Source organism: Balaenoptera musculus, chromosome 8 (assembly GCF_009873245.2).
Source record: "Balaenoptera musculus isolate JJ_BM4_2016_0621 chromosome 8, mBalMus1.pri.v3, whole genome shotgun sequence".
In the NCBI taxonomy this organism is placed as follows: domain Eukaryota; kingdom Metazoa; phylum Chordata; class Mammalia; order Artiodactyla; family Balaenopteridae; genus Balaenoptera; species Balaenoptera musculus.
This window is the reverse complement of record NC_045792.1, coordinates 99,653,903-99,795,124: the sequence shown is the minus strand read 5'-3', so window position 1 is coordinate 99,795,124 and position 141,222 is coordinate 99,653,903. Positions and strand designations below refer to the sequence as shown.

Sequence of the window (141,222 nt, the reverse complement as noted above, 5' to 3'; positions counted from 1 at the left end):
CCACTGTTACAACTGGCTGTGTCGGCCCACAGGATGGCACAGGTGGGGGAATGTTTCAGAATCTCCCTCCTCTATGGGCTGATGGGGTTCAAAGCTCCCAGCCCAGAATTGCTTCTCCAGGTGGAAAGCTGTTGCTCAGCCAGGTATGTTGCTGAAAGATCGCTCCCCCAGCCCTGCCCTGGCCCTCGTTTTGATGGTGAAATGTGAAATCAGGAAGCAGCTAGCTCTTGAGTGAAGTTGTATCAAAATGAATCCATCAAGGCAAATGGGATCTTGATTTTTTTTTTCTGTTCCGTGTTTGCTGTTTCCTGAGTGGAAACATAAACATGACAGGGTGCTTTCAATAGAAAACAAAGTGAGAGGGAGGATGGAGTACACATTAGGTGGGAATGTTAAAACCAGGCTCTTTGTGAGGAGAAGCGCTCCTGCAACAGGCCCTGGGTCTTCTGCCTTCATACACTGAAGCTGCACCTATACGTCTGCGTGAATGCAAATGAAAAGAGGCTAGATATTTTGTCTATACTGGTAGCAAATGTGTGACACACATATAGCCATTCCATTCCTGTGCCCCTAACAGACATCACTAATCAATTACAGTATATGTTTCTGCCTAGTTCAAATGCAGCTTAGGTTCATTCTTAGCATAAATAGCATTGCATACCATTAGATCCGGTGTGTGAATTGAAATCTGTTTAACTCTGGTCTCTATATAACCAAGCGGTATGAAAACTTGGAAACTTTTGCATGTTGGAGAGTTTTGTTTGTTTGTTTTTTGTTTTTTTCTTTGTCCAGGTCTTTGGCTCGACTTAATCTAGATGCTCACTAGGTAAAATTTGAGAGCTCTACAAAGAGCGACCTGAAAACCACTGTTACTGCGTCATTCCTTGAGGTACCCTTTAAAAGTAGGAAGCAGAAGGATCTTTCTGAATCTTTAGTGTGGGTTTTATAGCCCGAAAAAGTGTCTTGGGATAGCATCAGAGCTGGGGAACTTCGGGAAGGGAGATAAAGAAAGATGGCAGGCTTGACCCTTTGAGCTGACTTCTCCTTTTGGGTTGGGGTCAGCCCTGGATTCAAAATAAGTAACAACAATGACAATAACACAACAGCAACACGTCCCTCATGTCTGTAGGTCACATTACAGTTTACCACATGCTCTCCCAGACGCTGAAAAGCGTCATTATCTTTATTTTAAAGATGAGGAAACAGATACAGAGAAGTTCAGCGATGTATGCAGTGACACACGGCTAAGAATAGCCCGAATTGTCCTGTGTGACCCCAACTCTCACGATCTTCCCACTGCCAAGTGAAGTGTCCTCACTGATCCCCCAGTTCTTGAATTCCTTTCCTACTTCTTACCTGACCCCTCTGTCGGCATGTCCTTGCCTGCTGCCCCGGCTGCTGACTGTCCCCGAGTTGAATGTGTTCATGGCACATGTAAAGTGGAGATGTTTTTTCTCCGCTTTCCCCTTGGCAGTTCCATGGGGCTCGGTCCCATCTCCTTTCCTGGTGGGAGATGACTTGGGTTCTTCCCTCTGGTCACCCCCAGCCTTGCTCACAGCGCTCCTCCTATGTGCTGCTTCAAGTTGAGAACATAGCAGCCAGGGGAGGTCTGGGGGCTTGGGAGTGAAGTTCGGTTTGGACCTGGCCTCTGCAACTGGCTTGCTTCAGCCCCAGCATGGACTCAACTTATTAAAAGCTGCAGTGCCTGAAAGTTAGCTCCCAAGAACATCTTCCTGGTTTTTCCACTTGTCTGTAAGTTACTTTGGAATTTCTCTGTGGACCTCGGGTCCCCCTATGAAAACCTATTGCTTTCTAAGTGACACTTATATTCTGATCCCCCAGGGAGAAAATAGAGAAGAGAATCCCTGCAAAGCCAGTCCCCAGTTTGGATCCTGCCTGGACAGTCCTGTGTTTCCTAATCAGCTTCCCATCTCCAGCCAATCCTTCTTCCAGACAGCTGCCAGAGTGGCCTCTGTAAAACAGAAATCTGGTCCCTTCACCACTGCCCGCCCCCGACTTAAAACCCTTTCCTCCAAACTCTTTAGCCCCTCCCCCATCACACACACCCCATCACACACAGCAGGCAGATACTATCAGTGAACTAATCTGACCAGACTAGGGGGGCATCAGAGTGCTGGGGGCTGCAGTGAACTGGAAAGAGGGGGTGGTGGCGACTCCCCATCTAAAAAGAACTATCGCAACCCTGATTGTTGCCATAGAAGAGCACGGCTCTGTGGTCCCAGATCCTAATTTTCCAACACAACCTGGGTAAGCTGTGTTTTAATAGGAAATCTCCCAATTTTCAAATGTTGGTTTATGTTTTTTAAAAAGCACCATGTGGGCCACTAACAAAGCCTTTCCCACAACAAAACATACCCACGTGTTGTGACCTTTGCCCTATGCTCTATGCTCAGGAGATACTGGCAGTTCGTAAATGCCACAGTCTTTCGTATCTGTGGCTTCGCACGTCCTGATCCACATGCTGTCTCCGTAGATCAGCTTGTCCTCATGCTGTGCTCATGCCAGCTGTGTGGCTTTGGGCCAGATGAGGGAACATCTTAGTGACTCAGTTCCCTCCTCCGTAAGGTGAAAATAATAACGTCACCTACCTTGAAGAGGGATGGGGAAGGTAACATGAGTGAATGGATGTGAAGCATGAGAAAGTGCTTGGCATATTGTAGGTGCTAAGTCAGTGTTAGCTAACTTCATCTTTATAATCATTATCATCCTTCTACTCTTGGTTGTCACCTCCTCTGAGAAGCCTTCCTATATTCCTTGAGGACAGACCATGCTCCCTGCCCCCCTAGATCCTGTAGCACACGTTCCCCCCGCCATGCCAGCATCCAACTCACTGCATTGACTGTTAGCATCTCAGTCTCCCCCTGACTGTGAGCACCTGGAGAGGAGGAACTGTGTCTTTCTTTCCAGGCACAACTCCTAACAGCACCCGGCCCAGAAGAGGCCTCCATGGAAGCTGGCTGAATAGAGGGACCTTGAATGAATGGGGGGCTGGAGGCCTGATCAACTAGATATTTCAAGCTGGCTTCTTCTGGAGGCACAGCAGGTGGGCTTGTCTGGCCCCCCACTGCAGTGTGACATCCATCCCTCCCAGCAGCTCCTCTGGCTGGCTGATGGAAGTAAGGAAACAGGAAGTGAAGTTGACAGACACTGACCAAGCCCCTTTCACTTCAAGTGTGAATGAAAGAAACAGAGCCCCTCGAGAGCCGAGCGGGGGTTGGGGGATGCGTGAGTCATGGTGTGTCATAGAGATCTTTTGGATGGATCTTTCAGTTTCAAAAGCATGAAACACTCTTACTACAGGTTGAGAAACTGGAACACCAAATGACTGTGTCCCAAACAGGACGCTGCTATCTGTGTGTGGTAAAGTACCTGGGAGTTTTTTTTTTTGCTCCACCCAACGTTGGTGGCTGAGCTGTGGGACCTTACAGTGATGTTATGGGTCCTGTACAGTAGCGTTCCTGAACCTCTGAGACCTGACTAATTCTTCTGTCCTTGAGCTGGTGTTAAAAAAAAAAAGAGCACAAAAACCCTCTGTGGTCACAACGAAGATGTGATTGATGATAGACTCTGAGCCCCGAGAGTCTTACCAGCCTACTCTGGCACGTTTTGGGGATGCTGTGAAACTCGAAAGAGCTGCCTGTCATCATAAGAGAACCAAGCGAGTGTGGGTAAGAAATTCAGATCAGCTCACGAGTTCTGTTTCTCGCTGGTTGTACAAACAGACACTTGCTGGAAGCTGCTTCAGTGGGAGCAAGGTCGAGCTTTGCGAGGGCACAGTCGAGTCTTTGCTGGGAATGATCGAGGTTTTTTCCATTTTCTCATTTTCCATTACTTGAATAGCGTTATGACCTGGGACTTTTTGTGTGGGGTCCTGGCTGAATGTTTGTGATTTTCAGGAGTTCTGGTGGGAGTCAGGTATGGCATGGATAGGGTGAATCTGAAACTCACCTCAAATTTATTTTCCATTCATCGATTATCAATTACCCGCATCTTTAATAACGCATTGGTGAGATAGGATCAGTGGGAAGGAATGAAAGGGACGATGTGCTTTGGGTCCTGGCACGGAGTGGGCGAAACGTGGTTACTCTGATTGGTGCTTCCTGTGCCCATCCTCACGCTCCAGGCAGATTGACCTTGAAGCTGGACAAGGTCAACCTCAGGGATGCTTACTTGCATGGAGCCTTCCATAGTCCTAATTTTGTATACTGTCAGATTCTTTTTAAAGAGGGCCCCCAAACTGTATAAGCTTCAGGCCCCCAAACCCAGATCCATCCCTGATCATGTATCATGAATAATCGAGAGCTGACTCTGTTGCCTTAAGAGTTGGAACCTTGGCTTCTTCTGGGATCCAGCTAGTGACAGGCTTGTTTGTCTTGTTTGTAGTTGTTATGAAAAGTATTTACTTAATACCCCAGATAAGAATCATATCCTAGGGGGACTTTGCTGGTGGCGCAGTGGTTAAGAATCCACCTGCCAGTGCAGGGGACAGGGGTTTGAGCCCTAGTCCGGGAAGATCCCACGTGCTGCAGAGCAACTAAGCCCGTGTGCTGCAACTACTGAGCCTGTGCTCTAGAGCCCTCGAGCCACAACTACTGAGCCCCTGTGCCACAACTACTGAAGCCCGCGTGCCTAGAGCCTGTGCTCCACAACAAGAGAAGCCACCGCAATGAGAAGCCCTTGCACTGCAATGAAGAGTAGCCCCTGCTTGCCGCAACTAGAGAAAGCCCGCGTGCAGCAACGAAGACCCAACGCAACCATAAATTAATTAATTAATTAAAAAAAAAAATCATACCCTAGGGACCAAGGTATGACACCTGTGTAGATAATAACTGTGGGTAGTCCTTGCTAGAAAATAAACTGTGGGTAGTCCGACGTGATATGCTTTTGAATTAGCTTGGATGGCAGGGAGAGTAGTAAGTGTGAAGGAGTTTCTCAGCTGACAGTGACAGTTGACACATACACGGTCCTCTACAAGATCTCACAGGTAGGGTTTCAAGGAGCTGACAACCACCTGTGAGGCAGGCAGGACAGGGGTCATTATTATCCCTTTCAGCAGGTGCACAGACAGACCCAGAGGTCAAGGAGCTTGTTCAAGGTCACAGTGTCACTAAGAGGCACAGCCAGGATTCAAATCCAAGTTGCTGAAACTCCAAATTCAGTGCTCTTTTAACTGCCATTATGTTGCTTTTCCAAGAGGCTGCATGCAAGAAAGACCAGGATAGATTTGCTGACAAGTATTTGCTTCTTCTGGAGAGTGACTGAGCTTGAACTGTACTTGGGGCCGGTGGCGGGAGAGGGGGGTGTGGGTGAGAGTGAAAGTGACTGGGAGGGGTCAGTGTGCTGGGCTCTGTGCCCAGCAGGGTCACCAAGGCCTCTCGGTCCAGCCAGGTGCATGTTATTCTCTGGGGTTTGCGGAAGAGGAGACTGGGGCTCACACAGAGGTAGATGCTCTCCCCCTCCCCCACCCCCCTCCTTGATTGTCAGGTTCAAGGTTAACCTGAAGAGGTTGGCAGTTGCTCACCAGGTGAAAAACCAAAATGCCTACTTGAGATGTGATGACACTTTGATTCTGTGACTCTGTTTTTCCCAGTTGACTATTGACTTGAACGTTTGGTGTGGTGTGAGGGGAGATGGTCTTGTGTTTTGATTGATGCTAAACATTACCTATCTAACAGGTTAATACTGGACAACTAATGCACCTGTCTAGCTTCGGTGCGGGTAGACAGCAGTGCCAGGCTACGAGGACCCTAGAACGTGGCAGGACTAGAAGGGACTTCTGAATGTGTCTAGTCCTAGGGTTACAAACTCAGATGCCCAAGGAGCCAGGCACGTGGCTATGCCATGGGAATCAAGCCAGGGATAAGCCGAGAGGGAGTGGCAGGGCTGTGGCATTCAAATTCAGAAACTTCAAAACTCTGTGCTGATAAAACAAAACTTGCCATTCTCGGCAGATTTGGCTCCGTGCTGTCAGTTTGCCCCTCAAATGTGGTCAGAAATTCATTGTACCAGCAGGAGAGCTGAAGCTCTGGGTGACAGAGGCCTCCCAGCATCCGGTTAGACCATGAATTAATTCATGAGTTTGTCCTTGTAAATTGTTTTTTGGCCCTGCTTTGCGGCACGTGGGATCCTAGGTCCCCAACGACCAGGGATCGAACCCGAGCCCCCTGCGGTGGAAGTGCGGAGTCCTAACCACTGCACCGCCAGGGAAGTCCCTGTCTTTGTAAATTTTTTCAAAAAGCCCTTCATTTGCATGTAAGGTTTCAGAGTTTATGAAGTGTGTGGTCACACAAACTATTTTAGTGGGTCCTCAAAGTATGGCATCCACGCTTTAAATATGTGGAGATCGAGGTTCAGAAAGCTTAGCCAACTTCGACTCCGTGTTGGGTGACTGTAAATCCTGCTCATTCGGGACAGTCCCGACTTACACTGACTGTCCCACCATCAGTATTAATAGCTCCTTTTGCTCCCCAAAGTGTCCTGGCTCAAGGGATAAATCACCGGCCACACTAGCTAGAAGGTCCCTGGGGCCTCTGGACTTGGCCCTTTTCCCTGACCTTCTGAGGCATCACAGCTCGCACATGGCCAAGCAGCTCTGGTTCCCGATTGGGTCTCTCTCCTCTGCTGTGTCCTCGGAAGGACAGCAACGAGGGCACTTAAGTGGGAGCGGTGAGGCGATGCGGCTTTTAAGGAGAGCACAGGCTCTGGTGTCTGTCTGACCCCAGTTCCGATGCAGACCCTACCACTTACCCACATAAGCTACTTCACCTTTCTGAGCCTCAGTTTCCGTATCTGTGAAATGGAGGTGATCATAACAGCGACCAAACAGCCTAGGTTTGAGGATTAACTGAGACGATGTGGGAAAACCACTTAGAACACAGCTGGCATTGACATTGGTAGTTACCACGGGGCGGATGAGGAGTGTTTGGAATTGGTTAACGTTGGCCCCTGTGGGGAAACTGTCACAGTCTAAGACAAATATTTGAGGCAGTTCGAAGCCAAAATCACTGGCCGGTGGTCATGAGTCATGGACTGACCTGTTTGGAGGCCTGAAGCCCCAGACTGGTCACACGCTCAGGAGTGCTGATGCCATGTGTCCGGGCTGCGTGGGAGCTCAGTGGGATGGGGTGGGGGTGGGGAGGGGCCCACTGCGATCTTCGTGACTCTGCACTTGTCTCACTGAGGAGGTGGGTCTGGAGTTGAGTGGGAGGTGGCAGGTTGGCTGGGGTGCACTTTGGGATTCGGCTAAGATGTGTTTTCCCAGAACCGCCTGGCTGTCAGGGTATAGAGAGGCCTAGGGGCCAGGAGAGGAAAGCGCAAAGCAGGCGAGCTCACCAGGGCCATGGGGCCCATGGGACACGCGGGTTTGTGGGCACTGCCCAGGCCACCCAGGGAAAGCACCCAGAACGCAGTCCCGCTGTGGTTTAAAGGCGCCAGGACCTGAAATCTAGCCCGGCTCCCTTTAGGGCCCAGTGGCTCTCCACCTTGGCCGCATGTTAGAATCCCCTGGGGAGCTTAAAAGAATCCTCTGTCCAGGCTGCACCCCAGACCAATTAAGTCAGGATTCCTGGGGTGGCCGCAGACATCAGGACTCAGCACGCTCCGAGCTCAGCCCTCGTTCTGCAAATTATGATCAGACCCATTTGTGACCGTGAGTACTAATTCTTCTTGTGAGCAAATGCAGATAATGCTAGAAAAGCACTTTGTAAGCCATCAGGGGCCATGTAGGCGTAAGGTCATAACCATCAATCCATCCAACAGTACCGCATCCTGCTGACAGATGAGTTGCATCAGGTGCCCCGCCTTGGCGTTTACTCCTTGGATGGGTCTGGTCACACATGGGAGTAACAGAGCAGGGGCAGGATGAGGAAAAACACCCTTGGGGTCTTCAGGGTGCTGACCTGGGGTCTTCACTGACCAGAGCTGGCAGGCAGTGGTGTGGTGACGGGCTTTGTGTGGTCTCCGGCTCTGGGCTGGCGGGATAGCTCTGTCACCACCGGCCATGTGACTTCCCCTGTCCAGGCCTCAGTTTGTCCTTGGGGCTCTGTGTGCCTGCAGGCGTGGGGCCCCATGAGAAGTCAGTGCAAGGCTTCTGATCAACCACGCACATTGTAGCATCCGAGCCATGCTCCTCTGAAGCCCTCTCGCCAGGCTGGGGGCTCCTCTTCATGTTTACTTTTGACACAGCAAACTGATGATCTAGTCTGATATCCGGATCTTGCTCTAGTTGCATTTCTATTTCCCTGCATTATTGGGGGCTGATGGTTCTCAAACTTCTTAAGAATTACCTGCTATGCTTTTTAAAAGACAATTTCCTGGTTTCAGTAGGTCGGGGGGGGGGGGCTGGGACCTAGGAATCTGCATTTTCTCAAGTGTCATCTGGGGAAGTGTGATCTGGATGATTTGCATAGCCCAGAGCTCTGTTCCTTCCATCTGTCATTTATCCTGACCCCCTCACTTCACACATCACCTCTGGGCATCTGTACTTGGGCTTTGGGGTAAATGACCAGGTTTGACCTCTGCTCCGCCACTTACAGCTGTGAGACGCAGGACAAGGTGTTCTGTCCCTTTGAGCCTCAGTGTCCTTGACTGTAAAGTGGGGAGACAATGCATGGCTCTGTATGTGTCAGCCAGGGTTACATTTCTCTGTGCCTTCCTGGGTTCTGGGCAGGCACAGCCCGCAGCTTCCCCAGATCCCAGTGCTGGCCCCCGGCCCTTGCCCCTCGCCCCGTCTCAGACACACCCTCCATCCTTGCGTGGGCTTTCAGGCTGACCCTACATCATGGCCGGTACTTGGGGAAAAGGGAGCAGCTCTGTGGTGGGCAGAACCGGCTCTGGGCTGGTGTGGAGGATGAGAGGGAGTTCAGGATGAACGACCAAGTCTAAGTCTAAACACAGGGGATTCTGACAAATGGCCGTGAGCTGCAGAAGGGACACTGTGATGAACAGTATGTGTCTCCAGCCCTGTTCTTGGTCTTGGGGCCCTACTCGGAGCTGCTGGGAGAGTGATAGAGAGCACGAGGACGGTACTAAGAGATATGTTTACCGAGCACGTGGCCATTTTCGAGTACTAAGCGCCTCGCATTTTTAACTCATTTAATCTTCACACCGTGAGACTGTTACTATCTCCATTCTAGAGATGAAGGAGCAGAGGCCCAGGTAGTAGGGACTAGAGTTGATTCCAGGTCTGTTGCTATGGTTACATCCACTCTCTGCAATCCCCTTATTCAGAATTAGGACTGGCAGCTCATAGCACGTTACAATTTTCGAAACACTTTGTATACAAAGTATCTGAATTGATTCTTAGAACTAACACTCTTCACTGGGTACTTTTGTAAAAGAGGCTTTATTGGAGTATTATTCACATAGCATAGAATTCACTTGCTTTCATTGTACAATTGAATACTCTTTAGTAAATTTACCAAGCTGTGCCACACAAAGCTTGTGTCACCACAGTCCAATTTTATGACCTTCCCATCATCCGAAAGATCCCTCGTCCCCACTTGCAGTGACTAACCATTCCTACCCCAGCTCTAGGCAACCACCAATCTACTTTCTGTCTCTGTAGATTTGCCTTTTGTGGATATTTAACATAAATGGAATCATATGACATGTGGTCTTTTGTGCCTGGCTTCTTTCGCTGGGCAGAATGTTTTTGAGGTTCATCCATATTAGCGCAGGTGTCAGTACCTCATTTTTTTTTTTTTTTTTACTGCAGGGTAGTATTCCATTGTACGCATTTATCACTTTTGGTTTATCCATTCTCCAGTCGACGGATGTTTGGCTTGTTTTCAGTCTTGCCACCAGGTTCTTGTGACATCTTACAGCTGAAGACACTGAGGGCTGAGTTACCGCTATCCTCATGTTACAGCTGAAATGTCTTACAGTTAACCTGCTAGGAAGTGTCAGAGGCAGACTCGAGACCCGTCAGCCCAATTCCAAACGCACTTATGGTTCCCTTAAAGCCACGGGTTTCAGCTGCAAGCCCTGGCAGCCGCTTTCCCATTTGCTCGTGAAAGTCCCTCCTCCTCCTGCTCCTCTAGGATTCCAGGGGAAGAGCAACCATCTCCCATCAGCCAGCCACTTCCAGCCCAGCGGGAAGAACTTCCAGAGGCTGCTGAGGCCTGGAAATCAATTTCAATTGAGTAGTGGCTCACTCTCTCCTAAGAGACGGGCTAATTTCCTGCAGCGGGAAGGAGGGCAGTGGTGTGTGGTGTGGGCTTGACCCTGCATTCCCGGGTAGGAGAGCTGGGAGTGCACTGAAACACCACCCGTGACTCTTTGATGTTAATTTAAAAAGCTCTCAGGTGCTGAGAAACTAGACCCAGAAACAAGCCACTCCAGGGCACACAGAGGGCATTTTCTGGTCTTTGTTTCTCTTTCCATGGAGTTAGGGGAGACAGTTCTGGCCGTTCTGGGGACCGATTGCTCATAGCAACACCCTGGGACATCTACCTAGGCTGGTCTCTGGCCCCAGGGCAGGAGCCCTCTAAGGTCCAGGGGTCAGGCCATGGCTGGGGAGATGGGGACAAGGCAGGGGTCTCCGTCTGTGGGTCCACCACCCAGCCTAGGTCCCTGTGGTCATGGGGCGGGAGGAGGGGCAAAAGCTGGGCTCATCTTGTCCCCCCCAGGTTTAGAAGGTCTGCTCCAGGGAGGCAGGGTTGGGTGGGAACAAGGGCCGGCCCGGAGCCATCCCAGGGTGATGTGTGGTCCAGTGTGGGGTTCACGTTGGTGTATGTGAGTGGGCTCTTCAGTGTCATGGGGGGACCCTGGCTAGGAATGGAAGTGTGGGTGTGATAGGGGTTCCCATACCCCTCACCTCCATGCCTCAGCTGTGCTGAACTCCTGTCTCAAAGCTGCTCTCTTGGGAGAACACCCATCTCTTCTGGGGGACAACATGGGTCGGTGGAGAACATGGACAGGGACTTGGCCAGACCTGGTGGGATCCTGGCTCTGTCACCATCCATGCGACCCTGGTCCAGGTTCTTCACTTTTCTGAACCTCAGTGTTCACACCTGTGGAATGGGGGCCAGACTCCTGCCCCACCTCCCGCTGAGTGTGTTTCCAGCATCCTTAGGGGAAGAGAAAGCGCCCTGTGCCTCGTGCCTAAGAGGTGCGGTGGTTGCAGTGTGGCCTGCTCAGGCCTCTCATTTTTCTGCACTCCTTCCAAGGTCCTAGGAAATGGCAACTGTGGGTGCCTGTAGGGCCTGGAGGAGAAGAGAAATAGTTCTGTCCAAGCCCTTGGAGTTGAAATGCTTGCTATTTAATTTCCTCCAGAGATGATTTATTCATTTTAGCTGGTGATTATAAATCAAAAGTCCAAATGCACAGAAAGCACTTTCATAGAGATTTTAACGCAGCCAAAGGGAGCCAGGGTGGAAAATGGACTTTATAGGGGCTGGAAGGGGGAACCATAATGATTTTCCTCTCCTGGCTGTGCCTTTATAGCGTTGAGATGAGCAGTTCTGTCAAAAATTAAAGACACAGTGGAGTGAGTCTTATGCAGCCTTTAAAACTCTTATAAGAGTTTGTAATGACAGGAAATATCGATATGGTGTGAAGTGACACTCAAGCTAGATGTGTGGATTTATGGTGTAATCACAGCTCCATCATATATTTTAAGTGGTAATTTATAACTTTGTATTTTTAACTTATAAAAATACTAAATATATAATGTATAAATATAATTTTAATTTCAGAAATATTGGTTACTAATATCTATTTACTAAAATGAATATTTATCCTTAAATAGCTCCCCCTTCGTGGGCACTCACTGTGTGCCAGGTGCTGTGAACAATCCTTGCTGTGTCTCATCTTACAGAACCCTCACAACAACGTTGTGAGGCAGATCCTCTTCTCCCCATTTCACAGACGAGGAAATGAGGCTGAGGAAGGTTAGATGACAGGCCCAAGGTTGCATGGATAGGAGGTGAAGTGACCAGAACAGTACCAGCAACTCTGCATCTCTGGCTCCCCTGCTCTTTTTTTTTTTTTTTTTAAGATTTTTTTGATGTGGGCCATTCTTAAGTCTTTATTGAATTTGTTACAATATTGCTTCTGTTTTATGTTTTGGTTTTTTGGCCACGAGGCATATGGGCTCTTAGCTCCCCAACCAGGGATCAAACCCGCACCCCCTGCATTAGAAGGCGAAGTCTTAACTGCTGGACTGCCAGGGAAGCCCCTCCTCTGCTCTTTACGTTGTTTTATTGACACACACTTCCCTGTTCTACAGACACACACGTCGTATATGTTGATGCAGAAGGAGGATGGGAAGACTTGAAAAAATGATGTAGAAATGGGAGCATTGTTTGTTTTGGGGTGGAGAGCTTGCTTATGGGCAGTTAAAAAATTTTTTTTAATGTTTGTGCATTTTCTAAAATGCCAACATATGACTATATGGGAGAGGTTTAAAAAAAAAACCAAACTTTATCTTCGTAGGTTCAGGACCTGGGGCCTGCGAATCAAACTGATAAAAGACAGATTAACAGGAGAAAAGGTTTATTTCATGTGTATTTCTTCACAGGAAAGAAGTGAAAACCCAAGAAGGGGTTAGATTTGGGAGCTTAGATACCGTTTTAACAAAGGGTGATAAATTGTGGAGATCTAACCAGACAAAGGAAGGGAGGGAACTGAGCTTCTAAGGCCACTGAGGTAAATTGTGGGAAGGTACATATATGGGGGAAACTAATGGAAGATAAAAGTTATTTAGTAAGTTTGTTACGCAGACTCAGGTTGGTGCCTTCTCCATTGATAAGAGTCATCTCCAGTGACCAGGGTCATCCTCCTCTTCCTGGGATGGGAAAGAGAGACACCTGTACAAATGGGAATTTATGTTATCTTTACAAAGGGAAATGTATGCCCTGCTTTTAGGTAGAAAAGAGGAAGGCAGAGTGCTAATTGCTTTCAGCTCAAAACATTCCTTATGCCAAAGTGGCCTATTTTGGCATACTTCAATCTCCTTCAACTGTATATTAAATTTAACTCAAGAAAAATGTGATTATATTTCTTGTTTTAAATGTACTAACTTTGAGGACACGATTTAAAGGAGAAAGAGGTGTGCTTTTAAATGTCCTCTGTGCCTAGAGACTGTCATACAGAATGAAGTAAGTCAGAAAGAGAAAAACAAATATCGTATATTAACGCATATATGTGGAATCTGAAACAATTGGTATAGATGATCTTATTTACAAAGCAGAAATAGAGACACAGACGTAGAGAACAAACATACGGATACCAAGGGGGAAAGGGGGTAGGGTGGGATGAATTGGGAGATTGGGATTGACATATATACACTATTGATACTAGGCATAAAATTGATAACTAATGAGAACCTACTGTATAGCACAGGAAACTCTACTCAATGCTCTGTGGTGACATAAATGAGAAGGAAATCCAAAAAAGAGGGGACATATGTACATATATAGCTGATTCACTTTGCTGTACAGTAGAAACTAACACAATATTGTAAAGCAACTATACGCCAATAAAAAAAAGAAGAAATAAATGTCCTCTGTGGACTCTTCTATTGGATAGGAAACAGATGTGTCATGTAAGTGTGACTAAGGGAAGGACCCCAAAGCCACTCAGATGAAGCAATCATTAAAGTTGATAGGCCGGGGCTTCCCTGGTGGCGCAGTGGTTAAGAATCCACCTGCCTATGCAGGGAACACGGGTTCAAGCCCTGGTCCGGGAAGATCCCACATACCGCAGAGCAACTAAGGCCTTGCACCACAACTACTGAGACTGCGAGCCACAACTACTGAAACCCACGCACCTAGAGCCCGTGCTCCACAACAAGGGAAGCCACCGCAGTGAGAAGCCCGCACACTGCAATGAAGAGTAGCCCCCGCTCTCTGCAACTAGAGAAAGCCTGCACGCAGCAAAGAAGACCCAACGCAGCCAAAAAAAAAAAAGTCGATAGGCCGGGAGGTGGGAGAGCAGCTCAGGAAAGTCCTGGGATGTGACACGAGGGTGACACGAGGCAGAAACCAGTGAGGCCACACAGAGCAGGACCTGAGTCACACGGAGCAGGACCAGAGCGGGCCAGGCTCAGGGCACAGTGGTCTGTGGGTGACACAGACTGGGGCAGTGGGCTGCTTCTCTCTGCCTAGGACCCCTGCACTGGATGTTTCATTTGTGCCGTTTTAAAACTTGGAGGAACCCAGGGGAAAAAAAAAAAAAGTCGGTCAATTCATTTAAAAAAGGACAACACAGAAAATCAAACTAAACGAATGATTTTTCCATCACAAAGCATTGTGTCATTACAAAATAAAAAAGACTAGAAAAGGTCTTCTTCCCACAGTGATGAAACTGCGGTGGTTGGTTGTACAAAGAAAACAGAATTCAGCTGAATGTGCTGTGAGAGTGTGTGAAAAATAGATGTCAAAGCCTTTGAAAAGTTCGAAGCAGTAGTAACCACAGAGCATCAACAGCTAGGATTTATTGACACTTGCTATATGCTGGGCACTGAGCCGGGAGTGACCGTAGAGATCACCATGTGGTCACAATAACTTGTTGGGGACGATGCTGATAAATGGATCATTATTGGCGGCGGGCATCTGTAGTGCGCAAGCACTGTTCTAAGCACCTTTCATGCCTTTGCTAAGTGAGCCGCTGAGGCAGGTGAAGTAACTAACTCAAGGTCAGAGGTGCACGCTCAGTACACGTCAGTGGAATGAGAAAATAAACATGTTGCTGGTACACGCGGTATTTAGGAGCGTTTCTTTAGAAGCCTTGGTTTGTGCTGCTTGGCTGGGCATTGGGGTTCATCTTAATTTGAACCACATGGACACTCAGTGTGGAGAATTTACCATCACACTCTTTGCCGAGGTCAGGTCTAATGACAGCTTTGGCTGAAACTTAAAGAGGAAAGGGTGCGTGCAGACAAGCAGGTAGTTTTCTGTGAAGTCCGTTGAAACCAGGCTCGTGATTCAAGAGCAGACAGCTCGCTCAGCTCCTATTGAGGCCGGGCCTGCAGATGGGGGAGGTGGGGGGAGGGTGGGGGGGGGCGACTGGAAGCACTTACCTGCCCAGCTGGGCTGAGCTTGCCAGAGAGTGGTCCCCAGGGCCTAGCTAGGTCGGGAAGGTGTCACTGGGGGACGAGGGGCTCCCTGGAGCCTTACCTGGGGGTAGGACCCGGGGGAGGGGGTGCCAGGTGGAGAGGCAGCAAGCACAGAAGCTTAATGACCAGAAGGAAAGTGATGTTTTATACAGTCTGGTGCAGATGTGTACCTGGGGTGAATTTCTGTCTCGTGCCTGGGCAGGAGCGTGGGAACTGTAGGTGAGGGAGGGTTTTTGTTTCTTTTGTTTTGCTTTTTAACTCAGACTTTCTCTCCGGCACCTTGGGGCCTGGTAGGCTGCTCATTTAAGAGGTCTCATCCTAGAAGACGGCCCTTCAAGGGCAATTTTATTTTATTTTATTTATTTCAGGTGCTTAACATTTTTATTGAAGTATAGTTGATTTACAATGTTGTGTTAGTTTCAAGTGTACAGCAAAGTGATTCAGTTATATATATATATATATTTCAGATTATTTTCCATTATAGGTTATTACAAGATATTGAATATAGTTCCCTGTGCTATACAGTAGGTCTTTGTTGTTTAACTATTTTATATACAGTAGTGTGTATCTGTTAGTCCCATACTCCTAATTTATCCCTCCTCCCCTTCCCCCCTTGGTAACCATAAATTTGTTTTCTATGTCTGTGAGTCCGCTTCTGTTTTGTAAATAAGTTGATTTGTATCATTTTTTTAGATTCCACGTATAAGTGATATCATATGGTATTTGGCTTTCTCTGTCTGAATTACTTCACTTAGTATGATAATCTCTAAGTCCATCCATGTTGCTACAAATGGCATTATTTCATTCTTTTTATGACTGAGTGGTATTCCAGTGTGTGTGTGTGTATACCACATCTTCTTTATCCATCCATCTGTTGATGGACACTTAGGTTGCTTCCATGTCTTGGCTATTGTAAATAGTGCTGCTATGAACGTTGGGGTGCAGGTATCTTTACGAATTAGAGTTTTTGTTCAAGGGCACTTTTAATTTACTGGCGTTGTCGCCTTTACCAGGTGGGGAGGGCAAATAGGTCTGCTTTGATGGTTAAGAACACAGTGTGGAGCAGTTGAAGACAGCTTGGAAAGGGCCAATGATGCACTTTGTTCTGAAGTTGCAGGGGTGGGATGACTCAGATCCGCTCATCAAGGTGACCCCCTCCTCAGGTGACCTTAAGCATCAGATGTGGGGAAGGGGCTGGGAATCAGGGAGCCAGTCCTTTGTCCTGTCTCTGACTTCCACCATTTATTTATTCCCCTTCTTATTCCACCAAGGATATGAGACAGCAGTGCCTAAAAGGAAACAGGATAAAAAAATAATAAGAAAAGTCTGGATGATAGGAAAATAAGGATAGAAAATAACGTGAATTTGGTGGGAAAGTCATCCACATGATGCATCGTACCAAAGGGTCTGTCCATTTGGTAGCTGGTGGGGCACTGGTTTGCTTCTGAGCTTCCTGGTGGCCAAAGCAAAGAGGTAAACCAGCAGCCTGAGGACCCTCTCTACTGTCTTGAAGGACATTCTCTTCATCAAGATGAGCAATCAGCAGCAAGTTTCGTGGAGCTGTTTCTTATGAAATCCCTCAAGGCCTGAAAGTCTGCCCCAAAGCACAGTTCAGTGAAAACAATTCTTCAGGGGCCAAAGCAAATTAACGCCTGTGAAAGATATTTATAAATGGCTAGATGTAATTATTGTCTCAGCAGGGATTTATGTATCAGACAGAGAATTGGGCCTTGCTAAGCCTGGTTTCTAGAGTCAGAGACACTGTTTAAAGCTGGGTTTCTTGATGAGGGTTTCCCCTAACTGTCTTCAGGAACTGCCCAGTCCTCCAAAATGACTGATGCATGAAATGTGCTTAGAAAAGTGTCTGGCACATGGTAGGTGCTCAGTTAAGTTTCCTTTTTTTAAAAAAATTGAAGTATAGTTGATTTACAATGTTGTGTTAATTTCTGCTGTATAGCAAAGTGATTCAGATATATATATTCTTTTCCATTAGGTTTATCACAGGATATCGAATATAGTTCCCTGAGCTATACAGTAAGACCTTGCTGTTTATCTATTCTATATATAATAGTTTGCACCTGCTAATCCCAGACCTCCAATCCATCCCTTCCCCACCCCCCTCCCCTTGGCAACCACAAGTCTGTTCTCTGTTTCTGTTTCGTATATATGTTCATTTGTGTCATATTTTAGATTCCACTTGTAAGTGATATCATATGGTATTTGTCTTTCTCTGTCTGACTTACTTCACTTAGTATGATAATCTCTAAATCCATCCATGTTGCTACAAATAACATTATTTCATTCTTTTTTATGGCTGAGTAGTATTCCATTATGTATATGTACCACATCTTCTTCATCCATTCATCTGTTGATGGACATTTAGGTTGTTTCCATGTCTTGGCTATTGTGAATAGTGCTGCTATGAACATAGGGGTGCATGTATCTTTTTGGATTATACTTTTGTTCAGTTAAGTTTGTTTTTGATGCTCTTGGGTGAGAGCTAGTGTGCCCAGTTGAAGCCCACTTGCTACACAACATCAAAAGCTCTTTGCTAAGAAGAGGCCCATTTTAGGAGCGTTTGTGGGGTTGGGGGATGGTGCTGCTAGCAGGTGGATTATTGAGAGATTTGCTGCAGAGCAAACATGGAACCCAAGACATCCTAACATGTTTGAGGTTCAAGAGAAGACAGAGTAAAGGGCAGGACTCTGAGAGTCGTGTGTAGAAAAAGAGAACTAGATGACTGGGTGAAAGGCAGTGCCTGCTGTACCTCTTCCAGTGACGCTGGCCCAGCTGAAGACAGAGCTGCATTCCTGTGTGTGTACAGCCCAAGGTGGAGCTGGAAGTCACCTTCTAGTCACTGTGAAGATCAGGATATAGGTGCCATTTAAGCCTATACTTGGGTGTTTGAGGGCTTTCTCTGTATCTTTTGAGAGAGGAACAATATTCTTAGCTGTGCCATTTATTCTAAATTACACCAGACACTTCCTATTCTTGAAAAATCGGCTGCCACCTCAAGAAATCAGGGAATGCTGCAGCCGGAGGCATCCCAGGGTTCACCTGACATCCCCCATGTCCTCATCTTACAAAGGGGCAAGCTGAGGCCCCGATGGACCTAGTGGATCAACCGTAGATATGATTACTAGCCCGGAGGCTGACTCCCCATCCAGCCCACTCATGGATATGTTAATTTCCTAGTGAAATACTGCAAACCACTTCAATATGCATCAGTAGGGGATTGGTTAAGTAAATAATGGTACATCCTTATAGCCAGAGGTATGGGTGGAAATATTTTAATGCAGACCATTAAAAAAGAATGAGGTAGATGGATTTTTATTGATGTGTAAGGATGTCTATGGCATATTGATGAGTGAAAGAAGCAGTTTGCAAGACAGCATTCTCTGTGTGTGTGTGTGTTATTGTACAACAAAATATAAGAGGTGATTATCTCCAGGTGGTAGGACCTTAGATTATTTTTACTTTCTTTTATAAGTTTTGTGCAGCATTTAGATTTTTCTTTCAATGAGTGTGACTTTGCTATAATAAGAAGAGATATGCTAATTTTGAAAACTGTTCCAATTGCTCATTTAAAATAGGTTTTAGGGAATTCCCTGGTGGTCTAGTGATTAGGACTTGGCGCTTTCACTGCCGTGGCCCAGGTTCAATCCCTGGTCGGGGAACTGAGATCCCTCAAGCTTCATGAGGCTGCCAAAAATAAAATAGGTTTTAAAAGTTATCAAAGAAATACATGCTCATAGTAGAAAACTTGGAAAACTATTTTTTAAAACTGGTTAGAAAAAAGAAAATCCCATCCACTCCTACCGGCCAGAGTATCACGGGCAATTGTTTGTTTGCTGTGTATCTTGTGGGGATTTAGAAAAAGAATCACTTCTGAAAACTGCATGAAATTCGATCTGATCTACATACCAGAATTTACTCACTGGTTTTCCCAGACGTTGGACATCTAGTTCTAGTTTTTCTTCATAACACATACGGTAAAGGACAACCCTGCGCATATATGCTCGTCCACACTGCATTCTTAGCAGTTCCTAAACGTGGGTCTTCTGATCAAAAAAGTACAGGCATTGGTGCAGCCTCTGTACATATTTCCCAATTGCTTTAAAAACAATTTATCCATTTACATTTCAGTTCAAGTATGGGGGAGTGCCTATTTGATCCCAATCTCATCTATGTGGCGACTGTCTTTTAAAAATATTTACTGAACTAATTAATCATCTTTGAGCTATTAGAGGTCTGTCGCTAAATCAGGAGGCCGGTGCAAAGCTCTGGGATGCTGTGGGCATCATCTAAAATTGGCTTCACGACCTCTTGCATCCCTTCCTTTACAAAGGCATCCCAGTACTTCCGGATGTCTTTTCATCCCAGTGCAAAGGCATCCCGAAGTATTTGAGGGAAAGACCAAATATTTTAACTTAAAGATTAAAGGCAATTCTCCCTAAACCCATATGGTATTGGTGTATGTGGTGAAAGGGAGGGTGGAGTTAAGTAGTTTTAAAGTTCACCTAAAGGATAAGCTGGTGAGAATTACCAAGAAATTTTTGAAAAATAAGAGCTGTGAAAGAAAGCTTGTCCTTCCAGATATTAAGCTCTCAGTGTTCCATAAAAATAGACTTAGAAGATAATATAGGCCAATGTTTATCTGATTTAAGGATGAAGGAAAGACTTACTAAACACAAAATAGTGAAGGGAAACTACAAAAGGAAAGTAGAAGTAGATTTTAAAGTTCTGTAAATCAAAAAGCATCATGAGCAAAAATTTAAGCTCTGTGATAACTAAGAGCACATATCGGCAACATACAGGAAAAAGGGTTAATATCCCTATTTATCCATTCATTTCACGTTTATTGAGTGCTTACACTGGTTGGGGCACTGTTATAAATGCTGGGGATTCAGTAAAGCATTAAGTACTTTTATATTTCCATAAAAAAAGATAAGACCCTAGCGGAAAAATAAGCACATGTAAGCAACTTACAAAAGAAAAGATAAAAATAGCCAATAAGCATATAAAAAACCCTACCTCCCTAATAATCCTGAGCAGGTAGATTAATTCAACAATGGGAAATAATTTTTCACTCTAAAATAACTTAAACATTTTAGAGCAGTTCAGCTGAGTTTTGACCCATTGAAGGGTAAATTGGTTAAAATATTTTGGAGATAATTTGACAGTAGTTTTTTATGATTAAAAAATAATGTAAGGACTTCCCTGGTGGTGCAGTGGTTAAGAATCCGCCTGCCAATGCAGGGGACACGGATTCGCGCCCTGATCTGGGAAGATCCCACACGCTGCAGAGCAACTAAGCCTGTGCACCACAACTACTGAAGCCCGCATGCCTAGAGCCCGTGCGCCGCAACAAGAGAAGCCACCGCAATGAGAAGCCCATGCACCACAACGAAGAGTAGCCCCCGCTTGCCACAACTAGAGGAAACCCTCACGCAGCAATGAAGACTCAATACAGCCAAAAATAAATAAATAAATAAAATATAAAAATTTTTTTAAAAATGTAATTTGATCTAGAAATTCTAGGACTTTATCCTAAGCAATGAATCAGAGGTGCAGGCAAGGTTAAACTGACAAGGATGTTTATCACAGCTTCATCATCACACACACACACACACACACACACACACACACGTATACAAATGGACTCAAAGTGTTCAATATTGGAGTAATATTTTAATAAATTAAGATGCATTTATACATGGAATATTACATAGACATCAGAAAACTTTGTTTTCTAAGAATAATGACATATTACTAGGTTTAAAAACTAGGTTATAAAACCCTGTGAATATTTAAATTCTATGCGTTTAAAAGCTCACAATGTTCCTATATGTGTATATATTTAAAGGACTGAACAGATGTAAAAAAAGTTTGGAAAGATGCACAGCAGATTGTTGACTTTGGGGAGGAGCCTCTTATTTCTGTTTTACAACCAATATTTTATTTTGAAAATTTTGCTATGAGGAAGTAATGTTTTTGTAAACAGGAGCTATTTTAGGAAGATAACATAAGATAAAAAGTGCAATTAACAAAACACACAGGAAGGAATACTTACTAGCATTATGATGATTCACATTTTGAACTGTACTTTTATTCTTGTTCATATTTTCTAAATTTTCTACAACAAATAAGTGTAGCTTTTTTAGCCAGGAAGTAAACCACATCCATTATTATAAAATGCCTGAAATGTTTAGGTGACCCTTCCAGTTATTTTTGCATTTCAGTGTCTCAAAACTCAGGAAACAGGATAAATTTATTTTAAACCATTGTTAGTTACATTTCCAATCTGTTCTCTTCAACTTCTAGACACTTTTTCTCATGAAATGCCTCTAAATTTGAAGCAATGGGTCCAATTGTTAATCTGAAAAAAGTACAATAAATAATCACTATTTCATGCATGTTTCCAGACTTTCTGGACACTCTGTAATGTATTTGTTGCACTGGAGCATGAAGGAAAACATATTGAACATAGTATTTGAAATTTTAGCGTGTTTAAAAATAAGTTTAGACTTCCCTGGAGGTCCGGTGGTTGGGACTCCGCGCTTCCAATTCAGGGGGCGCGGGTTCGATCCCTGGTCAGGGAACTGCGATCCCACATGCCGCGTGGCACGGCCAAAAAAAAAAAGTTTAACTGGTGGGGATATAAACACATTACAACCACATTGGAAAACTGTTTGACAATTTCTTATCCAGTTAAACATGCATCTACCATACAACATGAGAATTCCACTTCCAGGTATTTACCCAAGAGAAATGAAAGCATATGTCCAGACACGCTTGCACACAAATCTTCACAGCAGCGCAGCTCAGAAAAGCCCCAAACTGTAAATGACCCAAATATTCATCAATAGGTAAAGAGACAAACTGGGGTGTGTCCATATTTCACAACAATAAAAAAGGACAAACAACCAGTAGTACAGCAACACGATGAATCTCCCAATATGGCACTGAGGGGAGAGGGCAGAAACACAAACGTATGCTGTACAATTTCATTTTTGTAGAATTCTGGAAATGACAAAGTAAGGTGTTGCAACAGAGAGCCGATCAGAGGTTGCCTGGGGCTGGGGTGAGGGGTGTGACTGCATGGGGCAGGAGGGAACTTTCTGGGATGGTGGAGTTTTTTTGTTTTTTTTTTTTGAGACATTCTGTGTCATGATTGTGGTGCTGGTTACATGGTTACATGACAAATGGTGGTTACACTTATCAAAACTCAATTGTCCACTTAAAATGGGTACATTTTATTGTATGTAAAAGTGGGTTTATTCTGTGCACAGGGCCCTTCTGCGTGTGCGGTCCTGCATGGGTCCCACACCCATGAAGCTGGCCCTGATTCTGCTTCCTGACTTTTCAGATACTTTCACGTACTGTGTGTATGTGTGTGTGTGTTATGCTACATAAATGGGATCTCCCTACAAACACTTTTTAAAATTCATTTTCTAACTCAATAATGTGCTGAGGTCACCTCTCCCAGCCAATAAATCTAGCTGGACCTCGCTCTCCTGAGAGCACTGCCCTGTGGGGTGTGCCAGTAGGAGCCATCTCCTTTTGATAGCATTTTAGGATCTTTTCCACTTTTCACAGTATCACCACCCAGCTGCCACACAGCATGGGCCTCTGTACACAGAAATTTCTAGGCCTTTTTCCAGCAGCCTGGGCCCCTCCCCACATAGGACACCATCTCTGACATGCCTAAAGATTGCCTTTTGCATTTCCCTTCCTGCTTTCTTTTTCTTGAACTTTAAATAGAGTGGGTAGGTCTCTCTAATCAGCGCTCTTCGGCTCAGAGACTTCTGCCACCCCTCCCCCTCCAGGGGCCCGTGGGATCTGATCCCTTGCACCCGAATTATGCCTTGTCGCTCCGGGGACCTTGAAGGAAGTCTCCAGGCTAGAAATCAAGGCTGCCGTGGGGTTCCAGGGGTCAAGCAGTCCATGCCTCTGCCCTGGTAGGATTGTCACTAAACATTCGCTGCATTTCCCGCAGCCCTGCCACACTTGGGAAGGGTTCCCAGCCTCAGGATTTCCAGAATCTACCACAAGACCGCCTTAGATCTTCACTGGGGAGGGACACGGCCACATTTCAAAGAGGGGAAGTCTCAACCTATGTTTTTACCATATACAGCTTGATGCTGGTTCCCACACCCGCTGGCAACAGCCTCTCCGGCCTCCTGCCACTGGCTTTGAGGGTCTGCCGAACCCTCAGGGTCAGAGCAACTGATGGGCGCAGCGACCTCTGTCAGATCTGCCAACGTTTGTTTACAACCATCAGGGCCGTTTGAAACGGAGGTGAGTGATGGCCTCTGATCAGCTTCATGGCCCCAGGAAAGTCACCTGATCCTTGGCGTCCACCTTTGTCGAACAATGACATCCCTGCACTAGGTGATCTTTAAGGGTCCCTGAGGTTTGGTCCAGGTCCTAAAATGTCAGGGTCCTGGCTCTCCACATCCAGAATGGGAGGCACTTTCCGTAGCATAGGACTTCAGTCTGTCCTGCTGGGAGGAGGAGGGGTCTCTGGTGGGTGGGGTAGGCTCTCGTGGGAGCAACTGACCAGTGCAACCCGCTGTCTGATCTGAGCTGGGTGGTTTCCACCCGCCCAGAGCATTCCAGAGAAGGGATCTCAGGCCCCGTCTGGACTCGGGTCCCTCAACACTGATCACTGGTCTCTTTGTATCTTTTGGGTCCAGAACTTGCCCCACGGTGGTGATCAGTGTTGATCACTGTAGTTGATCAGTGGTTCTGTGGGGGAAGGGACATGTACATTGTCAGTCGTAAGCAAGGCCGGACACTGATGGTGATAAAGATTTTATTTGGCGATAACTCCTGCATTAGGGTTGCCTGGGCTCCACGTGGATTTGCACGGTGGTGACTGGGTGATTCAAAGGGAGAATGAGGTGGAGCTTGGGGGGACTCTGGGGGCTATAGCAGAGTCTGGGAAGTGAGAAAATGCCCGCAGCAGGTAAGAGGGTGGGTCAACGTCTGTGTCATTAGGCCAGCTGTGTCTGCTAGCTGGCAGCTATGGAGTTAGGTTTCTGCCCCCCCAGAGACAGGGAGACAGAGGCCCCATCCTTCCTGATGATAACATTTGAAGGAATGGCTCTTGGTCCTTGAGAGAGACACTGTAAGGTGGCGGGAGATACGTGCCCATCTCAAAGGGACAGAGGAAGGATTCACAATGGTAGGTTTTTAAAATAAATGCTCTATGGAAAGGGAGGTTGGGGGTCCATCCTCAGGTGTTGGCTGGAACTGAGACAGGCTGGGACCTGGGACCCTTTGCTGCAGTGCTGCAACGCTTGCACCTGGATACACCTCTCCTCGGGCAACAAAATACAAAGAAACTGTATGGGACTAAAAATAACTGCATGCATGCTCAGTTATTTGTGGCAAATTCTGGACCCCAAAGATACAAAGAGACCAAAAAACCCCAACTGCCACTTTTGAAGAGCCTGGAGAAAAAACAGGGTGTCGGGAGCAAAAGCTGGGTACTGCGCATGCCCCCTGCACACAACACCACCTAAGGGGCGGGCAGAACACCTAAGCCACCCCTCCGGCCCGACCCCTGGACACACCCCTACCCTCACGCCATATGAAAAGCAAGCTTGCCCCCCTTGGGGAACGAGCAACCTGTTGTTTGTTCTCTCTCCCCGCTGCTGCATCAGGGGCCCCAATAAAGCCTCGCCTGAATTTCTTGTCTGGCCTCTAGTCAATTTCTATTGATTGGGGAAGGCCAGGAACCCTGGTCGGTAACAACCAACAGTAAATTCTTTTGGCGCCTTGAGCTTTCCCAGACAGGAACTCAGAGTGGGGCTGGGTCATCCCAGGGACGTGGCGCTAGGCTTCTGGAAGCCATGCTAGAGCCTGGTTCAGTCTCCTAGGGCAGGGCTTTGGACCGAATAGTTCATGCCGTGAGTTTCTGAAGTTCTCCACACAGAGGATTTTCCTTCCTTCGCCTTTGTGCTAGGCTGGCGGCCTTCAGATGGGAAGGGGCCCAGGTGGTTGCAGGGGAATTGATTTCCGGGTCCCTGATGTCCTGTACCCCTCCCAGTCCGAGTCCTTCCCACCCCCTCTCATAATTGTCTTTCTTCCACTTTACTAAAACCATGCACACCCCACCTTTCCAGATCCTCCGGTGCGGAAAAACCACTGGGGCACCGACAAAGGGACAATTTGAAGCATCGGTGCTGGTGACAAGGAAGTAAATGACTCTAAGACAGATAACACATCGTCGTACAAGTCGCATGGTTTCTAGTTTTTATTTTCAACAGCATCTTAAGAATTAAGAAGTAATTTGATGCTAGATTGCTTTGCAATGTTTGGCATCTCACTTGGACACAGTTGAAAAAATTGAGTGGCATCACTCAAAGATTTCCTTTTAGTTCCATCCAGTCAGCACTCACATCTATAAAAATGAAAAACAGCATGCTGATGCCCGTCTTGTTTGAGCAGTAAATAATATCCATCCATGGATACTTTAGCTCAATGAGAGGGAAAAAATTTACACACCTCACTAAGAGAGAGATACGTTTATTTATTTATTTATTTATATTTATTTATTTTTGGCTGTTTTGGGTCTTTGGTACTGTGCGCGGGCTTTCTCTAGTTGTGGCGAGCAGGGGCTACACTTTGTTGTGGTGCGCGGGCTTCTCATTGCTGTGACTTCTCTTGTTGCTTCTCTTGTTGCAGAGCACGGGCTCTAGGCACTCGGGCTTCAGTAGTTGTGGCACACAGGCTCGGTAGTGGCGGCTCGTGGGCTCTAGCGCACAGGCTCAGTAGTTGTTGCTCCGCGGCATGTGGGATCTTCCCGGATCAGGGCTCGAACCCGTGTCCCCTGCATTGGCAGGCGGATTCTTAACCACTGTGCCACCAGGGAAGCCCCTACCTACATGCTTTTGTAGTAGTTTGAACAAAGGGAGGTAATTGTGGAAAAGGAACTAAACTATATGGGAGAGGAAGGAAGGTAAGAATTACAGTATTTTAACAAGATCTGTCTGTATGGAATTCTCTCAGTCTCATCTTCTTGTCCTTGACATGATAACGTTACTTTCCTTCTGGAGTAGGAGGACATCTTCCATATGGGAGTTTCATCTTCTGATTTTATGAAAAAGAAGGAAGGTCAGAGTGTTTTTCTTGTATTTGTTGTTTTTCAAGTACCTTTAACTCAAAATAATTCTTACGCCAAAGTGGTATATTTGGGGGTGGCATATTCTGCCACCCTTCACCCCCCATGTTCACAGCAACATTATCACAATACCTAAAATGGAGAAGCAATCCATTGATGGATATGAACTGATAAGCAAAGTATGGTCCATCCATATGATGGAATACTATCCAGCCTTAAAAACGAAGGCGATTCTGTCTCATGCTACAACACAGATGAACCTTGAGGCATTATGCTGAGTGAAATAAGCCAGTCACAAAAAGAGGAATGCTGTATGATGCCCTTTATATGAGATACTTAGAGTAATTAAAATCATAGAGACAGAAAGTAGAATGGTGGTTTCCAGGGGCTGGAGGGAGAGGGGATGGAGAGTTATCGTTTAATGGGTTTAGAGTTTCAATTTTACAAGATGAAAAGAACTATGGAGATGGATGGCGGTGATGGCTGCACAATCTTATGAATGTGTTTAATACTACTGAACTGTACACTTAAAAATGGTTAAGATGGTAAATTTTGTGTTGAGTCTCTTTTACCACAATTAAAAATTTGAAAAAAAAAAAAAGGATGATGGTGGATATCAGCACTAGGTTCATTTAAAAGGACGATGTAACAGTTTTCTTTTAAAATGTCAGTATTTAAAATGTGACATTGAATATGAAATGTGAGTCACATCCTGCTTCATCAGACTTAGGGTGAAACATTTTAGAAAATGACTTAAAAATGTGTGCGGGCCTGTGATGCAGCTTTCTTAAAAGCATTTCACAAGGGTGGGGTGGGAGGGTGAGCAAACTCCCACCCTTGGGCTAAATCTGACCGGGTGCTTGTTTCTATATGGCCTGAATGCTAAGAATGGTTTTTAAATTTTTAAGTGGGTGAAAAAAATTAAAAAGAAGAATATTTTGTAATACATAAAAATGATATGAAATTCACATTTTAGCTCATTCGTGCTAATTCATGCTCATTCATCTATGTCCTGTCTGTGGCTACTTTCCCATCCCTCGGCAGAGTGGGGCAGTTGCGGCAGAGACCATGTGGCCAGTGAATCCTCAAATATTTACTATCTGACCATTTACAGAAAATGTTTGCCAACTGCTGCCCTAGACCATGGATTCAGGAAAGCCACATTGTAACTCTAGCTCTGCTCCTAACCATGGATAAATCATTGCACCCCTTTGAGCCTCAGGCTTCTCGTCTGAAAAACAAATGTGCTGCTTGGACAATGGTCTCTGAGTTCTCTTCCAGCTCTAAAAATTCAAGAGAGTCTGGGAGAGCAATTCATACTCAAGTGTTAATGGCTGATACTTCCCAGGAGGACTTGCCTTTACACATGACACCTGAAGTGACCTTAACCCAAAGGGATAAAGCGTTAATGTCAGGATTTCAGGCACCATGGGTTGGTGGTGGTGATGTTGGTAAAGGGGCTCCTTTCAGCATCACTGGATTTCAGTGCTTGCTGTGAACAAAACAAATCAATCTGCCCAGTTACAAACACCCACCACCTTCCCCAGGGACCAATCCTGGTCCAGCCTGTAAATTTCCCGGGCCTTGTAGATGCCTCAGGGAAGGCCAGGCACAGAATAGACCAGAAACAGCGCTGAGCTCAAGCTGGCCCCTGCTCTGGTGCCAGGCCAGGCGGCAGGATGGGCTCTGTCTCTGTCTATGGGAAGCTCCCCTCTTGAGCAGGCTTGCAAGGAGCCCTGGGAGGTGCCTCGTGAGTTACAGGCAGACCAGGGACGGACCACACCTGGCAGGCCCTGCTGTTCCAGGGCCCCAGGAAGTATACTGTGCAACACCCCACCCACTCCAGTGAGCTGTGCACTGGGGTCTCGGCCAGAGGGAGGTGCAATAAACAGAAAGGGGCGATGGCTGGGCGTTCAGGGTCTCCCTCCGCCTCCCCCCGACTTCCTCTGGCCAGGGCACCAGCCATGCTCTGCTTGCCCACATGTCAAATGTGGCCACACCGGCTTTTGTGGAGGGAGAAGCCATGAGGAATCGTGGGGGGGGGGGCGCACTTAGTGCCAAGAGGGTGACAAGTTGGGTGACAAGTGGCCCTACCCCATCACAGAGGGCCACGTCTCCTTGCTGCAGTCCCAGCCGATTGTAGCTGGCTGTTGCAGTTCCAGGCCTGGCATGGCAAAAGTTTCCGATTTTTCAAAAGAAATCAGAAATCCAGAATCCTATGTGAAATCTCATGATTTTTAAATGTTGGCAGTTCGTTTCCAAAAAATTAAAAACACCAAGCTGGCCTCAAAAAGCACATCTGTAGGTCGAATTTGGGTTCCAGGCTGCTGGTTTGAGAATTTAAGAAGGAAAATCCGAAGTTTTGGACTCAGGAGCTGGGACTCCTGTCTCAGCCTGGCACTGACAGTGCGGCCCATGGGCCTGTCACCAAAGCATCTTCTTTCTCATCTCCAAAGTGGGCTCATGGTCCCGGACTTTGCAGGCATTTCCTGAGGTAGCACCACCTCCAGTGGGAGGGTCACATGTGTGTGTGGGAGGCCTCATGACTGTCCTTCCTTTCCTGAGTGGGAAACTTGCCAGTGTTTCCTGATGACAAGAGAAGTGAAGCTGGGGCCGGTGATCTGGTGGGTTTGAGGCTCTGCCCACCGCTCTGTTACTCGTGGCTTCTGGAAGGAAGGGCTAGACTTACCTGGGCAAGGTGCCAGCTGGCCATCTCATTTTGCCCTTGCAGGTGCTGCAAAGGCCTGTCTGGCAGCCTTCCCCCCACCCAAGGAAGCCTCTCAGACCAGAGATGATCTAAATCTCCCTGATCGAGACCCTGGGGAGGGGTTGGCTGCTGAGATGGCACTGATAACCTCGTCGCACGGCACACAGACTGCTTTCCGGTTTCCATGTGGGCGTTTTCCCCTCAGAGGAAAATTCAATGTCCTTGAGTCGTCTCTTCCCTGCTGAGGGTGCCCTAACCAGCGTGAGGCCGTCCAGGGGAAAGGCCTGCAGCCCCTGGCTCGGGGCCCGATCACGAGAACCTAGCGGGTGTGAGGGTAGAGCAAGGCCTTGGACCCCACGATTGGATTTTTGGATTCATTCTGCTGCTAGTCATCGGTTGTTCCCCAAGCTTCTAAATATTTTCCATCCATAGAAACGAGATAATAACAGTAGCTGTCACGTGGGGCTGTTAGGATTAAATGCCATCCTGTAGGTAAAGTGCTTGCATGGCGCGGGCATGTGGAAGGACAGCCTTTGGAGCAGGAACAGGATAAAGATTTGCCAATGGAATGAAAGCAAAAACAAATGAATGAGGAGGAACATTTGTTCTAAACCCTGGGTTGTACAGGAATGATTTATCTCTGCTCTCGGAATATGTTGAGTCCCAGTGCCATGCCCCACGGACTCGCTTTCTGATTGTGTTTCATCTTCTCATCTTGCTTCATTAAGAAGTAATATACTGAGGGACTTGGCATTCAGGAGTGTCACTCACATCCCACCCAGGGCTCTGTGCCTGAGTGGGTGGTCTCCTCGCCCCTTGGGCAGGGCCTGGGCTCACCGACAAGCCAGAACAACCCGGGGCTGGGCTGGGCCCCTCAGGAGCCCCAGCAGGTCTGAAGGGGGTGTGACGGGGTGTGCTGGACTCGGCGGGGCAGGAGTCTTCTCATTGTTCTAAATTGGGGCAGAAATGAAGGATGATGGTGACAACTTTTTACAACTTAAAAAAAAAACCTTTTTGGGACACAGATGTTCGGACTGCTGCATAAGCTATTTATAGAAACGCACGTCAAAGGAATGAGCAAGACATCTTCTCAAACAGATGATGAACCAAAGACCTTCTGATGCCGTGTAAAGGCTGCCAGTTCAGTTTCTCCAAGGGCCAAAAGCTGGGCAGGGCCTCTTCATTCCATCCCCTCCCCAGGACATGGAGAAACCACGCCATGGGAACAGGGGGGCTCAGGACCCATTTCAAGGATCTTCCCAGAGCAAGGGGGCCCAGAGGGTTTCCACTTCGCCTTAAATGTATTAGATTAGTGAGACCTACTCTTTTCACTACAGCTGGCCCTTTTGTGTTTCCATTTTCCATTCATCTTGACAGAGTAATGCTTTATAAAGTATCAAAGAACGGCACAAGCCCACAATGCTAGGAAGGTGGGTGGCAGGCAGTGGTAGCTCCAATGCTCATTCAGCCACTGATGTGGGTGATTCAGATTCAGCACCAGAGGGGATGTTTAGAGGTGTCTGTGGACAAGGAATGCAAGTGCAGAGGGCCTGAAAGGCACTCGGACAAAAGTTGAAGTGACCCCTCCCTCCCTCCCTCCGTCCCTCCCTCCCTCCCTCCTTCTCTCCTTCCCTCCCTTCCTCAAACATTTATTGAGCAGCTACTACCTGCCAGACTCTGTTCTGGGTACTAAGAATACAACAGTGAACAAAGTAGGCAAAAAAATCCCTGCCCGCGTGGGACTGCCATTCCAGCCTGCCTCTCCTCTCTATATGGTCCTCTGCTTGTGATGTGTAAGTCTCATCATTCCAGGCAGGTGCCAAGATCTTTCACTGAATGTTTAACAAGTATTTATTAGCACCAGGAGCAACTGGAGAGTCAGCACAATGTCCTACCCATCTTTGCATCCCTAGAGACGGGCAGAGAAAATGACCCATAGTGGACACTCATAAAATATTAATTTTTTATATATGTATATACATACATATATATATATATATATATATATATAAAGACATTGGTCGGGGGTGGGGCAGTGAGGACAGAACTAAAAAAAAAGCTTGAGGAACTTATAATCTTTAAAAAAATTTTTTACTGAAGTATAGTTGATTTACAATATTGTGTAAGTTTCAGGTGTACAGCATGAACTTATCATCTTGATGGAGAAAATATGAAAAAATAAGAAAGTAAAATAATATATAGAATCGAACAATAAAGTAAATGGATAGTGGGTGGTGGGGCCGGGTTTCTTCCTGCTGGAGAGGCAGGTTATGGGTGAACAGGAGGAGGCTGGGGTACCCACGTGGTACTGGATTAGAGTTGGAGGCATTAGTGTGAGCTCATGCTTACCTTAATATGCATACAGGTGGCTGCAGGTGGATGGGTTTATGGATTTGTATATGCACACAGGTTAGTACACACACATCCATTTCCTTGCTGTGTCAGCTACGTGGGCCTAGAGACATCTATGCTCCAGGGGCAACGAGTACGCCTAGTACCCAGTGCATATCTTGGTTTCTAAGATTATTCTCCAACAAGAGGAGCCAGGGCTCCTTGGTGAAATGGCTGATTCTAGGACTGGTGCAGGGATTATACCAGATGCGCCTGGAGCATCTTATAGCCAAAAAGTGAGGAAGTGTTCAACAGGGAAAGAAACATACCATGCTGGGGTCAGTGAAGTGGCCCTGGAGCCAATGGAAAGAGCCCCCAATGGCCAAAGCTGGCAACTTCGACCAACAAAATAAAGCAGTGTTGGATTAGAGCCCAAAGTAAAAACCCATGAACCCACACTGACATAAATAAATGATTGAGTAAATAAACAGAGGAAAACAGACAAATCTCCCATGCAGAAAACTTCCACATAATTTATGTAGATACTTCATCTTCAAGGGGGTGAATCATTACTCCCTATTCCTTAAATGTGGGCTGTGCATAGAAACTTCCTGCCAAAGAGGATGGTATGGAAAGGGGGGGAAAGAAGAGCTTTACATGGAGAAATCTGACAAATACTGCTTCAGCCAGGTGATCAAGGTCAATATCAGCAGTGATAACAGTCATGATGACAGATGGACCATTGATGGAGTGGGAGGCACACGGCCCTTTACCTCTGTGGTCCTCTTCCCCCAAACCCATAACCCCACTCTAAGCATGAGAAAAACGAAAAACCACAATTGAGGGTCATTTTACAAAGTACCTGGCCAGTATTCAAAACTGTCATTGTTATCAAAAACAAAGTCTGAGAAACTGTGAGAGCCAAGAGGAGTCTAAGGAGACATGTTGATTCCATATCATTTGGTACCCTGGATGGGGTCCTGGAACAGAAAAAGGACATTAGGTAAAAATTAAAGAGATCTGAATAGCATGCAGGCTTTAGCTAGTAATAATGTGTCAATATCAGCTCATTAATTGTGATACATTTGGCATGCTAACGTAAGGGGTTAATAAGAGGGAAAACTGAGTGTGGGGTGTAGAACTCTGTACTATCGATGCAATTTTTCTGTAAATCTAAACTATTCTAAAATAAAAAGTTAATTTTAAAAAATGAAACATGCGGGGCTTCCCTGGTGGCGCAGCGGTTGAGAGTCTGCCTGCCAATGCAGGGGACACGGGTTCGAGCCCTGGTCTGGGAAGATCCCACATGCCGCGGAGCAACTAGGCCCGTGAGCCACAATTACTGACCCTGCGCGTCTGGAGCCTGTGCTCCGCAACAAGAGAGGCCGCGATGGTGAGAGGCCCGCACACCGCGATGAGGAGTGGCCCCCGCTTGCCACAACTAGAGGAAGCCCTAGCACAGAAACGAAGACCCAACACAGCCAAAAATTAAAAATAAATAAATTAATTAATTAATAAATTAAAAAAAAAAAAGAAATATGCCATAAGAAAAATGGGAAGAAGCCTTGCCTGTAACCTGAGCAGGGAGCAGGGCAGGCGTGAGGACCAGGAGCAATCAGCACAGACACTAAAGGCTGAGTTGGCTCCGTCTTCCTGGGTGTGATAGACTGTGGACCGGGTCCTGCCACCTCCCTTCCCTCACCCTGATGATGTTCTCCTGTGTTTACCAGCCTGAGCTGCCCCTGCTGTGTGCCTGCTCCCAGGCACCTGCTAGCCCTGGCTCGCCACCTCTGGACTCCAGGGAGCCCAGGAATGTTGGGAATTCAAGACATGAGCTCTGCCCGGACACACTTCCATGCCAGGTTCCCCTGTAACTGTCTCTGCCCAGCTTGTGAGCCTCCTGAAGGCGGCGACCCCATCCTCTCTCGGTTCCAGGGCTCCCTAATGGGCCTGGCCCCAAGGGTGCCCGTTAAAATATCATGACAGAGAAAAAGAAATACCGTATGCTAACACATATATATGGAATCTAAGGAAAAAAAAAAAAAAAGTCATGAAGAACCTAGGGGCAAGACGGGAATAAAGACACAGACCTACTAGAGAATGGACTTGAGGATATGGGGAGGGGGAAGGGTAAACTGTGACAAAGTGAGAGAGTGGCATGGACATATATACACTACCAAATGTAAAATAGATAGCTAGTGTGAAGCAGCCGCATAGCACAGGGAGATCAGCTTGGTGCTTTTTGACCACCTAGAGGGGTGGGATAGGGAGGGTGGGAGGGAGGGAGACGCAAGAGGGAAGAGATATGGGAACATATGTATATGTATAACTGATTCACTTTGTTATAAAGCAGAAACTAACACACCATTGTAAAGCAATTATACTCCAATAAAGATGTTTAAAAAAAAAAAAAAAAGTCATGAAATGAACATCGCTGAGCTCGTAGCCGTGAGACAGGACTCCAAACACCATCAGATCAGATAGTGAGAAAGTGATGCTCTTTTAAACTCTGTGCCAGCCTTTCTCTGACATCAAGGAGAATGTCTCACCCCCACCCTTGCCCATCCCCACATGTAACCAAGAACAGGCGGGCCTTAGGCGCAGATTCAGCAAACCAATGTATCTAGCAAGAGTAAGAGCATTGCTTTATTTTAGAATTGCCTTCAACTTGTAGCAAGTGATACTGGTTTTCCATTTAAAGTAGCAACAATAAAGTTTCCTTTAAATGTGTTTTAAATTTTAATACAATTTCATACTTAGAGAAAAGTTGAAAGAATAATACAGAGAATTCTTGGATGCCCTTCATCCAGATTCCCCTAGAGTTAATGTTTTACGGCTTTTCCCACTCTCTGTCTCTCTGTCTGTCTGTCTCTCTCCCCTACCCCCACCCCGGCCCCACATGGATTATTTTTTTAACCATTTAAAAATAGGCTGTCCCTTCACTCGTAAATACTTTCATACTTCAGTTGTAATTCCTAAAAGCAAGAATATTTTCTTACATAACTATAGTACACTTAACACTGATACAATACTATTATCTAATCTGCAGACCTCATTCCTATTTCACCATCTGTCTCAGTAATGTCCTTCACAGCAAAAAAAAATCCCAGCTCATGGCTTGCATTCAGCTGCTGTGTCTCTTTTGCTCCTTTAGTCTGAAACAGTTCTTGAGTCTTTGTATTTTGTGATAATAGCATTTTTGAAAAGTGCATGCTAGATATTTTATAAAATGGCTAAGATTTCTTTATAAATAAAGTTTAAAAAACATGACTCTACTTAAAGAAAAACTATTAAGTAAGCAAGAGAACAAATCGTTCACAGATAAAAGAAAAACACGTAAACACACAGAAAACCGAGGTTTGAGAACTACTGGTTTAAATCAGCTTCATTCTGGGGCGGTCAGGGCTGGCACGCTGGGTAAAGGATGGTGGGTAAAGCGTGGGACAAAGGCTGTTCCAGACTCTGCGCGGGAGCTCACCCTCAGGGGGAAGGGATCGGGTGCTGGGCTTTCTCCTGAGTGCTGGTGAGTGGCTGGGAGGAAAGTGTGCTGTCGTGTGGGTCCATGGTGCATGCAAACCCCAGCTGCGTAGGTCACCAGAGAACAGGCCATAAAGTCAGGGATGGAGAAGAAAGCCTGACAAAGCAGCTGGAAGACTCGTGTGTGGACAGGAGAAGAGGTGAGTTTCCTGGAACTGGAAGTGGGGCATCTCAGGATCTTTACTGGGCAGGGCTCCAGAGTCCATGCTGTGGCCGTCACCCCTACGCTCTGGGAGGTTCCCCACAGCCGGAGATGCAGGGTGACTGGCCTATCTCTGGCCCTATCCCCAGGATAGGTGGCCTGGGAACTGACAGCCAGGACGGTCTTCTGTGACCCTGGACCCCACAAGGGCCTTCTCGAGGGATGGGTTGCTCTTGCCAGAGGGTGAGTGTGGGCGTGAGCCGGGTGGTCCACAGGGAGCCGGGCCTATGTCTTGGGGCTGCTGGGTGACTCGAGTGCACGAGGGCAAGAGCAGGACACAGCAAACTTTGGGAAGCCAGGGCCTGCCACAGAAGGGGCCACGGGGCTGGGGAAGAAGAGAGTGACCGTCACAAGGGTGACACAAAGGGCGTCACTGTGTCCAGGTTGTGCAGAAGAGCTGGGGTAGTGGTGGTTACTGACCCCTGGGTGTTTTAGCATCTCATCCTCAGATGAGAGCCACCTCCACTGGCCTCCATGTGGGGCTAGGGAGTCTGAGTGAGGCCCAGGGGAGGGGTGGCCACGCCCCAGAGGGGAGACCGGGATTTGTGGGACGCTCATGTATTCAGAGGGAGAGCGACGCACGGCCTGGGGGGCCGTGGGGGACAACGTGCTCGTGAGTGCAGGACATGGATCATTTTTCTCTGCCCGCCGTGTGAGGGTGGAGGGGAGACTGTGGGCCTAGCTCTGCTCAGCCTGCAGGGCAGGAGACCCCACAGGCAGGGAGGGTGCTTGGGAACCAGTCCCCCAGAAGGAAGCTGAATCTCCAGCAGAACCATGGCCCTGGGGGGCAGCTCCCCCTCCTTCTGCACTTGTGGGTGGCTGGGTGTGTGGGCCGGGGGAAAGGGAGCCAGGAAGGGGCACCTGCCTTCAGCCAGGATGGGCTGCGGTCCTCGGGGCAGGGTCGGGGAAGAATCCTTCCCCAAGAAAGGATGCATCTCGATCCTCCCTCGGCCTCCGTCCTATCCCCGTTGCTCTCCAGCATTGACCTTCCCATTTTCTTTTCTGTTCCCCTTCCTGCGTGCTGTGTGGAGCCCTGCTGACTGGCTGAGAATCTGGCTCCCAGGTCGCAGCTGGGTGACCTTGAACTAGTTCCTTGACTTCTCTGGGCTACACTTTTCTTACCTGGAATACAATGGAAATTAGGATACCTCACTGCCCTAGGAGGGTGTGAGGATTAAGTGGGGCCACAGGTGTGAGGGATGCGGGACAGCGCCTGGCTCGGGGAAGCACAGATAAAGGAGGGAGGCAGCTTGGTGGGGCCTTGCTGTCTGTTCCATTGTCTGCTCAGACCGGCATTGCCTCCTCTTATCCGCCTCTGTCTCATTACACACACTCTCTCTCCTCTCCCTTTGTCTCTCTCTTCTTTGTCTTCCTCTGTTGCTATTTTGGTCCTTCCTCGATGCTGGCGGTGAGGGGTGAGCCTCTTTTCATGTCAGGATGCAGAACCCCGTCAAACTGGTAAACAGCTGAAGGATGTGGTGGGAGATAAACTTTCCACTGAGGCTGCTTTGAACTCATCCCTTCCTTGATGGGTCTCCCCAGCTCCTCCCCACTTTGGAGACTCCATCCCATCTTCGTGAAGTGGGGACGAGGGCCTGGGGCCACAGCCAAGAGGTGTCCATGCCGAGTGGCCGCACGGGGCTCCAGTCCCCTCTGCCCGTCTCCAGAACCTCCGAGAGGGTCTCAGGGAGGGGCGGAAGTGGAAACCACAGGTGGGGTGATAGGGAGGGATGGGGAGCTGAGTGGCGGCTCGGCAGATATGCCTCGGAGGTGAGGTTTCTAGTGGAAAAGGTACCAGTAGGCGATGCCCAGCCAGGGCTGGGAAGCCTGAGCCTGTGCCCCTGGGAGTGGTCTCAGAGCCTTGGAACCGCGTCAATGCGGCCCAAAGAGCAGACAGGAGCCGGGGACCCTAGTGGGGTATCCTGCCCAAGTCTCCTAGTGGCCTCATCCCTGGCTGACCCAGATCTGGAGGACACAGATGAACTGTGGGCCTGAGAAGCAGTAAGATGCTCAGCTAGGCATTCCGACTTGTAAGCACAGAAACGAGCCTTCAGTGTGGACCTGACCACTTCAGGAGGCCACGTGGAGTAGCGGCAGGGCCCGGCCACACCGTGATGAGCTGGCAGCTACGGGAAAAACTCAGAAGCATCCCGAGCCTCAGTTTTCTCCACCATAAAATGGGGATAATAATAATACCTCCCAGGGCTGTTGTGAGCACAAATGAGTCAGTACCTGTGGTACGCCCAGAACGGTGCCTGACGCGTTGTAGGTACTCAGGGATGGAAGCTATTATTAATGTCACTGTCCTATTACCATCGTGGCTGGAGGCTGCTGTGTTGGGAAATCACCTCCCATGTATGTGATCACTCTCCAAATCTTAAGACTCCTTCCCCATGCTCCAGTCCTGGCCACCAGTGCTCCATGGCCACCTCCCAGGTAGCCTTCCTCAAACCCACCTCCACTTTGCAGCAGTGATCTTTCTAGAGCATCCATCTCATCAGATCAGTTCCCTGTCTTAGAAACTACTCATGACTCCCCAGTGCCTCTAGAACAATGACCAAACTCCTGGGAAAGTTTCACAGACCCTCTGAGATGCTCTGCAGTGACCTTTCCCAGTTATGCACTCCCTGCCCAGCCCCAGGCTTCAGCCAACATGCACCACACAACTGTTCAGCAAACTCCTATACATCCTTCAATAGCTTATTCATTTGTTCCCTCTTTGTCATGCTATCTCCAACAAACTCTGGCAGTTGGTGGCTTCTTCCCCTCTGTCCACACAGCACTCTGTACAATGTGCTGGAGTCCTGAATGAGGCAGAGGTTACGCGCTTGGGTAGCATATGGGACAAAACTTGAATATGGTCAACATTACTTTTGAAAATCCCTTGAGAGGTGAAAAGAAGCAAGGCGCCTAGGAATGTGGATAGAATGCCCTTTTTTGTATAAGGATGGGTGGGGGAGAAGCAAGAGGTATTCCTATTTGCTGGTGTTTGCATCAGAGAAGTAAGTGTTTACTTGGGGATGGGGGAAGAGAGGGGAGAGGGTAGATGGGTGGGTAACGAGATATTAATGATATACATTTGTATGTTGTTTGGAGTTTTGAAGCATGTGAATATATTTACTATTTAAAAGAAGGAAGGAAGGGTGGGAGGAAGGAAGGAAAGGAAAGGGAGGAAGGAAGGAAAGTAAAGGAATGAAAGAAGGAAGGAAGGAAGGAAGGAAGGAAGGAAGAAAGGAAGGAAGGAAAAGAAAATGCAAGCTCCTTATGAAGTCTCCTGTAGTTGAGTCTGTCCTGTGCTGCCTCCAACCAGATGTTTCTCCCTCCAAAGTTAGAGCAGCCAGATGAAGCAATGGGCTTGTGTTTCAGGCCCATCACATATGAAAAATGTGAATCATTAATAACCAAGATCCCATCCGGTGTGGTAAGATGCCCACTCAGTGAATGGTTCTCAGGGTCTGAGGGAACAGAGTCCCGGCTCCCATCTCTCGTCTCTCTTCCTGGGTGTTTGTTCACTGATGGGCTCAGTTGTTCTTTTTCTTTCTCTTTTGTGGCTGAGTAGATACACTTAAGTTCCTGTGGTTTAAATATGCCCATGATGCGCCCCCACCGTTCAGTGTGGTGGTTTCACATTGGGTTTGGAGTTAGGTAGAAAAGTTGTACTACTTGCCGAGCTGCATGACCTCTGGCTAGTCACTTAACCTCTCTGGGCCTCAGTTTCCTTATTTATAAATTAGGGAGGATACTAACTTCTCAGAGAGCTCTTTTGTGGATTATAAGAAATAATACATGCCTGGCACATAGTAATTGCCACCCACTGTCCTCATTATCACCATCATGGTCACCACCACCACTCCCATGGAATATATTGCAGTTACTGGTCTTTGTATCTGTCTCCCGCAGGGAAGGGCCAGGTTTCATTCCTCTCCGTGCCCCAGGGCCAGCATAGAGCCTGGCCGCATACGAGTGCCCAGGCAGTGAGCTATCCCATCCCTGAATTTAGCATCTGAGCGCCCAGAAGTTGCCTGTGCTGTCGGTGGACAGACAGGCTGTTGTCTCCAGATCTCAGAGCTGGCTGGGGCTCTGTACCCAGCAGTGTAGCTCCAGTGGGCACAGGGACAGGGATGGGTTTCCACTGGAAGTGCCATGGTTAACGCTCAGACTCTGAAGCCAGATGGCACATATTAAAATCCCAGTGTTGCTGCTTTTTAGCTGTGTGACTTGGACATTTTACTTAACCGCTTTGAGCCTCAGTCTTCTCACCTATGAAATAGAGTTGGTGTGAGAATTGGCTGTCCTCAGCCTCTTCTCAGGCTGGACCACCCTTTACCTTGAAAGACACCTGGTTTCTTGCTCTGTCTTTGCTTATGCTATTCCCTCAACTTGGAATGCCCATCCCTCTCCACTCCCATAGCTAACTCCTACCTATCCTTTACGACCCAGCTCAGGCATCACCTCCTCAGGAAGCCTTCCAGGATGACCTGCCTCCAGCAGGGTCAGGGGCTCTTGTGGGCCCCATGCATTCCCTGTGCTTCATTCTCTCACTGCACTCGCAGAGCCGGAAAATTGCCGGAGCGCCTTCATTTCAGATATAGCCCCTCCCCCATATCAGTGTTTCTGAAATCGGGGTTCAGCTGCCACATCCATTTAACATCTTTGTGTTTCCTCTCCCAGATCATTGAGGCATATATAATGCAAGGTCCCTAAAGAGTGGAGGGTAAGCACACCGCTTATGATTGTAACTCCCCTGCCGGGCTTCCGTTCCTTCCGGTCACAGCGATGTCATTCACCCCAGCCTCTCCAGTCCCAGCTCAGGGCCTGGCTCCGTAAGGGATGGTCTGAGTGCTCTGGAGGCGTAGAGGTGGGGGAAAGGTCTTCCCTGGGAGCAGCTCCCATCACCAGGCCCAGGAGGATAGCTCTGGCAGGAGACCTGGCGGTTCAGGATGCCAGCCCTCAGAAAGTCCCCTGCCATGTGTGACCCTGGTGGTCCCAGGCTGCCTGGGGGCTGGGAGGGAGCAAGGGAGACATGTCTCAGAGTCTCCCCACTTTCTCTCAGTGTGTATGGAACAGAGGGGCCCAGGGATGGGGAGGTGGCTCTGGTGAGAAATGAGGGAGAACTCAGAGGGTGTCACCATCTCCCTGTCTGACTCCCAAGGGGCAAAGGTGGGGAGGGGTAGGGCCAAATTGTGAATCGGCTACTAACTCTCTGAGTGACCTTGGACAAGTCCTTTCACCTGCCAGGGCTCAGCGTCCTCCTCTGTAAAATGAGAGTGAGACAAACCTCCTCCAGCACCAATGTGCTAAGACCCCATGAATTGCTGTCTTCTCTTCTCCCCTTTCTCCTTTTATGGAGATCTCTTGCCTCTACTGATTCATCTACCAATGAGAGGGAACACTTATTGCCAAGCTTCTAACCCACTGCTGTGTGCACTTTACAGACAAACTTTATACCAAAGGCTCAGAGATGTAGAGTGACTTGCCAGAGACCACACAGCCAGGACAGGGTGGAGCCGGGATTTGAACCCTGGCTGTCTGAAAAAAAAGGCTTTCCACAAATCCCACAGACCATGGGAGTCTGACCCCGCCCACCCCAGCACTATCTCCTCCCCTAGGAATCCCCCACAGCCCCAGGAGGGTTCAGAGGGCCGGAGGAGGGGGCCCCATCACAGGGCGACCACATCCTGTGACGGTTGCCCTGAGGAGTGCCAGCTTTCTTTGCACCTCTGGGACAGGTGAACGGAAAACAGGCCCTGCTCAACCGCTCAGGGCAAGATCCACTGAGTGGCCTTCTCCACCATCCCTGGCTCTGGGAGGGCTCAGAGGAAACCTGACCCCCAGCCTTCTCCCTGCAGGCAGAGCTGGGCATTGGCTGGTGCAGCTAGGCTAAAAGCCCAGCCTCTGAGCAACCTGGGATCAATGCCTTTTCCAGGCAGGTCTGAGATAAAATCTACTCACCCTCCCCTGCCTCAGAAGCTTTTGGAGGCCCAGGTCAAAATGCATTCAGCGCAGCAACCCTGGCCCCGCTGATCCAGGGCTCATTGGCAGATCAGGAAGGGGGTGCTGAACTCACAGGCATCTGTCCATCACCTCCAGGAGGGCAGGCCCTGTGTCTTCTTGTTGCTGCATCCCCAGCATTTTTCATGGTGCTGGGCCACAGTATTCAATACATTTCCAATTCACCCTGGCATTTGCACCTTGATGGATAGAGCTGCCTCCAACCCAACACACACAGACACACACACACACACACACACACACAGACACACACACACAGACACACACACAGAGGCAGAGCCTGGGCTCTGTGAGTTCAAAGACTTGTCACTCCACCCCCAGTTTCATTCCGCAGTTGGTTTAATCTCAGGATACTCAGAGCAGGACACCAGAAGCTGGCCCTGAGCCCTCAGGCCTCTCCCTGGAGGCTGCCTTGGACACGGTTACGGCTCTAGGAGTGACACTGATATTTATGTGTTCATCGGGGAGGATCCCATCAATCCAAGCAGACAGATGGGGACTCGGAGCTTAGTGCAGCTTCTGGGCCCCTCCTGGAAGACATCTCTGTGCTTCTGCCCCACGGGGACTGAGCCCCACTCTGGGTCTCTGGCGGGGCTGGATGGGACCGTCTTTGTAAACCTTTGGCAGCTCAGAATAAGGACTGCTGTCCAGGAATGGTCACTGCAGATCAGGGCTGTGTCCCTGGTGGGCTCTGCGGCTCTCTAGAGGCAGGGCTGGCCTCAGGCCCCGGGTGGTCGACGAGGAGCAGCCGTCCTGCTCCCTGTGCCATCCTGGGCTGTGCCCAGGACGGCTGGACTCCCTGCCGGGTGCAGGTACCAACCTGAGCTTAGCCCGAGCCCCAGCACCCACCTGTCAGAGCAGCAGCCGTCCAATGGCCCCTGCACATGGGGCCTCCCTGCCCCTCGCAGAGCACCTCTGGGCCCTGAGCTGTCAGAGACTCGGGCAACCAAAGCCTCAGACACATGAGGGTCGGAAGGGGCCTCAGGGATCTTCCAGTTCAAACCTTCCACGTGGCCTGCCGAGCAGTGGCCTAGACTCTGCCTGTTCACCCCTGAGGCAGAGAGCTCGGCCCCTTTCAGAGGCAGCACCTCTTCCTTGGGGCTGCTGTCTGGGGCTGGGGGAGGGCTGTGCTGGCAGGTTCTGTTGATGGATGGAGGCTGGGCCATCCTAGGTGTGGAGGTTCCTTTCACGTCTCCAGGGGAGGACTCTCAGCTCCTGGGGCATGAGGGGGAGGGTGGGGGGAGGGCAGGGGGAGCAGGCAGAGCCGGAGTCCGGAGACAGGGAGCGCAGAGCCGCGCCGGGCCCACGCTAGGCCGCTCCAATGTCATCATAGTCTTCATTGGAGGAGAAGTCAGGCTGGGGAGTGAGGGACCCTGTGCGGCCGGGAGACTCAGGTCAGTGAGAGGCCCGGTCGTTGCGCCTGCTGAGCAGGGACAGAGCTGAGCAGGTCTGGGTCCACGTTCGTCTCCCCCGGGATGCTGTGCGAGACCACCTTACAATCTTGCTCATGGCTACCTCCTTCACTAGAATGCCAGTTCTGAAGGCATAGCCTTGTCTGTGTGGTTCAGGGCTATAGTCCGCGAGTGCCGGGAGCCCCTCTGCTGCCACCGTCTCCCCCAAGGGGCCATCTGGCTGCTTCTGCTTGAATGCCTCCACTAATGGGGAGCTCACTTCCTCTCAAGGCGTTCTCTTTGAATCTTTCTCTGCCCCACCTACATCCATTTTCCCTACCTCCTCATATTCTTGTTTGCTTTAAAAAATCCCGTTACTTCTCTTTTTTCCCCCGTGGGCCAATGTATCCAGAGCTACCCCATATATCCACCCTCCAGTCCCTCTCTGTGCCCCCTCCCAGAACCCCCTCCCCTGCCCCTGGCACCTGGACATCCGAACTGCTCAGCAGATGGGAGCTGGGGTGGCGGCTGAAAGTTCTGGTACCACTCTCCGGAGGAGGTGCTGGAGCTGTCATCAGCCGAGGGCCCTGCTGGAAACCCCCAGAGCCAGTCACCCTCTGCCAGGCTAGTTCACGAAGTGCCAGAGCTGGGAGGCCCTCAAGACTCAGTAGAGTCAGGTCCTTAGCTTGACAACTGAGGAAATGAAGGCCCAGAGAGGGGAGGAGACTTGTCCAAGGTCACACAGCACGTGGCCGCCGAGCTGGGACTAGAGTCCTGAACTCAGACTGGCTCAGGGCTCCCAGCTTTACGCTTCCTCTGGCCAGGTCGGCTATAGGATGGGAGGCTGGAGAAGGCACACAATCCTCCTGGGCCCGCCTTACCTGGAAAAGCTGCCTGGGAGCCAGCCAGCTCCAAGTTCAGGGGCTGCCCCGGCAGGGGGTTCCTCTCTGAAGAAAACACTTGAGAGTTCCACGGCGGTAGCCTGCTGCTGGGGCTGTTACAGTACTCCTCCCCTGAAGATGTGCTGGAGCCACTCTTGCTCCTTGGGTGGTGCGGAGGGCCCCTGGAGCGGGGGTCTGCAATGCAGTGTTCAGGGTTGGCAGGTGGGACCTGGGAGGCATGCACCTCTTCGAGTCCTGGTCCTGAAAGAGAGAATCATGATAAAGAAGATGCAGTGCAGCAAGAGGGCTTTAGGTTAAACTTGAGAAAGAACTTACTGCCAATGGGAATTGTTAAAGTCAGGAAGGACCTGTTGAGGGAGGTTGCGGTGATGCTTCTCAAGGCGAGTGACCTGCTAAGTCCGGAGGTGGGGCTGGTACCCCAATCACCACCCTCCACGTCCCTCCCCAGCCTGACTCACCTTCCTCCAAGGGGGGCATCTGGAACCTGTTCTGCTGGACCTCTTCATCCGTGAAGCGGTGCCGCTGGGAATCTACAAGCAGAGATGGCGGTGAGGAAGGAGGCGGGTAGGCTCCACCTCCTTGTCTGGGGAGCCCGGAGCAGAGGCTGGTGCTCTGTGGGATTCGGGAGGCTGAACAGGGCAGGAGGACAACCCTGATGGCTTAGTCTTTTTCATCAGATCCCAGGCTCAAGTCCTAGTGCAGGCAGACCCCGAGCCTCAATCTGAAACCAGCCTGGGGACAGGCTGCTTCTGGCCAGAAACCCTAGTGCCCTGTACCTCCCCAGCCCCAGCTGTCCCTCCTGCCACTTAAGGGAATACGGGGAGTTCTTCTGCTTGGGCAGCTCAGGGCAGGAAAAGGCCAGATGTTGCCCCTGAGGAGGCTTCCCAGAGTGAAGCTGAGGGGCTGGAATCTTTGTATCCTGGGCTCTGCGGTACCTCTGTTTCAGAATCAGAGCGGTGCAGATTCATAGCATCTTAAGAACTTGAGTGTCTGGAATCCGGGAGTCAGCTTTTTGAATGTGTTACTACTGACTTTTAGTCTCAGTGTCACAGGATTTTGGACCCCCGGTCTTGCATCTTACATGCCTGGACTCAGAATCTCAGGTTCTAAGGACACTCATCTCTGTGGCTCCCAAATTCTGGACCATGGCCCCGCGGAGTGGAATCATCCACACTGCCCCCCAGGGGCCCTGGTTCAGCAGGTGGGGCAAAGATGGCTGCTGTCCCCAGTATCCATCCTACTGCCCCGCCCCCGGTACTAGGAGACGTCTGGGCTTTATCTGGACACACAGCTGCCCAGGACAGAGGCTTCATCTCCCCGCCTCTCTTGCAGCTGCTGGGTTTAAGTTCTGATGGGTGGAAAGTGCATGGGAGCCGTGTGGGCATGGCTGGCGTCCTGCCATACAGGGTAGGGCACGCCTCAACTTCCCCCTTCTGAAGGCCTAGAATGCAGACATGGTGGTGAGCCACTCTGGACCATGTGGACCGGGCAACGTCTTAGGGACTGCAGAGTAGCAAGAAAGGAGCCCGGGCCCCCTCCAACTTCTCCGGATGATGTCATTTGGAGTCTGTGTCACACACAGCCAAACGCTCATCCTAGCTTATAAAGGAGGTCCCGGGTGGGGCTCAGGAAGTTTCAATGAGCTCCCAAGGGATTTCACAGTAGATGTGAGAGTCTCTGCTCTCGTCTGACCTCCCGGCCTCGCGTGGGCCCTGCCTGAGCACTGGCTTTCCTCCTTCTATATCCCCAACAGGCAGAGAGCAGAGCTGGAGAAGCCGGATGAGAAGTGCGAGCTGGGCTCATGGTGGAGGTGGGCGAGGAGGTGAGATTGACGGGGCAGGATGGGACGCAGAAGGGGTGAGAGCACGCGAGAAGCCATCTGAACTGGAGTGCCTCGTATCACACACAGACGCAGCCACAGTTAGGTGAGTGTCGAGGGACTGGTCTTGAGACCTGCACGGCCACAGACAGGCACGGGAGAGAAGGTGGTCCAAGGGGAAATGGCTTGAGATGTCTCCAGGGTCACCAAGCACTTTGAAAACTTCAGTGCAGGACCATTGAGAGTCAGTCCAGCGGTCACAGCGAGGGAGATGCCATTCTCATCATGCAGGGGTCACCGAGGGGGCAAACTAGTGCAGGTCCCCCAGCCAGCTGGGCCCTCTCCCTGGTGCGGGCAGGTGGGCCCTTGGGAGTCCGGGCCCAGGCACTCACTGTAGAAGGTGGTCAGCGCCACAGGAGGCTGGCTGCTGAAGTCATAGTGCTCATAGTCTGAGTCGGAGCTGGAGTTCGTGTCTTCAGGGGGCGGAGCCTGGACCTGGATGAGCAGCTTGGGAACTGGGGAGAGAACAGAGTGGGGAGCATGGCAAGGCCGGGGGCAGAAAGCTGCAGAGGGAGGCGGCAGAGAGCGTGGACAGCGGGGACCGGAGACAGAGGGGCAGGGAGTGTGCCAGGCAGCCCGTCTTGTACAAGACCGTCGGGCCTGGGTTTTCCAAGCTCCCCCGCATCCATTTCAAACACGGGGAGCTAAATAACACTTATTTACTTAACAAACACATAGTAGTCCCTGCATGCCAGGCACTATTCCAACATTTATAAATATTATCTCAGTTAATGCTCATAATAACCCTGTGAGGTAGCTAGGTGAGTGCCCCCATTTTATAGCTGGGGAAACTGAGGCACAGAGAGATTCTCACATTGCCTAGAGAAGCAGGCAATGTGGCTCTTAACCTCTAGACCATAATATTCAGTGAGTGGCTGCTCTGCGCCTACTCTTGTGCTAGGTCTGGGTTCATATTCCCGTCTCAAATATATGGATATCCTTTGTGCTAAGAACCTTTATAACATATGGCTGAGTTTTGTATTGGTTTTTGTGTCACTGAACTCTTTCAAATAAAGGCGATTTAATATATTCATAATGCAGTGTGATTAAACTCGAACTTCTTCACAAGACTCTCAAGAGGTAATGCATTGATGTATCATTAAAGATGGATGACTGATCCCATTTTTTTTGACTCGGAAAATATGAAATAAAATTATGTTCCAGGAAAATCTTGATGGGGCTTTGCAGCGAGGCTGATTGGGCAGACCATTGGAAGAGGCAATGGTGTTACAAACCTACTGGCCAATTAGCAGAACAGAGCTTTCCTTTGAGAACCAAGGTCCAAAATGTCCTGGGCCTGTTTTGGTCCAGAATTCAAAAGCTTAGAGTTCTAGAATGAGTGCACTGGAAAGTCATCGGCCTATCAAGGCCCAGACTGAGGCTGAACCTGCTCAAGGTCCCACAGCCACTCGTGGGCTGGCCCAGGTCTCATCTTCAGCTGGGGCACTGCTTTGACCTACGCAGTACTGACCCTCAGGAAAATATCCCCTTCTTGTCCTCCCCCGCCCTCCTCACCCCCAGGGTGGGTGACATCCTACTTTCTTCCTTGACGATGGTGATGGGAACCTCTTGATAGCTTGTGGTCCCCGCTGGGGTGGTGGTGGGTAGGTGCTGGTGGTTCACCATAGCGGGGAGGGCTGAGGAAGGGGAGGCAGAGATTCTACAAGTCATTTTTGGCACCTTCCAGTCTTCCTGGTTCTGCTCTCATGGGGACACCTCCCTCCTCACCTCCCCCATCCCCAAACGCCCTCAAACACACACACACACACACACACACACACACACACACACACACACACAATCCGGTCCTCCTGTGGACAACTTCTGGGGGGCATGCTGGGAAAATCCTTCCCATCAGGAGGTGCTTCTTGGGGCCAGGGCTGGGTGGCCATTGCTGGATCGCTGCCATTCCTGCTGGGGTTCCCCATGGCTCATGTCCCCCTGGGAGGACTGTGCCTCAGGTCTGCTTCTTTTCATACCTGGGCCTTTCCCGTGGCTCCTGGGACTCTGCACCTACCGTATTTTCCTTTAATTCTCAAGAGGATGATGGCTATGAAACTGAGTGAGACAAGAAGGAGAATTCCCAGAACGATGCAAGGGATGAGGAGCATTAGCTCTCGAGATTCCCAGTCCTTCATTTTCACCGTCACAGAAGATTCTGGAAGCAAGAACCCCAAATCAGGGAGAAAAAGGAAGGGGCATGGACTTCTCCTTGCCATTCTCACCTCTCCTTCTTCTCTGCATCTGACCCACTTCCCTTTTGGACGTATCCTCCTCCTCCCTTCTTTTTTTTGAATTTTCCCATCTGCTTTTAGGTGCCTGGTATATAGTAGGTGCCTGAGAAATGCATATTGAATGAGTAATTGACTGAATGAAACTTCCTCCTGGCCACGAAGCCAGGAGATCTGCCTCTGCTCAACAATTATTGAGCACCCACTGTGTGCCAGGCACTAGACCTGGGGAGACAAATATGACGGCAGTGTCACAGGCCTTGAGGGTCTCTGTCTAACGGGAAGATCGACAAGCCGACTCAGTCCAATTCAGTGAGTTGCCTGCTGTGATGAAGGTATAGACAGGCATGCGGCCCTCCAAGGGGCACCTGATTCTCTACAGGGAAGACCAAGGCTGGATCCCCAGAGAAGGTGGCTCTGAGCATCTGCTGGCAGGGAACAGACCATCAGGAGAGCGAGATCTCCTTTCCTTGCCCCAGATGAGTCCTTCTTACCAGACATGCACCCTGAGAGCGGGGGTGAGGGCCATGATTCCAGACCTCCCAGCTCTGCAGCCCTGGTGTGACCTCTTGCCTTCCCCTCCCTCTTGGCCTCACCCCTGCTGAAAAGAACCCAAAGCAGAGAATGGATGGAGGCTGCAATGAGGCCCTAACCCTCATCATCCCAGAGACACGAACCATCTCCTGCTCAGTGCAGAAAGCCTGGGGTGCGCCGGCCACAGAGCTGGAGGAAGGGTAGTGACAGTAACGCAGGAGGTTGGGGGGATGAGATCACCCAGACCCCCTGGCTGGTGGCAGTGTCTGCTCCCCCTGGGAGATTACCGCCCCCCCACCAGTCCTCATTTTCTCCCCTCTCCCTTTCTGTTTGCAAATGGAGCAGACTGGGCTGGGGTAGGAACTGGATTTAGCAGCAGCAAGCAGGTGCAAGGGAGAGACTGGACTGTGGGGGGCTATGGGGAGACCCGTGAATGTGGGCCAAGAGGGTCAGGGGCCGAGGGAGGGGCTGCAGAACCAAGGGCTGGCGTGTACTCCTTGGAGACCGGCTCTCCATAAGCGCTCTGCTCTTCTGAGGGCGGCGTGGCTCCCACCCTGACCTCAGCAACTGAGAGCGTGCGAGGGTGTGTGGGTCCCGGCAGGAGCTCGCCCTCCAGCCTGCACAGTCCCCAGCGTTTCATTCCCTCTCCGTGCCCTCAGCCATTGCCAGGTTCTCTGGCAGGACTTGCTGCCCCTCTGTCCCCTCCCCAAGCCGCCCACCCAGCTCTGGAGAGGGTCTGAGACAGGGAGCCAGGAACCAAGGGAAGGGGTAAGCCTGTGAATCCGGGCCAACCCCTGTGGTTATCTCGGGGCTGCCACGGGACCTGGACTAAATAATCAATAAATAAGAATAACTGAGGCCCAGACTGTGCTTACTATGTACTAAGCCCTGTTGTAAGTACTTTATAAAAATTAATTTACCGGAGACTCACAACAATGCTAGGAGAGAAGTACTAGGATTATCATCCTCGTTTTATAGTCAAGGGATCTGAGGCTCAGAGAGGTTAAGAATTGCCCAACATTATACAGCTAGCAAGAGGCACAGCTGGGGGCTGGGCCCCAGGAGTTGGCTACACACAAGTGGAGGACAGACCAAGTGTGGATTCAGAGTTCAGAGCCTTGAAGGCAAATTCCAGTCGACACTGCTGGCCATCACCTCATCCTCTGAGCCCCAGCTTCTTTCTCTGTGTAAGGGTTGTGGGAAGACCTCCCCCAGGGGGCTGCCGGGAAGATTAAAGGGTTGGGAAATAATGACTATAAAGCACTGCCCGTGCCCAGAACATTATAAATACACTGGCTGTGGCCCTCGGCGTCCCCAACCCCCTGGCTGGTGTCGGATCAGCTCCAGTTCTCTACAGCTCTATCCTCTGCCCTACAGGATCTCACAGAGAGGGGGGAGAGGACTTCTGTCTAAGAAATATCAGGATTCAGGGAGCTGTGGAGCTGACATGATAGAGGCGGGCGAGGTGAGAGGAGCACAAAGCAGCCAGAGAGCCCCGGGGATGGTGGGGGGAGTCAAGTTCACTGTCTGGAGGGAGGGGATGGGGGACAAACCGTCAGACCCCTCCCGCAGACACACACACACACACACGCATGCACCTGAGCCTCTGAGAAACTGCATCCCCAGGGACACTCACCCACAGTGACCGGCTGACCACTTGCAGGGATTTCAGAAGCGGACAGATTGAGCAGGCTCCGGGCACCTGTCAGAAAGCACTGTTCATTCACTCAGCACACGTGCCCGAGCACCTACTGCGGCCAGGCCTTGTGCTAGAAACTGGACAAGACAGACAAGTGGCCTGCAACTGGGGGTGTGTTCCCACCGGGGCCCAAGGCTGGGTCTTTCCCACACCCCACAATAAGGAGGATCTCATGGATTAAATGCCAGGAAGGTTTTTTTGGTTTAAATAAAAGGCTAATGAAAGAATTAGCCCTTCCTTCTGTATAATCTGCTATAGAACACAAGTATTTCCCTTTTCCATCTAGTATTGGATTTGGTCTTCACACCTGCCTCAGGAGGTGGGAATCTGACAGTCTCGTTATTATCATGATCATTTGACTGGTAAGGGATGGGGCTTACAACGTCCCTTGGTGGATATTATCTGACTTCCCGGCTACCCTGTGGAGTGCCTGGTATCAGCATCCACATATTCACAAGATGAAGCCTCCCAGCTGGTAATTGGCAGAGCTGGAATTCATAGCCTGGTGTCTGAACTCCATAGAGATGCTAACGCTGTGTTTGTTTAACCCTCTTGCTTTTTCACATTTTAACACCTCAGAAACCGGGGTGATGACATGTATCGTTACAACTGATGGCACTTCAAGAGTTTATTTTGGCAGCATTTTCGTCCTTTATGGTACATAAAATAATAACAGTGTGCCTTATCATCAATGCCATCTTAGACTTCGTGAAACCCAATTCATAGAGCAGATGGGAGGCTCTGCTGAAATATATACTGAGTACCCAGCAATGCCTGGCACCTGGTTAGGGCTCCAGACACTGTGGCTAATGTTATTAGTGTCCCCTAATGTTATTTTTATGATCATCACCAGCCCTGGGATGGCAAATTGGTTTTATCTCCTGAGCCGGCTCCAGTCAATAGGGAACACTGCTTCGCATATAATAATGCCTTAACAAAGACTGGATTCATGATTCTGGGACTGAGTCAAGGATCTGGGGAAAAGAATGCCCTGATTAATCAGTAATGTCTGCCTGGGCATGGGAAGGGCAATGGTCCCTCTTATGCCAGTATTTGCCATTCCTGATCTAGCCCAAGCTGTAGTCCTTGGGCTATAAGTTCTTAGGCTGTGGATTCAGTTGCAATTCCTGGTCCAAATCTGGGGGTGGGGGGGAGTGGGGTTGGGGGGAGGAGGGATACCTGAGCAGAGGACCCTGGCTGCCTGTGATTGGCTGCAGAGGTTGGAGTTATTGAACCGCCAGAAGCACTCGGAGAGCGTGGGCTCCCCTCCCTCGCATGAGTAGTACATCTTGCCCGACAGGGAGTGTGGCAGCCCCTTGGGCACCCGGGCCAGAGTCCCACAGCCCAAGTCCCGGCAGAGCACCTTGGCCTCTGGTTCGTACCACGTACTGTCACACACTGTGCTCCAGACCCCTCGGAAGTATACCTCCACCTGCCCCTCGCAGGGGTCAGCGCCCCCGGTCAGGCGCCAGGACTGGTGCTCTGCAGGGGGTGGGGGGGGTCAGAGTCAGGTCAGGATCCTTTGGGCCGAAACCCCCACCAGCCCCGACCCACAAATGCAAACTCCCCAGAGCCAGTCGGTCTCCAGATCTTGTGTACTCTCCCTACTGTCTCTGCATCCCTCCTCTCATCTGCCCCACCTGCTCCAGCTGACCCTGCTGCTGTCTACATCCTGGCTGCTCAGATGTGGTCCTTGGACCAGCAGCTTCCGTATCAGCCGGGATCTTGTTAGAAATGCAGAATTTCAAGCCCTGCCTCAGACCTACTGAATCAGAAGGTACATTGGGCGAGACCTGCCTCCCTCCGCATTCTTGGGCACATAAAGAGGAGCACTGGCTCCAGAACTTCCCGTCCTCATCTGGGCTGCCGACAGCCTCCACAGCGCCTCCCAGCCTCCATCTTCTCTTGCTGTTCTGAACCAGGTGACCAACTCCCGCTCAGAAAAAGCCTCACCTCTAATGTCACCTACTCCAGGAGGTGGGCAGGCTTAGCCCTCCAGCTCTGGATTGCCTGCTGTCTCTTAACTCTACCTGGCTTCCTTTCTTAAGGCATTTGCCACCCTCTCTCCTGGATTATGTTTGTCAGGGTCTCATCTTCCCTCTTGGACTATGACCTCCCATGGGCAGGGACCATCTCTCCAGCACTAACTGCAGGCCTGGCGCCCAGCAGGCCTACAGTAAGTGCTGGATAACCGTGGTTCAGCATCGCCCACTGACCTGAGCACACCACGCCGGCGTCCTCCTTGTGGCCACAGTAGCCGTTTCCCGGCAGCCCCAGGCAGTCCCACAGGTAGGTCTCCGACCCGGAACAGTTCACTTGGTCCCGGTGGATGCGTCCATGGCCAGGGGCAAAGTGCAAGCCGGGCAGGGCCTGGACCGCCCAGCCGCAGCTCAGTTGCCGGCACACCACGTGGGCATCGTCCAGGTCCCACGTGTCGTCACACACCGAACCCCACTGTCCGTGCTCCAGCATCTCCACGCGGCCCTCGCACGGGCTGCCACCACCCACCAATTTCAAATCGAGGTTTTCTGGGGATAGGAGAAGGGGTTTGTGGATGTGAGGAAGGAGGGAGAGGAAGGGAAGTGGGGGGGAGGATTGTTGTGCCTGGGGCTGTGGACCCAGTGAGAGGGGCGGGTAACCCAGTGGGCAAGACTGGGGAACACTGCCTGTCTGGGCTGTGGACCTGGGGTGGGGCGGAGGTGGGGAACTGGTCAAGACTGGGGACCCAGGGGCGGTGCTGGATACCTAGTGGGAGGGGCTGGGAGCCTTTTGGGAGGGGCTAGTAACCTGGTGGGCGGTGCTGAGGAATCGTCTCAGGGCGGCGGGCGGGGTAGGCTGAGCGACAGACTAGTGGGTGGGGCAAGAGACCGGGTGGGTGGGGCAAGAGACCGGGTGGGCGGGGCCTGAAGAGCAGGTCTCGGGGCTGGGGGGCGGCAGTGCTAAGAGATCCTGGGAACCTGGCATATTTCTGTACCAGGGGTAGAGGCGCTGCAGCCCTCCGGTGAGGGAACCAATTGTATTTGCGTCGGTGGTGGGTCGGGGTAGAAGTCTGGAGGGCGAGACTTGGGTCCAGTGGCCAGGGCTGGGGACAGGAGGCGGGGGCAGTGGCCGAAGAACTGGGAGGTAGGACAGGGAGGAGCCCGGCGGCGGGAGCGGGTTGGTCCGCTCGTACCTGCACAGGTGACCTGGACCGGCCTCTCGTCGCTGCTGCACGCGTGCTCCACCACCTTGCAGAGCTGCCATTCGGGGCCGCTGCACTGGACGGTGGGCGCCAGGGCCCACGTGGTATTCGGGGCCCAGCTGGCGTTTCCCGCGGCTGCACCAGGCGGCAGCGCCGGGGTCGGCAGCGCCGGGGTCGGCAGGGCGGGCTGTTCCAGCGGCTCCGCCCGGCCGCAGCCCAGCGAGCGGCACACGGCCTCGGAGGCGCGGAGGTCCCAGAGTGCCCCGCATGCGGGCTCCCAGGACTGCCGGAACCAGACCTCCACCGTCCCGTTGCAGCGGCTGCTACCGTTCATCAGGCGGACCTGGAGTCGCTCCCCTGGAAGGGCCAGACCCTAGCTGAGCCTCGGCTGATTCGGATTCTGCCGACCTCAGGGATGGAGGTGGAGGCGGACAGCTGCCAAGGGTCCCACCACTGATCTGTTGCGTGACCTTGGACCATACCCTACCCGCTCTGAGCCTCAGCCTTCCAGTCTGCAAAATGGGGCTGGGCTGCCTCATCCCCTGACCTTTTGGTCCTCCTTAGAGACAGGAGAAGGTAAGGCCGAAGGTGACTGGAGGTTAGGATGGGTTAGCCCTGGGGTGTCCCGTCCCCACAAACACTTCTTTCTTGCCTCTGTCTCCAGAGTCACCCTTGTGTGAAAGGAGGGCAGGGTTCTGGGTCGAGAGGCCCTCTCCCCCGCTACTGTGGGTGCCATGCTTCCCCTCCAAGGCCCCTCCGCTATTCTGAGGGTACGACCATGGAGGCTGCCATTGTGACACCGGAACCTTGGAGGATGGACATGCGGTTGGTGACGGGGTTGAAGATGGGCGGCCTCAGTGGATGGTGGTTCCCCCTTCCCCAGAGCCCCTCCTTGGGGAATCACCTCCTGTTTTTGCCCAGGGTTGCACACAACTTTGCACAGAGTAGGTCCTTAAATATCTGTTGAGTTCATTGAGGACCCATCTGATGGAACCCCACCACTCCTACCAAGTGTCCTTTAGCTTGTTCTCAACAAATCCCCTTTAAATGCCCGCTGAATACCTTGCCCACATGTGCCTGACCTTTGATCAGTGGCCTCCCAAAGATGGTGGCGCTAAGATCTCAAAGAGAATCTAGTGGTGGAGCCTCAGGCATTGCGTCAGGAAGGAGAAGTGTTGTCTGAAGTCAGGGAGCCTCCCTGGTACCATAAAAACCCACTTCCCTTTCCCATCACCCCAACAGACCACCTACTTGGTCTCAGAAAGCTGACTGTGAGCCCCGCAAGATTGTTTCCTCACCTGGCTCCGAGAGCTGGCTCTCTTCACTGGTGGTGTTGGGCTGGCCAGATGGGGCTGGACTTGGGTGACCTGAAATTAACCAGCAACAGCCATGGTGGGTGAGTGAGCTCAGGCCTGGAGGGCACACAGGTGCCTTGAAGGGTAGGGGGCACTTTCTGGAGCCTTCTGTGGCTACATGGGACCTCTGGTAGGACAGGGTCCTTGACCTTGGGTGCACTTACCTCCTTTCGGGGTAGGGAAATTCTCAAGCTTTGGAGTTGCAGCATTCTGCACTTCATCTACTAATCGTGCACGCATCCTCAGAAATCAGAGGAGAACAGAGAGGAACAACTGTGGCTTTGGGGCCAGACCCACTTACTGGTTGAGCGATCATGGAGGGGTTACTAACTGCTCTCGGCCAGAGTCCCAGTTTGTTGGCAATAACACTTAACAAAAGTTTAGTGAGTCTAAAAGGAGGCAATACCTGTAAAATACTTCACATACAGAAGAAGCTCAAAAATGGGACTTATTATCAGGAAAAACCTTTTCGGTTTGGAAAATTTGTCTGAGAAATTCATACCAGACTTTAGGGTAATTGGAGCATCCTGAGCTGGGAACCATTGGACTCTGAAGTACTTTCAGACACTAAGAAGCTAACATTGGCTGAGGACCGATTATATGCCAGGTCTTTGCATATGTTATTCCATTTTCCTTCAAGAACAAGGTGAGGTAGGTATTAGCATCCACTTTTTAGAAATCAGGAAAGGGAGGCCCAGAGAATAGAAATCAATTGACTGTGCCAGATTGTGTCCATTCGTCCCTCCAGAGACTCTGTCCACTTTGCCCTGGGAGGCTGACCTGTTTCGACTAAATCAGCATCTTCCAGGGCACTTGGGCTTCTGTTGGGCTCAGCCAATGGGGAGCCCCAGCAGAGAGAGGAGGGAAGGAAGAGCGTGAAGTCGTGGTGTTTATCCTCCTGGTTCCCTCCCGGTGGGATCCCCTGGGCAGGTTGTGTCCCTCATCTGAAGGTCACTGGTCCTCTCCACGGGGTCACTTCTCCTTGACTTTCTCCTTCCGGGTCTCAATGACCACTCTGTGGTCCTGTCTCCTCAGGCTCAGGGTGATGACAGCTCAGCTGCTCCGAGCTCCTGGTTACTGCATTAGCCTTTCTAAATAGTCCTTTTCTAAATAAGACCCTTTCAAACTCCTATTTTGAGCGTGCCACCTGTTTCCTGTTGGGACCCTGGCTGATACGTGGCCTGAAGCCACCCAGCTAGCAAGTGGCAGAGCCAGGATTTGAACTGTCTCCGAGGAATTGGATCCATGCCGGGCAGGGATATTTCGGTTGGCAGAAACATAAAAGGAGGGATATGGCTGGGACCGTAGTGCTCATAAAGGAGCTCCTCTACACTTCTGGGTTCTCCTGCCCTTAGGTTGGGGCCATTGACGTCTAGGCAGAAGGATGTGTACCCAACTGCTGGACCAAGGTGGGTAAGAGGCAGTGAGCCTCTTCCATCTCTTCCTGCTCTGTTGTGGCCAAATTAGAGGCCCTGGGTTCCCAATGCAAAGACAAGGTGGTGGGGGACGTTGACCCACCTTGAATTTTGTGCAAGAAGTGAGCCTTTCTAGTGTTAAGCCATGAAGATTTTGAGATGTACTTATTATCATCACAGCCTAGCCTGACCTGGCCTGACTGCTGCAGGGGCTGAAGATTCAGGCATGACTGGTATACATTCTCAGCCTCACCTGAGAATATTCCATGGACTCACACCTAGATGAGCGTACACACACACAAACACACACACACACACACACACCCCTGCAGACACAGCTCTCCTACAAGCACCCAACTGGGCTACTCCCTCACTCAGACAGAAGTAATCAAGCCTTTAATTGCCTGTCCTCACCGACTCCCCAGTTGGCTGCCCAGCCGCACCCCCTGAATGGGAACTGACTCAGAATTCAGAGCACAAACTCTGCAGCTAATGTCATAGTCAGAGCGAGGATTCAAATGCTCCCAAGTTAGGATTTCAGAACCCCGGTTCCCACAGCAATGGTCCCAGTGCTCCTGTGCAGTTGTTATTATTTCTCCCTGTGCTGGGGTGGGGAGGCGGCTGGAGGGACTGGGGTGCTGGCTGCGGTGCGTGTGTGTGTGATTGTGGGGTGTGTGTGTGTATGTGGTTGTGACAGTGTGTGTACCATTATGTGTATGTCTCTGCGTGTATATGTGAGTGTGTATGTTGTTGTGACTGCCTGTGTGTCTGTGGGGGGTCTCTGCATGCCTCTGTATACCTGTCTCTGGTCTGAGAAACTATTTCTCATGCATAAAGGCACACATGTTTTCTGCCAGATCAGAAAACCCTGGAGGGCAGGGCCGAAGGCCGGGTCAGCCCCATACCCCAGAGCGCCCAACACAGTGTTTGCTGATTGACTGAATGAATGAAAGAGTGAGCAGGGGCCGCCAGCTCCAAGGGCAGCCATCGCCGAGGCAGTTTACTGATACCAGATATACTCAAGGGTTTGTTTTCTGTGTCAGAGGCATTTTCCTGTCCCCTATCCCCACAAGGGAGACTGGCTTTTGTGTTTTGACTTCCGTGCGCAGGAACAGAAGTTACCTCTCAGCCTCCTTCCATCCAGGCCTCGGTTCCCAGAGAACCCAGCGCAGGATCGGCGCTTCCCAGACCTTGTTACTGCCTTTTCCTGGCTCTGTGCTTCACACCTTTCTATAAATTTAATTCTCGTTTTTGCTGCAACAAATTTATTTGAAAAGGAGCCTTTACCCTATCCTGTGAACTTGCTTTACGACGCAAAGACGCCCGAATGTAAAAGTATACATTGCAGTTTTTTGAACAGCAAACAATTGGAAAGAGTGAATGCCCATCTGTTGGGAAAGTTGCAGAATAAATATGGTCTATTTACAGCATGGCATCTTATGCAGCCTTCATAAAGAATGAAATAGGTTTATACCAGTTGGAGGGATTTCCATGCTCTGTTGAGTAAGGAAGCAAGATACAAAGAAGAAAATACAATATGATACAACTTTTGTAAAACAATTGCCAAAAAACCACTCTTACGAACTGGTATGATTATGTGAACATGGAGGAAAGTATGGAAGAACACAGACCAAGTTACGAAAATGGGTAAATTAGAAAGGTGGGTGGGAATTCCCTGGCGGTCCAGTGGTTAGGACTTTGCGCTTTCAATGCCAAGGGGGCGGGTTCAATCCTTGGTCGGGGAACAAATATCCTGCAAGCCAAAAAAAGGCAACCCCCCATAAAAAAGGAGGGCTTCAAGGGAAGGACAGAGCAGGGCCAGCTCCGTGGCCGTGTGACCTGCACTTAAGTGTCCTGGACTTGGTTTAAGCCCTGGTTCGAGCCCTGGTCTGGGAAAATCCCACATGCCGCGGAACAACTAGGCCCGTGAGCCACAATTACTGAGCCTGCGCGTCTGGAGCCTGTGCCCCCCAACAAGAGAGGCCGCGACAGTGAGAGGCCCGCGCACCGCGATGAAGAGTGGCCCCCGCTTGCCGCAACTAGAGAAAGCCCTCGCACAGAAACGAAGACCCAACACAGCCATAAATAAATAAATAAATTAATTAATTAATAAATAATAAAAATAAAGGAATTCCTTTAAAAAAAAAAACGATTAGGTACAGAGGTAGATATGCAGAAAAACTAGAAAAGATAATAAGATAAATGGGCTTTTTGTATTGCTTGCCTACAATACAAGGGAATTGTAAAAATAAGTATACTAGAAATAAAGCCAAGTTAGAAATATTGAAAGACACGTCATCTTCAAATAGAGACTCTTTGAGGAGATCAGATGATCTCTGAGGATGACAGAGCATTGAAAATAAAATAATTAAATACCTTTTTTACCTCTTTGTTCAGTGTTATTTAATGCTCAGTTCATTTACCACTTGGAATTCTCCTGTGTGCCCAGAAAACCATCTTGGGTTGAGCCTCACATTCTGGAAAGTTATGGACCAAGAGGGACAAGGGAGGGCGGGGAGCATTTCTGACTGGGAGGAAAAAGAAGTTGGGAGAGCCACCCAGCCCCCCCAAGGAAGGTGGCAGCTTTTTTAGGCTGGTCCCAAGCAGAGTGGGGCAGGACGCTGGCTAAGGCATCAAGAGGAAGATGCCAGGGGAAGATGAAGTGAAGGAGACAGAGCATGGGGAAAATGAAAGCACTGCAGAGCCACCTTGCCAGGAGCCCAAGAAAATGGGCCACTCGTCCCCTTCCTGGGTCACCCAGGCCCATGGGATTTCCCCGTAGCTTTTGGAAGGTGAGAGACACAGGGAGGGAGGAGGCACAGACACTGAAGGAAAGGGAGGCGTTCTCCCAGCCAAGGCCCCAGCTGGCCGGCCCAGTGTCAGAGCAAGGCTGGCAGGGAGAGTTTCAGGTCCCTGTAGGGGCTGTGGAATGCCGGCCTGGCCACACACCCATATGGGGGTGAGATAGACATCAGCTGCCACTGAGGGCACCCTCGGCCCTGGCTCCACCAGGTGTGCCGAGGAACACGTAGGCGCATAGTAGATGCTCACCCAGTGGACGGTGGATGCAGAGATGCTGTATAGAGGGGAAGGCACGGTGGAGCAGGGCTACAGAACTGTGGGGGGAGGAACCCACCAAAAGAACCAGTGTGGGAAGCGTGGCAGGCAGCATCGGCCAGAAGCTCATCTTTCTCTCCTTAGTATCAGTGCAAAGTGTTTGTGAGCACGTGTGTCAACAAGCCTTAAAAACAAAAAAGAATAAACCAGCCCCTTTTGATCCGGTAATTCCGCTTCTGGGAACCTATCCTAAAGAAACGATCCAGAATACCACACTACACAGCGGTTAGCGTCCACGCGTCGGAATTGGAAAGTTCTCGATTCTTTTTGCTAGCGGAACCCCTTTCTAGCTGTGTGACTCAGGCAAATCATTGACCTCTCTGAGCCTCGGTGGCCCTCCTGTAAAACGGGAGCAGCAAGCACCCACGTTGCGGGCTTGCCGTGAGGATTAAGAGAGATGGTGCAGCCGGGGCGCCCTAAGCGGCTGCCTTGTTAGACAAAAAGCCTGCGGCCACGTGGCTTCTAATCGTTAAAAAACAAAAACAAAACTGGAGACAAGGAGACAACTGAATTGTCTAAAAGGGATCGAAGAATTGGTTAGGAAAACACAGCATGTTAAAAATTTTGCAAAAAACAAAATTTACCAAGAGTTTTTAAGGATGTGAGGGGAAGACCGTGTTGCAAGGTTCAGTGATAGAAGCAGGATACACAGTTCTCTCTCCCCAGGGCTCCCGCCCCAGCCTTGGCTTTAAGCTTCTGAAGGTCTTCCAGGACCCAGAGGGACCCAAGTTCAATGCCTCGTTCTAGCTTCTCATCGTACCCTGGGCTTTTCCTCTGTGACCCCAGCCACAGGTGATTACGTATTTTTTTTATGAGCAGTTTTGTGGCTGTCAGTCCCACTGAATTCTAAGCGTCCCATGTGTACCCCAAGGCCCACAGACTCCCAGTGCAGTGGCCTCCCAAGTTGGCCCAGCTGCTGCTCCAGGGCACTGCCGGGGCAGGGGTGGGGTGTGCCCCCACTCCAGGATTGGGACCAGGCCCCAGGAACTGCAGTGCCCACAAGTTTTGGGAGTGGCATGGGACTGTTGGCCGGGAGACCACCACGAATTGTGCTCATGCAGACCAGCCTTTCATGTCCTGAGCAAGGATGATAAAGGCTAGTTGAACCCAGGAGGACCTGCCTCCCAGGCTCTAGCTTGGGGCCCAGATATTCAAAGAGGGCAGCTGTCCAGAAACATCCACTGGCCCCTAGTCCTGAGATACACTGGGTGGGCACTGGACTGCCATTCCCAGTTTGCAGATGGACATTTGGGAGACAACCAGATGGGTAACTAGTGTCCTATTTCCATCCCACACCGATGGGAGCCGTTATCCATCTCAGGCGTCTTGAGTCCAAAATGTAGAGAGATAAGGGAAGGACTTTGTGATTCTTCCCATTGCTCTGATGGGGAAAGGGGAGGCCCCAAGGCATGCCAAGTACCCACCACAACCTCCTGGCACAGCTCAGCGATATAGCTGACATGTATTCAGTACTTTTACATACCAGGCCTTTTAAAAATACTTTAGATGAATTAACCAGTTTAATTCTCACAGCAAGTCCACAAAGTGGGGAAACCAAGGTGCAAAAAAGTTTAGTACTGATTTGCTCAAGATGACACAGCAAGAAAATGGCAAAGCTAGGATCCGAACCCAGGCTGCATGGTTCAAGAACCCACACTCTTAACCACTCTACTCCACTGGGTTGGAATCCAACATCCTGGTTTCTGGTTCAGTGACTGACCATGCCAAACGCTAGGGGCAGGGAGCTCTGACAACCCGGGTGGTCTTCCAAACTCCTTCCAGCTCTACCACACTCAGCCAGCCCTGAACTTAGATAGCCCACCTCCAAGGGTGATGCAACTCAGCACTCAGTCAAGCCCCAGGGACCAATTCCCAAAAGGGCCCTGACTCTAAAGATGCGCAGCCATGAGGAAGCCGTCCTTCCCTAGGTCAGGAGCCCCTGAGATGGCATTCTGCCCGCCATCCCCACAACAAGGACAAGATGAGGTCTGGCAGCCCAGCCAGGAGCTGCTCCACCCCTTCCCCACCAACTCTCCCACACAGGCTGGCTCCGGCACTCCCTGAGCCCCCTTGCTTCAGTTCTGAGGCCAGAGGAGAAACGGGTTGCTTGGAAGAGTCAAGGACTAATAGCCCCAGGGAGTTTATGGGGAGGAGCCCCGAGTGGGAGGGTGCTGGGACTACAGTGAATGTTTTTCTTTGAAAGACTCTCTTGAGGTTGTTGATGGAGAGCAATTTTTTTTTTAAGTGTAATACTAGTTTCATTTACTAATAGCTAGTGATCTTTAGTGGAACAGTAAACCTCTGAGATGCTTTTTTTTAAAATTTTTATTTTATATTGGAATATAGTTGATTAACAATGTTGTGTGAGTTTCAGGTGTACAGCCAAGTGATTCAGTTATACATACACATATATCTATTCCTTTTCAAATTCTTTTCCCGTTTAGGTTATTACAGAGTATTGAGCAGAGTTCCCTGTGCTATACAGTAGGTCCTTGTTGGTTATCTATTTTAAATATAGCAGTGTGTACAAGCAGTCCCAAACTCGATGGAGAGCAATTGTTAAAACAACTGGAAAGAAAAGACAAACAGTCTATAATTCCATTAAAATTGGAAAGAAGCATAGCACTGGCTCGCACAAATAACTTATGACTTGATTCAGAGGGAATAGCTGTGTCCTGCCTTTGAAGGGACTTGGAGAGGTTAGGTTGAGTTTATTTTGTCGCAGAGACTGAGGCTGTCCTGGGGGCTTGGTTGGACAGTGTGGTCCTCGCTTCCAGAGGTGACCGGCATCGATGGCTACGTGACTAGACCAGGCTGTACCCACTGGGGACTTTCGAAACCCAGGAAGGTTGGTCTGACTTCTCCCCCCGGGAACCCAAGAGAAAGTCAGCAACTTGGTGTCTTAGGCTTATTTAATTTATTTTACAGGATTTTTGTTTGTTTGTTTTCATTCTCTCTCATCATACCTAGGAAGGGCTTAGGGGCACAAGGAAAACTCAATGCACAGGCTATGGACTGAATGTGTATGTCTTCCCAAAAATTCATATTTATATAAATAAATTCATATTCAAAGCCCTAATCCCCACTGTGATGGTGTTAGGAAGTGGGGGCTTTGAGAGATAATTTGGGATAGATGAGGTTATGAGGGTGGAGCCCTCATGATGGAAAAAAAAAAAAAAGCAAGAGACATAAGATCTCTCTATCGTGTGAGGATACAGCAAGAAGGAGGCTGTCTGCAGACCAGGAAGAGGACCCTTACCAGACACAGAAGCTGTTGGCACCTTGATCTTGGACTTCTTAGCCTCCAGAAACGTGAGAAACAAATGTTTGTTGTTTAAGCCACAAACATTTAAACCACCTAGTCTATGGTATTTTGCTATAGCAGCCCAAGCTAAAGCAGCACGTGATTGACAGAGAAAAGTGATGACAAAGGCTTCAAGAGTCCCAGCCCCAAAGGTCCTCAGTCACGCAGGTCAGAGAAATCCAGACTTTTTAGCTTGTATTTGTCACCATATTATACAACAGAGGATGCCCGCCTGCATGACCTCCTCCCTATGTGCCAGATTGAATTCCCCTCCTTCCCATCACCAAACCCAGGGGAGGTAAAAGACAGCAGTTCATAATCTGCAGTGAGAGGAAACTCAAAGATCAAATCAAGGTACACCACCGGCTTTGGGGTATGATCTGTTTCTGGAACTCCCCGTCTTACTCTCCTGCTCAGGAAAGTGAGGGCGTGTGAGTGATGTTTTCCTGAAAGCTGAGAAAAGAGTCTATTGCTGTTCTGCATTCAATTCCATTAACACTTGCTGAACTTGTACCACGTGCTGGGGCCTGGAGCAGGTATTAGGGAAGTAAGCGCACATGGGATGACCCCGGGAGTAGGAGGGTCCACAGCCTTCCCAGCACCAATGCATCAGCTTCACAGGTGTCACTCTTGGGAAATTTTTTTTTATTTTCAAGTTTTTTTTATTGTCTTCTCAGTTACTAATAAAAGAACAGACATTTAATCAAAGAAGACATACACTTGGCAAGTGAGCACAAAAATGTTCAACATCATGAATCATTAGGGAAATGCAATCAAACCATAGTGAGATACATCTCCACACTTTTAAAACAGGTAGGGGCTTCCCTGGTGGCGCAGTGGTTGAGAATCTGCCTGCCAATGCAGGAGACACGGGTTCAAGCCCTGGTCTGGGAGGATCCCACATGCCGCGGAGCAACTAGGCCCGTGAGCCACAATTACTGAGCCTGCGCGTCTGGAGCCTGTGCTCCGCAACAAGAGAGGCCGCGATAGTGAGAGGCCCGCGCACCACGATGAAGAGTGGCCCCCGCTCACCGCAACTAGAGAAAGCCCTCGCACAGAAACGAAGATCTAACACAGCCATAAATAAACAAATAAATAAATAAATAAAATTAAAAAAAAAAAGACAGGTAATACTCAAAGTACTGATCATACCAACCAAGTACCGGTGAGGAATACAGGGGGACTGGACTGCTCCCATACTGTTGATGGGAATACAAATGGGTACAGTCATTCATTTAGAACAAGAAACCATATGTTCGTATAAAGAATTTTAGGTACATGTTCATAGTAAACTTATCTGTGATAGCCAAACTGGAAACAAACAGGAAATTCTTTTTTCATGATTTAGAACGGAGACTTTGGGGACAGACAGAATAGTGATCCGAACCCATCTCTGTCGATCACTAGCTGTGTGACCTTGGGAAAGTCACTGAGCCCTGCTAGACTTCAGTTTTAACCTGGCACTGGGCATAATACATAAGCCACATTGGATCGCTTTGAGGGGGTGCATGGATAACATATGTAACATGCTTAGGACGTGGTACATGGCCGCTGCCATTATGTCCCCCCACCCCACTTTCTCCTGTTCAGTCCTGAATGGACATGGGAGGGCAGTTGGCCATTGACTATGTATCTATTCATTCATCCCAGGCATAACGATGGCTCTGAGGGTGCCTCAGTTTTCTCTGTAAAGGGACAATTCCAGTTCCCCCAAAGCTGCCTTCTTTCCTCTTGCCTCCCCGTCTTTCTTAGGAAGCTTAGCAGAGCTGCCTCACACTCACAACTCGCTATTCCCTTCCTTGGCACTACAAACATGGCATCCAGCGTTCCTAGAGATGAGATGTGGACTGCAGTTGCCATGGTAACAGGAGTTCCTCTAAAAGCAAAGGCTCCTGTGGACCTGGCCCCAAGGCTTGCTCAGGTTCCCATGCCAGACTCTACCTTCTTTGCAGCTACCAGATGGTAAGACGGGATACCACCAAGCATAGAGATTCATGAGCAACTCATGATTGAGTTGCTCCAAGTGAGCCCAGCAGGCCAGAGACACTGGCCTTTTACAAGCCCCATCTTCTTGATCCCCCCGTAAGGATTCAGACCATTGCGTGCAGGAGGTGGACGTCCAGGTTCCTCTTCTAGAATTCCGATTCAGTAGGTCTTGGATGGGGCCCTAGCATCTGGATTGCGTAGAACCGTCTACCAGGTCTTGGGTAGCGGAAAGAGCATGAGATTGGAACTGAACAAGCCTGGGTTTGAAAACCAGCTTCTTCCTTACTATGGAAACCTTGGGCAAATCTCTTCATATGCCCCACTTGCCTCCCTCACCTCACAGGTATAAAAAACCTCACAGGAGGGACTTCCCCGGTGGCGCAGTGGTTAAGAATCCACCTGCCAATGCAGGGGACAGGGGTTTGAGCCCTGGTCTGGGAAGATCCCACATGCCACGGAGCAACTAAGCCTGTGAGCCACAATTACTGAGCCTGCGCGTCTGGAGCCTGTGCTCCGCAACAAGAGAGGCCACGATAGTGAGAGGCCCACGCACCGCAACGAAGAGTGGCCCCCACTTGCCGCAACTAGAGAAAAGCCCTCGCACAGAAACGAAGACCCAACACAGTCAAAAGTAATGAATAAATTAATTAATTAATTAAAAAAAAAAAAGGGGCTTCCCTGGTGGCGCAGTGGTTGAGAATCCGCCTGTCAATGCAGGGGACATGGGTTCGAGCCCTGATCTGGGAAGATCCCACATGCTGCGGAGCAACTGGGCCCGTGAGCCACAACTACTGAGCCTGCGCATCTGGAGCCTGTGCTCCGCAACAAGAGAGGCCGTGATAGTGAAAGGCCCGCGCACCGCAATGAAGAGTGGCCCCCACTTGCCACAACTAGAGAAAGCCCTCGCACAGAAACGAAGACCCAACACAGCCAAAAATAAATAAATTAATTAATTAATTTAAAAAAAAAAGAGACTAAGAGTTCACAAGTCCTTTAAAAACCTCACAGGAAAATAAAAAAAATAAAAATTAAAAAAAAAAAACCTCACAGGACTGAAACAAGATCACACAAAAATCTTGGGGCTTCCCTGGTGGCGCAGTGGTTGAGAGTCTGCCTGCCAATGCAGGGGACACGGGTTCGAGCCCTGGTCTGGGAAGATCCCACATGCCGCGGAGCAACTGGGCCCGTGAGCCACAACTACTGAGCCTGCGCGTCTGGAACCTGTGCTCCGCAACAGGAGAGGCCACGATAGTGAGAGGCCCGCGCACCGCGATGAAGAGTGGCCCCCGCTTGCCGCAACTGGAGAAAGCCCTCGCACAGAAACGAAGACCCAACACAGCCATAAATAAATAAATAAATAAATAAAATTAAAAAAAAAAAAAAAAAAAAGATCACACAAAAATCCAATACCTAGCCCCAGTAAGTAGCGAAGAAGATCCTGCAGAATCAACAAGCACAAATGTATATATGTGATAGATGTGTGTGCATATGAGGAATAGGCAGTAAAAGATTACAAACAAGATACACAGGATGATCATATTCTTGTAAATACAATGCATAGAAAAATGGCCAAAGAGACCTCATAAAGTTGAGGATGATGATATCTTGACTCCAGAACACTACTTTTCTATATATAGCTTAGAAAAATATTTGCTGGCAAGTACACATGCAGACATACGCAGGGATTGTCACTGCAGCAGTGTATGTAATCAAAGAAAATTGGAAGTAATCTAACAGTTCATCACCAGGAAATAATTAATGATACTATGTTATATTTATAGACTGAATTATTTTGTTAAAAGAATGAACTAGATCTATATCTATCCACTTGGATAGATCTTTGAAACATATATTGAGCAAGAAAAGTAAGCTGCAGAACAATACATCCAATATGATACCATTTATAGAAAATATGGCACATGTACTATCTGTTGGGTATTGATACATTTTTATGTAATAAAAGTATAAAAACATGGAAAAGAAGGGTACACACACCACACTTTGGAGCGTGAGTGCTCTGGGGAGGGAGGGATAAGGAAATATTTCAGCAGCATCTGTATGGTTTTCTTCCTTATTAAAATAGATCTGAGCAAATATGCAAAAATGTAAACATTTCTTAAATCTGGGTGGTGGGGATGCCTAGGAGTTGTTGAAACACTCTCTGTACTTCTGTGTGTTTTTCAATATTTCTCTCTAACAAAACGTCTGGAAGATTCTATAACAGGGTGGTAACAACAGTTACCGTTACAGGTAAATTTCTTTCTTTGTTTTCCTGTAGTTGCTAAATTCTGTACTATTTACATTATATATAATTTTAGTGTTGAAAATGAAAACAACAGTTTTTTAAAATGACAACATATGTGAAAAAGCCTTTGTAAATTGCTTGAGTCATATCAATGCCCCCTGCCAATGAGTCTTGTGTGCTTACATGGGTTTTTAATGTTTTAAATTCTTTCATCTCCATCATGATGCTCAGAGGAAGGTATTATTATCCCCACTTTACAAATGGGGAAATTTAGGGTCCAAGAGGTGTGGAGGAACTTTCCAGAACAACAAGGCTCATAAGAGGCAAAACAGGAGAACTTCCCTGGTGGTTCAGTGGTAGAGAATCCGTCTTGCAATGCAGGGGACGCGGGTTCGATCCCTGGTCGGAGAACTAAGATCCCATATGCCACGGGGCAACGAAGCTTGCGCGTCACAACTAGAGACCCCGAGTGCCACAACTACAGAGCCCACGTGCTCTGGAGCCCACTCGCCACAACTAGAGAGAAGCCCACGTGCCGCAACGAAAGATCCCACGTGCCGCAACGAAGACCGGATGCAGCCAATAAATAAATAAATAAAGGCAAAGCAGGATCTGAACTCAGACAAAGGGTTTCCTGGGCTGCCTTGATTACACCTGTTCAGGAAGTTACTGCAAGAGAGGTGACCTTTGGGCCAGGGCTTGGGGTCAAGGAACATTTCATTGGGGCAGAGGGAGCAGATCCATATTTATTGAACAGAGAGCTTTATAGACGTCATTCAGAAGCATCATGATGACCCTGTGAGGAAGTGCTATTATGAAACCCATTTAACTGACAAAGAGGCTCAGAGAAATTGTTGCTACTCCAAGGTCACAGAGCTTGGTGGTGAAAGAGCCAGAATTCAAATCCAAGCATGTTCCCCAGATTCACTCTTTCCACTGTGTCAGGCAGCTTCCACAAGTGAGAGAAGGCAGAGGGGCATTTTGGGTAGGGGGTACAGCACATGCAAAGGCCCGGAGGCAGGACAGGGCCTGCTGTGTTAAACTAGAAACTCAAGTATGTGAAATTTAAGAATAAAATCCCCCAGAATTTGGCCTCTGTGCGAAGGGCAGGGCTGGGTTTCTGGGTTTCAGTGGAAGCTGAAATTCTGCTGGGCCACGCAGGATTTTCCAGGGGGCCCGTCCCCACCCACCGGCTCTCAGGAGTGACTCTGGTTTGAAGTCTCCGAGAGCTGCTGGAGCAGCAGTTTCTGGGTGAATGAAGCTTGAGTGTGGGCAAGGGGTGAAAATCCCCCCAGCTCTCAGGGGTGATACTGACAACTTCCTGAGGTGGCCGAAAGCCCCCTTAAGAGAAGGGCCCCCTTAACGTCAGGCATCTAGCAGCTGTTGGAAGTCATCATCATTCCTCCTAGGAAGGAAACACAGCCCTTCCCAAGCAGGTGGGACTTCAGGATGGGACCAGAATGTCTCCTAGTGTGTAGGGACCAACCCTGGCTCAGCAGCTGTGCCCATTAGCTCCAAGGGGCCCCTCCCCTCTCACCACCCACCTCCTCTCTCTAAACAAATCCAGGCCCAAATCCAGGTTCAAAGGGGAAGCTGGGGAGGCACGGGGGATGTTCAGCCTGAATCTGCACGGCCGCCTTGTGTCATTAGCAGCTGAAGGCCGGCAGCAGCCAACGGCCACAAGGCCAACCAGGCCCATGAGTTCAAGTTCAGGAAGTAAATTTGGGTTCCCTGGGAGGAGGTAGCAGGTGTGTGTCCCTGCTTTACATACAGCACGCACTCTCCTATGACTCTCCATTGGGCCCACTGAAGTCTCAGTTTTCCAGGTAAGAAACTTGAACGACTTGCCCAAGGCCACAGTTACTAAGATGTGGAACCAGAATTCAACTTCTGGTCTCTCTAAATTCAAGCCCACTTCCCAGCTCTCTGGCGATATGGTCACCCCACACTCCCCTCCATAAGTCACGTCTAGGGCATTTCTGAAGTGGCTCAAAATCTTTCATGCTTCTGCCTATCTTAGCCCTTAGTCAGGGAGGTGCCATTCCTTCCTTCCTTCCTTCATTCATTTGTTCCTCATTCTTGGCCAGGCTCTGTGCCAGGCCCCAAGCCATGGTAGAGGACGAAGATATACTCAGAGTTGATTATGATCAGGTAGAGGTGCTATCCCAGGGGTCAGAATAAAGTGCTCTGGGAAGGGTAGAGGTGAGAGGGAATCATTCTGACAATTGGGAGGGGCTTTAGAGGATGCGTAGGAGTTCTCAAGGATGAGAACATGATGGAGAGCAGGAAATATCCAAGCTTTTGCCAAACAACCTGGGAGATCTAACTTATACCTTTCCAGGGGGTGAGCGGGCTCAGAGGAGAGATCATGTGGGGCAGTGACCTACCACTCTCCATGCCACCCTTTCTCCCCACCAGTGGCCTGACACCACAGGGCTTCCCTATCCTTCCTTGCAAAAGTGCTCGAGCTCTGACTTAAATGCTGGGAAGACATCGTTGCTTTCTCAGTCCCTGAACCCCAGCAACGGGTAAGATCTCTGGTCAGCGTCTCCCCCTCCGGTGTCTAAAGAGGCCTTCAAACTGGGGCAAGGAGAGAGCCAGCTGAATGTTTGGTCAATGCCAAAGTATGATGGACCCTTGGGAAGCTTTGCAGAGGTTTGAGGTGGGCATTCTAGCTCTGGCAACCAGCACCCACTGCTTTGGGGTGAGGGTCTGGCTCAGCCAACAGACCTCCCACCTACTCACTCCCCGCCGCATCCCGCCCTCCCAATCCACTCCCCTGGCTGGTGACTCTGCTTCTAAACTCCAGAGTCCCGGGGAGCAGAGAAGTCAAGAAGCCACTTCCATAGGGTTGGGGGCAGCTCGGCAGAGTTGGAAGCAGGTGGGCTTTGGAGTCAGACAGATGTGAGTTCGAATCCCATCTCTTCCTCTTAATACCAGGATCTGGATTTCTTTTCTTCTTTAAAAACTTTTTATTGGCATATAGTTGATTTACAATGTTGTGTTAGTTTCAGGTGTACAGCAAAGTGAATCAGTTTTACATATACATATATGCACTCTTTTTCCTAAACTCTAGTATCATCAGTGACCTTTGTCCACGTAAGCAGTGATGTTCATAGCCACCTCCTGGGGCTACTGGGAGATTAAAAGAGAAAATGATCGTCATGGGGCCTGACTCTCAATAGCAATTTGGCAACACGCTTGCACAATCTTTAATGCAATTCTGAAGCCCCAGATATCCCTGGGTTTTTCATAACTCTGTGGGTGGCCTTCCTGACCTGAAATGATGCCGGCTTGTCCATGGTCTTTATTTATTCTACGTGGTGTGAAAAATCATATATTTTGTTGCAGAAATGTTAAGGTGTTTGGTTACAGGGGCTGCTCAGGCCCCTGCTGAGACATTACATAACATAAACATGTCACCTCTCTAAAATCCTAACATTCTAGATTCTGATTTGAACCTGGCCCCAGAGATTCCAGAAAGAGACTCAGGGCCTGAAACGGTTTCCTGTCTTTCCCTTGAAGGAGCAGCTGTGTGGATGAGTTCTCGAAATTTAAGGCCAGAAATGATGACCTAACTTCCCCCTTTATCTTCTTCTTTCCTCACCTTCCCCAGTGGAAACCCTCCTCAGAAAAGAATCTTCTTCCGTTAACCAATGAGGAAAAGGCAAGCAATAGAATAATGGGCAAAAGGCAGGAGGAGGCCCTTCACAGAAGAAGAAACACACAGGACCCTTGAACATATGAAAAACACCCAGCCACACGGCCACAGAGGAAAGCAATGTCAGGCCGCAGGGAGAGACTGTTTCACAGGCACTAGATTGTCGACAATTAAGAAGGGTGGTAATATGGAGTGTTGGTGAGGATGGGGATCAGTAGGGACTCTGTACATTGCTGGGGGGGGGGGCGGTGGAGCAAAGCTGTCACAACCACTCTAGAAAGCATTTCCATAGTCGTGACCCAGAAATTCCACTCCTGAGTCACGTGCGCACGCATGCACACACACACACACGCACGCACGCACGCACGCACTGCTATGGGCTGAATTGTGTCCCAGCAAAACAGATATGTTGGAGTCCATACCTCCCAGTACCTCAGAATGCAACCTTGTTTGGAGATTGGGTCTTCACAGAGTTAAAATAAGGTCACTAGGGTGGGCCCTAATCCAGTATGACTGGTGTCCTCATAAAAAGGGGAAATTTGGAGGCAGACGTATGCACATGGGAGGGCAGAGATGGGGATTTGTTTCTAGAAGCCAAGAAATGCCGAAGATTGTCAGCAAACCACCAGAAGCTAGGAGAGAGGCGTGGAACAGATTCTCCCTCACAGCCTCAGAAGGAACCCACCCTGCTGACACCTTGATCTTGAATTTTCAGCCTCCAGAATTGTGAGACAATACATTTCTGTTGTTCATGCACCCATTTGTAGTCCTTTGCAGCCCTAGGAAACTAAGTCACACGCGTACCTGCAACAAAGGTCACCTCTAGGAGGCAAGAGCTGGCAAGAACCCACAGCTGCTTCTAGGGAGTCTTGGAAGAGAAGAGGAGGGGAACCCGCAGGATGGATGGATGTGCCCTCCTTCACTTCCAGATCGCCAGAGTCAAAAAATCCACAAGTGCTTTGTGGGACTCAGTTTCACGGCTACATGGACGTGGCTGGAACTGAGCCAGCTCCCACAGATGCGGGTGATGAAAAATGGTCTCTAAAGATCTTCAGGGAGGGCTTTAGAGTCTATCTAGAGAGCGAGAATTGGGGAGCTGACATTCCGGTCATACCCATTTCCCCTCAGAGAGGTTTGGAAACTTGCCCAAAGTCACAGAGAAGGTGGTGCGGCCTGGGATCCCATGCTGGTCTCCGAGACCCCAGAATCCACGTTCTCACAGCCATTCTGACAAATATTCATCACAACCAACACAGTGCCCTTCAGCACACCCACCTCCGCGCTGATGCGACTAAACGCCCACGACGCTACAGAGACTTACACACTCCTTCCCTCAGGAACGAAAGTCCTCACTGTGAGTGCGTGCTGGGTGAGATCTCTTTTAATGTGGCTGTTATAACATTTTTACAATAAGGATGACTAATGTTTACATTGTGTCTGAATTCTCAGCTGGAACCAGGTGGGAGTGACAAGGAGAGATGGTAGAATTGAGACCAGCCATTGTTATGACCTTGGGCGAGTCCTTGTCCCCTTTGCCCTCCTCCGACAGCCCCTGATGTGAGGTTGCCGAGAAGACTTTGCTTCCCTCCCTCACAACACAGCCCCCGCTGCCCCCACTGCCTCCCCCCAACTGGTCCTTCCACCAGTTAACGCAGTATATCCCACACCAGACCAATTTAAGATCCAAGATTAAATAGTATTGAATCACACAGTAAGCAGATGACTCCTTTTCCAATTCTTCAGTCCTGGGGATTACAAGTCTTTAACAAAGGGAGAGCTGACTTGGGTTTGGCTGGCAGGCTAGTGAAGGACACAGTTGTTCTGAGTGTCTTATCTGTTTATACAGATATATTCAATTTATTGAAGCAACATTGGTCTGAGATATATGAAACCTAGAAGATATCTAGGTTTAAATAAACTTACTTAGGCTTACATACGAAGTTGATTATAAAAAATATTTGTTAAATAATTGTATACACATAAGGGCAAATCAAATCACATCCCTTTATACTTAAAACTCTCTGATGATTTCCCATTTCCTTTGGATTAATTCCAAGCCCGTACGTGATCTGTTTTCCCTGACATGTGTCAACCTCTCCATCTCCATCTCCATCTCCTCCACTCTCCCCTTCCCTCTGTAATCTCCTCCAGCATGTGAACCTCACTCCTGCTTCAGGGCCTTTGCACCTGCCATGCCCTCTGCCTGGAATGTCCTGCTCACTGATCTTGGCACGCCCAGCTCATCCCATCAATCAGATCTCTGCTCACATGTCGTCAGAGGCCTTACCTGGATCCCCATTCCAATCTCTGTCTTCCTTCCTTTGCTCTATTTCCTTTGTTGCACATATTCCTCTCTGAAATGATACTATTTTTTTTTTGGTAGTCATTTTTTAAAATTAATTTTTATTGGAGTATAGTTGCTTTACAATGTTGTGTTAGTTCCTACTGTATGGCAAAATGAATCAGCTATGCATATACATATTTCCCCCCTTTTTTGGATTTCCTTCCCATTTAGGTCACCAGAGTGCGTTAAGTAGAGTTCCCTGTGCTATACAGTAGGTTCTCATTAGTTATCTGTTTTATACATAGTATCAATAGTGTATAGGTGTCAATCCCAATCTCCCAATTCCTCCCATTCCTCCCCGCTTTCCCCCTTGGTATCCATACATTTGTTTTCTACGTCTGTGTCTCTATTTCTGCTTTGAAACGATAGTATTTTTTAAACGTTTATTCATTTGTCTGTTTTCTCCACTAGAATATGAGCTCCTTGAAGTCTGGGACTTTGTCTCACATCCTCAGTGGCTAAAAACAGTGCCCAACACGTAATAGGAGCTCCACAAATGAATGGCAGGAAGCTGTGAAGGTGGAGGGAGGACGGGCCGGGGAGCAGGGAGGAGCCCCGCCAGGCTCCACAAGGAGGCAAGGCAAGATGGCGGCCGTCAGAGGCTCAGCCTGAGAGCTCACACTTGGCCCCATCAGCACCAGCCTTCAAGACACTGAGCCAACTGGTTCCCACTCACTGAGCCAGCAGAGAAAGCTGAGTCGGCCACTGTATCTGTAAGAGAATGATGGCGTTACAACATCACCATCAAGAAACTATCATGATGGGCTTCCCTGGTGGCGCAGTGGTTGAGAATCTGCCTGCCAATGCAGGGGACACGGGTTCGAGCCCTGGTCTGGGAAGATCCCACATGCCACGGAGCAACTGGGCCCGTGAGCCCCAACTACTGAGCCTGCGCGTCTGGAGCCTGTGCTCCGCAACAAGAGAGGCCACGATAGTGAGAGGCCCGCGCACCGCAATGAAGAGTGGCCCCCGCTCTCTGCAACTAGAGAAAGCCCTCGCACAGAAACGAAGACCCAACACAGCCAAAATAAATAAATAAATAAGCAAAAAAAACCAAAACAAACGAAAAAAGAAACTATCATGATAATAACTGATTCAGGCCAGAATCAGCCATAATATTACAAGTGGGTAAAGGTTTGAAGGGAACCAAAAAATTTGCGAATTCTCAAAGAATCTGCCAACAAGAGACATATTTATTACAGAGGAGAAGAGTGACTTTACCTAGCAGACATCACCTTAGCCAAGCAACCAGAGTTAGACCATAGGTAATGGGACAAGCTGATACCATGTCTGAGAAGGACACAACTTCACTTCTCTGAAACTCCTGCCAGAAAAGACACAACTAATCACGAGGAATCATCAGACAAGCCCCGTTGAGGAACATTTTACAGAATAACTGGCCTGTACTCTTCAAAATGATCAATATCTTGAAAGAAAAACATCTGAGTAATTGTTCTAGATTAAAGGAAAATAAGGAGAATGAAATGCAACACATTCAATGGAATTTTCTTTTGCCTCTAAGGCAAATTGTTTTGGAGCAATTGGCAAAATCTGAAAAAGTTCTACAGATTATTTTTGTAGCAATGTTAATCACCTGATTTTGATATGTGGACGGTGGTTACATAAGCGAGTGACCTTTTTTTTTTTTTTTTTAAGACATGTTGAAGTATTTAGGAGAAAGGGAAGTTACGTCTACAACCTACTCTCAAATGGTTCAAGAAAAATGTAATAGACAGAAAAATAGAGAAAATGATAAAAATATTACTAGTCCGGAATCTGAGTAACGAGCATATGGAAAATCTTTGTATATTTTTGCAACTTCTCAGTAAGTCTAAAATTGTGCTGAAATAAAATTTTTTTAAATAAAACTAAACAAAACAGTCGGGGAGCCGTTGAGATGGTGGAGGCAAAGTGGCTGCAGGAAGCCAGCTCCTCGCCTCACAAAGCTGACCTCTCAGAGCCCAGGGTCAGCTGTGTTCACCTCAGACCCACGTCAGACCGCAGCCCTCCCCTGCCGTCTCCACATTGAGGTGGGGGGAGCTGAGGACGCATCTGTGGGCACAGGCCAGCGCCACACCCTCTGGGTAATGTGGGGAAGGGGCCCCAGGCAGAGCCTGCAGACCCTTCTCACCCTTGCTCCTGACCTTGGGTGCCTCACTCCCCATTTTGCACCTCAGTTTCTTTGACAAATGGGTAGATGTCAGTGACTGGCAGCCCTCTGGGGATGGAGTCTTTCAGCTCAGATACTGCTGCGGTATTTCTAGAACCCCATCTGGAGAGTGCAGCACGTCTCTCCAAGGAGCTTGATTCATTTGGCAAGTGTGTTTACTTAGTTTAGCTGAAGGAAAGAGAGGAAGGTGGTCTCGCTGAGCAGAATGGCTAGTAGATGTCCTCCCTGTCTGGGACATGCTTCTCCACCTCTGCCCCCGCCCCAGCCCAGCTCCCAGGCACCCCTTCTGGAAGAGATGAACATCCTAGCAAAAATTTTATTGAAGTGTAGAGAAAATCTTTCCCCAAGCCCCATTTAGGAAGAGGCAGCTGGCGGGGATGGGTTGGTCGGTGCCCAGAAAGTGACTCTGGTCCCAGTTCTGTCGGCAACTCGCTGTGTGGCTCCAGCTTTCCAAGCATCACTTTGTGCTTCTGCAAGATGGACAGAGCCATGCTTGGCTTTGCACACGGCTGATGACACAGTGATTTCACCTCTGTGTTCTCCCTGGCTCAGGGCTCAGTAGGTGACTTCCAAACTGGAAGTGGGGCACACAGATGGGATCGCCAGGACGCCTTGAGAAACTCTCAGCTCTGAGGAGCCCCCTCACTCACACAGCCTGCGTCTCCGCACAGCCCTGGCCTCCAGCCCCGGGTGCAGACTCCCTGGGCTAATCTGGCCCTACCTGGAAAGTCCAGCCCAGCTCAGGGTCATGATGGAGTGGTCGGGGGTGTCCTGGAAACTTACAGGCTGGAACTTCTAATGTGCCCTGCCATCTCCTAACACTCAGTGGAGATCCGGGGGCAACGCCCTTGCAGGGGAAAGGAAGGGGGTCACTTTCCCATTATGGTACCCTAATCCAGCATCTCCCAAGGGCTCCGCGGCCTCCCTCTCAGCCCCTCAGCCCTGCCTCCCTGCCCAGCCTCTTGGAGGCTGTCTCAGCTGCCACTTTCAGGCAGAGGCAGCTGGGCCACAGGAGTCTACAAAATGGTGGGCGGAAACCCGGGCTTCCCTCCGCTCTCTCCACGAGCTCCTGCCCTGGCCCCAGGCCCAACTGTAGCTGTGGCCATGGGGCTCTTTGGCGCCCAAGAAGCCCCGTGTTTCCCCAAGTACTTCACAGCCATTGTCTCATGGAGCTTCATCCCAGCCCTGGGCTCTGGAGGTTGCCACTGACCCCACTTTATGGCTGGGGAAACTGAGGCTGAGTGGAAGCTTGGCCAGGAAGTGGCTTCTGACACACAAGTTCCTTCAAGGGTTTTTTCACCCAAGTTCCATGACAGCCCAGCTGTTGGTAGCTGTGGTGAAAACCCCCCAGAGAATGGGGGACCTTTCCTATAAAAATCTTGAGGTGTCTGGAGTCCCAAACCCCGCCCATCTTCCAGGGCTGGGAAATATCATGGATTTGGAGTTATAAAGTCAAGTTAAAGATCTGGCGCCTATTAGTTAGCTGTGAGTCTTGTTAAAAACAAGACAACAGGGCTTCCCTGGTGGCGCAGTGGTTGAGAATCTGCCTGCTAATGCAGGGGACACGGGTTCGAGCCCTGGTCTGGGAAGATCCCACATGCCGCGGAGCAACTGGGCCCGTGAGCCACAACTACTGAGCCCGCGCCACAACTACTGAGCCTGCGCGTCTGGAGGCACCCCTTCTGGAAGAGATGAACATCCTAGCAAAAATTTTATTGAAGTGTAGAGAAAATCTTTCCCCAAGCCCCATTTAGGAAGAGGCTCCGCAACAAGAGAGGCCGTGATAGTGAGAGGACCGCGCACTGCAATGAAGAGTGGCCCCCGCTTGCCACAACTAGAGAAAGCCCTCGCACAGAAACGAAGACCCAACACAGCCAAAAATAAATATAAAAAAGTAAATAAATAAATAAATAAAAGATTACTATTAAAAAAAAAAATTTTTTTTTTAAAAAAGAAAAAAACAAGACAACAGGCCCCAAGTGGAGTTGTTTATGCTAAAGCCCCACATCACCAAGCTGAGACTTAATTATGGTTTCAGCTCTCCCAGAAATGGAATCTTAAACCAGTCAATCAGGAATCACCTGACCAGCACTAGTTAGGTCATCTGCCTGCTAGACCCCACCATCCCCTAAAAGAAAGTAACTTTGAGATAACCAACAAGGACAGCACAGGGAACTATACTCAATATTTTGTAATAACCTATAAGGGAAAAGAATGTGAAAAAAAATAGATATATATGTATGTGTAACTAAATCACTCTGCTGTACACCTGAAACTAATACAAGATTGTAAATCTATACTTCAATTTAAAAAAGTAAAATTAAAAAAACGATAAACGACAAAAGAAAAAGTAACTTTGCAACAACCAATCTGCTTTTTTGCCTAGTATAACTTTCTTGTTCCTACTCCCTTCTGCCTGTAAAAGTCCCCTTTTATACCTGTCCTTTCTATCTGCTAGATCGTATGCCGCCGATTCGAATCGATTTTTGCTCAGTTTAAAAATTTTAATATGCCTCAGTTTATCTTTTAACAGTCTATTAACTGTGCCATCCAGGAAAAGTCACTTCACCTCTCTGAGCCTCAGTTGCTTAATCTGTAAAATGGGGGCAATAACTCCTACTTCACAGGACTGTGATGAGGAGAAGACAGGTATATGAATTTACACCTGTTGGCCTGGCGAATGTAAATGTAAATGTACGGTTTGTGTGGGCCTTCTCTGTGCCGGTCTCTGTGCCTGGCATGCTCACTGCATCCTCATGACACAGCAGTCTGGATGAGTCAGCAGAAAAAGAGCCTGGAGCCCAGCTCCTCTGGGAATTGGGGCCCTACCTACCCAATAGGCCTTAGACCATGCTCTCCAGATTCTGCTCAAATGGGCCCTTTTGCCTGAAATGCCTTTTTTTTTCCCCTTTAACTTTTTATTTTGAAATGATAGACTCACAAGAAGTTGTCAAAATAGCACAGAGAAGTCCCATGCACTCATCTTCCAGCTTTCCCTGACGGTGACCTATTCTGTAACTACAGTAAATTACCAAAACCAGGAAGTTGATACTGGCACAACACGACTATCTCACCAGCCTTTGCATGCACACATTTAAAAAAATGCCCTCGTGCCTAGGATGTTTTTGCCGTCTTTCTTTTGTATGCAAAAGCCTTCTTGTCCCCCGTGTCCAGCCCCTCTGGGACAGTGATGTCCCCCTCTCCGGGAAGCTCAAGCTCTCCCTGTTCTGACTCCTGGCTCCCAGAAATAGCACAGCCCAGTGATAGAGAACATGGGTTTGGGAGATCTACAGACATGGATTTAATCTCAGCATCAGCCACCAGCCCGGGGCAAAATACAGAACTTTCTGAGCCTCCATTTCCCCACCTATAAAATGGGGACGAGTGCCCCAGTGTCAATGTAGCACAGGATAAGCATGGCTGGTGCTTGGAGAATGTAAGTCCCCTGCAATGGATGGTGGTTATGGCTGTCATCGGATTGCACCTGTTGTCACATCTATCCCAGAATGACCCTCGTATGTTTTGCCACCTTCCTCAACATTTAACATGTTCAAGGTCAAACCTTCATATCTCAGTGCCAGCCCAGGGCCTGGCACATAGCAGGTGTTAAAGAAATTGTGGGTAGATGGAGCCCCCTGCCAGGCAAGCTTTCCTTCGGCTCACGGAGTCTCTGCAGCTTCACTTCGTTCATTCCCGGCCTGGGTGGGCAGGGTAAGTGTACAGCAAACCCATGGAGGCTGGGCTTTGCTGAAAGAGGCAGCCCTTTTGCTCCCATCCGATCCTGAGAAGTCTTCCAGGGGGTCCCAGGACCCCAGAGGCCCCTCGGGGCTGTCCCTGGATGCAATGTTGAGGCTGCAAACCCGGGAGGGTACAACACCTTGGGGAGATGCCTCGTCCTCAGAGGGAATCCCGGGGGCAGACAGCCAGGAGACAGGCAGGGCCACTTTTTCCCGTCAGGACACCTCAGCTCAAGCGTTGGCACATCTTAGCTCCAGGCTTGGGACAGGCCTCAGCCTTGTTAAACCCCGGTTTCCTCACCTAACACCATGGGGTTGTCACGTGGGTAAATGAGTTTATTGTGCAAATGGCATCATGTTAACCGCTAAATCCTGCATTTACATATAAGAGATCTTTGTCCTGGCTGTGTAACATTTATAAGCTCACATTTAGGTGGTCACTGACAGGATATTAAATACCACATGTCTGGCCAGAAATGAAGAACATTGTTTCCACGATGTTTATTTTCACCATTGTTACCATTAGGTGATGTACAATGGCTTTATCTTGAAGGCAGCAATATAAAGTTTTTTCTAAAAATAAACGTCTTTATACTTTAAAACATCCATTAAGGGTATTAAGCAAATTGTCAGGAAGGATGGCAGCTTCAGTAGTCACCGGGAAGGGAAGGAATGAGGGCCCCCAGGAAATGCTGCTCTGACGCCCCTCGCCCTGACCTGGCCTATGGGAGGCCAGGGCTGAGGGTGGGATGGGTGGTCTGGAAGACACTGAGACTGGGGAAGGCAAGCGACCCGGGAATTCCAGCCCCACCAGCGTCTGTTCAGTGCAGGGCTGAGCATCTGGCATGGGATTTAGTTGTGGTCCAGGCAGGAGGAGGGTGGGCCCCATGCCTGGGGGGGATCTTTTCCTCCAGGGCCCTGTCCCAAAGCCTCAGCTGGAGCCACCTGCTTACTCCTCCCTGTCCCAGGGGGACAGCTGATGCTTCAGCCTCAGAATCCGACAGCTGGGGGCCCAAATTTAATTTTCGAGCATTCCTGTGAGAAGTGAGGCTGGCTCGGAGCAGGACTCAGTAAATGCGAACTGAATGAAAGAGGCTGTGGGCAGCGTTTCTCACTCATTCTAGACCTCTCTGGAATCATCTATGTTTGGCTAAATATGCCAGACCCAACGCCCTAGGAGCTGCCTTGTCCCACATTACCACCATGGTCACGGCCATGCTAACTCTCCCCACCAGTCATATGACCAGAGAGCCAGACTAAGCTAGGAGAAATATGCAGATGTCTGTCATATGTTATTTATAGATCTATGAGTTGGAGTCTTGCCAGGCAGGAAGAACATGGGGGGGAAAAAAAGAATAGTAAACATTTGTTTAATTTAATTCAATCAAGTGGTCAAACTCCCTGGGCTGGGGGGAGACAGAGAGAATTAGGTTTTTGAAACCTGGATCGTGGGTCGAGCAACCAGCCCAATCAGAGGCCATGGGCTACCCATCAGCAGCACAAGAGAATCATATCTTATATTTTGACAAAACAACAAAAAAGCTGTCCTCATCTCAGTCCACTGAGATGGAAACTCCAACCTGCTCGGGATAAGCCAAGTTACGCGCAATGGTACGATTCTTTTCTCCTTGGTAAGTGATTTTTCAGCCCAGGAAGATTAGAATTTAAAAAATAGAGGTGTGAAATAAACAAAAACCCGTAGTATCTGTACCTTTCTGTTAAGTTTAAGTTGGGTCAAGTTCTGTATGTTGGTGTATAAAATCCTGTATTTTAATGTTTAAGAACTTTTGGCTATAGAGTTACTCATGTTTGTGACTGAGTAACTGACTTCAGTTGAAATCTGTAAACTTGATTAGACTACTTAAGAGAACTTAATATTCACTTTCTTAATAAGTTAGTTTTTTAGATCTATAAGCATTCTTTTAAATCCTTGGGAAGGTTGTATTTCTTAGAGGTATTTGAAGCATTTATAAGAAAATCAAATTCATTAAATTTATAAATGTAGTGTAGAGTATCTAAGGTGGTGCTAGCCAGTATAAATGTAAGGTGAGCTCCATATGTCATTTTAAATTTTCTAGGAGGCACATTTTTAAGAAGGAAAAAGGAATAGGTAAACTTAATTGTAACAGTAAAACTTTTTTAACCCAACATATCCAAAATATTATCATTTCAATGTAATCATATAAAAGTTATTAACGAGATATTTTACAATTCTTTTTTCGAACACATCTTTAAACTCTGCTGTGTATTTTATATTCCTAACACATCTCCGTTCAGACAACCGCATTCCAAATGGAACATTCTAATAGCAGCTGGATTAGACATCACAGATCTAAGGGAATTCAGTCAGCTACATTTGTCAGTAGTATTTATTCTTTAAGGAGACTTACTCTGTTCAACCTGACTTGCTGAAATATTAAGCAAAGACCCCTTGAGAGCCATTGTTAAAAACTACTGGACTTGCAAAAAAAAATGAGATCTGTGTATTGAATTTACAAGGTAAGGAAAAATAGATTTTTTTAAATGTGTTAATTTAAGAAACTATTTTTTTAAAGTAAAACCACAAATAGCCTTTTCAAGTGCACAACAGCAGCCCTTGAGGACCTTGCCAACCACGGTCCGGATGGAATTCGAGTCACCGACCTCGGCTCGGCCCTGGTGGGAATGGCCGGGTTTTTTGTTCCTGCATCTGATGCAGAGTGTCAGATCTGACCAAGCTCTTAAGGATCATCTGCCCAAAGAGCCCCATTCCACCCAAACTGAGGTCCAGAGCCGAGAAGCACCGTCGCAAGGTGAATTAAAGGCAGGGTGGCAGCAATCGGCTGGTCTCCTGACTCCCCTTCCCCCCAACCTCCCCGGTCAGGGGCTTCTAGTTCATTCTCTCCACCTCTCCATCCCCATTTGGCTGATCTGGAAACTGAGGCAGAACTGGAGGATAAGTGGACAAACAGGTCCTGGACCCAGGCCTCCAGGGAGCACCAGCAGAGAATTGGGAAGCATGGCTCTCTAGGCCCTGGTCCCTGCCCTGGTCATTCATCAGCACAAACCAAGGCCTGCCGAGAGGCCGGCCCAGAATCCAGGCCAGCCTGGCCAGAGAAACAGCTGTGTGAGGCCCAGGATGGAGCCTGGAGGTGGGACTGCAAAGGGAAGTAGGAAAGGGGAGGCCGGCTCCACCAGGACCCAGGAGAGCCAGACTCCATGTGCCTGTGGTCTGAGGGCACAGCCTGGTGACCCGCCCAGGCCACATGCAGCCCTCGGGGTGATGCCCTAGAACTCCCTTATGGACCTCATTCTTCCAGCTCCCTTTCCTTCCTCCCTCTTCCCCGTTGTTTTTCTTTCTTTCCTTTTCTTTTCTCAAGTTCCCTTCTGCCCAGAGTGCCCCTCCTGCCAGGCCATATTTCCCAGCACTAGGACCTATACCACTGTGCACCCTTAGCAGGGTTGAAGGGAGCGGCATTTAATGCCATTAAATCGCATAGCGAGGAAACTATTCCCGCCCAAAGGACTTTCAGACCCCCTGAAAAGTCAAGAAGAAAATAACAATTTGGAGGCAGGATGTCTTTATCATGCCCTCATCTTCCCTCTAACAAAGAGGGCTGGCAAAGGCTTCAGGCTCAAGGGCCGTTACGTTCTTTTAACTTTTTACTAACACATCAGAGGAATTGGTTTTCACCGCCATTTATTTTTATGCTTAACTTTACCTCTTATTTGTGGCAAATGATGTCAGTTTTCCATTTGTAATTGTCACGTAAAGTTTCCTTTCAAAACTGAACTTGTATTAGTAACAAGTGAGTCAACTGACTATAAGTACAGTTTGGAAAACACGAAGTAAGTAAATAACTATCCTGAGGGTGGAGTGGGCCGGGCAGAGACAAGGTGATGTGTAAGGAACTGGGCCCCAAGGGACCCTCCGCTTCACCTTCCTGGGCTCTGCCCAGCCCAGGTTCCCACCTCCCTTCAGGCACTGTTCAAGGCCAGATCCCGGGGCCCAGGGGCCGGTCCGCAGACCTCTCAGACCCAGACTTAATTCTGAGCCGAGGCCGGCGGCTCGTGGAGAACAGAGGATGGAGATGCAGAGCAAGGGCCCCACTCTCGGACCATCTGTCTGTTCAGCTTGGGGGCAGAAAGTGGCCGAGCTCCAGGCGCTCCTGGCAGAGCGAGACAGGCAAAGCCTCTCTTCCGGGGCCCATATACGGGGCCGAAGGAGCACCTATTCCTGATCCCAGAGCTAAACGGCTTTCCTTGAACCAGTGTGAGGTCAGGAGGCTGGGAGCACGTGCCTCTAGATAGACAGAGGCAGGGAGAAGAGCCCCCCACGGCTCCCCGAATGCTCCAGCCTTCCTGATGGGCCTTCCTGGGTCTCCCTAACACCACACTGAAAGCACTTAGCATATCTACTGCCAGGTGGACCCAGACTCCCAGGCCCAGAATTCTGTTTCCATACCCATCTCCTTATCCCCCAGTGTGAGGGCCCAGAGCAGCAGGGTCTCCTGCCCAGCTCCTGCCACCTTGGACCCTGCGCTCCACAGGGGCCAACAAGCATCCGATGAGCACAGCCCAGTGCCCGAAACTTCCTGCCACCCGATGCCTGGCCCAGGTTGCGAGGGTGTTTTGGCACCCAGGTGGAGCTCTGGATCAGGGAGGATCTGAGCCTCCAGAGCCTTTCTGTTCATTTGTGCCCTAAACTACCCCCAGGGGAGCAACCAGCGGCCAGCTGTCCCCAGCTCTGCTTAGCTTCCCGAATTCTGTTTCAGGACGGCTCTGCTGCGAGCGGTACAAGCTTGGTGAACCCAGGCCCTCAGCTTTGGGGTTGAAAATACGATCATCAGTGGTCCTAGTTCTCTGGAAGGCAAACGGTTCCTTCCTGAGAGTTGGCAAGAAATAAGGATGCAGGGGTTCCTGAGCTTGTGGGTGGGAGATGTCTCCCTCCTCCGAGCCTGGAACCCCATTGATGAGACACCCCACATGCTACCCGCATTATCTGACCCTCAGGGGTCCTCTTAGCACTGCCCAGGCACAGCCTCAGCCCCTCATGGGGGTCCCTGTACCCTCTCTGCGCCCCTAATGCTGTTGACACAGCTGGGACCATCCTGGTACCAGAGTATAGTCTTGGCTAAAAGGCTCCAGACAGGTGAGTGTGAGAAAACAAGCAGAAAAGGGGCCAGGAGGGCAGTTCCCAGGCTCTCCTGCAGGAGCTGCAGGAGGTGGGGAGAGGGCTACCTGAGAGAGCTGCCGTCAGCAATCCAGCAACCACGAAGAAGAGCATTACGTCTGGTGTCATCTCCGACCGCTATGCATGCCCGCCAGTGGGAAGCACCATCCTAGGGCCAGAAGGTGGGCAGGCTACCGAGTGCCCCTCGCAGCTGCTCTGCCCTTAGCTGCTCCCGTTTGTGTATCTCTCTCTGCAGGAGACAGCACCCCTTTGCACGCATGCGGCCAAACCCAGCCTGTGAGTGTCTCTCACGCCTCTGTGCTCTACTTGTGGTTTCGATCTCCAGGAAGCAAGGCTGGTAATATAGGCGAGGAGAGCCCAGCTGCCTCGACTGTGAGCCCCCCAAGCCTGGCTGAACCCCAAGAGTCGCAGAGTGAGACACACACACACACACACACACACACACACACAGGGGCCTCAAGGGTCTCCTAAGGAAGAGGGAAGCAGAGGGGGCATGCCTCACTTCTGGAGACCTGGTACATAGTAAGTAGAACGCTCCATCAGTACATATTAGAAGAGTGAATGAGTGACCCATTTCTGTCCTAGTCCATGGGATCTGGCTCTCATGGGATTGAATCCTAAGCTTTACCTTGTTCTCAGGTGCAAAGATGGCTGGGAAGAAGGAGGGCGTGGCCTTGCACTTTCAAGAGGGAGCACCTCCACCTCCCCTCAGAGAATGGTACATCAGGAGGGGTCTGAGAAATGCTTTTCCCCACCTCCTCTGCAGGCTGGAAGCATCCCCGGCGATGGCGCAAAAGCCTCCAGTCCCCGCTCCGCTGGGTCCTGGGTTGGGGGTTCATTGCTCTGTGGAAGCAGGCACGGGAGCCGGGCCCAGGAGGATAAGCAGGATTTCAACAGGCGGTGACGGGCAGACACCGCTGGGCCAGAAGTAGCAGCAGGAGCAAAGGGGCGGGGGCTTTGCAAGGGCAGAGGCAGGCCGCCCAGGGCTGTCGGGGAAACGCTGGGCTGTCCAGTTGGGCTGCAGTGGACACTGGGAAAGAGGCAGGGACCAAGGGTGTTTAATTCACCACTGCGCTCCCTGTGGGGCCTACAGTTGATGCCGAACAAATGCTGTTGAGTGAACAAAGGAACAGATCACTTAATTTGGTCGTCCAAACAGAACCCTTGAAGAAGTTGAGTCCAGAGGAGGCTGGTTCTGTCCTGACCCTTCCCCACCATGACCCCATCTCAGATTCACCCGGCCTGGCTTGACCCTTCCCTCATCCTTGCTTGTCTTCATCTCCCCGCCCTGTGGAATGGAGAGGGGGTATCTGAAGTTACAGGTTTTGGAGCCACAGGGAACTGGGCCCCCCCTGCCCCTCCCTGCGGGGTGGATGGAGTTCTGGCACCAGCTGAGGCTGCCCTCTTGTGGAAGGTTCTGGTAGCACAGACAGCAGATGGATACCTCCCGCTTCCATTCTCAACTCCATTCAACCGACCCTTGGAGAGACCTCTTCAGGAGGAAGAGAGGAAACCACAGCCCCGCCCTCAAAGAGCAGGTAGTTCACAAACACAGGTGACCAACCGCAGGCCAGGGTAGGATGGACACAGTGGGTGGTCTCCTGCTGATAAGCAGCATCCTGAGAGACACATGTTTGCGCAGGAAAGACGGCTAGACTTCCGTTTCTGGCAACACAGGAGATAGCAAGTGCTGGAAAGTTCTCCTGAAACAAACCACTAAAAAAAAAAAAAAGAAAGAAAAAAAAAAGAGCTGGATAAAAATGTTTTAAAGCATCTTTAAAATGCCTAGCAGAGGTGGCAAGAAATTAAGGATAATTATCAGAGGCCAGAAACAACAAAAAGCAAACATCCAAAGAGATCACTGAGGGCAGAAGCAGAGGTTGCTCTGTGGTACCTGCTGATCCCAGGTGGCCAAGAACTTCAGTTTAATGGGTCAAAACCTAGAGCTTGAGCAAAGTGAAAAACAGAATCAGTAGCTCCCACTTAAAGCAAAATGATGAACAACAACAACACCCACAGTGGATGACCTAGGAGAGGAAAACCTCTAGAAGGGAGCTGATGCAGAACTTGCTAAGCTCAGCCTTGACACTGAGTGAAAGAAAAAGGAACATCACCCCTGAATTCTCCTAACCACCAGCCTGACCCCAAATGGGCCTGGAGGTGGAATTCACAGCACGTGTGTGGCAACAACACAACAAACAAACAAACAAAAAACAATGGGAGAATTTAAAGAGAGTAGCTAGTTGTTCCCTAGGTACTCGGCAGAATCAAATAGGAAAATCCTCTCTGGAGTAACTCACTTGAAACTTAGGCCTCAAAGAATCCCCACAGAAAAGTTTCACAGGAACATGAGTTCATATGCCAAAAAAAAAAAAAAAATCATAAAATGCAAGACACAAGCGTATGAGTCAGGATTCTCTACAGAAATAGAACTAGTAGGATATATATATATATATATATGATTTATTATAAGAAGTGGCTCACGTGATTATGGAGGCTAAGAAGTCCCAAGGTCTCAGTTGGCAAGCTGGAGACTCAGGAATGCTGGTGATGTATTTCTAGTCTAAGTCTAAAGACCTAAGAACCAACAGAGCTGATGGTGTAAGTTACAGTCTGAGCCCATGTCCAAAGGCAGGATAAGATCAGTATGCCAGCTCAAAGACAGGCAGAGAGAGACAACTCTCTTCTACTCAGTCCTTTTGTTCCATTCAGACCTTCAATGGACTGAATGAGGCCCACGCACATTGGGGAGGGCAATCTGCTTCACTCAGCCTACCAATTCAAATGTGAATCTCATTCAGAAACACCCTCACAGACACACTCAGAATAATGTTTAACCAAATATCTGGGCGTATGGCCCAGTCAAGTTGACACATAAAATTAACCGTCACAACAAGTCATTTTAAGTGAGAATTACACATAGCAAAAAATAATAGACTCAAACCTTCAAAAACTTTGGATATTGGAATTATGGTGTACATAATATAAAATAAGGATATTTCATATGCTTAAAGAAATAAAAGTTAGTTATCAGTGGTATATATATGGAATGAGATTATTTTATTTTTTTATTATCATTAATTTTTAAAACTCACCACCTCTGCTTTATTGCTAAGCACTTCAGACACACATGGACTCTGCCTTACCACCAGGCCCCTGGACTGATGTTGATTTACACTCAGGTTTGCCAGCCAGGTCAATCGATGGTCTTGGAGGGAGAAGTAGATCCGGAGGTTTGGACTTTCCCAATGGAACTGGGGAGGAGGGGAAGAAACATGTGGAATGCTGAGGACAAAGGTGGAGCTCAGGCTGAGGCTGGACCCAGGGCTAGGCTGACCTGCTGGTTTGGATCACCTCCTCAGCCCCACTCGGTGCCCGGTTCCTCCCCAGACCATGCTGCATGAAACCTGAAAGAAGGAATATTTCAACCTTGTACTTGATCCTGAAAAGAGGAATGAGACTATTTTAAATGACTAGGAAAATTTGAAAAACAATAAGATAGTACTTCTATAAATGATGAATATAATCTTCAAAACAAACTAGCAATCCAATGGACAGATTAAACAGCAGAATAACATAGCTACAGAGAAAACTCATGGGCTGGAAATATATCTGAGGAACTTATGGAAAATGCAACACAGAGAAACAAAGTGATAGAAAATGGGAAACAGAGCTTAAGAGATATAGAAGATGGAACAAGGACTTGAATAGGTCTAAATGGAAAATTTCCAGAATTGATGAAAGACAAAATCTTCAGATCCTGGAAGCTCCCCCAATCCATGCGTGATAAGTAAAAAGAAATCTACACCCCAAAATTTCCAGAATTGATGAAAGGCAAAATCATCAGATCCTGGAAGCTCCCCCAATCCATGTGTGATAAGTAAAAAGAAATCTACACCCAACACCTACAGTAGCGAAACTGCTAATCACTGGAGAGAAGAAGAACTATAAAGTAGACAGACACCTAACTTCTTTTTTTTTTTTTTTCCACACACACACACTGTATTTAATTTTTACAAGAGATAAATAGACTGACACCAAGCATTGTACATGGATGACCACAACAAAAGCAACAATGATTGCAATTACCAAACACAAAACACACTCATGCTATGTCATAATATTGACATTCAGTCCAGTAATCCTCCACTGTAACAGCTCCTTTACTTTGCAGTGAAAATTGATTTGTATATTCTTTGCCTCTGAGTCCTTGTGGGATTTTTTTTTTTTAATTCAAACAGAAAGTCACAAAAATTATAATCATCCTCATCAGTTCACTCAGTCCCATGTAATTAATTTTTTTTTTCATCTTGATCTTTTGTTAGCACTTTTATGAGTTCATCAGTTTTTCATTAGAGTTCTGAAAATGCTTATTCATTCAGTTCAGCAGTACAGTCAGTTACCAGAAACCTGTACTTGTCAGAGTCTTTTCCATGAATTCCTTGAAGATGAAACCCTTTTATAGGAACATATTTGCAAAAGCATCACAGTACACCCAGAACTGTCTGTAAATGACAAAAGACTTAAAAATGACCACAGTTAAAGATTTGATGAAAGTTCATAATAATGCAATTGACAAGGAAATTTAGTTATTTCTGAGATATACATTTTAAAGTAATAACTAGAATTATGACTTATAACATTATACCAGAACATATAAGATTTTTAGAAATTTCATGTAATGTCTGAAACATTTATATTAACATATTTCCATACAAATAACCCAATGAAAGTTTAGTATTAGTTGTTTTTTTTTACTGCATGTTCTTATTAGTCATCAATTTTATACACATCAGTGTATACATGTCAATCCCAATCGCCCAGTTCAGCACACCACCATCTCCACCCCACTGCAGTTTTCCCCCCTTGGTGTCCATATGTCTGTTCTCTACATCTGTGTCTCAACTTCTACCCTGCAAACCGGCTCATCTGTACCATTTTTCTAGGTTCCACATAGATGCATTAATATACAATATTTGTTTTTCTCTTTCTGACTTACTTCACTCTGTATGACAGTCTCTAGATCTATCCACGTCTCAGCAAATGACTCAGTTTCGTTCCTTTTTATGGCTGAGTAATATTCCATTGTATATATGTACCACAACTTCTTTAACCATTCGTCTGTCGATGGGCATTTAGGTTGCTTCCATGACCTGGCTGTTGTAAATAGTGCTGCAATGAACATTGGGGTGCATGTCAGACAGCTAACTTCTTAATATCAATAATTGAAGCCAGAGGACAGTGGAATAACATCTCAACATGCAAAGAGAAAATAACTGTTAAGCTTGAATATGTTTCAGATACATTTTCAGATAAAAATTCAAAACATTTACAACAGACCCTCACATAAGGAAATTCTAAAAGATGTTCTTCAAGGACAAGGAAAATAATCCCAGAAGGAAAGTATAAGATTCAAGTAGGAATAGTGACCAAAGGAATATGTGAACATGGAGATAAATTAAATAAGCATCAGTGGTATAAAATAATTGTAAGAATGTCTAATTTGTTGGGTTAGGAAAATAAACAAGATAAAAACAAAGAACGAGGAAACAATAACAAAGGAATTGGTAAGGAGTGATCAGAGTTTTAAAAAAAAGGTCTATTACTTGCAGGAACACAAATTTTTGAGTAGCTTTTAACTTGGTTAAATTAAATGTGCGTGTTAAATGTGGAACAATTAGTGGGGAAAGCCTTCTATAAAACCAAGAAAGGAGAGGAAAAGAAATGAAATAAGAAAGGCAGGACAAACAGTAGGATGGGTAGGTTCAGCAGGTAGAGACAGGTGTAGGGTGGCAGGAAGGATGATCCTGGCAGAGGATACAGGGTAAGACGAGGGAGGACCACATGGTGGAAGCATCACTGGGAACGCATATGATTCACCTGAAGTAGCCTATGTTTCGTGGACACAAAACTCTGAACAGGAAGCTGGCAGATGCGCCCAGCTGGGTGCCCAAATTCATGTGCTCATTTTTAGAACTCTTGGAGCCAGGTCTTTTTAAACCCAATTTGCAAGAACACCTTATCTTTCTTCATCATGTGGACAACCAAGCATTTTTCATCCATACTGAATCTCTCTCCTGATCTTGGCCCAGCAGAGAAGAACAAGCAACATTATTGAGGGAAATCTGATTCTGACCAGAAGGAAGGGAGGCCCTAGGGCTGCACCCCCCGCCATGTGACATAGGGGAAAGTTTAATGCCAACTGATACTTAGTGAGCACTTCCTAACTGTACTAAACACTTGACATAGGATCCCCCCCTCAAGTCTCACGACAACCCAACTAAATAGGCACCAACCTTAACACATCGTTGCAGACAAGAAAACTGAAGTTAGAGAGGTAGTTTGCTCAAGTTCCCACAGCTAAGAGTAGTAGGGCTTGGCTCTGAACTCAGGTCTGTCTGACCCAAGACCCTGCCTCTAACCACAGGCAATTCAGCCTTGCTAGGGGTGGTGGTGGGGGGAGTTGTCACTAGACAACAATAAAGACTTGGGCTGAAACATAGCACCTCTGCCAGGAAAGGCTCTGGCTCCGTGGGACTCTGAACTTTGGACCAGCCCTGCCCCCAGCCCAAGTCAAGCCTACTGCTTAGTCTCAAGTCCTGAGACTCCTGAGTCCTGACCACAGTCTTCAAACCAGCCACAGCCAACCCTTGTCTTTCCTGAGGTCCAGAGTTCTCTACCACAGTCTCAATATTCAGCCCCTTAATGTACATGCCATTAGCCCTAATCACTTAGCCATTCATTCAAACAACTTTATCCTGTGTTCTAGGTGCTGGGGACACACAGCTCTGAACAAAACGAACAAATGTTCCTGTTCTTATAAAACTCACATTTTAGTGGGAGAGTCTCATAATAAACAGTAGACATAATAAATAAGTAAATTATATGGAGAAAAGACACAGAGCTGAGTAAAGGAGGTTAGGAGTGCCAGGAAGGGGTTATAATTTTAAATAGGGTAATATCTTAGCCTGCCCCCACCCCCCAGATAGAGCCTTTGCTTGCAAGTAGTTTATTTGGGAATGTGATCCCAGGGAGCAGAGAGAGGAACAAGAAGCAGTGAAATAGGAAAAGAAGGAAAGTCAGTAAAAGGATGCACCACTGAGTTGGTCACACTATGTGCAACTAGTGTCCCATCTCAGACTTATGAGATGGTCCTCGGAAATGTCCACCTCACATGTGGCCTCCATTCCTGTCACCCACTGCAGCAGCACCAGTGTGGCCAAAGGAGAGACACTGGAAACACCTGCAGGAAAAGCCATCATGCCCCCTTGCTTGTTGGAGGTCTCCCTGTGTACACCTTCTCTGCTGGGCATTAACATAAGACATCAAGAACTGCATGCTCTGTGCTCACTCCCTCAAACCCATCCCTATTCATCTACCCCAATATCTTTATCTCTGATTTTGCAGTCATGCTCCTTCCAGGTTGCTGCCCAGGAGTCCAGGTATATCCACACCTCCGGCCACTTTTCCTTCCACGGGCAGTGGATGACCCAACTGTACTCTCACATCTCTGCCTGCTGGGAGCATTTCCCTTCATCATTATCCTTTAGGACCACCTCTAAGTGAGGTTTTAAGGCATCTTCTGTCCATTTCAAGTTAGTAACAACCATTGTGCTGTCCCATTTGTGAACCAGGCCTGAGGTTTGCCTCCAACAAGGGCAGCTCCCTTGAGGCCAGAGGTATGAGTTAAAAGAGAAACATGGAGACAACAGAGGTGGGGACCTTCTGTTCATGTAACTAACTTGCACCTTCTGGGCCTCTTTGGGCCTGAAGCTGTTGTACAGTGAATCACTGCTACCCTCTCCCTAGATCTTACAACCTGGTGTGTATGATAATACCCAGATCATGACGGGCCCTCAGGTTGCCTGGTCATCGGCGACCCATCATCAGGCACAATCTCTACCAGGGCCCGGTAACATACCAGGAGATGGTTTTCAAATGACAAGTGGTTCTCTGTGACAGGAGTCATGGCTTTGCTCCAGGACCGTAAAGGTTTGTGCTGCAAATTCTCCTCCATTAGAGCCTTCCAGAGACTTCACACAGCATCCTTAGCCACCTTGGTGTCTCCGGCATGATTAAGCTGTATGGGTCTTAGGGACAGAATGGCACAATGGCTTGCACCACTGCCTGGACCTGCTACAAGAACATTCTCTTGCTCTGAACCCCACTCAGAATGAGCAGCTCCCCGAGTCACGTGAGAAGTAGTCAGAACAGAATCCCCAAAGGTGATATATGTTCCAAAATCCAAAGAGGTCCACCATGTACTGTGCTGTTCTTAGTGGTAGGGTATGTAAGGTGCAAAGCTTGTTCTTTACCCTAGAGGCAATGCCCCAGCGCACCCCAGACCTTTGGATCCCCCAAATCTTTCTCAATTTGGCATCCACCTAAGTCTTTGTGTGGTTTATCTGCCATCGTTCAGTACAAATAGGGCAGCAGCTCTCAACCTCTTTTGGTCTCAAGATCTCTTGATATTCTTAAAAACTATCAAGCACGCCAAAGAACTTTTGTTTATGTGGATTATATCTGTCCACATTGACCATATTAGAAATTAAACTGAGAAATTTAAAATATTTATGTAATTTGCTCAAAAATAGCAACAATACTGAAAAAGAATACATATATGTATAACTAAATCACTTTGCTGTACACTTGAAACTAACACAACATTGTAAATTAACTATACCTCAATAAAAAGGTAAATAAATAGCAACAATAAACTCATTACATATCAACATAAGTAACACTTTTTATGAAAACATTAATATATATTCCAAACCCAAAAAAAATTATTGGGAAGGGTAACATTGTATTGCATGTTTACCAATCTCTCTAATGTCTGGCTTTATAGAAAACACTTGGATTCTCATATCTGCTTCTTCATTCAATCTGCTGAGATATATTGTTTTGGTTGAAGTATATGGAAAAAATGTGGCCTCATGATATGTAGTTGGAAAAAGAAGGAATATTTTAATTGTCTTTTTAGGTAATTTTAGATAGTCTTCTCTGACACTACTACAAAACTTAAGTGATAATTTCTAAAGGTTAGTTGCAATATGGAATCTGAAATCATATCAATGAACTTTAATGCACTGTTAAATTAAAATCCATTGGTCTATCTTGCACTTGAATGGATCTTTTATCCATGCGTGATTTTGAAATAACACGCATCGCTCATTCTGGAACATACTGGTTCACAGAATTATGTAGATCTTCCAAATGTTGACATATTTCATTACACAATGTAAAAAAAAATCACATTCATTAATATCATCTCTGATCCCATCAGGAAACTTTAAGTATTGGGAGGCTGTCAAGATCATGGAGGCTACTACAAGTTTTCTAAAATTCCAATTTTCACTTAAAAGCTCCAATTTCATCATTGGCAACAAATACTGTCAGTTGATTTCTCTGAAGTGACAAGCTTACTTCATTGATTCTCAAAAACTTGTCTGCCAGTCCTTAAGTCTGAATTACCATAGTTGCAAGTAAATATGGCGTTCCATGAAAAAATTTTAAAAAGCTAGTTCAGCTGGCAAAGCAAACAATAGCACAACTGCTCTTCCCAGAGGCAACCACTATACTGCAATATTCAGCAGAAAGAAGTGTTTTATACATTATTATGATATTATACTGCTCATTTTGTCATGTAGAATATTAAAAATTTGTGTACATTAGAATTGTGATTTAATCATATTAATCATTTTAATTGCTTCCTTAAGGACATTCTTAAGTAAAGTTAGCAATTTTTTTAATTTTTTAACTCTGGGTGCATGGGGGTGAAGAATTCAATGGCTACTAGTAAAATTTAATGCCCCCCCTCTGATTCATGCTAAGACACCAGCAGTTTTACCCATCACTGCTTTTGTACCAGGCAAATTATGTCAGTAAAAAGGCAAAATGTGTCTTCATACTTTAAAATTTTAATTTAATTTTTATTTTATATTAGAGTATAGTTGATTTACAATGTTGTACTAGTTTCAGGTGTATAGCAAAGAGATTCAGTTATACATACACATATATCCACACTTTTTCAGATTCTTTTCCCATATTAGTTATTACAGAATATTGAGTAGAGTTCCCTGTGCTATACAGTAGGTCCTTGTTGGTTATCTCAAAATTACTTTCTTTATGAGAATAGATTTGACCTCATAGATTCCTGAAAGGGTCTCAGGGACCCATTAGGGTTCCATGGACCTCACTTTGAGAACTGCTGGTTCAGTGGGAAGGGCTATGGTACTTAGAGTTGAAACCCAGCATCTTGAATATCCTGGTTCTTCACCCAAGCATTGCCAGCGACATGTAAGCCCTCTCGGAGAAGCAGCCTTGTGGAGATTTGACAACAGGGACATGCTGCCCAGTTGTCTTTCCTCTCCCACGGGCAGGATTTCAAGTCCACTCCCCCTCCTGATCACTCCCCACTGAAATTTTAACGTGGTACCCGCTGAACCCAATACTCCATATTGGGTCTGATCAGCCTGGAGTTGAGCAGAATGATACCCCCGATACCAAATTTGAACTTTGTGAACAATCAAAGCCTGAGAAGCACAGTAGAGGAACTCTGAAAATTAAGAAAAGAAAAAAATCACTCTAATCTCATCACCTTGACAACCACTGTTAGGTTGTGGCCAAGGGTGACCTCAGACAATGTTGATTCATCCTGAATTTACCATTGATGAAAATCCCTAAGGCTTTTTTTGTCCTACTAGTGCTAAGCCACGTCATCCTGGCCCTTTCTAGCTGGGTCTGGGGCCCCAAGAAGAGGGCCTGACATTCAAATCTGTATACTTCATCCATATAGAGCTGCCCTGTAGACATCTTTTGGTGTCTGGAGTCCACTGGCTAAAGTTTTTACAGCTCTGTGTGATCTGCAGATGGGGTCCCCATCATCCATGTCAACAGCCTCTTTCATAAATTCTCCTATGGATATGTGAATCTTGGATTATAACGTTTAATGGTGAAACCACACTCACTGATGACATATCTCTTCTAGATTTATTTCCTGTGGCTGATGTAATAAATTACCAAGGATTTGGTGACTTAAACCATAGAAATTTATTTTCTCACAGTTCTGGAGGCCAGAAATCTGACATTGAGGTGTCGGCAGGGCTGCAGAGGCTCTTTGGGAGAATCTGTCCCTTGCCTTTTCCACCTTCTTGTGACAACAGGAGTTGCTTGGCATTTCTTGCTTGTTGCAGCATCACACCAATCTCTGCCTCTGTCTTCTCAGTGCCTTCTCCTCTGTATGGGTCTGTCTAATCTCCCTCTACCTGTCTTCCTTTCTCTCTCTCTTTTTTTTTTTTAAGTAAATTTATTTATTTATTTTTATTTTTGGCTGCTTTGGGTCTTTGTTGCTGCGTGCGGGCTTTTCTCTAGTTGCGGCGAGTGGGGGCTACTCTTCGTTGCAGTGCGCGGGCTTCTCATTGGGTGGTTTCTCTTGTTGCAGAGCACGAGCTCCAGGTGCCTGGGCTTCAGGAGTTGTGGCACTCGGGCTCAGTAGTTGTGGTGCATGGGTTTAGTCACTCCGCGGCATGTAGGATCTTCCCAGACCAGGGCTCGAACCCGTGTCCCCTCCATTGGCAGGCGGATTCTTAACCACTGCGCCACCAGGGAAGCCCTCTCTCCCTTTATAAATTGACCCTCTTCACCCATTTCCCCACTCCCCATCCCCTGCCTCTGACAACCACCAGTCTAGTCTTGGTTTCTATGAATTCATTTTTTTTAGATTCCACATATATGTGAAATCATACAGTATTTGCCTTTCTCTGTCTGACTTATTTCACTTAGCATAAGGCCCTCAAGGTCCATCCATGTTGCTGCAAATGGCAGCATTTCCTTCTTTTTTATGGCTGACTAATACTCCACTGTGTATATATACCACATTTTCTTTATCCATTCACCCATCAGTGAACATTTAGGTTGCTTTCATGTTTTGAATAATGTTGCAGTGAACATGGGGGTGTGGATATCTCTTCAAGATAGTTATTGCATTTCCTTCAGATAGATACCCAGAAGTGGAATTGCTGGATCATCTGATAGTTCTATTTTTTACTTTTCTGAGAATCCTCCATACTGCTCTCCATACTGGCTGTACCAATTTACCTTCCCACCAACAGTGCATGAGGGTTCCCTTTCTCCACAGCCTCACAAAGACTTGTTATCTCTTGTCTTTGCCCTTCTCTTATAAAGATACTTGTGATGGCATTTAGGACCCAAAAAGATAATCCAGGATAAGCTCCTCCTCTGAAGATTTTTAATTTAATCACATCCTTTGCCCTATCAGGTAATAGTCACAGGTTCCAGGGATTAGGATGTGGACATATCTTTTGGGGGGCCACCATTCAGCCCACGATACCCTCTCACAGCAGACATTTATTTATGGCCGTAGTTCTCAACCAGGGATGATTTTACCCCCCAGGGACATTTTGCTAGTGTCTGGAGACATTTTTGTTGTCACACGGAGGTGGAGGGATGCAGCTAGCATTTTGTTAATAGAAGCCAAGGATATTGCTAAATACCCTTCAATGCACAGGACAGACCTATAACAAAGAATTAGCCGGTCTGAAGTGTCAATAGTGTTGAGGTTGAGAAATTCTGATTTATAGTAAATTATTATTATTATATCATACTCTCTCTAGGAAACCTCCACTGTCATCTCCATCTCTTTATCTGACTTTCTCATTATAGCCTTTATTATATGTGACACTAAATACATCTTATTCTCTTTTATTTTATTCTCTTCTCTTCTATTCATTTGTTTGTCTCCCTGAACATGTCAACTCAATGAAGACAAAGATTTGTGTTCGTTTTGTTCACTGTTGTGTCCTCAGCCCCTTGAACAGCACTCAGAACATAGTAAGCAATCTCGAAACATATATTAATTAATTTATTAGTTAAATAAAGTGCAGGTATTTCCTTTACTGTACACCAGCCACGGTGCTGGGTTATCTCATTTTGATGCTCACAAAAAACCCTGTAAGATAAGGAGTATTATTCTCCCCCATTTTTCAGATAAAGAAACTGAAGAGGTTAAATAGCTTACTGAAGATCACACAGCTCTTAAGAGGTCAAGACAGAGCCTTTTCTCAGGTGTCCAACCCCAGGGTATATTCCCTTGTGGAGGCAGGGTGCCAGGCTCTGGAGCACAGAGATGAAGAAGACACAATCCCTGTCCCCAGAAGTCTCTAGTCCAGTGGGAGAAACAGACAAGTAAGCAGACAACTATGACATGAGTCATGCAGGGGGCTCTGAGGGCTAACACAACCTTGGGAAATCAGGGGAGACTTCTCGGAAGAGGTGACATCTCAGTCAAGTCCTGAGAGACCAGGATTCATTAGTCATGGGAGGTTCTAGGCTGGGGAGGCTGGGGCAGCATGTGCCAATTTCTAGATGAGAGACAGAACTGGAAGGCAGAATGGGGGCAGGGGCCGTGGAGAGGGAGCTGCGTGGGATGAGACTCAGGAGTTGGCAGGGGATGGGAGGAGCCCTTGCAGGGTTTCGAGCACACCAACTGCAATGTTGACCATGAACTAGAAGGCGCCGCTGCAGTGGTCCAGGCAGGGAAGGACGCAGCCTGAATGGGCCAAGTGCCACGGGACAGAGAGAGGTGGGTGGAGATGAGACAGGGTTGTCTGGCAAAATCATTGGGACTTGGGGGCAGGACCCTTGGAAATTGTGAAAGAGAGGCAGGCTTGCTGGCCCATCAGTTTTGTAAAAGGTTGAGAATGGACATTTAGTAAAAGGAAATAATATGCAACAACTATCATCTGCCACGTGTTGCCGCCCCACCCAAACCCCAGTCCATGGATGTTCACACTCACGGGTGCTAAGGGGACAGGAAGACAATGCGAGGACGCATCCTCTACTGCCACCTGCCCCCTGGGGGCCACGGCCTTCCACAGGCCAGTCCGCCTCCATGCCAGACCTTCAGCCCTGGGAATGTCTTGCTTTCACTCATCGCCTTGGAAAGGCGTCCACTCTGTTCCATTCCTTTAAAGGCCCCTGGTTCTCCTGGTGGTCATGGGAACGGAATAAACCAGCAGTTCTCAACCTTGTCCTACAACAACCCAACTAGGAACTAGGGTCTTCCGTGTGCTGCTACCCACCTCGTGGAGAACGTGAGTCCTGCACAGACGTGTCAGCTGCAGGTTACATGCCATTCCTGGTGCGCCTGCTACACCCCAGGACGTGTTGGGATTGGCCACCCCTGGCATAGGAAGCTGCTGTGGGTGGACACCTGCACAGCCGTCCAGGAACTGCCCCGGGCTGTCGCTGTCCTTCCCTCCACTCTGCCCGTCCTCACTCCACCGCTGCTATGCTTTCATCCATCTCTGTTTTTGATTCCTACCTATCCTCTAACCCAGGATCCCCTACCGGTACAGGGAATAGGTTGGCCCGGTATAAGAAAAACCCAAATTGCCCTGCACGTGTGTGGCAGGCCTTGGGTGGGCCTGGGAGACAAACTTGGCTCCACTTCAGGGGCTGCATCCTGGCCATCCTTACAGAGTTGCAGTGAGGCTGTGCATATATGATGCTTACCGGGGTCTGTATCACCTGCGGGTGATGTAGCAGGACAGCACTGGGGTGTTGCTAAGAAACCGTACCTGCGAACTAAGAAGTTAGATCTAGGTGTCACCGCTTCCTTTTTTCAACCACATAAAGTAACTGTGCTGGGTTTTAGAAGGTGGGGCTGGAGGGCTAAGAGGTTAGGCAAACCCCACTTTGGGACTTCCCACAACCTGGCGTCTCTCACCTGGCCTGGCAGAGGCTGTCAGGAGGACGTTGGTGAAGCCACTGCCACCAAACATCCCCAGCTTGCAGACAGTGCCGTCCTTGCCTTTCTCACGTTCACCAGTAGCTGCCGCTCGGTGTGTATGTGAAAAGGCTCCCAGCCTCTGACTGAGACATCTGCAGAGCCACTTCAGTGATTCAGTGATGGCCTCTCTAGACCAGGGTGGCGGGGCTGCCACTTGGCCCCACGTGAGCCTGCAGGCCCAGAGTTGCAGACCATCCCCAATTTCCAGAGCAGCCAGAAAGCCTGATTTTCATGTGAACATTTCTGAATTTTTAAGGACATAATTTAAACATTTTTTAAAATTATAAAACAAAACAAGAACTAAAATTACACACCATGGGGCCAAAGGTTGTTTGGGCCAAACCACATATGTTTATGGGTCATGGTCATGGGCCACCGGCTCTGGGTCTCCTCAGACTAAAATTCTGCTCTCTAGCCCATTACATGGGTAATCGATGTCAACTCGTGCCTGGGTGGTAGTCACAAGTATCTCCAGAACATTACTTCCGCTGTCTGCAGGACACAAATCGCCCCTACCCAGCAAAGCAGGTCTCCAGGACTTTCCCCAGTCACCCCGCCTTAGTTCCTGGTCACCACACACCTCCGGGGACGGAGACTGGTCAGCAAGGAAGAAACTGCACTTATTTTTTTTTGGCTGCTTTCCTCTCCTGATTTTTCTCCGCTGGCTACATCGTTATTAGGACCTTTCCTTTCGTTCACCACCCCATGAAGGTCACTGGTGGCAGGTCACCACTCTCATTGGCAAGGCTTAGCTCTCTGGGATGGCATTTGTCACCTCTGCCACCTTAGTGACCTTGTCAAGAGAGGACAGAGTGGAGTCTGAATGAGACATGCACTTCGTCACCACACCCTGGTGATCCTGACCTTCTACCAATTCGAGGTAGAGGCAGATTAGTCCAAGTATCTGGGAGGGACTGGGAGACTGCAGTCTCTGCCCACCTTATCCACAGCACTGCCCCTGACTGGCGTGACTGAAACAGAATCCAGGGTGGAGAGCTCTGCTTTCTCTCCATCACCCTGCATTACCCCTGCCCTTGCATGGGCTTGTCCCATCCATCACAGCTTGGCTTCTTACCTGATAGAAAAATTTAACAACCCAGATTTTGGTGGTATCTACAGCTTCTGCAAGACTCCATTTATTTTAGCTTTTAGCCTTCCTGAGGCTATTCTTACAAATCTTGGCTTGGGACAGTCTTTCATTTATTTATTCAACCAAAAGTTTATTGAGCACCTACTATTTGCCAAGCACTGGGCAGTCATTAGGTTAAAACAGTGAAAAGTTACACAAACCTCTTCTACAAATAGTGCTGGAACAGCTGGACATCTGATCCAGCAATCACACTCCTTGATATTTACCCAAAGGATTTGAAAACGCACGTCCACACAAAAACCTGCACACGGATGTTTATAGCAGCTTTATTCATAACTGCCAAAACTTGGGAGCAACCAAGGTATCCTTCAGTAGGTGAATGGATAAATAAACTGTGGTCCATCAGACAATGGAGTATTATTCAGTGCTAAAAAGAAATGGGCTTATCAAGCCATGAAAAGGCATAGAGGCATCTTGAATGTATAAGCCTAAGCGAAAGAAGCCAATCTGAAAAGGCTACATACTTTATGATTCCAACTCTATGACAGTCTGGAAAAGGCAAAACTATGGAGACAATAAAAAGATCAGTGGTTGCCGGGGGATGGGAGGGTGGGGGAATGAATAGGCAAAGCACAGAGGAATTTTAAGGCAGTGAAAATACTCTGTATGATACTGTAATGATGGATACATGTCATTATACATTCATCCGAACCCACAGAACATACAACACCAAGAGTGAACACTAAGGTAGCTATGGACTTTGGGTGATTATGATGTGTCAATGTAGGTTCACCCTAGGTAAAAAAAAAAAAAAAAAAAAAGGTATCTATTCTGGTGAGTGATGTTGATAATGGGGGAGGCTATGCATGTGTGGGGTGGGGGGGCGGTATGAGAAATCTCTGTACCATCCTCCTGATATAAACCTAAAACTGCTCTAAAAAAATAAAGTCTTAAAAAAAAGTTCAACAAGTTCCTTGATCCAATGACACTTCTATTCCACTGGAGGTGATAACTGGTAATTGAACGAGTATTATGTGCTCCGAAGACATTAAAACAGAGAGAGGATGCTGAGAATCCAGTAGGCAACTGCTTAGATAGGATACCAGGGAAGGTCTCCATGAAGAGGAGACATTCCAGCTGAAATCTAAATAAAGAGAAAAGGCCACCCATGCCAAGATGTGGAGGAAAAGCAGTTCTGGCAGAGGTAACAGAAGAGACCAAGGTCCTGAAGCAGGAAGGGGCTCAGCATGTGAGAGGAACAGAGAAAGTAGGTCAGTGTGGTTGGACCTGAGTGGACGTGGGGCTGCGTGATGTTGGAGGAGGGCAGGGACCAGATGCCGTGGGGCTTTTAGGTCAGGCTGAAGGCTGGCCCTTAATCCAAGTGCACCGCAGGGCTCTGAGGAGGGGAGGGCTAAGGCCTGATTTTGATTTAGTCTGAGGTCAGTCTCTCTCAATCTCGACTTACTTGTGGGCCCTCTATGGCGCCACAAGCTTCTTGAAGGTGCCCCCACTTCCTTCCTCATGATAGAATTTGCACAATCTGAATTGCATTTGAGAGCTTCCTGTGTCTCTCAGGAGCCCGGGCAGTGGTTTACCCCTAGTTCAGCCACCATGAACCAGTCATCCCCGGACCTCCCTTCCCCGCCTCCCCTGGGCCTCAGTCTCTGCATCCACAAAGTGGGCGGGTAGAACCAAATGATGCATATGGCGTTTCCGGTCCTATCACTCTAGCTTTGGTTTGTGATTGGAAGAGGATGCAGCAAAAGTGGGATCCAGGAGAGAAACGAAAGTGAAAGATGGAAAACATTCCTCCAGCCTCCAGGAAAGTAGGCAGAGCTGGGGGGGAGGATAATGGGGGGGGAGGGAGGTTTTTAGAAAGCTGGCCTGGCAGGGTCCCTGTGACCCAGACTTTCGCTTCTCCTAAACACCCTAGGACACCATGTGACTCAGCCTGGCCACAGAAGCAGCGAAAGGGGAAGCTAGGGGCTCCCAGAGTTTCTCAAGGAGCAGAGAGCTGGACAGAGGCTGAGCCCGAAGGGAGAGGGCCTGGGAGGGGCGGCAGGGGAGGCAGTCTCCGGAAGGGGAGGAGGTGGAGGAGACAGCGGGGCGGTGAGGGCAGAGGGAGCCCCTGTGGGAGGACCCTTGTCTCCGGAGTGTGGGCCAGGTGTCACCAGGGGAGGGGACAACGGTTAAGAAAAGACGACCAACCGGAGAGACCCGCAGGAAAGGAGAGGGAGGGGCAGAGAAGAGGAAAGAGAAGGGTCGGCAGTGAGGAAGGGTGGAGGAAGGAAGAAGAGTTAGGGGTGGGAGGAGGGGAGAGGAGAGAATTAGGGAGCGGGAAGTAGAATCTGGGTAGCCCCAGAGGCTCGAGGGGGCGAGAAAGACAGGGAGAGGGAACAGGGGAGCAGAGGGGAAAAGGGAGAGGCAGGGGGACCAAAAGGGGTGAGAAAGGAGGGAAGGGAGGAGAAGAGAAGAGGGAGGCCGCGGGGGAGGGGCGGAGGGCTGGGGACAGGGTGGGGGTCTGAGAAGCGCAGCGGGGGCCCAGGATGCCCGGGCCGCGCGCCCCAGTGGAGCCCCGAGAGTCCGGGGAGCGCCGGCCGCTGCTGGAGCGCAGGCCGCGGGGGCCCCGACGGTGGTGGCGGGCGGCGGCGGCCGCGGTGCTGCTCGTGGAGATGCTGGAGCGCGCCGCCTTCTTCGGCGTCGCGGGCAACCTGGTGCTCTACCTGAACAGCGCCGACTTCCACTGGGCCGGCGAGCAGGCGTCCCGCGCCGCGCTGGTCTTCCTGGGCGCCTCCTACCTGCTGGCGCCCGTGGGCGGCTGGCTGGCCGACGTATACCTGGGCCGCCACCGCGCCATCGCGCTCAGCCTGCTGCTCTACCTGGCCGCCTCCGGCCTGCTGGCCGCCACCGCCTTCCCCGACGGCCGCGGCTCCTTCTGCGGCGAGATGCTCTCCCTGCCGCTGGCGCCCGCCTGCCCCTCGCCCGGCTGCCTGCACACCTCGCCCACCCCCTACTGCGCCCCCATCCTCTACGCGGTGTTGCTGCTGCTCGCCCTGGCCGCCAGCTCCGTCAGGAGCAACCTCACCTCTTTCGGGGCCGACCAGGTGAGTGGCGGGAGGGCCCGCCCCGTCGGGAGGCCCGGGGCGCGTTCGTTCGGAGGGAAAGCGATGGGCCCGGGAGTCAAGAGGCTCTGGCTGCCAGCCGGCGTGATCCCTCTCCGGGCCCAGTTTCTTGATTTGAAAGAAGCTGTGGGGTTGGGGGTTTGGGGGTGCGGACCCCTACAACAAAAACGATGGCAACGATAGTGATAACCGTAGTTGGCCTTTGACTATGTGCCACTTTCAGTGTTTTAACTCATTTCAACCTCTTAACGACTTAGAAGGTAGGTAGTATTTTTATGTCCATTTTACAGATTAGGACACTGAAGTTTCAGGACATTTATCAGCCTGGCTGAGGTCTCATAGAGAGCAGGTCGAAGAGCAGGGTAAGGGTGGCTGCACTTCAGGCCCCGCACCTTGCGCCCCATCTGTGTGTTGTCGGGATCTAGAGGCTGGCGGGAGCCTCTTCCTGCCAGCTGTGCTAGAGGTTGAGTCAGGCCCACGTGTTCAGATCCCAACTCTGCCACTCACCAGCCAGAGGCACTTGGGCCAATACCTTAACTTCTGAGCCTTTTTCTGTACCCTTTTGGACAGAACATGGCACATAGGAGAAATTCAATAGATATTTGTTAAATGAATGAGTAAATACTGTGTAATAACAGTGTATAACATGGCTATATATAGCTATGGCTAGTATATAACAGTATATAATATAACGTGGCTATATTTTGATAGCTCTACTCAGCGGGCTATTAGACAGTAATTTTTAAAAATATGTAACGTGACTTGAACAAAACCACATACAGTGTTAATGAGCAAAAGCAATGCAAAATTGCATACAGAATATGATTACAGCCATGTGAAAAGACCAGGTGTCAACAAAAGGGGGAAACAGGAAAAAAATTGTGACAGTAGTGTGATCAGGTGCCACTGGACTAATTATACTTTTTTCCTAATTGTCTGTTTTAAAATGTTCTTTAATCGCATGCATTACAATCAGAAAGGGGACATTTTGGAAGGAATATTGCATCCAGCTGGCATCTACAATCCAGCATCCAACACAATCTCCAGAGTCCTTACCAAGGAGTGACTCATCCAGCCTGTTTGGATTCCTTTGACGATGGGGGATTCAGTGCCCCCAGGACAGCCCTGTCCATTCCTCAGCCACCACTGACCTTCCCGCAGACCAGGAGACCCCCAATATCTGCCAGTGGGAATCTCTCATCTTCCCTTAATTCTGCTCTTTCATTGACATCCCACTCCACCCCCAGGTGCCCTTGACTTCATTGACCTCCAGAGGGCCTCAGCCATCTACTGCCTCCTGTCTGTCCCTCCTCTTGGTGGCAGAATTGGTCTCTCAGAGGCTTGGCCACTGGGTAGCATGGACTCTGGGTGGGGCCAGGCCAGGCTGGAAGGCTGCCTGGGGGTCTGGCCTGATCCCTAGGACAGTTCAGAAACAGTTCAGAATGATTTGAGGCAGGGATGGACATCATTCGACTAGATTTGAGTTCTTTAAAATGGCTCTGGTTACAGGGTAGGGAGTGGATGGGGGTAACACGAGTGGGCACACCAGAGTAGTGAGGGGGCTGCTGCAGAATTCAGGGGGGGCAGTCGGATGGGGAGTGCGGGGGGGAGCGGGTGGCACCAGCTGGCAGACAGCCATACCCAGGAACTGAGTGTTTAACACACTTGCTGATTTCAGAAAGGGCCATCCATCATTCTCGACAAAGTGGCTTCTCATTTTGGGAGAGCTCATTTATATCCTGAATGGGCTGCCTGGTCTTCCCCTTAGAGTTGCAATTGTCGTGTTCATTTATATCCAATTAATAAATGGAGTGCCTGCTCATAATGGGACTTATTCAATTTTCTGCTTGAAAGTCTACAGCAAGGATTCTCAGTGAGTGAGAGGCCCCTCCCTCCTCATCGCCAAGAGGACCCCTCAGAATCTCCAAGGGGATGCGGTTTTAAGCGCACCTGTGTGGACTAAAATTTTACATTTGGAAAATGAACAAAACACCTAGTTACCTTTTTCCTAATGCAACTACAGAAATTAAAGCTTGATAAAATCTTAACTAATGGATATATGTATCTCTGGGTGGAAGGAGAATAATGGATTCTGAGGTTTGGGGAGTTATTGAAACGGTGATGGGGTACAGAATCATTTATCTAGAGAGGTGACCTCCAGACATCACTGCTTTTAAAAAGTACAGATGCCCGGGCCCTGCCCCAGACCTGCTGAGTCAGAATGTGGGACCAGGGTCTAGGAGAGGTACGGGCAACCAGTGCAGTTGATCCAAGCCAGCAGACCGGAAGGGGGCCTGGGGCTTGGCTGTTGCAGATTGATCCAAATCCTGGGTAAAGATTTTCAGCCTTACTGCCCTTGCCGGGGGGCCCAAATTTTTTTTTTCACCAGGCCAGAACCCACTCTAGGGGCCGTGTCTGGGACCACTTCTGCTTTCCCTGATTATGCCAACTTTGTCTGACTGGGAGGCAAGTTGTGGTGGGAGCACAATGGGAAACTCCATTGGCATCTTCAAACTGCAGAGGAAATTTTCAATTAGACTTCTAACTGTTCTTTCAGTAATATGCACAAATCATGTTTAATAACGTGGAACAGACCTGAGACCTTGACTGGCTTTTTTCTGATTATGAAGGTGACGCACAGTATGGATTGCTCAAAGACAAAGGGATAAATCAGCTAGAAATGAACAAAGTGGCACCAGAGACATCTGTTGTGGGTACTACTTAGTGACAATGAAAAAGCAATGTGTGTCAAGGGCAGGAAGAAACAGCTGTGTCAAAATGTCCTGATCATTAACAGGTGACTCCCAAGAGAAGGGTTTATTCATCCATTCAACAAATATTATTGAGCATCTATTTAGTGATCAGGATGAGGAAAGTGCCAGAACGCCCACCCACTGATCCAAGAAGTGTCTCTGTGGGAGAGGGGGTACAGGCACACGGCAGGGTGCCCTCACACCTCCTTGGCCCTCACTCTCACCCTTGCCTGGCAGGTGATGGATCTTGGCCGCCATGCCAACCGCCGCTTCTTCAACTGGTTTTATTGGAGCATTAATGTGGGTGCCGTGCTGTCGTTGCTGGTGCTGGCCTTTATCCAACAGAACATCAACTTCCTGCTGGGCTACAGCATCATCGTGGGCTGTGTGGGCCTGGCCTTCTTCATCTTCCTCTTCGCCACCCCCAGCTTCATTACCAAGCCCCCCACAGGCAGCCAAGTGTCCTCCATGCTCAAACTTGCTCTCCAGAACTGTTGTCCCAGGCGGTGGCGCCGACACTCTGCCAGGTAAGGGGAGGGCTCTGGGTGAAGGGGCCACGTGATCCAGTTTAAAGACATTCTGGATCAGCTCTAGTGGTAGCCCTTTATGATGACCAGCTCCCCAGTGGGCTAGAGCTGCCCGCCATGACTGAGGATGTTGATAGAGGTCAGGGTGATGGTGGTGGTAGTGGCAGTGGACTAACTGTAGAAAGTATGAGGAGGCTAATGATCTTGACAGTGATGGTGGCGATAAAGATAGGGATGATGGTGTTATTAGCGACAAGGAAGATAAACGCTGGCAATGGTGATAACCATGGCAGTAGAGTGGTGGTTATGAAGATGATCTACCGGTGAAGGTTGTTGGGATAGCAGTCTACGCTACCTGGATATTAAGTATAAGAAAGGCTAAGATGTCAGCCAAACTGGCTCCCTTTCCCATTAGCTGGCATTCAAGGGAGGAAGGTTCTGAATGGCCTTGCATGTGCACAATGGCTTCCTTTTGCCCCTCTCTTCCCTGAGTTAATTGACTACTTATGCTAAGCAAACCTGTCTCCAGACCTTGGACCCAGTTACAGCTCCTGTCAGTGGGATCTAGACGGAAAAGGTGTAGAACATGCTTTCCCCCAACCTGGTGCATTGCTGTAAGGTTTTGTTCGAATGGTCCATTGCTGCCTAACTAACTACCCCAGAACTTAGTGGCTTAAACAACCACCTTTTTTTACCCCTCAAAATCCTGTGGGTAACTGGGCTCAGCTGGACAGTTCTGCTTCTTATGATACCACGGGGGGCTGCAGTCACTGAGGACTTGAAAGGGCTAGAACATCCAAGACGGCTCACTTTCCTGGCCGGCAGTCGACGTTGGCTGTCAACGAGGACACCTCGGCTCCCCTTCGTGTGGCCTTGCCCCCCAGGTGGCTGAAGCCTCTCCTGGCAAGGTGTCTGGGCTGCGAGAGGAGGGAGCATTCCAAGAGGGAATGTTCCAGAGGGCAAGAAGTGGAAGCTGTCGGTCCCTTGAAGGCCTTTTGGAGGTTTGGAGTCCCAAAGCATCACTCCTTCCTCATTCTGTTGGTCAGTACAGTCACAGGCCAGCTCAGATTCAAGGGCAGGGCAGCTAAAATCCACCTGTTAGTGGAAGAGCAACATCACAGACTGGGTGGGGAGAAGCTGATGGTGGCCGTCGCACCACACCGGTGTCGTCCCTTTCGGAATCTCAAAGGACGGGGCAAGGCTCTTGGGCAAGTAGGGATTAGAAGCCTCTCAGGACAAAGGGCAAAGGGTAAAGGGTAAAGGTTGATCTTTCCTGTCTCCTAATAATGTTCCCTCCACCCCTACCTCTCCATCCCTTGTTCTGTAGGGAGAGGGCTCCCATGTTGCCTGTTGAGGAGGATGGACTTGGAGACCGCACTGGGGGAACTGGGGTGTCTCAAATTGTGACAGCCTCTCTCTCTGAGTCAGGCACGGACTGGGGCTTCCCTGGTTCCCATGGCACATCAACACTACGAGCCAAAAAATCCCCCAAGACTCTGCTCGCCACAGCCTCTGGTCTTAGTTTCCCCAGGACCCGAGAGGCCACAGCTCTAGGATGGAATGGGTCTTGATCGCCAACTCTGCCACAGGGATGACAGTCATAGTATTGACAGTGGCAGTGCCAGCACTGAAAAAATAATGGTGATAGAATGAGAACTCCACGGAGGGGATGGCTTTGGTGATGGTGATGATCATGCTAATGGTGATGATAGGGATGCTGGCATTGGTGATGATGGTGATGACGGCGAAAGGGATGCCGATGGTGGAGTGGAGGACATGAGGGTGGCGATTTCCGAGATGATGTCTGTGATAGCCGGTGACAGGGGAGTGGGATTAAAGTAGGGGATGATGGGGGAGGTGGGAAGGCGGCCGTGGTGGTGGTGACGGTCGCAGCCATTTTATCTGCTGCCTCTATGGCCCCTCAGAGACCCTCCAGGCGGCCAGCTGCTGCCTGACCAGAGGTCTCCCCAGCCTGGCCCTTCCCCCCAAGAGGACATCGCCAACTTCCAGGTGCTGGTGAAGATCTTGCCCGTCTTGGTGACCTTGGTGCCCTACTGGATGGTATACTTCCAGGTCAGCACCCCTGCCCTTTCGCCCTGGGGGGACTGGCTCCCCAGGCCCCTCACTGGTCTCATCTCTCACGGTAGCTGCTCAGGGTATGTGGAAAGGGGGAGGGGCTCACAAAGTGAACTGCTGCCACGTAGCAGCTGGGGTGGCGCCTGGCGCTAAGCCGTCCCAATAATTACTCTCTCTGGGTGGTAGAGCACAAGGAGCTCTGGAGACGGGTCTGAGGCCCAGTGACTGTATAAGTCACCCCATCTCTCTGGGCCTCTGTTTCCTGTTAGACTAGAGGCTCTCACAGTTCTGCAGCATTCAGATTCTCCGACTTGGCAACGGAGGCCCAGAGAAGGTGTGTCGGTTACCCGAGGCCCCACAGCAAGTTAGGGGCAAGCTCAGTGCAAGTGCTTTGCAACAGCGGTTCCCCACCCTGGCTGCGCCTCAGAATCCCCTGCAGAGCTTTTAAAAAAATACAGATTCCCAGGTCCCACCGCAGACTACCGAAAGAGAATTGCTGGAGGAGTCTCTAGTGTAATAAACTTCTCAGATGATGCAGACGCTCAGCCAGGTTTGAAAACCGCTGCTTCCCGCCCGCTCCCCAAGGGGAAGGTTACTGCAGTGAATGTGTGTGCGGGTGTGTGGAGGGTGGGCTGCAGCCTAACCCCAGCCTGTAATCCCCAGTCCACAAGGTCACTGCCTCCCACACATGCTCTGCAGGAACCTTGTTGCGAGCTGCAGAGGGTCAGGGTTGTGCAGGGCCAGCCTGCTACTTGGGGGTGGCACAGAGGCGGAAGGTGTCTATGATGGGACACGTGTGTCCATGGTTGATCCCTAGTCGTACCAGTTGTCAGAATACTGACATCCTTCCATACCAGTCAGCAAACAGCTGCTGCCCTGAGCAACCCAAGTGCCCTCCTCTGGCCCCAGGCCCTCCTGCAGGATTCTCCCAGACCCCCCTCCCTCATACAGCAACTAATGGGATAACGGCCGGTATGGCGGGGCCCCCTGGAGCGTGCTCCTGCTGCTGTCCAGGGCCACTCTGCAGGGTCAGTGCCTACGTGGTCCCCAGTTGCGTCAACCTGTGGGGCTCAGCTTGGCCTCAGTGTCAGATGAGCACTCCCTGCGGGGACAGCCATGCATTATCTTCCCCATGTCAACAAATATTTATCCACGCTTACTCCGTGCCAGGCCCTGGAGACAAGAATGTGGGCCAGGCCAGCTGGGCCTGGGCTCTGGAGCAAAGCGGCACGCACAGCCCTCAGGCCTGGGAACAGAGCAAAGGAAGCTCCTGGGGAGGGAGGAGGGTGGGAAGGTCACTTTCCCCCTGAAGCTGGGCGAGGGGACAACTGCCCAGCTGCCCTGTGCTACTGCGGAGGAATGCCTGCCTTGGAGCTGGGAGCATCCTGGGACGGAGGTGAGGCGGCCAACTCTGTTCCAGCCTCACCTCCAGCTCTCTCGGCAGATGCAGTCCACCTATGTCCTGCAAGGTCTTCACCTCCAAATCCCGAACATCTTCCCAGACTACCCTGCCAACAGATCCGCGGCTCTGAGGGCCCAAGGCGGTGGCTACAAGGTGAGAGACACACGTGTTCAGCCCCCACTTCAGGCCGGGCTGGGGGCTTCCTCCAAGAAAAGGAGGAAATGAAGCTGCCGCCACACTCCCGTCCCCCAGCGGCACGGCATCCTCGGGATACAGGAAACGCACCTGGAGGCCCAGACATCCTGCCAAAAGGCTCAAGTGCATACAAGACTTCAGGCCAGCTTCACTCCCACCCACTGCTGCTCTGAAGCGGGCCTCACTGCCCAGTTTGCACCAGGCCCTCAGATCAGGCACATTCGGGGGCATCCTCAACTTTACCTTGCTCCCTCCCTCAGTGGGACTCCTGGATGCTCAGATCTCTGCCTTTCACCAGGACTTTCCAAACCAGTTCCTTGGCATTTCAGAGACTCTTAAAATCAAAGATCTTCAGAGCTGGCAGATAAATGACATATCTGCTACTAGACCTCCCTTCCTTGCCCATGGCAGACATCACTAATCGATCATGGCATTCTTTCATGCTGAGCCCATGAACATTCCAGGCAGCCACTACCAATTGATAGAAGTTAAAGGAAAGTATTTGCCATCCCTGATCTAATCCATCCCCTAGTTACCCAGTCGAGGAGTGTGTATCAGGGGAGGGGACAGGACTGACTCTGGGTCACCCAGGGACAGTCTGGATAGAGTCCAGGTCTCCGGACTCCGGCCCAGAGCTCCTTCTGCTCTGCTAGCCTGCCTCTCTTGGTTCCTTCTTTCCCAGATCCCAGAAGCCTGGCTCCTCCTGGCCAACGTCGTGGTGTTGCTGATCCTGGTGCCTGTGAAGGACCACCTGCTCGATCCTTTACTGCTGCGCTGCAAGCTGCTTCCCTCGGCTCTGCAGAAGATGGCGCTGGGGATGTTCTTTGGTTTCACCTCGGTCATTGTGGCAGGTATGTCGGCCTGAGTGGAGGGCCTTGGGGAGGGGGCTGGCCTTTGTCTGGGGCTGGGGGGAGGCTGGCTCCACCAGGGGCTGATGCTGAAGCTGTGGGCCTGGGCCAAGTACACCCTCCACCCGTGGGTGCCAGTCTTGGCTTCTGGAAGATGTGAGCTGAAAGAGACCCTCCTCCTTGAGTCCAGCCTCCCCTCGTTTTGACAGATGAGGAAACTCAGGCCAGGAGAGGAAAAAAGATTTTCCCCAGTGGGATGTAAGCTTCCTGAAGGCAGGGGATTTTTTTCTTTTTTATTCACTGCTATGAATAATGCACACGGGTGCTCAAAAAATGTGTTGAATGCATTTTTCCAAAGACACACAGCCATTTAGCAGTTGGGGGCCATTTTTCAAAAAGTATCTATTATTTATTCTCTTCCCTCTTCCATTTCAAAAGGATTTGAAGCCACTCATAAGAAAGAAGCTCTGGTAAAGAAGCCTTGCATGCTACTGCACAAACCTCAGCCCTTTTCACTTTGTGACTTAACGATCCTGAAGTTACTTAGTGTCTTTGAGCTTCATCTTTAAAATGCGGAGAGTAATTCATTCAGACCTTGTGCAGAGGCCAGGCTCTACCCTCCTGGAATGTGGTCTAGCAGGAGTGTTGTGAGGATTAAACAAGATGAAGTTGGTAAGGCACCCAGCACCATGCCTGGATCACAAGTAGGAACCAGAGGAATTAAAGCTCAATTAGTATTGTGTTGCAAGTATGAAAACCAAACTAGATTCTTTTTCAGCTACATGCTTTAGTGCATTTTGTCCTATTTCATCCTCACAATAATCCTGGGATTTTTATTCCTACTTCTTGCATAAGGGAACTGGGTCTCAGAGAGGTTAAGTGATTGGCCCAAGATCACACAGCTAGCCAGTGGCAGGACCAGGATTGGAACCCAAGTCACCTAATTCCATATCTGGTGTTCATTCCACTAGAGCACAGCTGTCTCCTAAGCAATGAAGGGGAAGGAGATAAACTAAACTTAAAAGCCAGATTAGAAACGCTATTGTAATACTTGATGCTGCAGTAGAGGAGTCATGTGATATCATGGGAATGGGGCTGGCTTTGAAACCAGACAGGCTGGGGTGCAAATACAGCCCCAATTACTTATCAGTTGTGTGACTCAGGGCTGATTACTTAACCTAAATTTCTCTTTCTTACTTACAAGAATGCATATTAAATGCCTCGCCTATAACAGGCTCTCAATTAACAAGAACTGTTACAGTTGTTGAGTGCAAAACCTAGTTCTGAGCTTCCTAGCAGCCAAGGCAAAAAGGGAAGAGATGGAGGGCCAGTGTTCTTTTCCTTACATGCTGCCTAGTCAATGACTGGCTACTTAGTGAATACCCACTACATGCCAAGCTCTGTCATGGGCTAAGCTGCCTACTGTGGGCCTGACTGTAGCCCCTCTCCCCACCACCAGGAGTCCTGGAGATGGAGCGTTTAGAGTACATCAGTCACAACCAGACGGTGTCCCAGCAGATTGGGCAGAACACATATTATGCAGCACCACTGTCCATCTGGTGGCAGACCCCTCAGTACCTGCTCATCGGGATCAGTGAGATTTTTGCCAGCATCCCAGGTACGCTGGACCCCTCCCCTGCTCTCGCATGGGTGATGGGCTCTGCCTGGTGGTGCTTCCAAGTCAGAGGTCCCACGGGCACAGCCTCTGGAGCTTGTCTGCATGGAGGAAGGCAGGGTTTTCTGAGCGGGGCTGCAGTCACCCCGTGGGGACTTATCAGCACTGGTTTGTGCCAGGCACTGCGATAGGCAGTGGGGATTAGAGGTGAACAAGACATTTCCCATACCACCTTCCCCCACAGTCCCCCTGGTGCCATGTTCCCCACCCTCTGTGACTTTGCGGTTGCTGTTCCCTCTGCCTTCCCATTTCCCAGATTGGAAGTGAACTCCCATTTCCCCTTCAATTCCCAGACTAATTGCCCTCTCCTCCGTGAGGCCCTCTCCAAGGCCTCTGGGCAAAGGGGGTCCTCTCTGTCTTCCCTTTGTTCATGTGGCCCAGGGCAGAGGGAATGGGGCGGGGGAGACACTGGGAGATTTCTGAGGTTGAATCAAAATGATTTGGTGATGCTGCTGAAGGTGGGCAGAGAGGGTGAGAGAGAGAGAGGATGAGGACGGGGCTTCTGTCCCTGAAATGGGAGACCCAGGAGGAAGGGGAAGAGGGGAGACAGAGCAGTGTGGGAGCACCCAGGTGGAGGTGTTCGGGGGGATGAGCAGGGCAGAGGCAAGGGGTCACCCAGGGGAAGCCAGGAGGGAGGCCTGGCTGGGGGAGGGGAGGGCTGTGGCCCAGGAGGCTCTGCTCCTCCACCAGCCCCTTGGGTCGTCCTTCCTCCCTCTCTGCAGGCCTGGAGTTTGCGTACTCAGAGGCCCCGCGTTCCATGCAGGGCGCCATGATGGGCATCTTCTTCTGCCTGTCTGGGGTGGGCTCGCTGTTAGGCTCCAGCCTGGTGGCACTACTGTCACTGCCGGGGGGCTGGCTACACTGCCCGGAGGATTTTGGTGAGTGTGGGGGGCCTCCCCGGGAATGGGACATGGGTGGAGGGCGACTTGGAAAGGTGATGGCAGCTGCCAAGTGCTTTGACCCCAGGCAGATGGAAATGGCACGCTAGACTCAGAGCAGGGCTCTCGCCCAAACCCGGCCCAGCGCCCACAGCATGGTCCTGTCCTGAGCCTCAGGTACCCTAACCGCCCAAAAGGAATCAGTGAACTCAGCAGACCTCCAAGGCACCTTCCTGCTTCCGGAACTCTGCCATTCTGGCTAAGGGTCACCTTTCTCTGTGGTACTTATGATGTTTTAAGCCCCTGAAAGAACAGCAAGCTACCAGGGCATTGTAGACGCCACAGGAGACACCTAGGGCAGCCCGATGCTAGTGGGCTATCTGCCCTGTGTTTTCAGACCCCACCCACTGCCCACTTTGGCTTCAGCTGCCAGCGCTGGGGGATCCCTGCCCTGACCCGAATGCCAACCCCTCCTTTCCCCAGGGAACATCAACAAATGCCGGATGGACCTCTATTTCTTCCTGCTGGCCGGCATTCAGGCTGCCACGGCCTTGCTGTATATCGGGATCGCTGGTCGCTATGAGAGGGTGGCCCAGGGCCCAGCCTCCCAAAGCTGTCCCAGGAGGGGCAGTGGCTGAACACGGCCCCCACTCCCCCCCTTGCCTCTCTCCCCCAACAGACAGCCACAGGCCCAGCTGGGGTTTCCTTCTCAGTTTATTCTGTACCCAACATTAGGATGAAATGGTTCTCATAAATAAGGGCCCTGAGCCCTTCCTCACGTCCATGGTCCATGACAAGGGGCAGGGCAGCGGGGGCCTGGGTGGGAGTCCTTGCGAGGGACCAGGCAGGGGACTCGCATCGACCAGCACCAGAGGATGAGCAGGAAGCTGCCCAGGCCAGAGGCCGACGGCGCCGGGCCAGGCAGGCTGGGGAGGGTCAGGAGCTGCCCCGGATCCGCTCCATGTAGCTGCGCAGCTCCTCGGGGTCCTTCAGCCCCATGTCCTCACACACCCAGCGGATGTCTTCCTCGCCCGCCACCAGGATGGACTGCACGGCAGGGGCCCCCACGGGCTCCTCGGGCAGCTGGGCTGGGGGTGCTGGCGCAAACGTCACAAACTCTACTCGCTTCCGCCGCCCCCCGGCTTCCTTCCTGGCCAGGGTGCTCGAGGAGCTGGTGGTGCCCCCAGCAGGGGCCTGGGCCAGGGTCAGGGCCTCCCCTCCTCCCCCACTCTTGCAGGGGCAGCCCCCCTCCCCCTTGGGCAGGCCAGGGGACTGCCGGTCCAGCTGGCGGCTCAGGTCCTCCTGGTCAGTGCCCAGCCAGACCCAGTTGTGGGGCTGGGGGGAGGCAGGGTCAGCAGCACCGTCCGGTGGCTCCTTGCGCTGGTAGCGCAGCATGAAGACCACACCGTTGACCAGGAAGATGAGGATGGCCAGACAGAAGATGCCCAGCAGGGCGTACATGCCCAGCTCTAACTCGGTGACCCGCTGAGGGGCGGGGACCATCTCCTCCTCTTCCTCCTCCTCCTCCCTAGCTTCTGCCTTCTCCTTCCCGGCCTCCTCCTCTGCCTGCTCAAACTTGTGCCTCACATCCCCGCTGCCCCCCACACTGCCTGCCGCCCGCCGTTCTCCACCCACACTGGCCTCTGGGGCCGGTGAGCTCTGAGCTGGGCTGGATGGGAGGGCAGGGGCTGGGGTGGGAGCAGGGGACAGCCCTAGCCAGGCGGTGCCAGAGGCCAGGGGCACACGGTGGCGGCCCCGGCGGCAGGGCTCGGGCGGGTGCAGAGCCACATGCAGGGGCAGCCCCTTGACGCCCGCCCCACTCACCACCACCCCAAGTTGGGCACCCCGCTCATAGGCTGGCAGCACAGCACCGGGCTCCTCGGCCGAGACGGACAGTCCCAGGTCACGGTGGTTGTAGAGCTCAGCGGGGGCCAGGGTGTGGTCAGAGAAGGACAGCCACAGGGAGAGGGCCACCTCCTGTCGGGCACACAGACACAGGCAGAGACACGCGAGGGCACGCACGCATGCACACAGAGACCACTCCCACAGAGACAGGCCACACGGAGGAGAGACCAGAGAGAAAACAGACACAGGCAGAGGGACAAAACACAGGGAGAGAGGGGACATGCGTCAATCACCTGTCTTCTACTCAGCCCCGCGGTCTGAGTCATCAGGAGGGTCCTCAGTTAGAGCCATCTAATAACCTCCCACTGCCACACTCCAGCCAGCCACTGCTTGATCACCTCCAGCCGCAGAGAGCTCACTACCTTACAGGGAGTCAGTCCTCATCCTGAAAACCCTAAGGTGAAGGGTGGAGGTACCTCCCATCCCCCTGTTATCAACCCCCAGCTGGAGATGTTGACCTCATCCCCCTGACCCCCCAGCTGTCACCTGCTTTGGGGCAGGAAGGGCTGACTGTGCCCAGCACGTGGCTGTGACCTCCCCGGGGTGGGCAGTGCCCCGGCTTAGGGCAAGTGAGATGCCCATCACTGGCTGCACCCGCAGCTCCAGCACCGAGACCTTGTCATCCGTCACAGCCAGCACCTGCTCCCCCAGGATGGAGTCAGACAGTGGGGAGCGCACCTGAGGGTGAGAGGGAGTTGGAAGTGGGAGGGGCCTCGTACACAGACAGCCTCCGCCCTCTGAGAGCCCAGCACCTTACAAAGGGATCTGGTTTGTGCTCCCAGCATCTGCACAGGCTGCTTTCCCACCTTTGGCACCTCAAGACCTGGCTCCCACATACCCAACCCCAGCCCTTCATACTTTGAGGACTTCCCCCGTTACACGGGCCGCCCTATTCTGACCCAATCCCCAACCCCCCTGGGTTCATACCTCCCCAGGTACACCCTGGGCCTTCCGACACTCTTCACACCTTCCCATTAACATTATGGGAGTCACCTACACCCTTTTCAGGCCGTCTGCTCACCTCGATGGAGGTGACGCCGGGCTCCCGGCCCACCAGGACGCGGCCTCCCTCCAGCGAGGCTACGCTCGGGTCCTGCACGCGGGCGTGCGGGGCCACGAGGTGGGACACGTCCAGCAGCCAGTCCGGGCCGAGCAGGTGGGTGAGGCGGCGGCCGCCGTCCAGCGGGTGGGCCGCGAAAGGGACGAGGAAGCGCACGCCGGCGCGCTGGTACTGCAGGCGGCAGCTGCGGACACGCCGCTCGGCCTCCTCCGCCCCTGCCGCCTCGGGCTCCAGCACCCTGCGGGGAGCGGCGGCCCGGGGGCGGGGCGTCAGCGCGGGCCCCGCCCCTAGCCGGCCGAGGGCCCCGCCCAAGGGAGGCCCCCGGCTCCTAGTGGGCGCACGTTTCCCAAGCCCCGCTCGCAGCCGCACCTCCGTGGTCAGGTCCTTCCACCTGCAGGCGCCGCGCCCCAGTCCTATTTCTGACTGGTGCCTTTGCCTATGCATCAAGCCGCTCTCGCCCTCCTCTTACTCCTAATTGGAACTCTGGTTATGCGTGACGAGACCCTCTCTTATGGGGGAGACCCACGGTGCTCACTCTCTGGAGGGCCTGGGAGCTCAGATTCCAGAGGCCTGAGGCCACCTCGTCCTTGGGCTCTGGTGGGATCCCCTCAATATTTACTAAGTGCCATCTTAGGCTTTGAGGACACAGCAGGGAACAAAATAGACAAATCCCCTCCTTCAAGGGCTTACATTCTAGGGGAGGAGTGTGGAGGGTAGTCAGACCACAAACAAGATTAATCAGATCACGTGGTATGTTAGAAAGTGATACGTACTATAGAGAAATAAGGCAGGGAAGGAGGAGAGGAGTGGAGGTCGGCAATCACAAACAGCGGTCAGAAGCTGGGTGATGGGCGGGCAGGGGGAGAAGGAACCGCAGGCAATCGGGCAGTTTTTCAGACCCCAGCTCGGGCTTATGGCTGTGTCCCCTGCACCCTCAGTCCCAGAGCGACTTCGCCAAGGCCTGCCAGCTTCCCCAGGGCTCCACCTACCCTTCCGCTGGGCCAGGTACCCTCCAGCCTCGGACCTGCTCGAGGGTGGTGTCGGTGAGTTCGATGCGCAGGGGCAGCAGCGGGGCCCACACGGTCAGCCGCAGCGAGGCCCGCAGCCGGCGCCACCAGAAGTCCACCTGCACCCCCTGAGCACCCCGGCTCTCCTTGCCAGCCACAAACACAGCGTCACAGGCCTCGGACACCTGTGGGAGGGCAGAGGACAGGGGGTGGGCTCAGCCACCCGGGACAGGTATGGACCGGGGGGCATCTCTTGACCCCCATACCATAAGAAAGGGGTACGGTTGAAATTCATTCTGTATTTTTCTGTAATGCGTGTCCTCAGATTAAGATTTCCCCTTGCAGCCAAGATCCATTCCCCTGGCAGGAACAGCCCTTCCCTGAGTTCACCTGGGGCTCAGCTGGGGGAACTGGCTATTTGCACAGGACAAAATCTCCTGGCAGAGGAGGGTTTGAATCCACAACTTTGGCTCCTCGTTAGTGCTGGCCTCTGGCTTTGGTGCTGGAGCCACCAGGTACGAGTGGGTAGGCAGAGGCTGAGGGCAAGGCAGACCTATCTGCCTATCGGCAGACCGTGAACCCTCAGGTAGGAACCACTTACACAGAGACAAAGTGCTGGCACAGGTAGCCAAAGACACCTCCACTCAGGCGGCCAGAATTTAGGAAATGCAGGCTCTGGGCTTCCCCTCTTAGGGGAATTCAAAATGGGGAGTGTTGCCCTGCCTTTTTTTTAACCTCATGGGTCATTATGAGGCTCCAATAATAATAGTTGTCATTATTTTTACCATTCGATAATGATTATATTGTATTATGATTATAACAGCAATAGCTGCCGTTGTTCAGCCCCTGATCTCTGCTGGATACTGTCTTAGAGTGCTTTTAATTCTTACAACATCCCTAAAATAGATTCCCATTTTAAAGCTTAGGAAACGGAGGCTCAGAGAGGTTGAGACTTGTCCACAATCACACAGCTAGCTGATAACAAAGATGGGCTTCAAATGAAAACTTTCCCACCATAAAGTACATGCCCTTAACTCTCCCACGTCAGTTCATTTGCCAGTGCAGTAAGAACGTGAAAGTGCCTAAGTTGGGGGTTTGGGGGTTGCACAGCTCCCACTTGACTCTGGAGAGAGTTGGTGGGACCAAAGCTGTGGTTCCCCTCATGAGGTTACTGGTGTCAAGAAGAAGCTGTTCTCTTGGGGACCTGAGTGGGGAAGGAGGAATGCTGTGTGCGCCACGCGTACACAAACACATACGTGCCACTCACCTGCAGGACCTGTGTGTTGGCTGACTCGCAGCCGATGTGCTCTGTCACCTCCACCAGAGCTCCGCCACTGTCCACGGTGACAAGGCGCACAGGGACGTGCCGCGGCACTCCAGTCAACGGTGCCGTGTTCACCAGCTCCTCAGCCTGGGGGTGCAGGAGGAGCTCAGCCCCAAGCTCTTCACCTCCCTTGGCCCCCAGTCTGTCTGGGAAGAGCTGGGGACCCCTTACCTTGGCCAGTGGGACGAGGGCTCTTATGTCCCGCTCCGACACCAGGATCTCCCACACCATTTTGTCCTTCTCTGCTTCGGGGGCCTGGCCTGGGTACTCCAGCTGCCATGTGACAGGGCGAGTGACCGCCACACCCCCACTAGTGCCATTCTCCACCAAAAAGTCCACCCACAGGAACTCGGACAGTTCAAGGGGGCTGCTGGCCAGAAGAGAGAGAATCTGAGTGCTTGAGAGCGGCCAGGCACTGTTGTGAGCGCTTCCTGTATTCGTGAGGTAGGACCTACGATTATCCCCATTTTACAGATGAGGAAACTGAGGTCTGGAGGTTATGTAACTCACCCAAGGTCACACAGCAAAAAGTGGTAGGGCTGGGATTAAACCCAAGCATCCTGGCTCCAGAGCCCAAGTTCTTATCCGCTCAAGATCCATGGAGCCACTTTACCAACCCCTAGAATGCTTGCTGGCTCTCCTGCCTTCCTGGGCCCCCTGCACTCAGGCCTCTGTCTTCCACAGCCATTGGGGTGGCATGAAGCACCAATGTCAATTTTTACCAAGTAGGAAGATTCACTTCCCAGTCCCAGAACTGGCACTTGACACCTTGAATAATAAATAACCTCACGGTTTCCTTTGATCAAGCACCTACTATGTGCCAGGAACCAGCCTAGATGCTTGCTGGGTGGTACCTTATTTTCACAAACCCTAAGGGATGCATCATTATCCCCATTTCACAAGTGAGGAAACAGAGGCTCTGGTGGGGGAGGGCGGGGGCGTGCTTAACTGGCTCGCCCAAGTTATTTATCCAAAAAGTGTCAGAACTAGGATTCAGACAGGGGCTACAAAGTGCATGGCCTTGACCCAGACTCAGGGCATGAATAAGAAGAGTTCATAAGTGTTAAGAACTGCAACTGGGCTTTTGGAGGAATATTAATGGCCGGGAAAAAGGGACCCATTTGGTGATAGTGGGAGGCAGGGTAGCTGCAGTGAGGGTTGTGACTGGGTGGCCAGGATAGATTGTCATCACCTGGAATAAGACACATAGACACTCACTGTTCCTGGCACGTACCTGGGGATGGATAAATAGTAGCTGAATGAACAAAAGATATATCTGCTTTGTGCTGCTTCCTCGAAGGAGTCTGCTCTTGTGCCTGCCTACATGGGAATATGGGGGCCGGCAGCCCCCTCCCCTCGGGCCCCCTAAATCTGCCCACTAGCACTCTAGTACCATCCCTCCCCACCCTACCCCTCGTGAGAGGTAAGTACCCACCTGGAGTCTGGCCCCGCGGGCCTGTCCCGGTGGCAGGTGATGAGGGTGGTATGGTGCTTGGAGCCCTTGAAGCGGTCCAGCTTGGCAGTCCAGAGGGCTGGTTGGGCTGGGCGGGCAGCTTTCACATGCAGCCCCTTCTTTACCTTGATCCTGGGGAAGGGGACACAGGTCCAGTTTGTCAGGGGGGTGCTGAAGTGTGGACTGGATCAGAGCGGGAAGATAAGGGACTCCAGTCTGAATCTCCTCCTCGCCATCCTCTGACCCACAAGGACCGCATCTCATGGCAGGTCCTCCCACACAGCTCTCCCCAATTCAAAGACCACTTATGACTCCCCACTGCCCACGAGGTCAAGTCTTAGCCTGGCATCCGAGGCCCTCCAGGGTCTGGTCCAGTTTCTTCTTTGGCTGTGACATCTCTCCACGCACTCTTAGCTTTAGCTGCACCCAAAGTACACGAGCACGATGCCCTTGAAGCCTCTAAGCCTTTGCTCAGGCTGTGCCTTCAGCCTGGTCTGCCCTTCCTTTCTTCACCTGCTCATTCTTCAAGTCTCCAGCAACACAGATACCATTTCCTTTATTAAGCTCTCCCTGTGGCAGGATGAATTTCCCCTGCCTCCACCCCACTAACCCCAGCCCCTGCAGCACTTTGTAACTTCATCAGAGCATATCATCCAGTCCATGCCCGTCCAATCCCCTTCCCTACCACTAGGGGTCCCTTAGTGCCAGAGGGGGACGGGGCCTTGCTCTTTTCTGAAGGTCCAGAGTGGAGACACAGGGATTGGCATATTTTAAGTGTCTAGGGAGATCTAACAATGATACGAGTGAGAGAGGAGGGCATGAGAGACACGGAGATGGGACAGGCACCTGTGAGACACAGGGATGGGACACACACAAACCCGATTATGGGATAGGCAAGTCACACTCTGCAAATCCTTGGCAGTAGTAAGACTGGGGTAGGGGGGACTTCCCTGGTGGGGCAGTGGTTAAGAATCTGCCCAGCCCAATGCAGGGACACGGGCTCGAGCCCTGGTCTGGGACGATCCCGCATGCCACGGAGCAACTAAGCCTGTGTGTCACAACAACTGAGCCTGCGCTCTAGAGCCCCGTGAGCCTCAACTACTGAGCCTGCGCACCACAACTACTGAAGCCCGCGCACCTGTGCTCCGCAACAAGAGAAGCCACCACAACGAGAAGCCCGCGCACGGCAACGAAGAGTAGCCCCTGCTCGCCGCAACTAGAGAAAGCCCACGTGCAGCAACAAAGACCAAACGGAGCCAAAAATAAATAAATAAATTTAAAAAAAAAAAAAAGATTGGGGTGGGGGATGGCTGGGGGTGGGGCACTTCCTGAAGAAAGGGACAGGAAGGAGGGCCTTCCTATGGGGAGGAGCCAGCTCTGTCCAAAGGCTAAGGACCCATGGTGAGGGTGGTAAGAGGGAAAAGATGCAGATGAATGGGACTAGGGCAAATGCCTCTGCCGGGGCATCCCAGCATTAACCACTCCCAGGCACCGCACTTCCCAGTTTTTAAGCCCTCTCCCGTTTCCCCTCCCTGGAGCCGCAACTGCCCTGTGGGCAACGTTAGCCCACTGGACAAAGGAGTCTCAGGGAAGTGCCAGGGGAGGGGAGCTTCCTCCTCCTGATTCCAAGTTCAGGGCTGTGCCCAGTCGCCGGGTCCTGCTTGCTGCCAGGGCAATCACAGTGCTTGGCCTGGAGGGGGTATGGCGGACCCATGTTTTGCAGAGGTCAAGGATTCCACTAAAGACCCCAAGAGGAAGAGGTACCTGCGCAGTCTTCCTGCAGAGGTTCCGGCCTCTGACCCGCCCCCAGGGGCCCGGTGCTCACCGCAGGGTCAGGACGCTGGCTGTGAAATTGTGTTGAAGCAGGAGGGCGGCACTGAAGAGCTGACCGGGCCGCACGGGCATGTCAGGCACCCGCAGAGTCACTGCCTCATCCAGGGGCACCTCTTGGTACTGTGGGGGGTCCGCGGGGCGCAGCTCCACGTCGCCCACTGGGAGGGCCTGCTCCCCAGGGTCCTCCTCACCGCCGGGGCCGCAGCCCCCAGGGCCCTCGGCTGCCGGCTCCAGTGTGTAGGCCAGCTCGGCCCGTGTGGCCGAGCCCTGGGAGAACCAGTGGGAGGGGAACTCCATCTCCACTACACAGGCGCCCAGGGATGGCTGCAAAGACACAACGGCCATGGTCAGCGTGGCGGGGGAGGGGAGTCCCAGCACCCAGGGCGGGAAACCCAGAGCTGCAGGGGTCCGTGAGAGCAGGGCCAGCACGGGCCGCAGACGCATCCCACGTGACACAGCCAACTGGCAACGCGACCGAGGCTAGGTCTCAGAACGCGTCCTCTGGCCGTTCTTCCACCTTTGGGAACAGCCTCATTCCAGAGGGAACCAACCCCAACGCCTGCCCCTAATCATGCTCCAGGACCGCCCTGACGACCACTCAGAATCCTCAGGCCTCTCAGAATCCCACAGCCCACAGAACACCTCTCTCCAGCGGAATCCTGTGCTAGACTGCAAAAGAGCAGAAATTGCAATAATAAAAGTAATGCTAACAATAATACAAACACTCACTGAGGGATTGCTCTTGTGCCAGGAATTGTGCCAAAAGCTATTCTTGCACCCATCTCATTTATTCTTTATTCCAACTCAATATGAGGTAAAAACTGTTATTATCCCATTTTACTGATGAGGAAACTGAGCCTCAGAGAGGTTACATTACTTGCCCGAAGTCATGTACAATGGACTGAACTCCTTAAGGGGCCCTAAATAAGAGGGACCCGCGAAAGCCAGCAGAGCAGGAGTGGAGTCAGGTGGTCCATGACCTCCAAACCTCCCAGGAGTGGTGAGCCCTCTCTTCCCTACTCCGGGACCACCCTCTGGTGGACACAGCAGCAGGGCCAGCCCAGGTGGGGCCCTCCCACTCACCTGGAAGCGGCAGGCTTGGTGAGCAGTGCCTGCAGGGTGTGTGGCGTGGAGCCGGGCACAAGGCAGGCTGCCAGGCCCCGGGGGCCAATCCTGCCCTTTGAGGTGGAAGAGGACGCGGGCGTGGGGCTCCGCTGGAGTCACAGCCACTTCCACTGACACGGCCCGCACGTCCCACGGGACTGGCCGTTGCTGTGGCTCAGTGACCCGAGGAGGGACCACCTGGAGGGAGAACGGGGGTGCTCAACAAAGCAAGGGGTGGGGAGAAGCAAAAACTAAGGCTGGCAGGAGAGAGCCTTTATGGGCCTCCTTTTCCCCCTCTGGAAAATGGGGAGCACAGCTAGGGCTGAGCCACACACAGCAGACCTTGGCTCTGAGTCCGGTTAGCCCAGGAGACTCTGGTGGCCCCTCCTTACCTGCTGAGTGGCGAAGGGTGGGTAGGAGGCCCGGAGAAGTGGCTGGGCCCTGGGCCAGGGCTGCAGGAGCAGAAAGGTCTCAGATCGGGAGCCCAGAGAGGAGTTGGCAGGTGGATAGCGGCCCACCTGCTGCACACGGAAGTGCTCGGGGGCATCCAGGAGCTCCAGGGCCGCCGGCAGGTAGACTGGGTCCAGGGGGTCCTGGTCACACTCCACTGAAGAGGGAGAAGGGGGAGGGATGGTGACAGCTTTAGAGCAGGCAGGGGCTGAACTCAGCTTTGTCCCGGGGCACAGCAGTGGTGGGCGATGGAGGAAGAAAAGGGCTGTAAATGTCCCATCCTCCCAGGGTGTCGGGGGGAGTCTCCCCATTTCACAGATGAGGTAACTGGGACCAGGATTTGAATCTACATCCAGGACTGACTGCCAGCTTCTGAGTCATTCCTTCTTCTGCCTTCCACAGATCCAGGCCTTCCTCACGCCAGCAGAACCTTCTCAATGTCTCCTCCTCTCCCATTCCTGCCCCCTACCTACCTGCCTCTGACACCAAGGCATTTGTGGGGTACAGACCTCCCAAGACAGGGTCTATGTAGTAAAAGATGGTGATGAGGTGAGCTTTGTAGAAGTAGAGACCCTTTCTCAGCCCCTGGGTCCTTGGCCAGACTTGGCTGGGCATCCACCCCCCCTCCCGCTGCATCATCACCATGGCAACCTTGCACTGGTTTCCCGAACTTGCTCCGTTCTACCCATCCCAACTGGGTACTGGAGTGCAAGTCTAGGATGGGGGAGGGGGGTGGGAACCATAAGCTTGAGGAGAGAGTCAAAGTATTCAACCAACAGTCAGAAGAGCAAAGGACCCCTATGACCATATTTGGTTTGTATCAACTGACTATTAGTTAGCCCTAAAAATAATAGTTAACATTTTTTGACAGCAAGCTATATGTTGGCTACTATTTTAAATACTTTACATGTATTAACTCTTTCGGGTTTTGTAATAGCTCTGAGAACTAGGTTCTATTAATATTAATCCCATTCTATGGTTGTAGAAAATGAAGCTGAGAGGTTCAGGGACTTGCCTGGGGTCCCACAGCAGGAACGTGATGGAGCTGTGAGTCAGAGCCCAGGCACCAACCATTACACACCCTGCCTCTCCACCCTCCACCTCTCTCCACCCTGTGCTGCTTTCCACCGTGCACCCTGTGGGCTTCATTCCCTAGAGTGTGGGTCTCTCCTCCTCTGCTGGGCAGTGCCTCCCTCCTCCTTCAGGGTCAAGAGTCATTGTCACCTCCTTCTTAAGGAAGCCCCCTTGATTGCTTGCCCTCTCACCAGTCCCCTCAGTCTTCTGCACCCCTGAATTAGTTATCTTCCTGTCTGTCGGCTGGGGGCCTTGTCTTACTCATCCCAGCATCCCCCATCCCTGGAGAGGATGTCCTGGGAGCCTGGAGACCTGTGTTTACGTCCTGACTCTTCCTCGGTTAGGCTTGGGTCAGTCATTTAACATCCTGGAGCCTCAGTTTCCTCACCTGTAGAACAAGCGAGCATTTAGTGACACGGTGGACAGGGGAGGGCTTTGTAAACTGTGGTGCGCTGTCTGGAGGAGGGATTATTGCTGCTGCATAATAGATGTGACAAGGCTTTCCTCTTCTCTCTGTGTGAGGGGTTATTAGGGCTCCTGCTGGGTCCCCTGGGGAGGGGAGCAGGTGGCTGAAAGCAGCCCTAAAGCCAGTTCGCTCTCAGCCCCACTGCTGGGCTGGGGGACGTGATGGTTTCAACCACCTTCTAGACCCTCCCCAGCAAGGAGCATGTGGCTGAGAAGCTCCACTCCCCGCGCCCCCCACCCCGAAGTGTAACAGGTGAGTGACTATGGCTCCCTGGGGGCAGACCCTGGCTTCTGGTCCTTCTCCTACTCCATACTCCACTGCCTGGATAATTACAAGATGCTCTGTGGCCTGACTCCCACGGACTCGCATCACTCAGAGCTCAGCTCTCTTGTGGGGGGAGGCGGGCAGGGAATGCCTCGCTCTCTGTGGCATCATCCACCTAGCAGCCTCAGCCCGCGCCAAGGGCAGCCTGCCTCCCACGCAGGGGCACAGGGGAGGCGGTGCCCCTTCCTCCAGTGATCCCCATACTCAGGAAGGCACCGATGAAGTAATTCCAAGGTCAAAGAGCTCCTTGGGGCAGGGGGAAGGCGGCTACGGATCTCGCAGGTCCTGGGCAAAGGGGCTGCTTCCCGTTCCGTGGGGGCTGGGTTGATGGTTGCGGGGAGGAGGCCAGGAGCCACGGGGCTACAGCTCTCTGTACCGCAGATTAGGGAGCTGGTGCGTGCGGGGCAGGGGGCAGCCAGGTTAGACGTCGCGACTGGAGGGGAAACTCGTGGAAGGTGCGGGGACACGGCGAGGATGGGGGGATGACGGTGAGAGCCCGGGGACCCCGCTGGCCTTGGGTCAGGAAGAAGTTGCCAGGTTATTCAAGTGAGGAAAGCCATAGAGGCGCGAGGCTGGGGGCCAGATCCCAGGGGTAAGTCCTCTCCAACCCTCAGGGCACGCTGCGGGGCGACCCGGCTCGGGGTTTAGTCCCAGAACTCGCGGGTTCCCGGCTCCCGAGCATCCCTCGCGCTCGGCCTCTGCTCGGGCCCGGCTGCCCCTCGCCCCGCCCCGCCCCTCCCCTCCCGCTGACCTCTCACGACGTCCAGGGCGAGGGCCACCAGTAGGCAGAGCCAGGGGCCGCAGGGCCCCCGGGGAGCCGCTGCCGCGCGCCCCGCCATCCAGACGTTCATCCTTCCCACGCAAGGCCGGGACTAGGCGGGCGGCTCAGGTGGCCGCGGTCCTCCCGGCATCTCCCGGCCCGACCGGGCCGGCTGGGTCCCCGCCGCCCGCCAATCCGCGGGCCCGCCCGCCCCGCGGCTGCAGTTCCCAGACAATGGAGCGGGAGCTAGAGCTGGAGCAGGAGGGTGGGAGGGAGCGAACGCGGCTCACGGGCTGCCCCTCAGCCCCGCCGGGTCCTAGTGCCCTACGGATGCCGAAGCCCCAAGTGCCCCTGTGCTAGAGGTCGGGCAGAAGGCCACTTCCCCGGGGACTGACTTGCCTCTGCCAAAAGGGACATGACGACGTGTTCGGTTCGCTCCCTTTCGGAAGCTCCTGACCAATGAGGAAAAAGCACCTCCTCTGCCTCACCCCCACCCCACAAGCAGCTCTCCTATAAAGGCATCTGACACTTGAACCAGAACCAGAATTCGGGGTGGGGGGGACATAGAGAACCGAGCTCCGGGGTGGAGAGGGGATGAGAGGGGCCAGTAGGGCCAGGTGACAACTGCTCTGACAGAGGAAGAGCCCCAGATGCAGGCAGCCCCATCCCTGGGAGAAGTCTGTGGGTCTGTGAAGAGGGAGGGCTGCTCTCTTTGCTGAGGGAAGGCCTGCCTCCCAGGTCCGGCCTCTCGGCGCAGCCTTGCTCGCCAGGCAGCGTTGGGAGAGGTCCAGAGCGGGGCACCTGGCTGCACGTTAGCCTTTCCTGAGCGGCTTAAAAAGGAAAAACCACACCCAGGCCCCTCCCCGAAATGCCTGATCCAATCCATGGGCCGGGTTGAGAACCGCGGCGCAGAAACTCCTGTCTGGTGGGGAAGCAGGGAGGACAGGCAAGCCTCTCTCTGGCTGGGGGCCAGCCGTTGCCACTCCTGCACACAGGGCTGGACGGGGTACCCTCCTCCCCCTCCCCCACAAGCACACTATTGCCACAGAGCTGGTCAGTTCCTGGAAGTTTGGTAACAGGGGCTCGTGCCCTCCTCATTCCTCACACCCCTGGAGGCAAGGGTGAGTGGTAACAGCCTTCTTTCGCACTCCCTTCCTTTCTCCCAGCTTCGCACTACCTGACACCTGCAGGGAGAAGTCCTGAAAGCTGAGCAGCTCCACAGAAATGGGTTTAGCTGGAGAGGGAGCAATCAAAGCAAGCCAGACTTTGAGCAAATACATTTGATCCAGAACTAGATAATAAAATAGCGTGCACTTTATTTAAAACCAACCAAGCGCTGATAAAAATATATTTCACTGCAGCTGTGATTCCATATCCAACCTCAACAGTAAGAACTGGGCATTCCTCTACTCTTCACATCACGTGTGGGGCCTGGCAGAGGAGGCCACCCACCTCCACCAAAGCCTCGAAGGAAGAATGAGCGCCCTGGTGGGGAGGGTGCAGCCGCAGAGCACGAGAAGGGGAAGGGGCTGTGCGGTGCATCTCTGCTGTCTGCTCTGCGCTCCTCCTAGGCGACTGATCTGCGATCTCCTTGGTGGCAGTGATGGAGAGAGAGATGGAGAACCGCCTGGAGCTGCGCAGACAGGAAGATGAACCCTCCTTCCTCCTTCAGGGTCTCTGAAATCCCCACAGGGGATCTCATTGCCACTGCAGGGTCCTACTTGCAGGCACAAGCCTACGAAGCAGTCATCTTTTGCTCTGGCTGAAGGGAAATCAAGATTCTGAGGAACCACTTTCCTCTTGACACAAAGCAGCTACAGGGCAGTTTCCTACATACAGTACGGCAGCGGGCAAGCAGAGGGCCCTGCTGGCTCGGATTAAGGCACTTGTAACAGATTCAATGTACATCCCAGCCCGGGCCCCAGGCGGGAACTTCCCCACTTCCCTTTCCCTCAGGCCCCAAATGCCCTGCCTCTTCCCCACGCTGGGCAATGAAGGGGACAGGAGCGTGCCTTGAGGGACTGTGGTTTGGTTGGAGTACAGGGCTAGCAGGAGAAGACACGCAGGAAGGAAGCTGGGGACCTGGCAGGGGAGGAGCTAGAGAAGGACAGGACAGCAAGAGCATCGGAGGAAGGCAAGGCAGCAGCTGAGTCACGGGAGGCTGCTGGCAGTGATCAGAGGTGTCTGCTGAGAGGAGATGCAGAAGCTGGCGGGAGGCCCCCCACCTTCCCCTGGCTGAGACAGGTGGGGGCAGAGAAAGGGTGAGGAGAACCAGCCCCAGACAGAGAACCACAGAGGACCAGCACAGGGGATGGTCTTTCTCTCTCTCTCGGCTAAAGGGGCTGGTGCGGAGACAGGGCTCGGAGACAGAGCAAGAAAGGGGCAGGGGGCTGGAAGGAGGGCTGTGCGACCCAGAAGCAGCTCGGCTCTTTGGTATGACGAAGGTGGCAGCGTCCGGCGTCCCTCTCACTCCTCCTCCACGCTCCGGGGCCCCTTGGCCGCTCGCCTCTGCCGCCAGCGCAGCTCCTCCACCTGGCGCTCCAGCCCCCGCACCTTGGCCTCCAGCTGGGCCCCCGAGGCCCGGGTGCCAGTGAGCCGGCTCAGCAGGGCGTAGAGGGTCAGCAAGGCCAGGAGGAGCAAGGCCCGGGTGGAAGGGTCGGGCACTGACCTCACCAGGGCCACAAAAGCGGCCAGGAAGAGGGCAAGCTTCAGGCCCCACAGGATCCGCCCCAGCAAGGCCAAGACCAAGCCAAGGAGCAGGGACAGCAGCCAATAGGCAACCAGGGCCCCCGCTCCCCACAGCAGGAAGGTCTGGACTTGGCTGGGGCTGAGCTTCAGGTCCTGGGTGAGGTGATCTCCTGGAAGGGGAGAGAGTCACAGAATCAGCCAACCTGGTGCCGTGAAAGGAGAGGGGGTCAAGAACCAAAAGGGGGAGGAGCCAAACCCCCTTGCCAAGGAAAAATCCTTTCCCACCGGGTCCTAGAGCTTAAATCTCAGCTCCGGTTCCAGCTGACTGTGGGTAGACTACTTCCCTTGGTTGAGCCTGCTGCATCTATGAAATGGGAGTAATTCTCTGGGCTGTGGGTGACAGTTATGGCTTAGCGTGATGCGGCAGTTAGTAGCCTTCTCTTATGCTCGCCTCTGGGGAGACCTGGGAGATGCTGAACAGCCGGGGAAAAGTCTAGACCCTGAAAAGATAAATTCCCACAAACAGGAAGGGACAGGCTAAGCTCCAGCTGACCTAACCAGTTCTCTGCCACTCACCTTCTAGCCCCAAGACATTCAGCAGCTGTGCGGCAATCCCAGACAGAGTGAAGAAGGCCACAGAGATGGCCGATGAGATGACCCACGTCACCTGAGCCAAGGTCTGTGGGAAGAGCAGGGCATGAGTTGAGTCCGTAATTAATGATGCTCTTCTCTTCCGAGTCTCACCACCGCTGCCTACGAACATCTCTGCCTGCTTCTCAGCCTGGCTGAGGGGTCCCTTCCACAGCCACCTTTCAGTGCATGGGGACGGACGGCGGGCCATTTCTCCTTCCTGTCTGAACTGGAACCCAGGACACTTGGGCCCTAGTTCAACTGATGTGCTGGAATACTTTGGTGGTAGTAGTGGGTGAACGTGGGCGTGTGGGGGGATCATCAAATCCCTGGAGTAGTCACCCTGTAAAATTGGGGTCCTCCTAGCCTCCCAGGGACTCATGAAGGTGTGTGAAGTAACATCGGTGGAGGGCTAGGATATTTCAGTGAAAAAGAAGTCAATCAGCTCTTCTATATTATGCACTTTATAAATGATTGTTTCAGACGACCTATCACAAGTATGCACCAGCATGCTCGGGATGCCATTAGGTAGAAGAGACAGCCCTGCCTAAGAACCCTGAGTCATCCTCACCGCCACCTCTAAAGGTGAAAGAATGAACTCAGGTCTTGATATTTTGCCAATTTAAGACTTTAGGTCAGATTTAGACCAAAGCCAGACTCTATAGTCACTGGTGACATAGGTTGATAAAGATGGCTCATTTCCCAGCCTTTCTGGCAAGAAAGGGCAGGAATAAGGGAAAGATAGGGGTGGAGCTAAAGGCCCTGGGGTAGGAATGAAACAATGAGAGTGCAAAAGGCCGGCGCTGTCTGGCTTCATTCTGTGGAACTGGGGGCTCTCTGCCCCAGGGATTATGACACACAGAGGATGTGGAGCCAAGACGGGCGGCCATGAACAACAGCTCCTCTGTCCTCAATGCGCGTAGCCACAGCAGGGAACACCTTCCTTACCTCAGAAACTAGGTGCGTGGTTTCTGGCCCAATCCAGGCATCCAAGGTTCCCCGCACAGATCGACCTATCTGGCTCAGGAGATCAACTGGGGCCTCCCTCTTCTGCTGGCCTGGTGACACAAAGTCTCGATGGGACTGGGATGACGCTGAGTGGAGGAGGAGGAGGGCCACTAGGAACATCAGGACGACTTGGAACAGATGCTTGCCCCATGGTGAACTGCTGCCTGAGCCTGCCATGGCTGGGTCTGCCAGAGAAGAAGCATGGGGTGAGCAGAGGGCCCGAACTGGCCGAGAAACCCACTGTCCCCAGCGTGACGGGCCCCAGCACCCCCCTCCGCCCCTCCCTGTTAGCTGACAGAGGCAGAACTCGGACTTCAACTTAAGCCGGGCACCACCATCTCATTCGTGGGTTCCTCTCTCACGTTCTTTACCACTTGCATATTAACTAGCCAGAGAGCATCAGTCAATGCCTTAAGGTGGATGAGAAGATCTAAGGCTTATTCCAGTTCTAAAAACCTGAAGGCCTGCCTTTGTGTCTTAGGTGCTTTGGGCACACACACACAAAAAAATTATAAGACTATATGGCTTTGGGCTCCCCTGGCGGCATAGTGGTTAAGAATCCGCCTGCCAATGCAGGGGACACGGGTTCGAGCCCTGGCCCGGGAAGATCCCACATGCCGCGGAGCAACTAAGCCCGTGCGCCACAACTACTGAGCCTGCGCTCTAGAGCCCACGAGCCACAACCACTGAAGCCCGTGCGCCTAGAGCCCGTGCTCTGCAACAAGAGAAGCCACGACAATGAGAAGCCCTGGCACCGCAACAAAGAGTAGCCCCCGCTCGCCGCAACTAGAGAAAGCCCGCGCGCAGCAACAAAGACCCAGACGCAGCCAAAAATAAAAACAAACAAATAAATAAATAAATTTATTTGAAAAAACAAGACTATACAGCTTTGTCCTCAAGGAAGTTATAATCTACTTAAGATAAAGCTGATATTTATATTTTAAAAAACCTTAAAAAATAGCACTTGAATAGGATTACCGCTATATAACGATGTAAAGAAAAGTGCTCAGTTAGGTGTACAAATAAGAACCCACTGCACATAGGCCATTCGCTCTGCAGGACCATCATGTGAGGTGGGCGTTATCCTCCTTGCCACTAAGGGGAGAGCAGAGAAGAAACGGAGACTTAGGAGTTAAGCATTTGCCCAAGGAGAAAGGTCAGGAGTTAAACCCAAACTTCTGCTTCCAAAACGCAGAAGTGAAGGTGGTTGCTCATTGGAATCACCTGGAAGCGGCACAAAGTTCCAATACCTCTGCCCCAAGCCCCGAGCTTCTGATGTCACCATCTGGGTGTGGTCCGGGCTTCGACCTGCAAAAGCGCCCCAGGGGATTCCACTGTGCAAAGCTGAGACCCACTGATACAGAGATGACCTCAACTCCCCAGCCCCCAACGTAGGCAAGGAGTTAAAGCACGACTTTTAAGGAAAGGTATTATTATTATTAACAGAAAGTTAACCACGCGCCACCTATCTCGTTTAATCCTCACAACAACCCATCAGTTAGGTATTGTTCTTATCCCCCATTTTCCTGATGAAGAAACTGAGGGAGGATAGGTAGTAAGCGGGGGGAGCCAGGATTTGAATCCAGGTGCATCTGACATCAGACCCGCTCACACACACCACTGTGTTGTATCCTCTCCAACTTCAGTCTCAGAAGTGATTTGGAAAGTCCTACAATAGATTATTCATGAGCTAAAATAGACTTGGCATCTACCAATCCACTCCATGAATTACTGGTGACAATTCACTTAACCGCTTTGTGCTCTGATCTCATCTGTAATGTGATACTGTAGGCAAATTAAGACCCAACAAGTATCGACTCATTGAAGTACGAGTGGATTCGGCCAAGAAAAACGTTTTCAGTTCCAACTTCTATTTGCTACCACGCTTGAGAAAAGTCAAATGGCACCAGCAAATCCCGTTCTCTTCCAGGCTCAGAAATGAACCTGCAGCTCCAGGGTGTTTCTGTGATTCAGACCTGATGAGCAGAGAGGCTAAGCCATGTCCCCGAGGTAGGAGCAGCCAGGTGTTCGAAGTTTTTGTAGTTACCAGGGCACTCCGGGAGTCGGCCAGAAATCTGGGGCCATCAGGATGGAGGAGAGCGAAGAGAAGATATTCCCATTCTTGTTTAGTGGGAAGGAGCAGGGTCCAAGAAGGAGTTATAAAAATATCACATTCGGGGCTCTTTCTGGCCCAGAAACAGCTGCTCCAAGTCCCTCCTGAGGCCTGTAGGTAAAGCAGGGCTGCAAAACATGCAGTTCATAGGGAACGACCTCAGGCTGGGAAGCCTTCTACTCTTTTTGGCACAAATCAAGAACCAGATGGTTCCTGCCTGCCGGTGGTCAGAGATGAGGAAAGCACAGGTCAGTTCCTGGTCTATCTGGGTCATGACCACACTGGGGACATAAAGAGCAGGGTTGCTATCTTGGGTTGGATTCTATATCCAAGGACCTCCACCAGGAGGGATCAGATGTCGTCTCCTCCTTTCTGGAAGGTCAGGATGACATGAGCTGCTGCCCCCTTGGCAGACTTCTGCGTTCTGTGCCAGCCTCGACTTTCAGGCGGCCATTTGCTCCAGTCAAGGGGAGCTGGGGGACCTTGAAATAAACTCTCCATGGGGTGGCTGGCATTGCCCTGCCAGCTGACCTTCCAAAGGGCACCGGAAACCAAATCTAACAGGATTCTGGAGTGTGCCCTTTGCAGATAAGAGAGCAGATTACTGGCTCGTCCCTTTCGTCCAATTGTTTTCTTTAACAGGATTCTTTCTCATTTCTTTTTTTTTAAACATTTTTATTGGAGTATAATTGCTTTACAATGGTGTGTTAGTTTCTGCTTTACAACATCTTTCTCAGTTCTTCTTCAGCAAGAGTCTAACCCACCACCATTACGCTTCCTCACTTCAGCCCGATCAAATACTTTTAATAAAGAGAAGCCATGGTAGTCAGGAGCCGAAGCAGTCTTGAGCTCTGAGAGGAAGGATGTCTTAAACGTCTTCACCTCCTGCAATGCCTGACCTCGGAAAAACAGCAGGCACTCAACAACCACAACAAATTGTGTGTGTGTGGTGTGTATAGTGTGTGTGTTGCTTTATAATTTACAAAGTGCTTGTTCTTTCACCATCTCATTTAACTCCTATAACAATCGTATAAGATACTGCTACTCTCCACGTTTTACTCAGAAAACAATGGCTTGGAGAGATCAGTGACTTGTTAAAAGTACACACATCAGGACTGGGATTTGACTCCAGAACCCAGGATCTAAACCTTGCCCTTTAGCTCCTTCCACACCTCCACTCTGCCTCAGTAAGACATGGTCCCTGCCCTCAAGGTGCTTAAAGTTCTGCCCCCCAAATCAACAATCGCAAAGTTAGAGGACTAACTATCCAGACTCCCACGAGGAGACCACCCTCCAGAAGATGACCCACCTGCTGGGCTCACACGTCATGGTTCTGCAGCAAGAGGTATGAGGACAGCCAAAAATTGGGACTAGACCTGCCACTTTTGTTCAGGCAGCTGCAACGGGGCTCAGGAAGGGACGGGCTGAGCTGGGGAAACTGCTTCATTGAACTATGGTAGTGAGGAGCCGCATATGTTTAGCTGTGGTTTGCTAAGTGGGCGGGGCGGGGCGGTCCCCACACCCCCTGCCAAGGCTCCTTCCTCCCCCGTAGCTTCCTCTCGCGCTATGAATCACGACGTGGCAGGAGGGGCAGCTGACTTAGTACCCTCTGCCGGCTCTGATTTCCCCATCGGTGAGGGACTTGCCCCTTTGGAGCAGCGGTTCTCGACTCTGGTTGCCCATCAGAAGGGCCTGAGCCGGTTTAAGCTAGAGGGTCTGCTCCACCCCTACCCCGGGGCTTCCTTACTCCGACCCTCCCCAGAGACGGGCTCAGGCTTTTGTTTTTAGAGCTCCCCGGGGATTTCTGATGCATAACGGGACAGCTGCCACCAATGATCACCAGCACAGGGAAAAGTCTACTTTGGGCAAAGCCCCCAGAGTGCAGCAGTGGACAGAGGGCTCTAGACTTCCTTCTGTCCCAGGCTCAATTCTGCCACACACTAAAAACCACTACCTTCTGTCTTATTACTTAACCTGTCTGAGTTTCAGTCTCCTCAAATGGAAAATGGCGTTAAGCAAGGTTAAGAGTTATTGCAAAGAGTTAACATGTTTCTGCAAGAACTTTGTAAACTGTAAACATCTATAGGAACGTTGCAGTACACAAACTGCCAATATACCACTCATTGTATTGTAGCATCATTTACCAGTTTCTATGCCTGGCTCCCCCATCAGACTTGGAGCACCTCCTCGTCAGACTTAACTTTTCTTGGAATCCCCAGCGCCTAGCACAGAACAATGACTAATAAATGCTTGTTAAATGAGTATTAGAAGCCCGCCAAGAAGCGGTGACGGTGGCAATGGAGAGCCATGGAGAGGTGCGGAGAGGAGGCTATTTTAAAGTTGATCCAAATATGCAGCGGCCACCCGAAAAGCACAGCTGCGTGGAAAGGAAGCTGCTAGACCGGGTGAAGCTGCCCCTGAGAGGAATGAAATCAGCGTCCCGGCAGGTGGGGGCAGCCCCCGCTAAACCCCTGACAGCTGCTGCTGCCCAGCAACTGTTTGGGGGCCGGGCGACGGGCAAAGGGGCAGCCTCCCAGGCGCACGACGCCTTCCCCAGGACCCATCTTCCCCGAGACAGGGTGTCAGTGGCATGCATGTGCTATTTCGAACCGCGTGTCCCCTGCCAAGCTTGCTGGGTGGCGTCACTGGCAAGGGATACGGCGCTGCCCAGGGGTTCGGGGTACCCCAAAGGGCTCGGAGCGGGGCCGCGGGAGGCTGGGCCGTGGGCGAGAGTCGGGGGCGAGGGGCTCAGCGCTGGCCTCGTCCCCCAGCCTGACAGCCACCCGGCCTTGACCGGACCTCGGAGCAGCGCTGGGAACTCTTCTCCCCGGAAACGCGCGCCTCCCATTACCTACTAACGACGCCCCCTGTTGCATAGCAACGAGGATCCGAGTCCCCAGGTAGTCTCCCCGCCACGCGACATCGGAGCCCTCTCCACTGGTGCTCGCCAGGCCTCGCGGCTCCGCCCTGGTCCCGCCTGTAGCGGCCGCCGCAACCCAGTCCCGGGTACAGCCCCGGAGCCCCGGTCTCGGGTCGCACTCACCGGGTTCCGGCCACAGCTGTTCTTCACGTGCAACTTCACTAAAACGCGCCACTAAAGCCGCGCCACTAAAGCCGCGCCTCAGTACTGGGGCGTTGGTTTATCGTCTGCGCACGCGCGAAGCGGGATTCGCCCATGGACCGGCCGGCCTCCCTCACAGCCCAAACCTGGTGCCGGTCAGCGCATGCGCCCTACCCTCTGGTTACGTTTTTTTCCCAAGCATTCCCACGGAGAGAAGAATGGGGTCGGAAGTTAGAGCTGGGAACGGAAGTCTCTGGCAGGAAAGGGGAAAGAGGTGACTATGTCTGGGCTATAGAGTGGGTAAACTGGATCTTTGAATTTGGAGTGGAAGCTTATCCGCCTCTAAAATCCGCTTGGCATTTCGGGGAATGTAGTTCTCCCTCTACGTGGTGCCTCCTGGGGTATTGTGGGAAATGTAGTTCTAGAGGCGCCTCAGAGCACCTGGTCTTTTGAGAAGCTTTTCGCGCTAAAAAGGTACAAAGGGAAAGGGTTTTAGAGGAGAAGTAAGAGGCGCACAACCGGGAAGATGCATCCTTTCCTTCTGAGAGCATTTCCACACCCAAACTCTGCAGATGGCTCCTAAATGTTCTCCCAGTTTTAGAGAGGGAAGGGAACCGACTCCAGACCCATTTCTATATATATATTAAAAAAAAGCAGCATTATGAAGGGGAACGCCAGGGGATTTGGAATGAAGTGATCTTTGGTCTGCTTTGTGATTCTAGCAGGTCACTTCATCTCTCTGGATCTCCTTGTTTCAACTTTGCTATTGTTAGAAAGAAAACTATAGGCTCGAAATGGAGTCACTTATTGCTAGGACAAGCCCCCAAACCAGGGATTAATACCTGACCTAGCTGAACTTTCAACCTCCCCCAGAAATGTAGTCTTAACTAGTCAGTCAGGAATTTTTTGGTCAGCACCAATGAGGCAATCTGTCACATGCGCTCTCTCTTGCCTCCAAAGGAAGATGAGATAATCTGCTATATAGACCCCTTCCATTCCCCATGGATAGGTTACCTATGCCTAAAATAATCTCCTTTTTTCTGTTTATGACTTCCATGTCCTGCCTTTAAAAACCCTTCCCTTACTGTAGCCCTTTGGAGAGATGGCCTGCTGCCTGATTCATGAATCTTTCATAGCCAGTTAGATCTTTGAAATTTACTGGGTTGAATTTTGCTTTTTAACTGTATAAAGTACTAGAAGGTCCTAAAAATACCTCTTCAATGCACAGTAGGTGTGGGGATTCAATGAAGTAAGGGGGGTGAACATGTTTTTAAAAACATCCAAGTAGCTGTCCAAATGCTTTTATCACATTGGCTGCCATAGGCAGGCTCCCCTTTGATGTTAAAACAGTTCCTGAAACTCAACACTCTAAAATAGAGCTCTTTTTTCCCTCCCTCCCTGAATCAGCTGTCTGATTCAGCCTTCGATAGCTCTGAGGAACTGATCCCAAGAGGTAGTGGGAGAGGCCAGTATATCTGTGACTTTGGCTAAAGGGTATGTGCAATCCAGCATACGTCTCAGCAGAAGGTTACTGCTAGCCATGAGGAACAGGTATGTCAGTTCATGATTTTAGGGCTTTTCTAAGTATGGGAAGATGCAAGAATTTGGGTTCATAAAACATTTTCCTGTCATATCTAACTATCTAAGGGCCAGTTTTGCCTGTTTTCTCAAAGCACAGAGTGGATCATTCTGTTCTTCACCCTGAATTCCTTTCAGGGTGTACTGTAGGTCAGCAAGTACAGTGAGGGCTTAGGACTAGTAGACTAGTCCTTAGTAGACTTGTGGAACTGCATGGTGAGTAGCATTCCTTGTTTTACAGTGCCCCCCTGTGGTCATAAATTTAACCAAGGTTTGGGAGGCATTTCATAACCAATTTGTCCCATGGGGCCAGCAAGGCTTATTTCTAGGTCAGGCGAGGATTTTGTGGATATGCCGCCTAATGTGAAATTACTGGACTAGACCCTGTTAATTGTAGCCATAGAAGTATCTGAACCACCTGTATTACTAGTCTGTTAAGGTTCAGGAAATGATTCTCTCTTGTTGCTTCTTCCCATATCTAGAGTTACACTCTTACCATCATTTTAATTTTTTATAGAACTATATATTTGGTCAACTGTTTCAAGTTGCTTAGTCATCATTATTTTTGTTGGAGGCTCAATTGCACATTGGGTAATACAAGAAATAACAATCTTGTAGAATAGGCAGAGTACAAGTGGTATAGCTAGCAGCATTAATAAAGTCTGAAGTAGGAATTTAAACTAAGAACTTTCATTAGGTGCAGACCCTGGCCACCTGACCCAGTCTGTTCCATACCAGTCACTATATTTAAGGGTAATGATAAATTGGCATTGTTCATAAGGTACTCAGCCCAATTTCCCAATGTTATTAATCTGATTATCCTTAGTATAATTTAATTGTTCCCAACATAAGGGGGCTTTTCAATTTAAATGACTGTAGCCTGGTGTTAACCATATAAATCCATCCCATAATTGAGGGACAGTCTCTCCCAATAAGCAGGAGGTTATGGTTTTTGACTGAAATTATGCTCATTGTTCCGATTGAGCTGGAGTGAGTAATCTTTAAAAAATATTTGTATTTATGGCCAGGGTCAGAGCAGGTATGATTGACTGGCCAAGTGAGGGGGTCTCATCTAGCAATATCAACAGTGGCCTGAACGGAACTATAACTTCTTTCTTCTGGAAAAAATTTCCTAAGGGCCATTCAATCAGAGGCTTGGAGTGGAGAAATCCACCAAGGTAAACCAGAAGTACTGGACATAGGTAATTGACCATAAACCCAACAATTGGATTGATTTTTAAACTCTGCATAGGACTTATGTACCGGTTGTAGAAACCAAGAAAACATTAGAAATTATCACACAGGTCAGGCCCAGCATCTTGGAATAGCTGTCTACTTCTGGTGTTGTCTTTTTTTTCCTGGTGCGGCTGTAGTTTCTCCTCTGAGTGTCGTTTTAAGTTGATGTTGAGGTCAGCAGTCCTCTCTATAGGCCAGTCTGGTACAGAGGCCCTTTATAAAGTGGAAGATAATGAATCCAAGAGTCAATTCCCTTCAGTTTCACTGCACACGAGCTAATTAAGAGTACCTGATAAGGATCCTTTCATCTAGGTTGGAGAGAGTTCTTTAAATGATGTCTTTTCCAGTATGCACAATCTCCTGGTTGCAGGTCATGGGGCATCTGATCTTCATCCAAACATAACTAGGGTAAGCTTCAGAAACAAGATTAGAATGTCCTTTTAATAGTTCAATTAAACCTTACAATAATGCAACTTAGTAAAAAGGAGCCATCTAGGAAGTGAGTCTTCGGCAGTAAATACCGAAACTCAAAGACTACTGACAGCACTAGAACTTAATATCCACAAGGGTATATTACTGAAACATAATTCTTATCTCCAAAACCACCCTCATCTCTACCAAATATAGCCAAATTAAGACGAATTTGCTTGCAAAATGAGTCTGGTTTCAATAAACTTGGCCTGATTATTTACATAAGTATAATTGATCATATATGCTCTTTTAAATTGGCTTTGTTGGAACTTTTCATAAGGGATCTCAGATTTGAACTTTAAAAGTCCTCTCAAGGCCAGGAAAGACATGCCAAGGACTTGCCATTAGATTCTGTTTGGAATACCTATAAATTTGGGTGAACCTCTTTCTTCTTGAGGTACAAAATATCTTGAGGTCCTTGCATCTGCCAGGAGGTAGCTTTCTTTATTCACCTGATAAGGCTGTTGGGGACCCTGTATGCAAGATACCAGACTGTTTTTTCAAGGGATTTATGGCTCCATAAAGTCAGTCTTAGTTCCTTAAAGCTGTCTGGTCATATCTGAGCCTACGCACATCTCTCTCTATTATGACATTCCAATCAAAGCCTTGATAGTATAACAAATGTTTCCAATTGTGTGCTGTTATAAGGAGAGTAGATTCTTATTGAACTTACGCAAATAACCATATTGCCGTGAAAATAAGAATACTAAGAGTTTCCAAATTCTGGAGGGATCAGGTAGAGAGAAAAGATAAATGTTTCAGTTCTGCTTACAAAGGTATAATTTACTGAATTGCTGTAAGTCACAGCTTAAGGGGAAAGGTTTGCTTATATCTGGAAAACAAAGATTAAAAGTCAATAATATTTCAGACAAAAAGTCACACTTGTTGATCTTGATACTTCATAGTTTTATGAAGCCATCAGGTTTTCCATTCGAATTCTTTAATTTCTTACCCAATTCAGCAGTATAATCTGAAGGTTATCAGAAACCTGTACTTATCAGAAAGTCCTTTCTATGAATCTTCTTGAAAATGAAGCATTTTTGCAAAAGCATCAGAGCGAAACAGTAATTATCTATAAATGACAGGAGACTTTAAAAGGCATAGTTAAAGACCTGATTACAATGCAATTGTCAGAGAAATTTAGTTATTTTTGTGACATAGAATATTGAAATAATAACTAGAATTATGACTGATAACATTATGACTGATAACATTATTAATGTTATAATGTAACATATCTACATTCAAATTTTAGAAATTTCATATAATTTCTAGAACATTTATGTTAATAACAATTACCCATAAACGATAACCTAAGAAGGTTGACAATGCTTCCCCTGTAATTTAACATACCAAGTAGTTGGGATTGACATATATACACTAATATGTAGAAAACAGGTAACTAATAACAACCTGCTGTATAAAAAAAAAATTAAATTAAATTAAAAATTTTTTTAAAAACCCAAAACATACCAAATAGTATGTTAGATATTAGTTTAATATCTTTCTTTGAGATGTTTTAGTATCTGAAGTATCCCAAAGTTAGCTAGAAGTCAAAAGAACTTTGGGAGTTCCCTGGTAAGATCCCCCATGATGCATGCACGGAAGTTTGTCAAAGATATCAAAAGATTTCAAAACACTTTGGTCAAATAGGGTCATTCGTCACTGTGAAACAATATTTATTCACTTAATCAAGTGACAATAGAAGATTTCAAAGGCAAATACAAAAGGTTACAACAGATTGTTTAAAAGGTAGAGAAACTTTACATTCTGCTATCGAAAGCAGATCAATATTCCAAGAAAACTTTGCCCCTCTTGACAGAGAGAGAAAACCAAATTCTAATTTTGTACCAGCTTATTTTTAATATTAAAAGTCATTCAATCAATTAAATTCATTCCAATCTTCACCAGTCCTTATCACATACAAAACTCTTTTCCTAGATAACCTTCTATAACTTTCTTTTATACCTTCAGATTTTGTCCTATGCTTTCCCTTTCTCTCTCTCTCTCTTTAACTTCTTTTTAGGACAAAATTACTTCCTTTTCCCTTAACAAAATTCATTTCCATTCCTTAAACCTTCTTTTTCCTTTGCACACAAATATTTTTTCCTTATTAACTTTTGGAAGTTTTAATTATATTATTTTAATTATATTCTTTAACTTTTAAAAACCTTAATTCCTAGTAAAAGCTAAGAAGTAAGCAATTATGAACTCTCTTAATTAGCATTCTGTAGAATGGCAAACTTATTAACTCTATAATTTCTAAAAACATGTGCTTTCTTATAAAAAAAGTCTCAATTAATAGTTCTAAATATCATTAGTTTCTCTGTAGAGGGAAGCCTATTTTACTGTTTCAGTATCTTATTTTATTTGTAAAGGATCTAGATAGTCAATAAACTTCTAGATATTCAATAAACTTTAACTTAACTTAGCAAAGCTCTAAAGTTTCAAGTTACCAAAAACCTGGAGAAACTATTTTTAAGAAGACATACGATAAAACATAATTTTTCCTAAAGAGTTCATCTAAAACCTCTTATCTCATTTACATTTAATTTACTTGTAAAAATCTTACTACAGCAAGTTATTTTTCTTGCTGACAAATTTTGTAATAGAGATAATAAGATCTTATTTGACTTTTAGTAAACCTACATACAATAAAAATATTACACTTAATGCTGATTACTTTAAAGACATCTCAGTATTAATTAAACCAACAAACTTTAACTTAATACCAAATATTAATTTAATACTGAATATTTCCCAGATCATATGAACCTGAAATCCATTTGGGTTAGTTTATTTATATTTCTGAGAATTTATATAAGTGCTTAATTTCACTTAAGCCAATTAAATAGAACTCATTTACAAATTGATTTTGGCAATACCACCTGCGGGTAGAAACAAATCATATCTATAACATACACACAAACATGTAGACAACACAACCAGAGATCTCAAAGCTTCATTTAAAACTTA

General features: G+C 49.9%; 4 protein-coding genes across 6 annotated transcripts; 1 reads left to right on the top strand and 3 right to left on the bottom strand.

Moving 5' to 3' along the window:
- Positions 1 to 42,234: 42,234 nt before the first annotated feature.
- CD6 (CD6 molecule) lies at positions 42,235 to 83,517 on the bottom strand. The gene is made up of 13 exons (XM_036861057.1): positions 83,371 to 83,517; positions 54,115 to 54,183; positions 52,808 to 53,173; positions 51,852 to 52,163; positions 50,815 to 51,117; positions 49,573 to 49,638; positions 47,189 to 47,329; positions 46,710 to 46,808; positions 45,504 to 45,626; positions 43,751 to 43,822; positions 43,272 to 43,532; positions 42,876 to 42,980; positions 42,235 to 42,372 (listed from the first exon to the last, which is right to left on the bottom strand). Exons 1-13 carry the CDS (start codon positions 83,429 to 83,431, stop codon positions 42,308 to 42,310), a joined length of 2,043 nt encoding a protein of 680 aa, XP_036716952.1. The 5' UTR covers positions 83,432 to 83,517; the 3' UTR covers positions 42,235 to 42,307.
- Positions 83,518 to 101,710: 18,193 nt separating this feature from the next.
- Positions 101,711 to 113,480, top strand: SLC15A3 (solute carrier family 15 member 3). Its single transcript, XM_036861243.1, has 8 exons — positions 101,711 to 102,329; positions 105,338 to 105,627; positions 107,553 to 107,700; positions 109,148 to 109,258; positions 109,983 to 110,151; positions 111,608 to 111,766; positions 112,546 to 112,701; positions 113,185 to 113,480. The coding sequence occupies exons 1-8, from the start codon at positions 101,772 to 101,774 to the stop codon at positions 113,337 to 113,339; spliced, it is 1,746 nt and encodes a 581-aa protein (XP_036717138.1). The 5' UTR covers positions 101,711 to 101,771; the 3' UTR covers positions 113,340 to 113,480.
- TMEM132A (transmembrane protein 132A) lies at positions 113,398 to 125,803 on the bottom strand. 2 transcript variants are annotated; one of them, XM_036861241.1, is made up of 11 exons: positions 125,453 to 125,803; positions 122,780 to 122,994; positions 122,367 to 122,585; positions 121,276 to 121,607; positions 119,433 to 119,582; positions 118,169 to 118,367; positions 117,941 to 118,084; positions 116,656 to 116,858; positions 115,628 to 115,904; positions 115,093 to 115,284; positions 113,398 to 114,678 (listed from the first exon to the last, which is right to left on the bottom strand). In XM_036861241.1, the coding sequence occupies exons 1-11, from the start codon at positions 125,550 to 125,552 to the stop codon at positions 113,638 to 113,640; spliced, it is 3,072 nt and encodes a 1,023-aa protein (XP_036717136.1). In that variant the 5' UTR covers positions 125,553 to 125,803; the 3' UTR covers positions 113,398 to 113,637. The 2 variants fall into 2 exon arrangements, with proteins under 2 accessions (XP_036717136.1, XP_036717137.1); XM_036861242.1 differs by having other exon boundaries at positions 118,169 to 118,364; positions 125,453 to 125,802.
- Positions 125,804 to 126,744: 941 nt separating this feature from the next.
- Positions 126,745 to 135,120, bottom strand: TMEM109 (transmembrane protein 109). Of its 2 annotated transcripts, none has more exons than XM_036861886.1 (4): positions 134,944 to 135,120; positions 129,728 to 129,972; positions 128,726 to 128,828; positions 126,745 to 128,319 (listed from the first exon to the last, which is right to left on the bottom strand). In XM_036861886.1, exons 2-4 carry the CDS (start codon positions 129,962 to 129,964, stop codon positions 127,928 to 127,930), a joined length of 732 nt encoding a protein of 243 aa, XP_036717781.1. In that variant the 5' UTR covers positions 129,965 to 129,972; positions 134,944 to 135,120; the 3' UTR covers positions 126,745 to 127,927. The 2 variants fall into 2 exon arrangements, with proteins under 2 accessions (XP_036717781.1, XP_036717780.1); XM_036861885.1 differs by lacking the exon at positions 134,944 to 135,120 and adding an exon at positions 134,752 to 134,920 and having other exon boundaries at positions 126,754 to 128,319.
- Positions 135,121 to 141,222: the final 6,102 nt, after the last annotated feature.

Bases quoted from the DNA above. Each gene is read 5' to 3' on its own strand.
- CD6 (XM_036861057.1), bottom strand. From the start codon at position 83,431: ATGACACCAGACGTAATGCTCTTCTTCGTGGTTGCTGGATTGCTGACG. The intron at 54,184-83,370 runs GTAGCCCTCTCC...GGTTAATTTCAG, and splicing joins GCTGACGGCAGCTCTCTCAG to GTCACCCAAGTCCAGCCCCA. The intron at 47,330-49,572 runs GTGAGTGTCCCT...TCTTGCTTCCAG, and splicing joins TGGTCAGCCGGTCACTGTGG to AATCTTCTGTGACGGTGAAA.
- SLC15A3 (XM_036861243.1), top strand. From the start codon at position 101,772: ATGCCCGGGCCGCGCGCCCCAGTGGAGCCCCGAGAGTCCGGGGAGCGC. The intron at 105,628-107,552 runs GTAAGGGGAGGG...ATGGCCCCTCAG, and splicing joins TGGCGCCGACACTCTGCCAG to AGACCCTCCAGGCGGCCAGC. The intron at 109,259-109,982 runs GTGAGAGACACA...CTTCTTTCCCAG, and splicing joins CCCAAGGCGGTGGCTACAAG to ATCCCAGAAGCCTGGCTCCT.
- TMEM132A (XM_036861241.1), bottom strand. From the start codon at position 125,552: ATGAACGTCTGGATGGCGGGGCGCGCGGCAGCGGCTCCCCGGGGGCCC. The intron at 122,995-125,452 runs GTCAGCGGGAGG...CTCCCTCTTCAG, and splicing joins CGCCCTGGACGTCGTGAGAG to TGGAGTGTGACCAGGACCCC. The intron at 118,368-119,432 runs GTGGGTACTTAC...TCTTCTGGCCAG, and splicing joins CCCGCGGGGCCAGACTCCAG to CAGCCCCCTTGAACTGTCCG.
- TMEM109 (XM_036861885.1), bottom strand. From the start codon at position 134,776: ATGCAACAGGGGGCGTCGTTAGTAG. The intron at 128,829-129,727 runs GTAAGGAAGGTG...CTCTTCCCACAG, and splicing joins CCACGCACCTAGTTTCTGAG to ACCTTGGCTCAGGTGACGTG. The intron at 128,320-128,725 runs GTGAGTGGCAGA...CTCCCCTTCCAG, and splicing joins GAATGTCTTGGGGCTAGAAG to GAGATCACCTCACCCAGGAC.